This window comes from Anopheles gambiae, chromosome 3, assembly GCF_943734735.2.
Source record: "Anopheles gambiae chromosome 3, idAnoGambNW_F1_1, whole genome shotgun sequence".
In the NCBI taxonomy this organism is placed as follows: Eukaryota; Metazoa; Arthropoda; class Insecta; order Diptera; family Culicidae; genus Anopheles; species Anopheles gambiae.
This window is the reverse complement of record NC_064602.1, coordinates 12700273-12843343: the sequence shown is the minus strand read 5'-3', so window position 1 is coordinate 12843343 and position 143071 is coordinate 12700273. Positions and strand designations below refer to the sequence as shown.

Here is a 143071-nt window from a genome sequence, read left to right as displayed (position 1 = left end):
AGGCCGGGTGGGCAATGCGCCGTTTGGCTGCGTGTATTGCGTGATTTATGGCGACCAGATTGGAGTGTCCCCCGTGGTTTTCCTGCGGACAGTCCGGTGTGATCCTGTGAGTGCTGCGACAGCGATGGTGGAAAAATGTAGCTCGGGACGCGCTCGGGCTCTTGAGGCTAATAACGGAGCACAAACTGCTTTAATGCATATTAGAAGTCGTTCCTTGTCGCATAAATAGCGACGAGGGGTAGGGAGTTTTTAGGGGGGTGAGTTGAGGGACCGCATGGGAAATCACCAAACTGATGTATGATGCGAACATTAAATCAATTGGTTTGCATAGATCCCAGCAATGGTTTAGCTATTAATGGTGGTAACGATCTAATCGGTACTGGCACCGTGTAATTTAAATGAACCACAATTCGCTCTGGGAGAAAGATGAAAAGTCGGGGAATATTGCATATCCAAAAAAAACTTCTTACCCGCTTTTGACTAAATCAGCGCCTAAAGGTATGCAATAAGATGTCACGCCATACTATTGTATTGTTGGCTCCGTATTTTTTTTTCTTTTTTTTTGCGAGATAAATTCTAAATAACTTGAAACCTTTCCCTCAACGATATTGATAGAAAAAAAGAAACAAATATATTAGCTTAGTTTTTAAGCCATATCAACTCAGATCAACAGCAGAGTAATGTTGTCTATTTCATATTTGTTTGTTTTTTAGATAATTTTTTAGACAATTTGTTTATGTTGAAAAGTTGGTTGGTGCATTTTATGAAGGACTTAATAATGCACGAGGATCATCATAAAAATATTTTTTTTTAAATTGCTCTGATTTTTTACCACATCCATAGAATCCATATAATTGTCGAAACCATAGAAGTCTGTTTAATGTCTATTTAATTTGAATGCCAAACATTAATTCAGAGAAATTTCCTTATAACTGAATTCAGGTTTTTGGCAGCTTCTGTAAATTTTCTGTCAATGGAATCCTTTCCGTCTTAAGTTGGTAGGCTGAAATTTCACAGCTGCTGTTTATATTGTATAGCAATTTTCGAGCAACTATCTAAGTCGATACAATATACAGAAGGGGCTTATCCCAAGGTGTATGAGTTTAGAAGGCTGATTGTTATTGCTTATGTTTCTAAATGAAGATTTTAAGAGTGTATTCGTCAAGCCTCCAGAAAGCTTGTTTGAACAAAAATGTTTACTCCACAATCTGCTTAAATTGTATGCCAGTTTCTTTAGAAATGCAAGACAGATATCAGAGAATTAGTGGATCGTCAAAAGCGTTGCTAGAACTGAGAGAAACTTTAGAACGTAAAAGAGTTTGATCTTTTACTCAAGTTTCTGATTTATGAGCCAACGAGAAAGAACAATTGGAGATTATTTATTGTCCTTAGAGAGGTTCCGACTAAACAAGCAAGAGTCAAGCACAAGTGGAAGTCGTTAAATGCATGCTATAAAGATCGATATTAACTATTGTATAACGGCAAATTTTAAACTGCTCATGGAAAGGAACATTCGTAGAGTGTTTTACTTGCTAATGATAAATATACGCTTCGTTGATCTCAGTCGCAATTAATCGTGGATCGATTTTCATAACAAACTCTTTGGACTGATTGACCTTCTTCGCATATAACGAAACACCTAAAAATGATTTCTGCAAGTTGTGTTTACAATTTGTCGCGTTAATATGTTTTTTCTACTGTTTCTGCTTTTCACTTAAACGAAGCAAAACAATTGAAAACAATTTCCTTAACAAATTCATAAACAAGCATGCCGATTAGCATGCCGTACTTTGCAGCCACAAGTGGTACAAAAGCCACCACCGCCGTACTTAATAATCATTCCGACCACCCACGAATTATCATGACAGCGCTTTACCCCCGGCACCCCTAAAAAAACCTGTGGACAAAGTAAAGTAGCAATTCAAGTTGGTTTACCGAACCGGGTAGGCTAGAAACAAATTATTCCAAGATAAATCAGCCTCAGCAGGAGAGGTGTGGGATGATTATGAGTCGTACAAGATTACACTAAAAAAAAAATAAAATAAAAAACACTCACTTCCAAAATCCTTCATTGCTGTTGGGTAACTGCGACTACAGTGCCTTTTTTTCATCATCAACATCATCGTCAAACCGAAAGGACCATACCGTACCGCAGGGGAATAACCGCTCGATCGAGAGATAATCGAGATAGGCCGGGATGCGGCGATAAGGCTGCAAGTTTTGCCCCGTTGCCCGATAATAGACCTCAATTAATCAGCTGTCCTGTGCTGGGTACCGACCGTTACCGACCGACCAGCGGCTGCGTCCCTAATCCCTTATCCCGTGGGGGAAAAGTAGTTGGAAGTGAACTGGAGAAAAAAATGTTAAAGAAATCTCCAAAGTACAAAGCATCCGAGGCACACCATTCCGCCCGGGTGGAATGGTGAAAGAAAAATGAGCTGCATCCTCATCCATCCATGGCAGGATCATGGATGCCACCGTGTCCTGTGTGGTTTAAGCAGCGACAGGGAGAAAGAGAGAAAGCAAGAGAAAAAAACGCACACACAGAGACACCCACAAAACCAATTCTCGGACTTGGACCGCAGGTGTAAAAAAGGATTTCCAACCTGACCGTACCAAATGACAACGGAACGACGAATGGTGTCGGCGGTAAGAACCGTTTAAGAAAGGATTTCCTTGCCACTCTGCCAGCAGCAGGTCTGGGTGGGTGGGGGGAGGCAAAACTTCCGAAACTCATTCCCCTGTCCCCGTGTCTCTTCCCTTTTCCATTTACATTCGTTTACCAGCGAGAAGGACGCGCGCTCGCGCGAAGGTGGCTTAGTTTAGGATTTATTCCAGCCTTAGCCTGTGCTGCACGGTACGGCACGGTGGATAATGGGTACCAGGACATGACAGTTAATGAGATTTTTTTTTACTTTCTCTCCGCTGACTTGCCATTCTGTCTCGTTGCCCGGCCGAACGACACCTTTCCTAAGGACACCTTTTGCCCGTGTAATGGTAACGGGAGAAAACGAACCTTAATCTCTTGTCTTGCCGTGCATTTCTTTTCTTGGTGTATCGTCCTCTCGCCCGTGTCCTTTCTGTCGTCTCGCCCAAAAGGCCGTTGTTCCTTTTACCACGCAGTGTCACAACGTAAAGTCCATTCTGTGGCCAGGGTTTTGTCGAAACAAGCACGCTGGGGATCTGGTTGTCCGGGTGTTTGTTTTGGTGGGCTTTTTCCTTGTTCGGTAAACCACTACAACACTGCTTGTTGCTGGATGCATTGTTGGTGGTGGGGGTTTTGTGTTGCTGTTGTTGTGCCAACAATTCGTGCGCATTATCCCGATTTGTCGCATGTAAATAAATGTAAATACAATTTCCCTCACCCTTGTTTGGGAGTGTCGATCGATTCGTTGAGGACTAGGATTTTGTCACCTTCGTTGCCTTTTTGGGCGTCAAATTTTGCATGTCACCCTACGGTGGAACGGGACGGGACGGAAAGCAACAGCAACGCCCTCTGCATGCACGGAAGGTTTACCATACCTCCTACAGGTGTGAAATCGAGCCGCTCTAGGAAGCCTCTCGATTTTGACTTGTCCTACGGGACATACCGTCCTGCCCGCTGGGAGGTGGTGGTGATCGTTTTGTTCTCCCTGCTGGCATCAGCGCATCCTTCCAGACAGTCACCGCAGCCTCGAAGGATTTATGGTGATTTAGAAGTCGATTCCTCACATATTCTACCGGACAACAAGCAAGTCAATGCCTACCCCTAGGGCCAATAGTTCGCTGTTGCAGGCTGTCATCGGAAGGCAGCGGGAGATGAAGCAGCCCTGGGAGATCGATCTCAACTGCTTTGTTTTGGTCCGCTTTTGTGGGTTTTTGTGCGTGTGTGCGTGTGTGTGCTGAAAGCGAATAAAAGGGACGAAGGAAAGGTGTCAAAATGGGTATTGTTGAAGTATATTTGTGTATTTACCGAAAACAAGGCATTTTATGGATAGATTTGGCGTGCACAAACAACACATGTGCTTTGTTATTATTTTAATTGTTTACTTGAAAAAGATCGCTTGATTGTACGACAAAAAAGGGTAAATTGTGCAAGGACACTACTGGTCTTTGTCCCGGTAATGAATGTGAAAAACGATTTAAAAGTCACCGCTTTGACATGTGTACCACACATGCAGGGTGGAGCCTCCTTTTTTACCAACCTTTAGCTGGTGTGGTGGTTTTAGTTTTAATCGCCAAAAGTTTGCCCATCGTTTGTATCGCTTCCACTACCGCAGCCAGCTGATGGCTAGTTGCAGCGAGACACAAAAAAGAAGAAGGCTGGTACTGGGCATGTAGTTCAAATAAAACATTGCCCCCATTTCCACCGTTCGAACGAGGTGGAGCTGACGTCAAGGGAGGATGAAAGCAATGTAGCTATGTGTAATAATAATCAAACGAAGCGAGTGCAAAGTTTCAAAACATTAGAGAGTGTTCACGGGCGAAAAAGTTTCGCGGACCGGCGTGGAACATAAATTCGCCCGCAGGCAAATAAATCATAAAACTTTTGCCGCTTACACTTACCTTGGCCATCTCGAATAGGGGGAGGTTGGGAGGGCTCCTAGATGGGTGGGTGAAGAGGGAAAATGGGAACACCTCGTACGGTCGTCTAACGCGAAACAAGCGCACTGGCGAAGCAAAATTTGATATAAATCGTTCATATGTCGCCATGCGCCTCTTGAAGGGGCGGAACCGGGTGGAGTGTACGATTTTCATTTTAATGCCCTTCACTGAAGCTTTCAAACGCGTTTTGGTCGAAGCTTTTGTATCATCTGAATACGTGTGTGTGTGCCTTTTTATGTTAGTAACTGTCGCGTGTAGTGTCAGTTTAGCAGTTTTTCTCGGTCAAACTTTCCACGCTGCGCGGAGGTGCGCTGGCTGCATTTCAATAAGCACAAAACGATCGAAAGTTTGTTTCTAAATTGACGTGAAAGTTGTTGCGCTTGTTTGTGTGTACAGAGGCATTTGCATTCAAAGACAACAGACCCAATAAAAGCCATGCGGCATTCGGACAGGTAACGAACGCGCTCTGGAAAAGGATGTAACTTTGGTATTGATAAAATTTTGCGCCATCGTGAATGGTTGCTCAACAAAACACAAAACATTTAGTGAGGATAGCATTGTGTATGGGGCAAGAGATAGAAGATGATTTGTTTATTTGTTCTGGGGAGATTGGAATGGTGCGAGAGAATGGTATCAGTTAGATCGTATAATTAATTTGTTTGAAATTAATTGTTTTACTTTTGATGTTCAGAGCAAATGACGAGAGTGGAAACTTTATTTCTAGTTTGAAATTTACGATTTGTCCTGACATACATAGGGAAACTTTGCTTCATAAATTATTGATAACAAGTTGAAAAGTGCATATTTGATGTTAAAATCGCTACAGCCAGTTCTAAAAGCATTACAACAACTATATCAAGCTCCTGATGCTGATTCTGCCTATATGAGAATCTAATTAAATTAATTAAAATAAAATAAAATAAATATTATAGCTTAAGAACACGAAAGTCTTATTGCATCATATGAAACATTTGAGGGAAAAGGGAAAGGAAGAATGTATGCAAATGGATGAAGTGTTAAAGTGGACAAAACTATCAGTTATTTAAACAAAATAAAACAATTATCAAGCAAAACGGTTATTAAAATTTCCATTTTATTAATTATTTTACAAAAATCAAACGATAAACTATTCCGTTGTTATGAGAAATGAAAAATATGCTACTTTTTGTCTCTTGTTTTACTTAACATACATCATTATCAGGCTTACAAGCAAGATTTAGTAGAAAGAAACAACATGTTCACAATACAGAATATAATCAGCCACTTTCCCAAAGCCGATCGAAGAGAAACGATAATTGCAGTTACCTAGATACAGTGCTATTGATACGATCGTTCACAAATTCGATCGAATTTGCGAAAGAGGCTGAATATTTTATTTCATAGGCATAATATAAATCTTGAAATACTTAAACTTCTGAACTAAATTATGCATATTGATTGTCATTTGTACCAACACAAAGGTGGTGTGTAAAGGGCGCGGATTAAGCGTTAAGCAAACTAAGCGCTCGAGTGGGGCCCCGTGGTCTTGAGGGCCCCAAAAAATGGAACCCACCTTGCAAGTAAAATTGCTACTCAATCCTTCTCTGGTTGAGAAAATTTCACTGCTAGAGGCTTCAACCAAGTCTACATTTGTATGACCGCTTAGGGCCACCATTCGTCCTAATCCGCCACTGGGTGTGAATGATTTGTGTTGCACAATTTCCCGCAAAGATGGTTGATTTGATTAAATTTACAATAAAAACCAAAGAAGCGTTCGGCTTGCATTCAAACAAAAATGGTTCATGAAAAAACAAACGATTCAAACCCTCATTTAATGGATGATGAATTTCAGCTTCAATACACCATTTAGAACCAGTTCACGTTCAGTCCCGATGCATTGTGCGGTTTAATTAACTTTCCTGTTCGTAAATTTCGACTCCAGCCCAGATTCCAACACGAAACCAAATTTAACGCTTCTCAGACAAAACTGAACGATCAGAAAAATCAGAGTTTTCACGCATCGCAGATCACTCGCTCGTTGATCAGTGAAGAAACAATCGGATGACCAGATGACAGACGTCACATTTCGTGCCCGAGATTGGCCTGATTTTTGCGCCTTTGTGCTGCAACCCTCGGTTTGTTTGAAATCGGTTTAATTTGAACGTCAAACATCGGTTGGCCCCGAGCTCTGGTGCTGTGTGGTCCCGTTGTTGTGAGAGACGCACGTTGTGCGTGATGAATTGTTAACTTGAGACATTGTTAACTGAGCGGGCCCCGAGAATGGTCGGCACCGATCCCATTACACCCAAACCGATCTGTCAGGCTGCCGAATTGACGGTCCAGCGCTTGTTGAGTGAAACGGTACAAGATGACGACGACTTCTCGTGTTGGCTTGTTTTTTTTTTGTTGCCACGGGCAGACATTTTTCACACAAAATCCTCATGAAATCAGAACAGACGCGGGAACAATAGAGCTAATGGGTGTCTAAGGAGACCCACGAAAAGCAGAAGGTAGCAGCTCGTTTCCCTACTTTATGCGCTCTCTCCTCAATCGTTGTTTTGACATTCCAGATGACGTATGACGGGCACGGCATGGTACGGTGCAATCTTGTAAGCTCCTGGCAAAGAGGTCCTGACCAAGAAAGAACAACGAAGCTACCAAGACACAATAGAGCAAGGATCAACGAAAACAGACCGTGTACGTTTTGTGCTAAGGGTGAGAAACATCGGCAGGAAGACTTTTGCGTAATTAAGAACGTATTTACCAGAACCTCGGCCCTGGATTGATCGCACCGTAGATGCTTTGTGTGTACCCCTTCGCTTCCGGCGGTTTGTTGGCAACGGTTTGCTGATTTTACCTTGTTGGAAGCCTTATTTATGACACGCATTGTTTATTTACCTCTCCCCTGTTGGAGTGACCTCATAAAGGCTGCAAGCTGCAATGAGACTGTTGCACAATGCGACTCCGATAGCACATTTTCTTACTTATGGGCTGGGCTGTCGTTTTTGTGGCCAACTTTACACCGCTGAAGTGGACGTGAGATGTGACAATCTAAGAAAAGGAACCGGAGTAAATGGTACGTGGTACTGCATTTTAATGCGTCCCCTAATTTAACGGCTCTTTTCCGAAGGATGGCGGGCAAATGACAAGCGTGAAATAGGAATTGACATGCAGTCGTGTAGTTTTATGGTGTTTTATTGCGGATTTGAGAATGTGGAGAAGTGTAGCGAAGTAGAGTTTTATATTTTCAGTAGCGAAGATGTTGAACGAATAAAAGTCTCAAGTGGATGGGAATGGGCTGCAGCCTAGCATGACTTCATCGAAAGTATACTAAAAGGCTACAGAAGTTTAGGTTTAATCAGGATTAGAGATTAATTGAACACAACATTAGAATGCTGAAGTGAATAGTTTTCCATTGAATTATTATGATGAGAATACAACTATAAACATGGAGATTTTCTTTTGATTATTCTGAATATTTCAAATAAAACATCTTGCATTGCCATGTTCTTTGCCTTTGTGTAATGTCCTTTCCAAAACTCGTATATGTACATTTTTCCTTTGTATTTGTTAACTATTCAAACTATCCTTCGTTTAATTCCTTTTTACTTATTTTTTATGCTTCATGTGTTAATCTATCACTTCTTTTATCCATTTATTAAGTCTTTATTCACACATATCTTAGCTTTATTTCCTAGTATCTTTATGACAATTATGTTCTCATAGTTAGGTAGTTAGTTAGGTTTTTTTTATTTCCATATTTAAACTCCATTACTATGTACATATCTCATTGAATGCTATTCTATTCATTCTTCATAGCAATCTTGGCTGGTAGAACTAAATAGATGTCTAATAATTGCAAAATTAATGAAAAATTTGATTTAGGAAAAATTACAATTGGAATTGAAAAACTGACTGATCTTGACTGAATACAAGACTTAAGTTAATTTTCACTGCTTACAATACTATATAAAGACATAACCATACAAATAAAAATAATTATTATGTTTTCATATGTGTTGCATTTTTGCTTATATTAAAAGTTGTATTATCTTCTGAGAGTTATTTGTTTTGTTTGACGTTTTAATCATTTTTATTTTTCTCATTACTCATTTATTTTATCATTTCTATTTTTAATACTTTGAAAATTGAAGCTGAACATCGTGATACATCAAATGTATTTCATGTATTAATTAGTATATGTGAACATAATTTTATAATATAATATGATTAATTTACGAAGTAATAGTTTCTACTTCTGTTCAGAACTGTTTAAAACTTGTGAACAGTTCTAAATTTGATCAAAATAAGTATCCTACTGTAATACTCGTTCATGAGTGAAAAACATTTTAAAATATTCCGTGTAACGAACCAGCTATCTTTCTGCTGTGAATATATCGTTAGACACACCGTATACACGCACACACCCATTTTCACAAGCGTTCGTCAATAGAGAAGAAACCGATCGTGAAGCTACAAATGGCGGGGCGCCATTTGCGTCCGCTCGCACGGGTGGTCGGATATTGGGTTGAAGTCTCAATTTTCCCTCTTTAGCGATTCACACTGTCATTATGGCGATGCAGACATGATAATTTCCTATTTTCAAAAACACAAACCGGACCAGATCCAAACCAACAACCCCTTTTATGTTGCCTTTCGCCGGGGCTAGGAAAGAAAGTAACAGAAGAATTAAGACAAAACAAAAAAAAAACAACCCAACCAGGGATGTAATCACACAAAAACTCCTCCCGTTTGTAAATGGGCACAAGGGGTGAAACAACGACACAACGACGGTACGCAGATCCTCGAAATGGGGGGGACGTAGTACGGCACCGACCCACCCCGTCTAATGACACGTTGCACGGCGGGGATTCGGTTCTAAAACAAACAACGGACCCCGGCTGGGGGCCGGAAACTCGGACCTGAACCTTGGGTGAGCTGCCCCATTTGGCAGCTGAGACCCGCTCCAGGTGATCCATCGGAAGGGGAGTCTGTTGGGTTGGCCCGTATGGTGAAGAGCATACAAGCACCATCGTACGCTATCGACTGGCAAATCAACAGTGTGACACAGTAATTTCGCCAAACGCATCGTCTTCAGGGTGTGGGGTGGAGATTTCGCGAACAGGACCAGGTGAATGAAGCCGGTCTAATAACTTAATCAGACAGTAATCGATGGGAATGGCAAAAGGTGCTTGCCGGACGCCATTTGCCGCGCTAGTGACAGACGACTGCGACTCGATAACTACAGATCGGTTGGGTTGGAGTGCAGTTGCAGTACATTTGAGGTCTAAAGGGGGGAAAGTTTCTACGCTAGAAGTGAATTAAATGTGCTGTGTGTAAAACTGTGCCAACAGAGGAGATTCGCATGGATTGGCGTGTGCGTCTTTCGAATGGGCTGAAAATTAAATGTAATTAAATGACCTGCTAATTGCCAGCTAGCGGTCGAGGTTCACAGACAAACGAAGCGTAATTGTTAGAAGATTTGCTGTTGTTTTTGTTGCTGTTGCTGGTGGGAGTGGTCTTTGTTGGATGGACTAATAGAGAGTCAGAGTTGACGTAAGTTGAAGATAAAATAATACAAATCTAAAGTAATGAAGACATCCGCAAACGAATCGTTGATTAGTGGAGTGATTGCTTTTCTTATTTTGAGTAAATTGTATAAGAAAGGTGGTTTTAAGTATACATTTTGTTCTCAACATTTACAGATGTGGATATCTCAATGAAATCGTTGTACCTTTGATTCAATGCATCTATAATGTATGGTAACCGAGTACAACTCGGCAACCCTGTTGGCATCAAACTGAACTTAAGATCTCTCAGGAACTGATCGTGTCATTTCATGACCACAATACATTTTTCTTAAATCTCAATGTCCCTCACTTTGTTTCCGGCTTGTTTCTAATTCAGACATTCTTTTTATTGATTCTGGAACTTTTATCGCTTGACTGTAAAAAAGATGGATAACTAGAAGAAAAATACCTAAGACTTAGCTATTGTCAATGAACAATTAATACAGCATGACAACTGTTTTCAATAGGACTTCTTCCTGCATATCATTTGTGAGCTATTTATTCCTCAAAGATACAAGTAGGCAAAGAGATGGTACAACAATACAAGGATCGTTTATCAGGAAATAAAAAATATAGATTAATCAATAAACTATAAAAAAACCGGAGAAATGACATTAACACCGATCACTTGCTCCACAAGCTCCATGTAATCTCCAGGATGAATATTGAAAAATTCGCTCTGGCTTCAATCGAAATGGTAAATCACCAGAAATATAATGGAGCCCACCTACTTCGTGCGACAAGACGCGTGCATTTCTTTGCGATTGTTGAATAAACACCCATCGTGTGACATTCTGTGCGATCGAGCAAACGGTTGATTTAGCAGAAAAAGTCACCATTAATCAAACCTGCCGCAGCAAGTCCTGCGGCGTTGGTGCGGTACAGGTTTCCTTAATTTCCAATTATTTATGTATTTATTCACCTTTCCTGGAGAGACGAGAAGATGCGACAGTAATGCGAGGAAATAAATAAAATAAAGTAAATAAACAATTTACACTCGTAAGAATATTTCTGAGATGATTTGCTAAAGTGTTCAATGATCTTTGTGAGTTTATTATTTAGAGCACCTCTCTTTAATATTAAGAGTTTCTGAAGATTTGGAAAAGAAATTAATTGGCAATTGAACCGAGCTATAGGGCAAAGCTTTTAACGTTGAAGCAACCTGCACACTTGGAAATGTGTTTGCAGACACTACAATTAAGGGGAAATGAATTTGGATTGCTGCACATGTGCGGGGTTGTTTTTCTCTACTCCATGCACTGCTGCAACATGCGATGCGATAGCAAACTCACGAAAAGTGAACCTTTAATCCGACAGTAATTCAGTTTCGATAAGCTCGTTTACGTGAAGCATCAATTAGGGCAGTTGGCATGGCATCATGATAACGTTTGGTTGTTTTTATTGTAATCGCAACCATTTGGAAGGTGGAAAAAATGGCATTAAAACCAATGGGTTTACCGGATGGAAAGCTTTTCCATCTCCAGGTGCAATAGGGAAAATAAGAGGCTTTAGCTGCCTGTCTAATAAACTTCTTTCAACGGCTGGCAGGATCCTTTCGTTTCCGCGTGCATTGTGCTGCAGCGGTGGAAACGGTAGCAGATAACAGGCACGGGTGAAAGTGCATGTGCATGCGTCTTCAAAATGGCGCCCGCACAAATGGCGCCCATGATACAGCTCGGCGATCGCTCCATCTACCAGCCCATTAGCCGGGTCTGTGTTGTTGGTGGTTAATGTGCGAGCGGTTATGCGATGATTTCTTACGGTTTGTAGCATGCTGCAGAGGGTTGCAATGTTGTTGTGTTAGCGACCCGTCTGGCGGCCAGTCCGCGTCGCGGCGGTGGGTTGTGGTTCGTAATTTCGATAAATTATTCGTAATTAATAGTTTCGCGAGTGTGCCTTATTTATGCGCTTTTCGTGCGCGGTACGTACGGGACGGGTCAGCAATAGGGGGCCATTTAGTCCCGGGGCGATGGGGGAGCAGATTGTTGCGAAAAATGAACCAATCAACGATATGGCCCACGCGATCGTAATGGCCTCTCTCGCGCTCGTTGAGTTTCTTTTCCTAGACAAGATTGGATGTGTAGGGGGTTGTGTTTTTTCTTCTCTCTCCTCTCGGTCTTGTACCTATTGGAAGTTTTTATCATCCACTTGGAGTGATTTTTTTTCCCTAGATGTCTTGTTAATAGCGCTATCACAATTACTGCTACTGGTTTTTTGGTGTTGTTGTTGGCCACAATGATGTCGGAAAGGACAAAAAAGGAACTTTTCAAAAGCAATTATGGTTTGCCGTGAGTTCGTTACTTTACTGGAGCAACCGAACTAGGCGAAACAACTTAATCAGTGAGGTATTATAGTTTTTCATTTAATTACTAGGGGATTACTTCTTTTTTTGCAGAGTTGCCTAATTTACATATTACAATCTTTTAATATTGCATGAGCAAAGATGTTTAAATATTAACAAAAAATATAGATCTGCAATATCAATCAAAGACACACATTTTGTCTTGTTAAGTCTCGGTGGTTTTTTGAGTCAGTTGATTCATGGATCTAGGTCCTATCCCAAATAGCCAAAATTACTTAAGCAGCCAATTTTGGCAGTCTAAAGATCACTGCTTGAATTCGCCTTTTGCAGTAGATAAACAGCATCAGAGTTCCAGGTGGTCCTTCTAAATAGCACCTAAGCAGCTTCCTTATGCCAGGGTGCCATAGTTCCGCAAAGTAATTCTTATCTCTTAATCAGCCACAAAGTACGATTTCGGAACAATGTTTTGTTAAACAGCCTCAAATCAGCTATAGAGTTAGAGCTGGTTATTTGGGATATTACCACCAGCTTCTCGTATCTGTCTCGGCTAAGATGTATCTTAGCAAAAGTAAATCACTAGACGATATCGCAGATTGGCATCGCAAGTTTTTTGTACATTTTTTTCAACCATTTTTACTTTTATTTTTTACATTGGAATATAATCAAACAATTTTACCCATAAATGCTTTATATCTTGCCTAACACTCGTATCCATCCTAACGATTATTTCGGAGGGACAGAAAGGATCAAACGAAGTCCACCTTAACGATGACAACGCGCGAAAATTGGTCAACCGTTACGCATTTTCCTGCCCCAAAAAGTGGCCTTTTAATTGCCTAACGGTTGTTTTCTGCAATTCAAGGTGTGATTTGATTTGTATTTCCGGTTTCGAAACGGATACCGCCTTTAAGTCGTTAGAAAACAATACCTAAAGCGAAGAGAGCCCAAGAAAAGGACCACAGAGAAAGTTTGGCAAAGCGTTCAATCCAAAGGAAGAGGATAATTACATTATTTCTCTACTGTTTCCACGCACAATAGCCCTAGGGTCAGTTTGTTTTGGGCTTGTGGTGTATTTTTTATATTGTTTTGTTTGAGGACAGTTGTGTTTCGACCACCAAAGGCACTGCTGGACAGCTGCAACGTGGAGTGTCCTCGTGCCGAACTACTTTTTTTGTTCAGTATTTCCTTTGACGGTAACCGCGGGTTCGGTCAACAGCAGAGATGCGTTAGTTTACACTGCTGGATCGTGATGAAATGGAAGAAAGAGTGGAAAAGAATGAACATCTTTTTAACTAATTTCTTTGCAGAGTATTGTTTAATTGTCAAATCACGAAGGTCACTTTTTGATACAATAGGAGGCAAATGAATGCTCCCAAACCGGTTCATTGGACGTGATCGTGTTTAGCTTTGTTCTACACTGTACCCGCCACCGAGGGTTTTTTGTGTGGTAATAATGAGCAGGTTTTGTCGGTACATGTGCACGGAAAGAAAAGTGACAGTACAGAATTTAGATAATTAAAAAAAGGTCACTTCAAGCCATTCAAGAGGTGGTAAGAAAGCAGAAAAGAAAGTTTGTTTTGGGTGGTTGTTTCGTTTTTTTAAATTGTTGACCACCGAACCAATATCCGTGTTTGTCCGTGCTGTTTGTCGGCGGCATTGTGGCGGCATTCGTGTGCCCTATAATTTGACAAGGTGTCCACAGTGGCACCTTTTACCGACCTGTCGGGTAATTCGTATGATTTTGATTTCCAATTTCCGTTGCTGGGCTGGGTGCTGTGATGGCAGCCGTGGCGGGATTATTTAATAATATTTAATCAGTTTGCTTCCGGGACTGGACCACACACAGACGGCGAGATTGTATTTGTATTTTTGTATTAAAAATGATGTGCTAAGCGATTAGATCAGTACAAATGTTCATACATAACACAACATAACACAATAAAAAGTACGAGTATCATCCTACAGATTGACTTCGTTTTGTCATGGTTCTATTTAATGCTATTTCGCTGTTAAAAATTGAAGATTAAAAGAGTCATTTTTGTTATCAATTTAAAACAAATGTAATAAAACATGCCTACATTGCACTAAACTCAGTTCAAACATGTATCTACCCTTCCTTGCTGAAGTAATAATATTCTTCCAAAAGGTCACAAAAACACACGGCTGTTGCAAAAAAACAATCAAGACGCAACCTGTAACTGCACCCTAATTGCATGCATAATGCTAATGAAGTGCACGATTGCACCTAGCATCAACGCTAATGGAATCAAACCCGCTTATTACTTTTTCACACTTTACGCACTTCCCCAAGAGGCTTAAGGCAAAAGAGAAAAGAAAATAAAAAAAAACGGATAGCAAAAGAGAGACGTTGGCAAATTAGCTTACTAGTTGTTTGCGGATGCTGTAACAACACCGACAGCGACAATCAAAAAGCGGCATTCCAATTGGCGTGCCGACTAGCCGGAAGCGGCCAAAATAATGCTGCACTCTTCTTTCGCCGCCTGCTGCAGCCCGCTAAGCCGGAAGAACACATATAGCTCACGCACGCACAGAAACGGTGCGTACCTGTCGATTGATTAGCACCACGTACCGGTTCAGCGGGACCGCACAGCAAGCTCACGGCAGTGGGAAGCGTAAAGCGGCTTATCATCAGATAACATGAATCCCCTTCAATCCCTACCCGAACCTTTGGGGAGGATAGAAACAAAGGGGCAAAGAGAAATAATCCACCCTTTTTCTGTCTCAAAATTAAACCGCACTGACGCATACGATCGGGCCGCTGTTTACGATGCCGCGCAGCTAATGAAGGTTAAATGCGAAAACATGATAAATTACCCCGAGCCCCGAGAAGAAATTGCAGCTTTCGCAGCCAATCGAAAGGGAAGCGCTGCCGTCGTGCCGCCGATGTGCGCTAGGGGTCGGTCTTGCGAAACTGTCGATTCGATTTGAGTTTACGCATTTTCGCACCGATTTCCAAACGGCAAAACTCGTAGTTGGCAACGCCACAAGTGGCAAAGAAACCGCGCCCGAGAGGGTTTCGACTTCCTGTGGCACCATCACCAGCAAAAGTGCCATGCTCATTACTTTCCTCGTCGTAAGTCATCCGGTTGAGGCCCGCGGACGTAATTAGCTCGCAGTGCGCTTGGTCGTTGCCGTTGGGCGCTTGGGGGTCAACCGCACGAGCCGCCCAAAGGTGCACAAAGGCACCCTGGTAGAGGCGGGTATGCCTGCACGAGATAGCCAGCGACCTGTTGCCGGAGTGCCAGAAAGCTGTACCTATTGAGTTTCAATTTCTGAACCTAATCGATTGCAGTTTTATTGAGCCCGGCGTTGTTGTATTACACGCTCGCGATCAGCGAATCAGGAAAGGAGGGGAAAAATGCCCCCATTACGGGGGCAGGGGCGAACGATCAATCGAAGATGTTTGTAATTTTGCTTCCCCTTCCCGGGCTGCACTCTTTTGCCCCTGCAGCCAAACAGCCTGTAGGTGTTTAAAGCGTTAGTTTCAGCATTATCGACAGCCAGGGCCTTTCATCTTCGTGCCGGCGTGCGGCACTCTTCAAAGGCGGCACGGCGGTTGTCGATAAAGATGAGGTCACTTGAAGGGAAAACTTGAACAAGGTGGACGAGAAAGAGAGAGAGAGAGAGTGACAGAGAGAGAGAGAGAGAGAGATGAAGGGAGGAGAAAATTCGCAAAAGATGGCATTAAATTTGCGGGTTTGCTAACAGAGTGGCAACGGTTACGGAAATCTCATCAAGTCAATCATTAGCGTGTTGGGTAAATGAAATGACGGAAATTGGTATGTGAACTGATAGTAATAAAGATTTTACAAGAAGTTTGTTATTATTGTTTTTTGAAAAGCTTATTGTTTTAGAAAAGCATGTGGTAGTGTCCTTTATTAAAGGATAACTAATGTATAAACTTTACTCCTTTATAATCCTTTTGGGTATCAACAATCTACCCCCAATATGACATTAGTTATAATTGTTTCAGTCAAGAAAAGTTTTAAATGTCTAGTTCAATTATTGTTGATTAATCTTCATAAGCTTTTTTCATAAAACGAAATATGTAACTCCTATGTAAAAATTAGGAAAATTTAACATATACTACAACATCCTTTAATGGCCGGTCTTGTGGTACAGTCGTCAACTCATACGACTTAACCACATGCCAGTCATGGGTCCAAACCCCAAGGATTGTTGAGCCAAAAGAAGAAGAAAAAGAAAACATCCTAACAGACTTCTTCTAAACAGATCCTTGTAAATGTCATAAAATATCTAAAGAATTGGTCAATCATGAACGATCTACAAAAATAATCGAATATCATTTTTAATATCAAAAGCTAGGCTTCTTTCAGCATTTTAAAATGATAGTCTGAGAATCATACAATTACTTATGGTTTTGGTAGATCGTTAACTAACTTGCATTTTGTTTTTTGAAATTATTCTACCAAATTATTGAATCAAGTACACGATTAAGTATCCTTCAAAGCCTCATATACACTGTTTAAATTTCAAAAGGATATGCAAAAAGCAACATTTATACATAATTACTATCACTTCACTATACTATCACGGATCAAATAGGTCAATGTAAAAAAAATCTTCATAATGCATGCATTTAATAAAAAAAATCATGAAATTCTGGAGTTACTAGAGCTAAAATGTACTCTTTTAGTAATTCGTATGAATTATTAATTGCTTTTATTTTAAAATCGTATCGGTCTATTTTTCATGATGTACCCATGTTCAATAAAACATAGACATAATATAAAAAACCAACAAAAAAGTAGAATTTGTGGATGAAAAACATAAAAAAGCAAAAGCATCAATAAACGCTATTGCAGTTCAATTATTACCAGCAAACTTGCTGCTTTCAGCGTTCTTATCTGCGGCATAACCACTTAACAGCAGAAAGATGCGTGTGGGTTTGAAGCAGGAATACATGAAGCTGGTAGGTAATTAATTTCTTATCTACGCTCTATTCGGCGATCCCCTTGGTGGCGTTAAAGCGTTAAGATGGCGGCTCCTATTGAGATCTATTTTTATGACAGCTAATGGTATATGTGCGAGCGTGCGTGCGCTTGAGGGTGGTTACGTTTACTGGTACACTGCTAGAGTATTTATTTTTCACTGCCGACTGTCTCTACTAATGCTCACGGCGCACGAAAGAAAGCAGCAGCACCAACTTAACTATTTGCGCGTCCAGAATGCGCGAGCGTTGCGGGAGAGAGTCCTGCATCGTGTCAGGGATGGTAATCATCTGGAGATTGAAGTGTTCACGCCGCCCAAGAGGTACAGCCCCAGCAGTTCGATCAGCAGGCTGGTTATGGGCCACGAAAACAAACCAGGGCGCGTACCGGGCGCGCTGTCGATCGTAAGTGGCGTCCAACTCCGTGGAGAGTGTTCTTGAGAAATGTTCGATCGGCAACGTCCAACATTGCTGGTCAGCTTGGTCCATCCAGGCAGGTCAAGATAAAATAAACGATGGTTTTGTGCAAGATGTTGCCAGCGGGAACCCGTGCATGGGTAACTGAAACCAAACAGCGCTTCAAGGGGTGAAAAAACGAACCATCTAAAGAAAAAAACACGAACGGAAACAGGATGGAAAAGAAAATCACGTCATCTGGATTCGTGTTCATGGGCTAGAGGCATGGCGCGTGTATGTGTGTTTGTGTCTCTCGTTACCGATAAGCAGCTGTGGGGCTTATTTATTTTCTTCCATTTTCCAGCACGGCCCCTTTTGCCGGTCGACCAGTTCGGTTTGTTGGACTTTATTGATATTGCACCACAGCGCATTTAGCGGCGGCTTAATCTCGAGCGGCATCACTACTGGCCAGGCGAGCGGCTCTTTTGCGTCCACGCCATAGGAATGTCCTGTGATCACGGTAAGAGCTGCAGCAGCGTGGTCGTACCCAAAAGTGACTCGGAATGACTCCGGGAACCATCCGTATTTATTGAACGAATAAGCAACGGTGCCCGGAAATCAGATCATCCCGAAGCGGCTACCAAATAGCGTGACTGTGTGTTGTAGTTGGTTTGTTTCGTTTTTGTTTCTCTTCTTTCTACATCAAGGAAATGATGAGTGTTTTTAACGATTGGAACGTTGGCAAGTTAGAGCGTCTATTTTTCTTACGCTTTCCACCATCTGGAAAGCGAAGGGGTATGGAAAATCGTTTTTTGGTAGAAAGGGGAAGTCTTGTGAACCAAAGAGCATCGAGAATAGTTTATTTTGAATAAGAAGATGTATAAATTATGTGAAAAAAGATAAGCGCCATATTGGTCCCGTTAGTAGCGTTGCGCTGAATGCGGGTTAAATTTGGTTGAAAAAATAGTTTTGCTCAGGTTGCGATTTAAAATGAAACGTTTTTACTTATTTTGCTTAGTACTTGGAATGAAACCTAGCTTGCATGTAGAATTTTTAGCAATGAATAAAAACCATTTCATAAATTTAATTCTTTATGTTGATTTTTTTTTGTTAATTAAAATAAAGATAATAACCTATATAACAACGTGTTTGACGTTTATTGTACTTATATCACGATTATTTTCTTGGATTTTGCTAGTAAAATTCTACAACAAATGGATTTATATGATCTAATATTGATTTCTTATTTCTTCAGTATTTGTTTTCCCACCTTAATCCCTGTATCAAACTTTCCTAAACTATTTCTTTTTGTATTGAATGAAAAGTCAAGTCGTCGATGTCATATGAACCAAAAGTATTCTTGTATTTGTAGCCAGGCGGTTTGTTAGAACATCTGTAAAGGTGGCAGTAGCATGTAACAAAAAAAGTAAAAATGAACCTTTTTTGCATGTCTTTTATTTTTAAAAGGAAACTTATATGTTATAAAGTATGCATTAAGCATACTTAATATAATATAAGCATAACTGATACGACTTCCTATTAAATAATTGTAATTTATGCACCTTTTGTGACCTTTATGAACAATAATACACGTATAGTTGTAAATGGTATAATTTAAACTGGTCTAAACCAGTAAAATGTCATACAAGCACTGTATAACCTTGCCCAACTGACTGTTAGACACAGTCAGTTGCTTAACACAGCTGAGCTTCGCGCATTCACTCTCTTCTATTTCAACCGTAGGTGATAAACACCTAAAACAAATTACCACGACTCATTATTTTATGTAGGACAATTTTGTATTATTTAAACATTTTTCTTAATTTTTTTTCTCAAAAAGTTTACGTATAATCACTTTATAACGTTGATATACAACACTTGGTTGATTGCTTCATGTGGGAAAAGATCGTGTAGTTAGCAATTCTTTATCGCTATTCATTAGGGTGTTTGGCATTTTCTTGAGGCAAAGGATGAAGTATAAACTTTGCCTCGGCCTCTAATTAACTCACCAAAATGGGGAATTTCACATTTTAATGTTTTGGTGGAAATACTGGAATGAATTTTACGTATGATTTTGATTTAAATTAATTTTTGTACTAAGTTTGCAATAACTGTGCGCCTACAAGATCAAGATTCATTTAATTGCTTAAAGTACATTACTTACAATTAGATGTGGTCTATTTTCTTCCCCCTTTTTCCAAATTCAAATTACAAAATCAACCTTATTCATTGCTATTCATGACAAAAAATCCACCCAATGTCATTAATTTACTGCTACAGAAGCTAGACTACACTTTGGTTGAAACTTTGATCTCAGGTAGGAAGCCTTCTAGGTCGTAATCTTGCCCTCATTATTACCAGTTTTCAAGAATCTTTGCTTCTCAAGCTCTCCACTACGCCATGCTATAAAGCTGTAGCCCAACACGTTCGTTCGCATGATTCACGTTTGCCTCACGTTTTTACTGCTACGCACCCGGAAGGAGAGCATAAAATCATAAATAGTTTGATTCATTTGTTTATTGTGTGCTCAGGATTTGGAGCGCTTCGAGAACGAGCAAACGGGAACGTTGTTTCTGGCTGCTGAAAGAATTTCGAGCGCGGAATCAACTTCTAAGCGCGGTTCTGTACCGCAGTACCAAAAAGAGGTCCATGGCCGAGGGTTTTCTTACGCCGTTTCGGTGACAAAATGGAGTTATGCACCGTGCTTTACAAGAGTTCGTGCCTGTGTGGCTGCGTGTAGCCTACAGTCAAAGCTAAGGTGAAGAAACCCTAGCGCGCGCGTTTGTGGCGCGTACTCTATTCGTCGGGGGGCAAACAAAACACGAATCTTACACAAACACACAAACCGCTGACACACCAGAAGACGCAGGAGCCACCGGAGAAGGAAGTGATCGTAAATCTTTCCGGTGAGTGGTTTATGGTCTGAAGTGTAAATAAAGGCACCCCGGCCCAAAAGCCCCGACCCCGTTGGAAGGCAACAGCAGCGGTAGGAGCGGTCGCCGCCAGAAGGAGATCACACCTTTTTCGGGGATTGTTTTCTGGGTAGGCTTTTGAACACGCCAGAGACGCTCGGGCTTCACAATCGGTCATGTTGTGAGTACAATGGTTTACCGGTGCCATTCTTCTTCTTGTTCTCCTCCTCCTCCTCTTCCTCCGAGCGATTGGGATCGGGCGGGTAAAGGCAGCATCTTTGAAAAGCAAAACGCAAAACCGCATGCTGTGGAGTGTGAAGAAGAGTGATGCTCCTTGGCAGTGGCAGTTGGCTGGGCCATGCCAATGTCCACACAACACACCACACCACACCGGCACGTCTTCGAGGGGTGTGCGTATAATGTGCAAGCTTTTGATGCGTCACCTAGGTTTTGCGTTGCGCTTTGCGGTGTCGCGCTTGGCATCTGGGCAAACCCAGGAAGGACAGACAAGAAGAAGAAAGCACACATACACATAAACACACCGATCGGCTGACTGGAGGATGGGATTGTTAATTTGATGAAAATGGGCTTGGTAAGTTGTCACTCGGAGCCCAGTGCCTGGTTGAATGGCGGCCGCTGGCGGTCTCGGCTGCCGGAGAACTAACGAGGGCTCCACCCGTTGACAGATATTAATGGAAGTTGGCTGGGGTAGCCGTGTGCCGTGGGTAGAGGCCGATGGAACTGGATCGATACAGTGCTTAGAAACCGTTGGAACGGTACCTTTAGCTCGTGCCAACGATGAATAATACTACGCACGGAATGGCTCAATACGATGGTTGTTCTTTTTCGTAGTCGACAACTGCAGTCTTGGGCAGTGTCAGGAGAGACTAGGAAATGAGTTTTTATTTAAAGTAACATCTAATTCAAATTTAAAAAAGCTAAAAAACTAGATGCATTATTGAAAGGAGGACTACACATAAAGTGTTTCAGTGTCAGTTTCCAATGTGTTGTGCATTATTTACTACTCGCGAGTTATTTTTCAACAACTGCCATTTATTTTATTTCAGTAACAATGTGTTTTCAGTTTTCCTAAACGATTTTCAACGCGTAACAAAGCGCTGTCACACTGTATCCAGATTGAGAAGATGAATAGTGTTTTTCGGAGTTGAACCTTAAGATACAAATTGTCAAAAACTTGAGGTCCTAATATCACGAAATATTATATATATTACTAGAATAGAATACGCCTGCATGCTAAATAACTTTAGATGCATAATTACACAAGTCCTATCTCAAGGACTTTGTTGGTATTTTATCTTTAATTCTGCTGAGTAGATGTTTTTATCTCTTAGGACTCTTAATATTCTACCTCTTCTTCTTCTTCTATTTGGCGTAACGTCCTACGCAGACATGCCGGCCTTTACAGGCTTTCAAAACTTTATATACTTAATATTCAACTATCCGTCTCTTTTATGATCCTCATGGAGTTTGTTGCTTTATCATATCCTCATAAAGTTTGTTGCAAGTTATTGTATTACAAATTCAAACTCTTTTTATTAGTTTATGCGGGGGCGGTCCCGTGGTACAGTCGTCATCTCGAACGACTCAATAACATACCCGTCATGGGTTCAAACCTAAAATGGACCGTCTCCCCATAGCAAGGATTGACTCTCTGGCTGTGTGGTAATGAATTAAGTTTTGAAAGCCCGTATAGGCCTGCATGTCCACGTAGGACGTTACGCCAAATAGAAGAAGTTATTAGTTTATGCTCCAGATTACTCCGTCCGTACCTAGGCTGGATATTAAATACGACAATGTGAATAACGATGGTCAAATATTCCAAGCTTGAATTATTCTTCTGGAAATTATAGTTTTGGTTGTGTACATTTAAAATATGTATTGATATTTAAAATGATTTGATTAGAGATACTCGAAATTAAATACCTATTGTTTGAATGTTAAAAAGTATTTTTAAAGGTGCGAAATCCTATTAAAATAAAATAAATAATGATTCTTCAACTTCAAATTTAAATTGTTTATCAGTTGTTGCGCGATGATGAAGAATACCGTAATGAAAATAAAGCTTTTTTTCTTTAAGATTATTGAAGATTGAAGAATTATTTTTGAATAGATATAAACTTATTTATTTATTCCATACACTACACATGTATAGGAATAGATATTAACTTATTACTATAAAAAAACATTGTTAGTTACTATAGATTTATTAAGTTCAATGCTATTTTTCTACTCTATATTTTAAAGAATTTGGCATGTTTTGTTTTGTCGTAACAGCTTTACAACATAAGCCATTTATTTTCAAAATTCGATTATACCTAAAAAAAACTAAATCTTATATCTGTGTTAGAATTTTCCAGTGCCACCACCAACCTAACGTGCCACACGTTCGCGTTCCGAAATTTGGCGCGTAGCTACAACAGTCTTCGACCCCTTACCGCCCATCCGGTCGATCGACCACCGTTTCGCACCGTCGCGCCATCACGCTGTTTCCGCTTGATGTGGCTCGATTTTATCCCGAGAAAGCTTGTTCACTTTGGTGTTTATTTGCCAATGGTGCCTCTCTCTAAATACCATCCCCAGCTGCCGTGCCCCGTCGTAGCGTTCGGCGGCGTGTTCCCTCCACCTTTCGCCACCAAACGGATGGAACCTGTTGGGGCGCGGCAACGTTGAACCGTCCCGCACACAGGGGAAAACATACTTAACGAATGAAGAAATCAGCTACGGCGCTCGCTGAGCTAAAAAGGACGAGACGCGCCGTTAAATGTCGCCTCATCTTCGCACCTCGAAATGAGCTGCAAGCAAAGTGACAACCGGCTGACACCGTTGTACGCCGTGCGTCTGTTTTCATGGTATGTGTTTTCATTTTCGCAAAAATGTGATCATTAATATTCCCGCCCGTTTAGCACCCGTTCCTCTGCTTGGTTCTTTTGCAGAAGCTATCTTCACGTACTTTTTTGCTGTTGTTGTGTGACTAGCACCATCTAGCGACAATTTACCTCACGCTAGCGAGGTCGTTAAAAAGTGTAAAATGTCGATCGAGGCCACGCTTCGGTTACGGAATTTCGGGCACGTAGCGGTAGTAAATGAACGCCAGAATCCTTCGCTTGGAATGCGTACACACATACACACACTGAGAAATGTCCTGCTCCACCGGGGAGCGCTGGTAATGCTCGCGAAATGTGAATGTTAATTTTACGAGACGCGAAGAACACATTAAAAAACTCTGTGGCTCTCGAAAACACGGTTTGCCATCGTCGACAGAACCGTTTTCGAGGTAATAATAATGGGGTGTTGGGTGAAGCGATGGCCGCGAACGAACACGGGTTGTTGAGAAATGGTGCTGAAAAATGTGTTTGAAGCGTATTCGAAGGGGGAAAGGGTACAAGAGGGGGGGTCTAGAAAGAGGTGACTATTGGAAACGTTATCTGCTAGGAACGATGGGGTGTTATGCGAAGAAAAGCACTAAAGCACGCTATGAATATTGAAATTTATTTTAAATGTTTTCTAAGTAAGAAAAGAGTAAGAAAATGTTAGCTCTTATAGTCAGTAAACATAATCAGCCATACCGGTGAACTCGTTCGACGAGAAACATTCGTCGCTCATGAGTGGACAGGGTTGTACCACTAGGTTGACCAGTACAAAATCTATACGTTTTTCTAATTTTTGATCTAGAGGGCTATGAAATGAGTGAAAATGAGCGTCGCGGCGAACGTTCCCAGGAACGAACGAGTTCGCCGGTACGGCTGAATATAAAACAAAAAAACGAATGATAAAAATTTATAAATAACACAAAAATAAAAGAAATAAAGGGTAAAAGTGAAATAATTGAAAAGTGAAGTGTCAAAATGATATAATAAAATCACTAGTGATATATTTTGAATAAAAATTTCTAATTTAAAGCATCATTCATCAGCTTGAAGCAATACAAAAGCAAATTAAGATTGCAATCCGGGTGTCAAACTTAAGGCGCTCACCAGTGTAAGCGAACGAGCAGGTGAGTGGTGAGAAGTGAGACTGAACTCACGCGTCTCACAGCAGTGTGAGATCAGAACTCACACACGCGAGAGAGTAAGTGAGCGCATTCTTCCACGCAGTAGGCGGAGCTATGAGCTAGCCCTTCTCGTTTGTTTTATTGCGTGGAACACGAGAATGCAATTTTCATCCCACAAGGAATAGAAAAAAAAACACAAGAAGAAAACAAGAAAATCTCACTATCTTGAAATAAGTGTTTTGCTTTGTCGGGGCCCTTCCCAACCGTGCAGCTGCGTGGTTGTGTGCGTGTGTAAAGCCATGTCAGCGCTGTCCGTTGCGCTACCCTACCGAACGAAATATGCTCCCCTTATTTAGGATTGGGGGGTAGCTTTGAATGGACACTACCACCAGCGCACGTCAATCCACAGCCCACACACACGCACACGACTTGGAAAAGCAACATTGCTCGGAGCAGTTTCTGCAGTGAGAAGAAATACAGCAGCAGCAGACAAAAAAAAAAGAAAAAGCAAAGAAACCAAACTCACCAGTCCCCCCCCACGGAGGGCAAAATTGTTTGTGTATGGTTTGCGCTTCGTTGTCGCTGGGGCCGTTTTGCTGGTTGCTCTCCTCGCACGGTACGCGAACGCGAAGAGCGCACCCTGCGAATGGCGGCCATGATATGCATTCTCCCTTTGCAGTTTGCTTGCTACCGGCGCACACGTAAGCACACGTACGCAGCGAACGTACCCGTATCCGCGAAAAAGGTATCCGCGAAGCAAAAACTACAACGGTGCGGAGTACGTACGAGCTAGACGCGCGCGCGTGTGTATTATTTTACCCTGTCTTGGGGCAGTTTGCCGTTTGCGTATGCTTTTAAGGGTGTGTGGTTGTTTTTATTTCTCCGTTGTTTTGGTACCGAATATTTCACACATTCAGCGTCGCAAGCGTCAAAAGTAGAGCAATTTTTTTGTTCGACATCTCTGCTGATTTTCGGTTGCGTGAACATATAAACAGAAAATAAATAAATAAAATCCGGTTTGGCAGCGATTATCAGTGTGGGCAGGCGGAGTGGTGACCGCGCTCGAAAAGTTCCATTAATATTTGACCCCTCCCCCCCTCCCGCTAAAGTTCTCCAAAAGGAAAATGGCTCGCGGATGTGTTGAAACGATTGGCTTTGGCGCTATCGAGTGGTTCGGTTTCTATCGGTGATGCTTTGCTGTGCTCTATTGAATTTTTCGCTGTTTGAAGTAGAAAACATACCGAGAGGTGATTGTTCGTTCTTGTGTTGAGTTAGAGGTTTGGAAATAAATAAAGAAAAATATTCAGTTCCCGCCTGTTGACGCGTCGAGTGGTGCAGAAGTGAATAGTGAAGAATTGTGGTGTCTGAAGTTCTGGGGGTAGAAGGAAGAAACAAAACAGAAAAAACATGTTGCTAGGAACGCAAACACACGCAGGAGCGGCTACGGTGGCAGCGGCTGCAGCTGCAGCAGCAGCAGCACTGGTTGCATCGAAAACAGGAAGCAGTGGGACAGATTTTTCAATCGCCGCCATTATGGCACGCGGTGGCAACAGCTCGAGCCGGGAGCCATCGGAGCGAAGCAGCAGTAAGTTGATCGGGGAGCGGGCGGTCGCACCAAAAGTGCGTCTCAAATGACTTACAGAGGTTTTAGGTTTTAATTGGAGAGAATGTGACGAAGATGCTTTATCATACTAACAACTAGCATTTTCAATTAATTATGATTTTCTAAGGATTTTTGTCAGTATTTTTCTTAATGATAGAGGTCGTAGTGAACGAAGGGCTAGGCCTTCAGCTATGGTTTACTGTTGAAGGCTCAAAATGTAGTTGCGTTACAGCTTTCTCGTTTGTTTCCTGACCAGCAAACCATACGCAACATTGGTTGTGCACGTTGATTGAAGGCAACCGAATCGAACCGTAGTGAAACATTGTTTGAAATTGGCACGGATTTGCTGCGAACAGACAAACATGTTGTACGCTAATATGAAGTGAGCATGTAACGAACACAGGGAAGTAATGCTTAACATAAGTTATACACAATTATACTAATTTCAAACAAACAAAATTTGGAAAATTTGCGTTGAATTCATTCAATATACTAAACAAATTTATGGTTTTTATTGGAATTTACCGATGTTTAACTAAAAACTTCCATTTCACCCAAAACGAGCAAAAAAAAAAAAAAACAATCTAAAGAGAAAATTTAACATTCAACTTTGTCATCATGCTGCATCACGCAATCACTAGCCCGTGAAGAGCGTATTTGTTTAACGCTAGTCACCCCACAAACATTAGTTTTTAACTCTTTTCGGCATAGGAAAGACACACACACATATACACACAGCAGAATAAAATCCAATTTGGAGCAATCATCACACAACTCGACACCGAAATGAGTTGTGGCGTACGGTCGTTCAAGGGGGAGTGAAACAAAAAAACGGTTAAGCTTATGCAACTCCAAAGCATGTGTAACCGTTAGGGCATCTGAAGAGATCAAACGAGACAAGAGATCAAAGGGAAATGGTGGTTGAATGGGGTTTTGAAAAACATGTCGGATGTGTTGTTAATGGCTGTTCGATTTGATTTGTATTAAAATGAAGACATAAACCTTGTTTTTTTCTGATTTATAATTTATTTTATACATATTATGATGTAAGCACAAATGAAATTTCAAGTTTTTGTTGATTTAAGTTAATCAGTTCTTTTTGTCCAAAAGAATGAGAGATAATGATTAAAGGCATAATGGGTAAGGATATTGATTTAAAAGTAGTATTCAAATATGGAACTATTCATAAAAGTAGCATTAATTGAGCCTAAACTATTGAAAATCCCATTCTGAGAAAAGCATCATTTTCATGTAATTGATAGGAAATATTTGAATAAAAAAAAACGATTTTCTTCAATTTAGCTTTAGCAAGAGCTCCATAATATACCACCGTTTTTTAGGCCATTGCCTTCTTGAGTTTTGGTAAGCTTTGTCCTTAAAACAACTTCTTTACCATTATTCTTTTCCTCCCTGACATCATATACAATGTAATATTGATGCATTTTCCGTCACACGTCAGCAATTGCACAACTTCACTGCATTAACACACCATGTACTCTCGCCACGCTCCTTTACGCTAATCGGAACAAATAGTGCTCATCCTAATGCGCTAATCTCGATGCACTGCAGCCTATGGGTACATCATGAACGGGGTAAAATGACGCCAACAATTTACACACCCTAATGATATGTTTGCTACCGAGCACAGGGGTAGTTTTGTAGTAGCAATCGATGCCTCGATATCACAGATCGCCTGATCGCGATAGCCACCACTATGTCACGATGTGTGCTGGTGTTTTGTAACGTTCAATGGTTGTAATTATTTCTTCCACATTGAAAGCCGCCGAGGGCCTGTTTGCTTTTGGGTACTTGTTCTGAAAGCAAATGCGTTGCGTTTGAACTTACCTTAGACGTTCAGTGTATAGAGAATATTCATTTTAAAATGGCTGAAGTAAGCAATGCAGAAGCATGCGAGGAACACAATCGTTTGGCATTGGTAAATGAGCATTAGTTGTCCAAACGACGCAATTCGCAATGCTTGAAAGAGCGTCCAACACAGAACAGGGTGAGTAAGAGGAAGCAATTTAGGAAAGCTTCCTGTTTGCAAAAGGGAAGCACTAAAAAACAAAATAATAAAAACACGAGTATGAATTATAACCATTGAAAAACACGTTGAGAGGAGCGTCGGCATACTTTTCAAGACGAAGTTCATGGTGATGGGAATAATTTTCAGACAATCTGTACATCAAAACCACAAGCACCGAAATGCTGTGAAGGTATGCTGCTTTCAAGCTGAGAATGTCTTGCCTTACCTTTGTGCAGTTTGGCTTGGCTCGACGACGCTGTTTCATGCAAAGCAGCGCAATATATTTTACCTTTTACCCCGTTGTCTTAATGGAGTAATGGAAGTTTCTGTTTGTGGCTACTGTTTGTGCAGAACCATTCTCACACTGAAGATACCGATTTTACTGCACAGAGGGAGAGAGAGAGAGAGAGAGTTAAACGCTCCCCTATCCGTGTCATAAAGCGAGATGCCTGCCGGGTTCGGCTGCGCGATTGAATGAGATCATGATTTACGGTCAGCCTGGCAGCCCTCTGTCTGCCGCATAATGGCGACAGCAGAAACTGGGTGAAAATGAGCTGCTCATGTTTCTCATCACCATGTCATGTGCAGGAAAGTGGTTGGGTGTTGCTGCTGCTGGCCTTTTTGGTTGACGGGTTGATTTGTGTGTGCTGCTATTTGTACACTGCTGGCGATATGGGGTTGTTGTTGTTTTTGTTTTCATTTTGGGGATGGTTATCATTTCGCTGTGATGCGTTGATTTGCAGACGCGAATTTTCCGGGACCATTGTTTTGCTCGGCGGTGGTTTCTATTTCTCATGATGAAAGGGGGTATTGAAAGTGGTGTAAGATTATGTGCAAGTTTTCTCTCTATATTACAGTTGCATCCGTTGTATCAATACGATATGTAGATCCTTTGGGTGCCACAGACTTTGAACAAATCCTAAGCTCTTGGTCCTCAGGGTTGTCGAATTCAAGATTCTCTGAAGTTGTCGAATTATTCTTAAGAAAGGTACTCACAATTCCTTTTTGTTTAGATCTCAGCCGTACAAAACTTCTCAGGAAACAGGTATTTACCATGTTGAAAATACTTCAATCAACCTTCTCGTTGGACACTTGAGTGGGGCCTAAATTAGTGTGGCAGGTTAAGGCTTCTATTTTTTATCTGGTTTATCTAACAAATATATTTTAGGGTCTATGAATATCAAACACAGACAAATCCAATCCAAATTATGTAATAATTGTACATCGGTGAGGTATATCAATATACATAACGAGTTTTTGAAGACATATACGACCTATGTGTGGTTTTTAGTGAAGATATGTGAAGTCACCAGTTAAAATATGCAATCAAATTATAAAAAAAGTCATTTTGAAAAGGAATATAAGTCAAACATCTAGACAATCATGCTTGTGACCTTGTTTCGAGAACTTTTAAAGAATAGGTGACTTCTATCTATTATAATTTAACAATACCATTTAAGGTACACTATGTGATTTGATGAAACTATTAAATTAACATCCTGTGGCAGTTTCTTGTTTGTGCAATTGCTCTCACCTTGTTTGATTATTCAAGACGAGCATTCTTTATCATTAGGTTTATAGTTTTTGAAGGATGATTTGTATAATTGATTAATATCTGGAAGTAGTATTCATGACATAAAATGTTTTAAAATTAATTAGCAGAATAATAGGTTAAACTTACATATTGCTTTGCATACAAAATTACAGTAAGCATCGTCTGCTGATGATTCGTATGGGGAAGTTGATAACGACAAATATTTGATTAAAAAATAGAAGATTTTAGTCGCAAAACTGCTGTATACTAGAGCCAAGAACACAATTTGAACCTTGTATTAAATTGATGCATCAAATACTAAACTTTATTATGTAAAGGTTGGTTTGATTCAAACATTAAATGACTGTTTAAAAAGAAGATTTGTTGTGTGGAAAGAATCAATTCAAAACAAAACTCTTGTCAAAACCAGAACCTACCAAATTCAAATAGAAAAAGGAAGCTGTTGTGATTCATCTACAAGCAACTTTGTGTGTTTTGAAAAGCTTTAAATAAATGCATGCCCCAACTACTGACCGATCCACCATTCGGTATCCACACCAATTTCACTCCGGTCTCTGCCGAAAATAATAAAATTGTATTCTCTGTTAACAAGCTTCTGCCTACACACCGGAGCGGGCAATAAACCATCCACCATTCCGTTTCCGATTGATGACGGATTTCGTCTGCGCCGGTGAGCGGATCATAAAACAGCTACCATCCTCCATGGCACGAAATGAACAAGCGGGCGAAATCGTACGTGGGCGAGCAGAGGGAGCTACGTTTTCTTGGAGCGTTCTTGCGTTTTTGTTGCTGTGTTGTTGGCAAATTATGCAGAAAAGTATCTATCAACTATTCATCACCAGATGCGATCGATGTCGCCGTAAGGGTCGTGGTTGTGGTTTCGGGTGGCCGTGTTTGGGGTGTGCGTGTGTTTTTTTTTTATTTCCCTTTTTTCCTCTTCGATTCCTCCAAAAACCGTTTAACGTATCCAACTTGTCACCTTCCGTTGTGGGTTCCTCGTCTACCAATGGCGGCGGCCTGCGTTCACGTGAAATGTGAAACGTGAGTCAATCTTACAGCTTCCCCAAAAACGCACTGTTCCGACGAATGTTCGTCATTTCCTTGCAGGGGCCACCACTTTCGGCAGCCTAGGTCTGGTACTAGATTTCATCGTGCTCTGTGTTCGGTTCGGCTGCTTCCTTCTCCCGAAAACTTCACTTTGATAGTGATGGTGGTTGTGTTGTTGTTGTTGCTTCATTCGTCTCCGCCGCCGTTGATAATTTACGACAGAAGCCCGGAGTTAATCCGTTAGTTGTCATAAATTTCCGGCCACCATCCGTGACGATGCCGGCGAGGCGTTCGTTTTCTATTTCGTAAGCCGAAATATGCGCCCGCCGTCCGTGGATTGAATTCTGCGATGACGCGTTGATGTCACGCGTGGGATAAAATGTGTCCCCGCGTGTGCGCTACGTCTTAAACTGCTGCTCGAAACCGGGGGAGGGGAAGTGTCGGGGAGATTAATAACCGATCGTGTACGCTTTTGCGCCAGCTACCTTACAAAGCGACGGGGTTGATATTTTGCTGACGAAAAGCTTCCCCTTTCCCAGCTTGCCGAGTATCCCCCAAGAAAGAGTAAGAGAGAGAGAGAGAGGGAGATTGTTTTCCATTAGCTAAGACAACAAGACCTTTCATTGGGTGGAAAGATAAGACGCTGACGGGTGCAGTAGTAGTAGTAGTAGTGGTAGTTTCGTGAATATGCGCCCCGGATGGGCTGGTGGTTGGTGGATGGCAGGATAATTTAGATGCGAAGTATGAAGTGGGTTGGCACGCAAAAAAAGGCATTGGCGCTCGTTGTTTGGCGTATGGTTTGCGTGCGCCCGTGTGTCTGCTGCCGCTAGATGCATGTTGAGCCGTTTTGTGCGTGCTGATGGTTCGGTGCAACAAATGCATAAATTAATTTAAAATAGATTATCGCCTTCATTAGTGCGTCAGACAGTAATTAGGGTTGATAGTGCTCGGTACCGTGCCAAGCAGTGAACACTGGCGTAAGTTCACAGTGAAGGAGCGCGAGAGTGTGTGCGCATCCGAAATGGGATTTGCGTTGGTTGGGTGGATAGGAAAGGAAAGGACGGGATATTGGATCATGTCTGGGGACTTTGAGGGTTTGTACAAACGGCTGTATATACGTGAATTACATTAAAATTGAGTTTTTAAAATTGATGAAAAATATAACGTATTTTCTGAATGCTGGAAAATACAATTTATCGACTGACATAATATCACTTATGTACGGATTATCTCATAGTACAGTTTTTGGATTTATGTACAAGTTCTTATGAAATTCAATCAGATTTCTTTTCTTGGCAAATTATAGTTTCACAAAAATTAGGGAATCAATGTTTATTTGTAGTAAACAAAAGTGTCTATGTGCAGAGAGCTTTAGCTTTAAAATTATAATGTCTTATTGCTTTCCTATACGTTTCTTTTTCTCACAACTAAACGATTTTACACAAACAATTATATAGTCAAAGCTCTTTTAAAGATTTTTGCATAAACCATTTTCAACCAAAGTTTTGTATTTTGTGTGTCATATTTATTGAACTTGAATATCCAACTTCTGCAAGTTTACAAACTATAATTTACACTTCACAACTAAAATAGAGAAAATGTTAAGACTTACACATCACAACTTAAAAGGTGAGGGAAAGGAGCCACACTTAGATCTTAGATCATCTTCATCTTGTTTGTGGTGAAATTACAAAGGACATTATTACCTAAACACCAGGAAAGTCAATTGACGTAAAGGGATTGCTGGATCTGAAAATTGTTGATTAAATTTCAGTGTTCAATAGTGACTTAGGTCTTAAATCAACATTTAGCGCATGACACAAGAATTCTTTATTCTTCAGTTTTTGTATCATATCAAAGAGTATTTTTGTTTAGATTAATAAGAGCATGCTTCCTGTGCTTAAAGGATACGCTATGGATTGTATTTATTGAAAAATTTCTGTAAACACTTAAACTATCCTTAGAATAATAAAATCAAATGTTTGTTACGGACATCTAAAGGCATTAACAACTGGCATGAAGCTTGTTCATAATTCATAAAACTTCACCCACTTCAAAAGCAATGTTTAATTAGAGTTTGTGGTTTTGTTTCGGACCTCGCGTCACAAAATTTTCATCAGCAAATCGATCCACACCACAAATCGATGAGGTTATTTTAAATGTTTACTCAGTCACGGTTGCCGCTGTCCCTTGCAGCAATATGGTTAAGTTAATTCAACCTGCGAGTACGTGCACCAAGCAAAGCAGGGGAAAAAAGAGAGAAGGAAGGGAATGTGGCGTGGCAGTAGCCATCAGGAAAATCAACATAAACACATCGAGTTGTTGGCAGCTCGACGCTAGGAGGTTCGATTAATTGCAACCACCGTGTCACCCGGGCAACGGCAGCACCGAAACCTGTCGAGTTGTCTAATAATTTTCTATTACACGTTTACCGCTACCAGTTGTGTGTGCGTGTGTGTGTTTTGTGGTGGAAGAGACGAAGAAGAGGGAACTACTAATTCCCATCAAACCCAGGTGAGAGATTTTGCGGTGCGGCCAGGGCGGTGCACGCGCGACTCGATCGTATGGTAATTATGGTTTCGGTCGCATCAGGATCAGGCCACCCAAAAACCGGTCCGCTACGCGGTGCGTATTACCACCCTTCGCTGCGTGGTGGTCGAAAGCGAAAAAACAACACGAGCGAGAAGGTAGAAAATTGGAAATTGGAATTGGACTGTGCTCACCTCGGCATTACCAACCTCGGTTTCCCAACTCGTCACAGTCGCAGTCCGTGTTTGTCCGCGTTGATTGAATGACAGCTCGTTTTGGGGTTTTTCGGGCGCAGTGGCGATATGCGAAGAGCGACATGCGGAGTGTGGTGGCCATAACGGTGGCCATAATCCTCCCCCTAACCTGTCGTCTCCCAGTGTCGCGTTTTTGTCGTCTGTCGATCCCGTCCCAAACAGGCTCGTCCATCTGTTGTTGGCGCTGTGCTGTGTGGTCTGTACGGAGACAGCCCGGGCGAAAAAAAAGCGTTAAAAATAGCTGCGTACCACAGCGCGCACGCACACTCGCACGCATTTGTGGTCCTTCTGGGACCCGATTAATACCTCACGGGTAAGTGAAGCGGCAGATCCGCTGGCAGCACTGTTATTATCTATCAAGCAGGTTATTATTTTATCATTATCCATGTGTGTTACTATTGCTCACTTCCTTTTCCCTCACCGAAAGGGCCTCGGAGCGTGGCTAAAAAGGACACCAAAGGTCGGGCCACAATCGATCAGCAACCATTACAGGGGTTGAAGTTTGATGGAAGGTGAGACGTGGAAAGGGATCTTTTTTTTCATTCACAGTGCGTGCATGTCACTAGCCGTCCTTTATGATTTTGTGTCTAATTTTGATAAATTGTATAATTAAAGGGTAATTTCCCCATTCCGATCGCGGATTGCGGTGCAGGGCAGGGAGGCTGGGAAACGGGACGGACCCGCTGCCGGAACAGCCAGCACTTAGGCAAGCGATAATGGTAAGAAGCATCCTTACCACAAGCGGTTGTTGAGGTTATTTATGAAGGGGTTTCCGGAAGGACAGAAATCAGAATTTTTAAGGAACGAACTCGTTCTTACCGTTCGGGCTGGGATGCATTCTTCTCAAACAGCTGACGCTATTTAGCTTTTAAAGAGGCTCAAGCAGTTCTTGGGGTACTTGCAGGTAATGGTGTAAAGGACTATGAGGAAAAGTAGTAATAAACCATGCTTGATTATTGGTATTTTGTAAGCAAAAGGGTTGATCAAACGTCTCATTAGCTGCGCTTGGTTTAAATGGAACCGTTTAGCGAGCAAAAAACTGCTCAAATACGTTTAACAGCGTTTTGAAATTAAACATAGATTTCCGCACGATTTTAAGTTTAATAGATGCGATAATAAGGCATCTAGAATAGGAACCATTTTGCTCCACCATTAACCAGCACACTTAATAGAGCAATCGAGCGAAGGGAAAAGTGTAACGATGTAGGGAAATGTATTCTGTAGGGGAAAATATCGTATCTTACAAAAACACATTGCCCTGCTAACCTTATCGCCTCGCGAGACAAATGGTGATCCTCAAAAAAAGAAGCGCCCTGTTATGCATTAAACAAAGTTTGGTGAGCTTTACTGTTTCTCCCCACCGAACGATTGGAAAGTACACAGTTTTTCCAGTCCCTTTGAGATACGGCAAGGCGAACCCCATAAATCATTCAGTATGGCTCGATGATTTACTGCCCTCGGGTTTGCTGTCTGTGCCGTTCGACGCGAAGGAAAATAATTCCTTATCGTACTTCCTTTGCCCGCTGGTGCGAGAGAGGCAAAGTTTTTCATCCAATCTGCGAAAGAAAGGTATAAGGTAGATGAAGAGCGAAGAAAATGCTCTGGACGCACGGCCGGATGTCTGTGTGGCGCACCGAAAGCGGGAACAGCTCATTAGAATATAGAGAGAACGAGCGCTCGCTCGGCTTGTGTGTGCCGGCATGTATGAAAGTAGCAAACCGCACCAGCGAAGCGAGTTTGTTTCACGGTTAATTAAGATGCAAATTTAATTAGCTCCAACTTACAATTGCGCACCGATGGCACACACACACACACAATTAGCAGGGCCTAGACCAGTGGAGGGTGTGAAAATGAGAAGGTGTAGATAACGTTTGCATCTTCAAAACAAACAGTTTGGGAGATGATTTATCTACAGCGAACAAGCATCTGATAAGTGCACAATGAAGTTGTTTTTTTTCAACACAGAAACGGGATTTTTGTTTTTTCTAGGTCCACTTTCGGTTGGAGATCGATTCCCCGAACCAGATGACGATGTCGATGTTGATGTGGAGCAGTGTAGTGATTCGGAGGCACCGGTCAGCTCGAATCGAACGTCGAACAAGAATCGTTCCTCGCGAACGGGCGCTACATCACCGACGCGTACTACTGGCACTCCATCGGACGAGGAGCGGCTTACTCCAGAACCGGCACAGGTAATTATAAACATCAAACAAAAAACTACGAAACGTCCATTACTACAACGTTTTTTTCCAATTTCTCTCCATAGTCCAAATCAACGATCGTTGGGTCTTGCAACTGTGACGAGATGCGCCCGATACAGTGTCACCTGGAGACGAAGGAGCTGTGGGATAAGTTTCACGATCTTGGTACCGAGATGATCATCACCAAGACGGGCCGGTAAGTTGATGATCTCTCTCTCTCTCTCTCTTTCTTCCCACAAACACATATTCTTTGTTAGAGGGAGCTGTCCTCCATGACATGCACTCAGCACTGACAGTTTGACGGTGTCACAGCACACTGACCTAGAGAGGGCGCTACCGACCCTGGCTACCGAGCACTTTTGACAGCTATGTCAATCACATAGTATGTATGGCGGTCTGTTTGACGTTGTCGGCCCCTCCCCCCCATCCGGCAGCTCACATCTGTCAACAGTGTAGTAGTGAAAAAAAGAAAAGAAAATGGCTGACAAATGTTACATCGAACAAGCTGGCACAAGTGGCAGAAAAGCTAGCACAGCTGGATAGACCATGTGTGGAGTAATACAGCCGCCGCTACTGCAAAACGGTCACACTGTACCCTGTGACCTGTGTGTGTGTGTGTGCCTGTGTGAGTAAATATGCGGCAACGCAAGCACCCAGTAATTGCGGCCAAATGAGTTTGTAATCGGTGGGCAATTAGCACACCCGGCCAGCGCCTAGGATCGGTTTCGGGGTGATCCGCGCCTGAGCGTATGCGTGCGGGAGGGGTACGATGAGACACGTGTCACGAGGTACCGGTCGAGGTCTGAGTACGGAGATGGTGTGTGCTTGATAGGTAGTGCGAGGGCTTGGGTTATTTACAGGCAGGCGTAACAGATTGCGAGAAGCTGAAGTATGAGACACTAATTTTGTAGGCTATTTTGACCAGTCATTTTCAGCCACTGAGAGGCGACATCATGACGTGACTTAGAGGCGTTGTGTAGGCTCAATGCGCGCGTAGAAAGATCACAGTGATCAACCACTCATTTGTGGATCAATGATAGTGTAGAATTATTCAATATTTATGTCGCAAATGTATGCTTTTTCATTTCTGTATGTGTGAATAGGACACAAACCCTTGTGAATGCGTACAGAGCGAAGTGCCCCAGAGGTTCCAAGAGGTGGGCTACGTTTAACGATCCTTCTTAAAGAGATCATGAACTTCCACCAGGCAACAAGAGCATTGTACTGGTTTTATCACCACAACGTACGCAAGGTCAGAGACATCAACGCTACACGGTCAAGAATTATGTCTTGGATCGCTGTAAGTCCACCGTTCTCATTGAAGCGACCCCCAACGCTACAGTCACATCCGTCAGAGAGAAGCACAATCCGCTCGAATGCCCCGGTGTGTAAAAGCGCTTTCCTGTCCCGCTGATCGGTCCCGCGACTTCTCACGCCAGGGTTCGAATTTTCTCAACCGGCTTTGCATGCGCGATGTTTTTTATTGCTTTACGAGCACGAGAGCATGTCAGGTACGTTGCGCGGGGTCCAGCAGATCAACACACGGCTATGGCTTGTCACGATGTACCGGGGTGGCCAGGCCTTGGCTCTGCAGCTCACCAGCTGGGTTGCAAACAAGCGACAGCTTCACACAGCCATCCCCGGGCTGTAAGCTCGTTACCGGTGTTCCGCCCCGTGAGCCGGTTGTTAGGAGGTGTGAAAAACAACGAACCATTCGATCGAACATCGCCCCGCAGCCGGGAAGATCACGGATCATAATCAGGTTCAGGTTTGCGAGCCGGGTTAGGTAAGGTCCCAATCGAAGCAGAGGAACACGGGCCCAAAACCTTGGCCTTGGCCGATCGGGTGATCGGGTCTGTTTTTACAACTTTTCGTCGCCGCAATAAAGCAATAAAATCGCTAATCCAGCCGATGAAAGTGATAAATTTTCACGATGTCAATGCCAATGGCTCATGATGATGCTGATGATGATGACGCTGGATGAGAGGAACCTGCCATGCAATACCGGGTCGCTACATCCGATCCGGAGGGGTTTAAACAGGTTTATCGTTAGTTAGCGGATGCACAACAACACTTTGGTCACCTTTGGCTTTGGGACACACACACACACACACACACACACACACACACACACACTACCTGGAACCCAGAAGGAAACAAAGCGAATCCAACTCCATAGTGTCCTCGCCGTTGGGGGAGTCAGCATGACCACACACACACATACACGCGCGAAGGGGTGCCATAGAAATTCCTTAACACGGGTTTACCGGGGGGTCGTTTCAATTTCTTCGAATAAAATCATAATTTACGGTTCCCGCTTGATTGCCTGCACTGCCCTTGTTATACTCTTTCTCTCTGGTGGACCTCTTTGCCTGTCAGCGGCTGTCGGCTGCCGAGGCCTGCCGTTTCGCGAGTACACTCACGCTTGCCCAAAGGAACGCTGCCTCCCCAGGCGGAAGGTATTGTCGTTCAGCACACAGGGGGAGACGTCGAAAACATCGACCACGGCGTGAAATAAATCAATAAGCATAAAGCAGCAGCAGCAGCAGCAGCAGCACCAGCGAGATTTATGCCGATAGAGTTTCCCCGTTTTGATTTGGTCGGGTGTGTTTGGCGTTGCTTTATTATTTGTATCTCACACTCAAGCCAGTGTCCATCCCGGTTTCGCCAAACAGCCCACAGGGCTTCCTGGAGCGGCTGTGGGGCCGTTGTTATGCGCGACCACGGTAAAGTCGCTCTTTAGCACCACGAGCATCGTGAAGTCGCTTTTTATGAGTTTAACACGTTCTAGTTTATTGGTTTTGGTTCGGCTTAGCGATGAGCGCTTCGTTTGGGACGCTTTGTACGGAAGGTTTGGAAAGGGAGGGAGGGGGCTCCCTTTGTCGTGTCGTTGTCTCATTTCAAAATCAGGTTGAAGGTATTTACTGCATGTCACCGATCCGGGATGATTTTATTACATACTTCAATCGTCACCGTGCTCGGTACAGGTCGTAAGGTGGAGTTTGCTCGTGTTGTGGAGCAGTCATGAGAACTGGGAATTTATTGGCTGTGAACGTCAATGCTGTACAATGGGTAAGCTTTCTTATAAAGGCTGAGACTAGGAATGTGGAAAATAGATATTTTTATTAATGCGAATGGCATGTTAGGTTCTGCAACGCATATCATATCAACGCTTTTTTGCAAAAGAACAAACAAACAAATCAGAGTAATGCTTAAAATTAAAGGGTTTAGCTTTATTAATGCTTTATTAAAGGGTAAAGGTCACAATATAGATGAAATAGTTGATTTCTCAGATGAAAACTGACTGTATATAAGAATCTTTTGTAGTTTCTGAAACTTTTTGGAAGTTTCCGAGTAAATCAGGTTTGCTGGTCCGCAATCTTTGAGTACTCTTGTAGTTTAAGAGTTGATGAGCTTATACATATGAACTTATCTCAACCAGTAACGTTGAATTGCTCAATGTTGAACATGACATGACGAAGTTTCAACTCTATTTAATGTGAAATGTAACGTCTTATAAAAAATAAGAAATGAATGATTATGTACATCAACAAAAACCTACAAGTATGGCAACTGTTTCATCCAATATAGGAATCAAAGGGATTTCTTGTACAAGAAAATATACCCAAAAAATAAGAATGAAAATGAGAACAAACAAATGGATCCATCTAGGGTACTTTATGTTAAAAGATCGAATTATTCATAAGTAATGAAAAAGTTATAATTTATCTTTCCGGTGCCAACACCAAAGTGATCAAATCATTCAATACAGAGGTTCTACACTCATAAACCTTTATGGTAGCCTAAAAAATGAGTTCCAACCATAAGTAAAATAGTAAAAACTACAACATTCACATCGAAAATTCCATCTGCTGCTAGCGCATACAATTTAATTAATTTTCGTATAAATTCAATCTCGTTTACTCCTAGCACATTAAAATCAAAAACCAATGTCTGGTAGACCCGACATTCCCCACCGTCGTAAAATTCCGCGTTTTGTGCTCGTCAGCTCACCTCCTGGGCGGGTTCGCCCGATATAGTTCAGCAAATCGGTAGACTATCGAACACCGCAGCGGTAAAAAGATAAGCTTCGATCGAAATCGCCGTTCCGTCGATCAGCATGTAATTAAAATTAAATTTATGTATCATATTACAAATTAAAAAAAAAAAAAACGCCACGAAGAGAGGCACAAAACACGCAGATTATCATCGATTCGGTGTCGTTCGAAAGTGACAAAACAAGATAATAAAAGAATTCCATCTTCCATTCACTGCAAGCGCGCAGTCGTCGTCGTACGCACATTCCTCCTCACCTTTCGATCGAGGAAGGCGCTGAGCGGGGGAGATGGATGCCGGTCGAGATGATCAGAAGCGATAAAGTCCGTTTTTTCCTTCTTTTCTGTCTGGCCTCTTTGCTTTCTTCTCGATGGCCTGCAGATCGATCTCGCAGGTCCGGTGCGCGTTTCAAGCTGGAGAAGTGACTTTACGAGAAGCCGTTTTATCGACGTTCGCTTTGTTTTGTGCCTCATCTCGTCTTGCCGAAAGCAGCCACGGCCAGCAGCCAACGACGATAGGCCATCCGAGACGATAATCAGTTCGATGACAGGTTTACTCGTTGTTTCCTGTTAATTTTATTAGTTTAATTTCCTTAATTTCATCGAAGCATACGATCGATGTTAGAGCGTGTAGGCTCTGGTGCTGACGGCGGCAGAGTGGAGTAAACAACACAAGACTTCCAGGGAAGTCTCAGCCTGGGCGCACCGCGCCAGGCAGCAGATGACGCGCCTGGCTGTGGGGTTTGCGTTGCTTTAGGCGTTAAACGCCATCACGAAATAAACACCTTCATTTGATTGCATTCAAAGCCCACTTTGACCCCGTCGTCAGGGTGCAGCATTCCTTTTGAAGCGGTCGTAAGAAATTTGATCCAAAAAATCGTTAACCATCGCTGCCAGCCTCCCGGTGGCCACCTCTGTTTTGCCACAGCGAATCCGGTTCAACCAGGCGTTCCAATGGAATGTGTGTGTGTGTCTGAAAAAAGATGACGAAGAGCATACGCGATGCTGGAAAAGAGAGAAGTAAAAAAAAGATCACCATCCAGCGTGCGCAACGTGTCTTGCGCAAATTGCCATCTAGTTTCTAATTAAGACCCTTATTTTTAGACGGCCAACCTACCCGTAACGCCTCATCGTTTGTGCGAGCGAAAATTGCCAACATGAGACCCCGGGGCAAGCTGCTGCTGGGCCAGATCGCGCACAAGATGTGTGACACTTTTGCAAGAAGGGGGCAAAAGAAACCCAAGGCGTGATTATGATTTCATAAGATAAATTTCCGATCATGAATGGACCGCAAAATTACACCACATAAACAATTTATATTCTACCTTTCTGGGGCGCTGGGAAGGGAAGGCTGCGGTGGCAAAAGGGAACGGAAGGGCCAAGAGACCGGCGGGACAGTCGTCGAAGGGTAGGGCAGACGGCGCGTTAAAAATATAAAGAAATGCAGTGCAGTGAGTCCTCCGGTCGGTCTAAGGAGGTTTCCCAGCTTCACACCGACGGGTGAGGTTCGTTTGTGAGCGTTCCCGGTTTTATCCCCGACACTACCACCACACACTGGCAGCAGGCCGGTTATTGCAGGGGGCCGCAAAAATGGCTTTCAGTGCATTAAATAAATAAACAGTCATTTAGTTTGATTTATCTTCCGGTGGCAACAGCTTCTTCAACCGAGCTCGTCCGTCCCGCTGCGAATGCTTCGCGCTGCCATCGTGCCATTTTGGAGGGCATTTTACACTTCTTGGCTTGGTTGGTGGTTTGAGCAACAAAGCACACGGGCTGTAAATGAAGGAAAAGGTGCAACACGGAAGATAAAAGCAGCACATGAGAGAGTGTGTGTTTGTGTGGCACAGGCGACCACAAAAATCGAAAGACAGAAGTTATTGCACCGTGTGCCGTGTGTGAATTGGCACCGAGGAAAGGCACAGCGAACGGCGAAGGCTGGTAAATATTTGCCCACCAATGTCTCATTCCGTCCTCCTCCGGTGTGGCTGTACATAAATTGGAAGCATTTGAATGCCCAACGGAAGAAGCAAGTCCTGGCGAAGGCGCCGGCTGTATCGAACAATCGGCCGTGCTGCTCGAAGGACACACGATCACCTGCCGGCTTGATCGAATTATAACGCTGCGAGTTAAGCGAGATTGATCGAACTCTTATCGATGGTGGACGCCAGCGGAAGGAAACCGGGCTGGGAGAGAGAAAGAGATTAGCCAGCAGGATGGCGTTAGCGCTCAATGAATCCACGGGAACGGTGTGTAGCGAAATACTTTAATGGACACCCTTTACGCGTGTCATTACAAGCTGGGCTGGTGGAAAAATGTGCCGTACAATCGATCAAGCGTTATCCGATGTGTTAATCGGCTGAACTTCCTGGGCGCCGTGTGCCAATGATAACATGGCCATTAAACGAAGAACGCCCGCTTTGGTAGCAGTTCAGCGGTCGATTTACAAGGATGTACCTGTATGATAAGAATCTATATTGTTGATGATAAATCGATGGTCAGAAATGAAGGTGTACGTATGATAAAATAAGGAAGTTGTAGGATCTTACGATACATCTAAGATATTCGATTATAATGCTTTATGAATGTTAAAATAGCAGATGTTAAAATAAATGCTTCACTGACGCTCAAACACAAAAACGGTTGCAAAGTTTATTTTTTGTTATTCTTTATTAGTCTTGCTTTGGTCAACTAAAAGCTATCATACATTGATCGATATATACGATGGTCGTATCAAAAGGTTTGCTCCGAAAAACTAGAGGAAAGTGCATTAATTCTTCTCGATTATCGTATAAAGAACAAATAATAATAACATCAACATATCATAAGTTTAATAAACGCAGTAGTTGTTGATGTTCGTGTACTGTAAGTAACTTGGTGCCCAACGATCAAAGCAATATAATCCATCTTGTATTTGATCTACACATCGTTTTATTCGCAAATTGCTTAACATTTCTGCATGTTCTTAAAGAAATATAACCAAAGAATCATTTTTTAGCTTTAATGTTCAGCTTTTAGTGCCTGAATGTGATCTTACGCTTATGCAAATCAAGCCAAACGCTTCTCTTGTTGAACCTGTATAAATGCACGGCTGGTACCGTGGTACAGTCGTCATCTAGTAAGACCTAACAACATGCTCATCGAAGGTTCAAGTCTCATATGGACCATCCCTACGTAGGAAGGAATGAGTTAGCTTGACTAACTGCTTTTGCTACATGGTTCCAATAAGTCTCGAATGCCTATATAGACCAGCATGACCACTTAGGTCGTTACGCCCAATAGAAGAAGAAATCCATCACCAAAAATATATTTAATCAATATATATTTAATAATATGTATAATTACATTGCATGTAATTTGGAACTAAATAAGTATTTGCTAAACATTTCGGCTATTTTTATCAATTTAAAAAAAACGTCATTCAATTCAAGCAGTAGTTTGATTATTCTTAATGTCCTGTTACAAAAAGTAAACAATCAACATTAGATATTTGTTATTATTATATTTATCATACATTAGATACCTTTATCGAAAAAGAAACTTCATAACGCCACAAGTCTTCCAGAAATATTCGCTTTACTATTATTTTCATGATACTGAAACCTCCTCTAAACATGGAACGAGAATTCAGTGGCTGTGTGATTAGCAGAACGATACAAACTAATTTACAACCTGTTTTCTACGTTCGCACGCTTCCGAAATCATAATACGCACAGACCATCGGACGCGCCGTCGAACGGGGCTGAACCATGAGACTTCCGGTCCCAGGCAGCGATCATATAACAGCACTGCCGGCAATTGTGTTTGTGAGTGGCATCGGCATCTTGACACGATGACTTGATGATCCCAAGGCAAATCCGGATACCAAAATAATAAAAAACAACCTTCCCATAGTTGATAAAACGGATACTAAACGGCTTTTCACTCGCTGTTTGTCTCCACTTCCATCATGTCGTGCTCGCATTTACGCCACCACGACGGGAACTGCTGACAGTTTCTGTTTGACCACGACTTCACCGCTACGATCCAGCATCATATTTTCCCAGACAAAACTGAGCAACCACGGGAAGCGACCGCTTTTTCTGGTGACCGTTCACTTCCCATGACGACTGGCCGTAACGAGAGTAGCGGACAGATTAGGAGCAGAGGATCGTAGATCGGTCAAGTACGAACCTGACACCCACTGACCTCCACCACTCGTTTGTACCGTGAAAAATGAGCTTTCTTCCGAAAAGGCTCCCATTGAAAGCAAGTGAAGTGCGACCAAGCTGACGAGACATTCCTTAGCGGACACCCACTTGAGGGTAATAAATTTTTCCCTAAACAACGTGTGACCTTTTTTTCTATGCTGCGCCGGCTTAAGTTGCGCGAACAAGATCGAATTTGCTACGGGTTGTGCGCGTGGTGGTGGTGTAGTGCAGTGTACAGCCTCAAGCGGTCAGTTGGCAGCTAGAGATGATGTATCTCTTCTTTTACAATAGCACAGGCACCTTGTTCCAAGGTTCCAATGCAAATGTGGCGTTCTTGGACTAGCGGGCATACGGTCCGGAGGCCACCCACCCAGTGCATCGCCGAGCAAGGCCGAGCTATGCAAATGTGCACTCACAGTCATGCTCTCTGTAGAACTTGAAGCCTTCAACACCTCTTTTGCGCGCCCTGGAATGAATTAATCCTACCTGCGACCGAAGGATGGTCGCAAGCGTCTGTAAACGGTTTTATGCGTCTATCTTGCTCTTCCTTCATCTGATCGCGGAATGCAACTAACGGTTACGATACACCTCCAGAGCCTTCTGTGGTGTCTTATCTTATCGTGCAGTCGATAGAAAACACGCTCGTTACATCGCTTCTGTGCGTGCTGCACCGACACGATGGACCGGACCGGCCGATTCGAACCGGTTGCTATGGATGGTAGCTTCCGTGCTTCGAGCTTAATCGCCGAGCGCGACTTTGTACGCGCTCTTATCCGTGTGTTCCTTCTGACCGTGCTTATCGGGGGTCTGGTGTTCCCCGATGGGATGGGGGTAATTTGCCGCAACATACATCGGACACGGTGTTATCGGACGGGCATTTGTTTCACATTTAACACACCCTTTCTTCGGCAGAGAGGGCGCTAAGGGAACTGGGTTGTATGACTGTGTGCTTGGTCGTTGTGATCAAAGGGGACATCCTTCGGCTGCTTCTTGGTGCCAAACAGTGTTGTACCCCCGGTGGTAGATTGCTATCGAACGTACATGCATTGCCTGAGCAAGGAGAATGTTACCCTTGCACGGTGGTGAAATGGTTACTCTTATGGGCAGTATGATGTGGCTAGAACTTAAGAGAAAACATTGGAAATTTAGAGTAAATTTAAAATATCAAAATAATATTGTAAGCATTATTTATCCTTCAACCATCGTTTCAGAGCATGATTCAGCACATGTTGAATTATAAATGAAATATCAAAACTCGCTTCCAACACACCTCTAGGGGATGTTTGTCTTTCGTTCGCTTTCTTCACCATTCGCCAAGTGCTGCCAGGTCTGCCCCAACTGCAACAACTGCAACGGCAGCTCCCCGTGCTTTAAGCTTGCCTTACCGTGCCACCGCAACCGAAAAGGAAGTGAGGAAAATTGAATGTCCGACAGCAAATGGTCATGTTTTTCGGGGTGTAAAATTTATTCGGTGCCGGTTAATTGTACCGCACGGGACGCCACAGCTCAGGTCTCTAATGCGGAGCCGGTGTCCGGTCTAAGCTCTCCAGGACGCCCCGGTGTATCGTAGAGTGGCGGGGGGGGGGGGGGCGGGGATTTCGTTGGTCGGCACTGCAGAACCGTTGGTTTGAACGGATGCCCTTGGTCCTTGCCCGATGGTGTTGAGTGTGTTGCAGTGGGCGCAATGGCGCTAACATTGTTTAAAGGTGCTTTAGCAGGGGCGAGGGCTCGTAAATATCGGTCCTGTAGCTTTACTTCGCGCAAGAATGTGGTTTGTGATTTTGTTTTCTTCTTCTTCTTCCTTAAACACCTCCACAACGTGCACCATCGTCCGTCGTAAATCTTACCTTTTGCTCCGGCCTTTCTTTACACCAGTTTAAAGTGATGATATTTATGCTGGGGTGTCACATTATGCACATTTTTGCGCTCGTCCATTTGCCACACACTCACAACATTGCCGCAACAAGGGAGGCGCGTGAGGTGATAAAAGATTGAGCCTTTTTGTTGCTGTTGGTTATCTGCTTTCCGCGTGTGCGTTTTTTTTTGTGGGGCAGGTGGGCTGGGGGTGCCTTGTGCAAATAAATAAATAAGCGATCGCGATCGTGCCCTTTTTGCCTTATCGTGCGGTGTGCGTGTGTTGCCTGTGCGTGGTAGCTGCTGCTGCTGTGCGGATGAAGGATGCTGTGTGCGGGTGTCCAGCGAGCCAACCCAAATCGATGGCAGTTTTTGATGGTGTTAGCGAAGGGGTCGGAAGCGCAGGGGGTGGCCTGGCACGATTTATGTTTCGACCGATCATAAATAATACGATTATGGCGCTCGGCTGGCAGTGTAGAGTAGTGTTGGAGGAGGCTTTTTTGTGTTTACTCGTCGCTGACTGTTTGCTAATACTGTTTTTTTTCGCCCGCTTGCTGCCGTCTTTGGGGGGGTGTCTGGCGTGTGTTTTGAAAAGTTCGAGAGGTGGGTTTTTTTGTTCGTTAAGCACTCTACCACCCTGCTCCTGCTGGTTTTGATTTCGCGCGGAAGGTTTCGCGCGCACACACCACACCAATCGATGACGTGATTGTGAAGTAACGTGCCACAGATACGCTTTTTTTTCTTCCGCTCCTGTTGTGTTAGGGGCAAAAATAATAATAATCACCAAAACCCGAGAACCCGCGCCACTGCGCCAAAGGGGGGGTTTTCTGGGGAGCTCCCGCTGTGCAGTGTGCGCGTGAGTGTGAGAGTCGGGCGAAGGCGCGCAGTTACTAATTGGGCATATTTTGAGTTGCCGTTTGCCGGCAGTCCGGCAGGCCAAACATTCGATGATGGTTTTAACGACCCGGTCAACACTTTGGTTAAGGTTTTTTTCTCCCGTGGTTGGTGGTCGGTTGGTTAGTGGGCCCTCGGTGGGAATGTGCTGGTGCCCGAACCACATTTAGCAAACGCCATTCAGCTGGTATTATTGCACTGGATTAAATGTGGAGCATCGTAATACGATTAGCTGGATTGTTTAATGCAGCTAATTGAATATCTTACGGATTGTGCTTCGGAAACTACTTTTGTTCAATTTGTATGAGGCGTGGTGTATAGTGTGTTTGATATAAACTTGAAGATTAGAAGAAAAAATATATTTGATATTAAATATTGAACCTGCGCGAGACTTTAGACTGCTATTCAATGTTTTAGAGAGCATTGGTTTAAAAACTTTTCACTTCACGGGCCGCATTGCTTCACAAATATCCTTGTTGAGGGTCGTTTTGATGTTCTTCTTCATTTGGCACAACAACCGTTGCAGGCCAAGGCCTGCCTGCCTGTACCACTTGTGGGTTTGGCTTTCGGTGACTTTTGGATAACCCCCCATAGCAGGATAGTCAAGTCCTACGTATGACGGCACGGTCTATTTAGGACTTGAACCCATGATGGGCATGTTATTAAGTCGTACGAGTTGACGACTGTATCACGAAATCGGCTGATGTTCCCTTTAGCTAATGGATGCTCGATTAAATCTACTTTTAATCAGAAAATATCATCTAAATGTATCAAAATTCAATTTCTATTATTGAACATCTATTTTACATTGAAATTTTGATAACAATTAACAAAAAAAAAATGAAGGCATGCGGCCCGCGGGACATAGTTTGGAGATCCCTGGTTCAGAGTTTTTTTTTTAATTTCTTTTAAATCATGTTAAATAATCATTTAAGATATTTTTTATATCAAACGTACAAAATTTAAGCGTCTATCTTCAACAAATAAAATAAATATCATTTTTATCTCTATGTTTTTTCTATAAAATATTTACGGTATCCGAATGTCAAGGACCTATTCTTTTGAATACCCTTTGCAAACAACTTATGCAAAATCAAAGATAAAGATATAAAAAAGAGGTCTGGAATTCGTCAAGTTTCGAATTAACAACCATTAAATTTTGTTAAAAAATTGAGCAAATTTAATAGAGATGTAACAGAAAAGATGATATAATCATAGGTGTGTAAATGTTTCTTTTCCAATTTAATAGGCTATTGGTTCTTTTCCATAAATTGTTGCTCTTAGGATTGTATGCTACATTTACCTTGAAATATGTTAAAATATTACATTAATACAACACAATCCATTGCAGAACATTGTCAAAAAACCATCCCGAAAGGTTCATTCTTTCGTTGATGCTTTTCTCTGTGTAAAATAAGACTGACGATTCAAACGAACAGTAACGGTTCAAACTTTTCTTTCAAAATGATAAAAAGAAACATTAAGGACTTGTACAATATGCGCCAAAATTGTCCATCGTTAGCCCTTGGTGCAGCCAAGCCCTACGCGCTAACCCAACAACTTCATCCAGTTCACTTTTTCACACATAAGCACCTCATTGTCGTGTGCGCTACGTTCCTTCCACCCCCTCTATACCGAAAGGAAGCACCTTTCCGCGTCCTGTTCGGGCCGTATCCGGTTGCCGCCAGTGTGCCCCTACCCGTTCCGTAACACCTTCACCCTTTACGGAGCCAATATGGGGCGCCAGTGAAAAATCCAATACTCATCGACAAACGACGGCGTCGACGACGGTGGACGCTCCCGATCGATTGTAACATGCAAATCGATCATTAGCGTCACGGCAGCAAAAAGGGTTGTTTCATAATTTTCGTTTATGTTCATGTCACCTTGCCGCAGCCCCCATCATCCCCACTACAGCATGCTCCCCTCTCTCTCTATCCCATCCCGTGCAAGACGGTGTTATATTTTTATTACAGCACTTGGACGACCGTATTTTGTACATCATTTCCCTTTCGGTTACGTTTCACAAGTTACCGCTCAATCAATACGCTGTGTCGCTGTCGCTGCCCTCGATTGATTGAGGGTGGCCGGAGAAGGGAGTGGCCCGTGGTGGGCACACAAAAATGGCCACTGGGCGACAAAAATTCAAACGACAATGAGTTTCCCGTTTCCCACCACGCCGGCCGCACCATTGAAGCGTAGCGAAGTCGTGTTCAACCAACACCATGGGCCCACCTTGGGTAATCATAATTTCCGAAATTAATGATCCTTGCTATGACAGTTTGAGCGTTTCACGGGACGTTTTTCTGTGTGTTTTTTTTTCTCTGGTGTATGAAATAGTACGTATCGATTCAATTTGATGGTGGGAGTGTTTGCGCTGTTCGTTAAGAGATTACTGCCCGCTCGGTAGGATATCATTTAACGTTTGCGTTGGTGCGGGTTTGTTTCTGTGACCGATGCACAGAACCACTTCTTTTAAGGCTTTTGAGTACAACCAAAACTGACAGCTGCACAGAAATGTTCGAAATTAGCCCGAAATGGTAACGACAAAATAAGCAAGTAATTTGTTTGATTGAAGCTTTTACACTGTGAGTGCAATGCTTTGATGAGACAGTGGAGCACTATCAGCTGCAGTTGATAAAACGGAGTTTTGTGAGAAGAATGCATTTGGCATAAACGCAAATAAAAACAAAGTCAGTCAAAGCAGCATGTCATGCACAACGTTTTTCGATACGATAAACAATCGTTTCTTTGCTGACTTTGGCCTAACCAAACCGACACTCAACCCTGAACGACAACAAAAGTGGTAGAGAATGGGGCACGCCAAAATATCATTCAATTTGCCACTCCCGCCAAAAAGAGTGTTGCCAATTTGTGTCATGCAAATGCATGCAACTACACCGACACCAACGTGCCAAAAGAATAAATGGTTGCCATCTTCCTTTTATGTATTACGGTACATCACGAGCAGCTTGCACACTTCCCACAAAGCTGTGGCTTTTGATTTGGACAACACATTTTCCAATCCTTCCCCCCGGTGCTCCCGGTTGCCATACGATCGTCGAATCCTGGTCACGGCACCGCAAAAATTGATTGAGCACCTTCGAGCGCTCACTGTACTGCTTCGGGACAGGGAGATGCCCGCTTTTTTGTGGGTCGCAAATTAAATTGATTAAGCCAAATGTCAAACAATCGGCAAACGGGACTCGGGAATGCCGGGAAGTGATGGACGAACGATTGGCATGTGAAATTGGCAGTCACGGGTCTGGGCATTGTTGAATGTGTGTGTGTGCGCGCGCGCATCCCTGAAACACGGATGACACACGAAGCACGGTGAAGTGCATGAAATCCTAGAAAGGTGAGAAAAATGGCATCCTACCAGGAAATGGGGTGTAAAAAAATACACTCACACACACAGAACAGACCCATTCGAGGTTTTGGTTTGGCCAATTTCGGAACTTCGGCGAGTACTTGTGTCGTCTTCTGTGGACCGCAGCAACGGGAAGCGAACCCTACATGACACAACGGCAATTGCCGGTATCACCGACGTTTACCCGACTACCAGTGCGCTAATCTGTCAATCAAAACATTTGCACCCTCCACCAAACGAGGATGATCGAGCATTTGTGCGTGTGTAGTTTTTGGGTTCATTGCCTACGTCAAGCTGTCAAAACGGTCACCGCGACGGTAACGACGCGTGAGCTGTCTCCATTGATCGGCCGGCGGGTAAGGACGGAGCAGGGAAGCTTTGCTGATGCTGGTTGCAGGCAGGAACTGGACAGAAATTCTTGTCACATTGTGTGTGGAGTTTTTTGTGTTCTTCTACAGAGCAATGTTTCCGCATTTCATTTTTTTCTGGGTCCAAAGTCACAGAATCTTTTACAATGATTTTCTGGATGGTTGGCAGCTTGTTCCATCCCCTGTCTCGTCCCATCTCGGGCACCAATTAAAATGTAATGAAACATTCATGCTCCAGCAGAGTCCGGTGGTCTAAATTCTGCACACAAAAAAAAGAGGCAGCAGTTGCGTTGCGATAAATACTTTAACGACCCCGCTCTAGACCCGGATGCTGCCAAACTGGCTGCCACAGTTGCTGGTGCTGCTTTATCTAATTCGTGCATTGTTGAGCAGCTCGTTTGCTGGGTCTCGGTTTTTCGTATTCGGTGCTTTATTGCCGCCATTTTCATCATCCTCATCAAGGGCTGACGGTAAAGCAGGCCGTAAAAATGGGACCAGCGCATCGATGGAAGCGATGAACCGTGAGATTTATCGCCTGTGTCCCGGTAAAAGCGTGTATCTGCCTCACCCCAAACGGAGGACGCTGCGTTTTTTTTTGGATGGGGCCCTTAATTAATTGCGATTGTTTTCCCCCGCTCCGCTTCTTTTCATCTACCCCACCGGAGAACGGAATGTGAGATCGCATAGATCACAATTCGTACGGGAGCGGCAAGGTAAGTTGGGCGTTGCTGGCTCAGCTCTTAGGGAGCGTCCGTAAATTTTTGGTTTTTGTTGAGTGTGTGCGTGTTTTTTTCTCTGATTTGAATCTTTATTGAAATCAAATCAGTCGCCATCATGGTGATGAATTTGATGAATTGTTAAACGACAATTCTGGCGGCCCGATGTAAACCCGATGGGAGCCAGGCTGGGAGGTTTAATTTGAGGATTGGTTTCCGGTTACGCTGGAGCGTCGTTGCAGCGATTGGTGATGGCCGAAAGCGAGCGTGAATGTTTTGTTAATTGAATGGGTTGTTTGGCGATGTTTGTGTATACATAAGATTAACGGCTCATGGTTGGGAGGTTTCGAGAAGGAATGTTTGTTCTCAAATTGTTACTAAAAATCGTAGAATTCAATGTACCAAACTGAAGGAAAGAACAGTGATATCACCAGATTTTAATCAAAGATTGGTAAACATGTCAGTCTGCGGACGATAGCTAAGTAGCGCTCATGTTGTTATGAAGATCTGCAAAGACTAATTGTTACTCTAAACGAAATCAGGTTATTTTTTTTTCTCAACGATCTTTGAAATTGACTTAAAATGAATATCATGCCGAAGGTTGTTTCTTCTATAACGAGGTGAACTGATTTATTTCCGATCTGATCTGTTTCGCTTGAACACACAAAACTGAGCATCTGGAAAAGAGAAATACAAAAGAATAAAACCTGTCAATTTTGAACATCTTTGAACGCTCATATTAAGCGGAACGATAGGAATTTTTGAACAAGAACGAATTTCAATGTCTGGAGCTACGAAAATCGAAAACGGAAATGAAAATCATAACGTAAAATTGAGTCACAAGTGCGTTGATAGTAGCAGATATCGTTATAGAGTTTATTTTTGGATAATAGCTCGAATGGTTAACTTATTTGCTGTTTGTATTGAAATAAGTTAATTGTTAATGGAATGATTGTTCTAGGTAGACAATAAAAATGATGTTTCCAATTTGAAGTTCAGAATTACAAAGACGTCACATATTAACATGTTCAAATTATATGCAGTTCTCCAGGAAAGTCCGTGAACCATCAAATACATGAATTACAATAAAAAGTACAAGATTGCTACACAAGTTAGTGGTAAAAGCTAAAATGTGTTCCGAGAGTGAACAAAATAAGTCAAAATAGCATTAGGATATTGAAGACGCTTTCGTTGCACGCCTACACTCACGAACAATTAACACTTTCGCGTCTCACCCATGACGCGTCTTAAATATTCAAATCATACATTTCATCAGCAATAGCGCATTTTAAAGTAAGACGCCACACAATTTAAATATTGTACATTTTTTTCACCCCGTCACGGCTTCGTTTTGTCATCGCTTTCCCCGTGGCCCCGCCGTGTGGCGCTGAAGTTTTGTTTTAATTTGCTCCCAAAACCCGTTGAAAAGCATTTGTCTTTTTGTTCAGTTTTCACCGAAAAACCATCGAATGGAAATCCAGATTGGCCTCCGGGGCCCCCGATGCAAACGTGCCACCGGGCTGCGATGATTGTGATCTTTACAGTACGTTGCGTACTGTTTCAGTTTTCTCACCACGCGGGCATCCATCAGCATAAAGCTGGCCGTAATCGGTGGTGGTGCCATGATGAGTTGGCAAAACAAAACCATTCGCCGAGGCGAAGAGTTGTAACGAACGTCCTAAAACAAATGAACGTAGCCAGCCCCAACGCACCGCCCTCTTGGCTACCATCCGAGCCCGAGAAATAGTGTTGTATCATTTTCATTAAAACTAAACCCATCAACTTCACCTCGCGTTGGAGTAGTCGTGAGGTACAGCAGCAAAAAAGTGGCCCCCGAAGTCTACGAAGAGGTCTGAAAAATAAACGCTTCCGGAAAATTTCCGAACCAGCTGAAATGAGGAAAAGCAACACGTAGCCATTCGTCGTGAAATTGAATTTCATTTCTCAAGCAGTTGTGCGTCGTACATCAGCTCACACGTTTCCATCTGTTTAAGTTTTCTTTATTTTCTGTTTCCATAACTGTTCCATTTGTGTGCTTGTTTTGAGCGAGTCATTACTGGCCGCTTTTATGATGATCCTCGCATTGTTCTTGGCACAGAATTGGCCATTCGGTATTATTGTTCTCTGTGCCCCCTTATAACCCTTCAGCTTGTGCAAAGTCCACCGTTGGAGCGATATGAAATGTCCGGCGCGGGCCGAAATAAAACTCAAGTGGTAATGGCGTGTAAGAAAGTGCTAACTCACCCAGTCATCAAACGGGAGTTCCTTGAAAAAAAAAAAGCACCTTTCCCCCCTGTGCATGTGCAACTGAACTGTTGTGTCAGCGTACAAAACAAAACGTGGGAGGCCGATGGTGATTGGGTTGGCATTTGCTGCTCCCATTCGTTTCATAGTTTTTCAGTTATTTCAATATTTATTTACATAATTTCAACGATTGCTAATTTCGGGGTGATGATGCTCCGGAATTGATAAGCAAACCCTGGCTTTTATGTGAAACGTTTTTTTGTTGTTGTGTAATGTAATCAAACGCCGACCCCAGGCAGGCAGAATGACCACGCTGAGTGGTGAGTTGAAAATAGGGTGCTAATTATTAACGTAACTGTGGTTGCTGATCGCAACGATCGCGACCAAGGATCAGGCGAAGGATTTTATGTGCCCCCTCTATGCAGTCCCGTTTTGTCTATTGCTTCTCAGCACTATTTTTCACCTCATTCTCGGTGGAAACCGTTTCATCTGGAGAATATCTTACCGCTTTATTAATGCAGCGAATTAAGCGTTTTAGTATGCTTTCGCATGTATCCATAACCAGCAGGCTTTACGACGCTGCCCAAGACCTATCGGATCCACCGATCGAAGTGTTGGTTTGGTCGGGGCCGAAGAAGGGCGCTTTAAGTGCTGGTGCTGGCGGCTCCCGGGAATGATTTACACATTTTTACGCATACCAAATGTTTGTCCAATTGTTGGGAATGCTTCTGGTTCAGCGAACCGGGCACGGTTTTATTTTCCTTTCCCGTTCCCAAAACAGTGGAAACCAATCTATCTCCGAAGGAACTTCACATGAGCGTTTTGGAAACGGGGAAACAAACAATCTAAAAAGACAGTAAAATACAGGCAAAGTTTTAGAACAAGGCGAAGGTTTTGTGAGGTTAAGGTAAGGTGTGCGAGCGACAGTGACTCCATGTGACCATTCCATTCTTACTACGCGAGCTTAATTAGCATAATACGGATCATAAAAAAAAGTATGGAAGTATACCCGCGCCACCATGCGCGTCTCTCCGCTTTTGAGTCATAAAATCAGCTGAAAAACTGCTTGTCCGGACATGACCTTAACATAATTCATTTTCGCTTTCGCTCAGCAGGTCGCGCCGTTGTTTGTGTTTACGTGTTTTTTTTTTGGTGTGGGTTCTGGGTGAGCTTTCCTTCTCCCCTGGGCTTCTTGGGAGAACCGCGGGACAGGAGCACACACCTGTTTTCATTAGCAAATGAATGCGCTTTAACGTTTTATCGTTCTGTGAACGGTCTGTTGTGTTGTGCTTCGATTAGCAGCCGGGGATCGGGTAATTGTTGTTTTCTCGATTAGAAGCTGGTGGATGGTGAAAAGGAAGGGAACATCATTCTTGGACTGGCAAAGCATTAAATCATAAGTTGTGCTGCGGTTGTGTTGTTCGATTGATTCGGTGTGCTTTGTTAACGATTCGGTAAAATCAAGCCAGTTTGTTGGCTTTGCGTAAAGCTTATTTTATACTGAATTGAGGCTGATATGAGTATGATACACGATTTTATAATTCTGTTAGAATTACACCCTTATTAGGAATGTGAACGAAAAATTACAAAGTTTAAGAAAATATAAAAAAAAACTTTAATACAGGGCTCAAAGCTTTATTTCCTAAAATAATTCATTTATTTGCTCTTAGCTCTTATTTTCAAAATTTGGATCGCTTGCTTATAATATATAAATTATCATGAATATTCTCAATCAGCAAAGAGAATCCACCTGATCTTGTAACCTGGCGCTACGGCTTAGTTTGTTGCAGCTTATCTCCAACTAAAACGACCAGTTACATTGTTCCGACGCGTCCGAAAAGCTATTTCTTTCAGAAGATTGTAATTTATTAGCTCCACACAACGTAGAGAACAAAACGGTGGACAACCTTTTCCAAAAAAAGATGACCCTCTGCTGTCTCTCTCTCTGTCCCTTCAATTCCAGTGAGCCTCGTTCGCCAACATGGGCATGTGTCATAAATTATCGCATTAATTTAATCAACTTGCCGCTGCGTTCGATCTCGATTTTGGGCAGCAGGACAGCAAACTGTAACAGCTGATAGAACAGCGCTGATAATGTTTGATTACAAAGACAACATCCTCAGCCGAAAAAAAGATGAGTTTCGTTAGTTTGTTGTTGGTTGCTAATCAAAAATTCAAATCGCACTCGTGCTGCCTCTCCGCTAAGGTGAGTTGTGCTTAACAGTTGTGAAAAATGTTTAATTATCATGTTCGCTCAAGGACATTTTGGGCAGCGCTAGCTGGTAGAGCAGGCGATCGGGGGCTAAATACCGACAGCAAACACATTAATCGCGAGTGCGATGAGTGAGGATGGGTGATGGAGCGTATTTATGAAAATGTTGTGAGCGCAAAAAAAACACACACACATACACAACACAAGCAAAGGGCAACACGATTGCGCTATCCCAAGCGGTAACTGATGCTACTCGGCTCGGTACTCTCCGCAACCGCAAGGCAGAATCAAACGCTCATCAATCATTTTTCGCGCGTCTGCAACTGCAACTGAGCATAAAGCGGACGTTCAACACGAGGTCGGTGTAGAACTGTGTGAGCGATGTACACAGTACATCGACAGCATTGTAATGTAGGGTAGGAGGTGTTGGAAAAGGCTTGTTGGTTTTTTCATACGATTGCAAGCTGCACGTTCGGGGCGGGGGAAAAACAAAGCGAGATGGAACTGTTTTAAAACCATAATGTTGATGTACAAGTTTAAAAAAAGGAGGGCAAACAAGCGAAAAATCGTATTGCACATGGTACATTTATGCGCTTGTATCAACACATTCACGTACACAAACACATACACATATAAAGCACCATCAAAACAAATGGCAAAAGTATCTGTTTATGCGCGTTTCGCTCGTTCCCGTGATTAATCTGGTCGCATCAATCAAAATGCAGTGCAAACACACACACACAAACACGCAGTGGACATGAGAGGAAGTGGAATAAACTGTAAATGGTTCGTCCATCGAATGGAACGTTTTGCAGCACGAATTAAAGGATGATAAGAAAAAAAGGGCTTAAGCAATGTGAGGGAGGCTTTGACACGGGAACGAGGACGTGCAATGCGTGTTTGCCCAAGGAAAAGATGCCACAGAAAAGAGGCAGCAACATACTGCAACAACACACGGACAGAGATCGCAGACCAAATGGCGGTCCTTCTTGCATTGCATGTGGCTGCGACGAGACTGCTGATTGCTGCGTTCGTGCTCTCGTTTGGCTGGCTGGTTCGTTGGGATTATGTTCTCGGGCCTTCAACCCATTCTACCTTGGTGGGCGTTACGCGGGCTGAAATTGATGCACGCAAGTCAAATAAAGAGCCATCAAAATAAATTTTCTTTGCACATCATAATTCATTGTTGTGAATGTTTTGAGTTGGATGAAGTGAAGCCAGTGCAAAGGCGGTTTTTCGTAGTGAGGACTTTTTGAACTTTAATGGGGTTTTTTGGGATAGAAATGATTATTTCTTAAAATAAGTAACAAACGAAAGTATTTGTTTTATATTTAGTTTTTCCACACTCTCTCCATCATAAGCCTACGCTAACCTGTTTTCCCAACACTTACGGAAGCGCAGTAGCAAAACGGGGTACGCGAATGCGGCTGCCCGCTGTCGAACAGGCAAGCAAATGAGAGAATCCAATTGTTCCGGAGACCGCGCGGGTGTAACCGTTTGACGTTGAAAATGAAGCCAAATAAATTGCAAACCATAATTCATCGGTCGCTTAAGCGGGCCCAGCGGCAGCCAGCAGGCCACCGGGCTGGAAACAAGCTTGGTAATTATTAACAAATTACTCACCCGCAAGCGTGTAAGCCTGGAGCACCGTACAAACAAAACCCACTTTGGAAGGTGAATCGGAATCGATTACCTAGGCTAGAGCGCGCTAGAGTGTGGCCCAGTGCTCGGCAGAGCCAGCCAGGCAGCCAGCGGTTTTCCTTCCCCAAAAGGTAACAATGCAATGCAACACTCGAACGAGCGCACCGAATCGTGTACGATAGAGCGAACAAAACAGGCGTTAAATCGAGCAGCCGCGTGTAAAGAAAGGCGTATGAAAAATAGGACCCACTTCATTGCTATAAACCCATCACACAAAAAGGGGAAAAGAAGAGAGAGAGATGCGACTGCCGGCTGGAAAGGTGAACGAAAATAAAAGGGATTTCAATTTTCCACCTCATTTCATGCACTCCATTAGGCCTCGAACCGAGTTGACCATTAATTTCTTGTACGCTTTTCCTCAATGAAACGTTCTCAAGAAAGCATGCTGAGCACGGTGGGAAGTGGCGGCGCGGTGAGTCCATTTCAATTTGGATCGTTTTTTTTATTTCGCGCTGCAATGTGGCGATGTGCAACATAAATGGTGCATCGGGCCGTTGCGCCAATGCACTTCCTGTGTCGCTCGTCTGGGTCAGAGATGATCCTTTTCCCCCGGGTGGTGGTGGTGGGAGGTCGAGTGAATCAGCATCGGATGCGCCCCTGAGCTGGGCAGAAGTCATCGGTTCATAATAAGTGAATGATTCCCGTGGACACCTTTGGGAGTCGTTGGCGTTTTGTGTGCATTTTGCGCTCTATCTCTCGCTCTCCTTCTCTCTGCATACTGAGGTCTCCTGGGTCTGTATTGCATCGGTTGGCAACGTGGCCAACGAGGCAACATACAAAGTAATGACAGATGTTATTAATTTCTGTTCCCACCTTTAGTTTTTGCTCACCTCATTACGCGTGGCGCTTTTTGATCGCGCTTGGGCGTTGAGTTGGCGGCCACCAACGTACTTAAATATTATGATATAGCTCAATTTCCTCTCCCGGGTGTGCAATGGACCGGTAGGACGTTGCATTTTATGTTGCTGCTGCTGTAGTAGTTGTTGTTGTTGTGGTTTTGGTGCTTTTCACAAGACCAATGCTGCCCAGTTACACCTTTCAACTTTGTTCGTGTACCTAATTTATCTGACGGACAGTCTGGATGGTTTTTAAGATTCAGAAAACAAATTGATATAATTTGATTTTTAGATTGAAGTTCAGCATTCAACTTATCATTATGTATTTAATAAATCTGCTTATGAGGTCCCCTTATGCCCCTTATGAGGTATAAACAACTGAAGAAGTATCCTATTTAATTAATATCTATTACTAACTAGCTTAGCGAGAGCTGGCGTCAAGATGATAAAAAAAGAATAGGGCAGGATGAAAATTCAAGACATGCACAACAAAGGTTCATCAAAGGTATACTGTAGCCTACTAAAGTCAATACTTAAGAATACTCAAGCATTCATCATAGTTAGTATTTTGAAATTCTTCAGAATTCAGCAGATCTAAGGAGTCAATAGAGTTCGAGAGTATTTTTGCCACAAATACTCTTTATGTTATAAATTGATTCCATAGTTTTGTAATTTGCAACAACATGTGCAAGAATTACAAAATCTGCTTCCAAAACTCACTCTTTATAACTATTAAACCTAAATTATGATTCACAATCCATCTCGACAACTGTAAAATATAGAGTTCAAGGAATAAGTAATTAGGGTTTCTGAAGAGTTAAGTGAAACGAATCTTGCACAGTATTACATAATTTGACATTTATGTTCCGGAATTATAGAATCCATTGCAGTGCATGTTACAATTATATTATTTCATATAAATTGGGGTAAAATTGATGTTTCATCTTATATGCAGGATTTGCCTCTAATGGCTCCCTGAATGTGAATAAATAAAGAATGAAACTACGTTTTTGTTGAAATTACTTACTACTTCTTACAATTACTTATTACTTACATTACATTCTCATGTTCGACCTGTAGTCGATTGGACTACAACACTTTCAGGGGCTGTTCAACACGATTCATTGTTGACAAATGAATTGATTCAAATTTTGGTGATTAAATCATTGAAATAATATTATCTATTGTCCTTCTTCAAAATGAAGCCTATTAGTAGCTTACAATATTTAGCTGCATGTATTTTGTTAAATTATAACAAAACGAAATGGATCCAATAGTTAACATTTCCTGCAGGATGAAAAAGAGCAAAACCATCACAAATAAATAAGAAGCAACAGACAACCCGTGTTACAATTATGTTTTCTGGATGAGGGTACCATCATCATTTAAAGTCCATCCGCACGCACTGTAAAAGGCGATCATTTAATGCATCGATCATTTCAGCTAATGACAGATGTCAAACATGGACCGACTCTTTACCCAAAAACAAGGGGTTATTTGTGTAATGCCGTCGATCACTCTTACCACACGATCTAATTCATTTAAAGTACAAAATGTCAGTTGTGATCTGTTGTCGTCATGGCTCGAAGAGGGTAGCATAACAAAGCTCCACAATAGCTGGCAAAGTGCTGGAAAAAATGAAGTAGTTATCGTGGTTATAAGAGAAACAGCCGCTTCAGTAGTTTCCGACCGTCTCCGTCACGAACTGCAGCTTTTTGTGTAAATTGAATTGTTGTCGATTACATTTAGCTACAGAGTAAACAAACCAAAGTATCGGAAAGAATCGGCACCGGCACACACTTATCATTAGCCAATACCAATTACTTATGCTAATGATCCCGATCCCCTCCCCCACTCTCTCTCTCTCTCATAATGGGATGCTTTCCTTTCTCCATCGAGCAAGGCAAGGCTTGCCTGGCGGAGCATGATTATTACCCGTAGTTTTTTGGTTAATGAGCAAGATCGTTCCAGTTGATGTTGCAGCTTGAAAAGCACATCTAAATCGATTGATGTGAGGCGGGGGAGGGTTGGGTGAGAGAGAAGATTCTCGAACTGACGTGACGTGAGATATTATTCAGTAACGAGAAGCATAATTTAAAACGTGTTTAAAACGTAACGCATTAAACTAATGAGAAGGATGGATGGTACAGTTTACCTTGATGTGAAGGCCAATTAGCGTGTCATCATGCTTGTCTGGAATCATTTTTATAGTACATTGAACTCGAAAATTAATTAAATAATTGAAAAATAATATAATGCACTTTTTTTGTAAACATTTTTAACATTCTCATTCCCCATGCACTCTCCCATCTTTCCAGCCGAATGTTTCCGACCGTGCGCGTCTCGTTCTCGGGACCGCTGCGCCAAACGACACCGTCCGACCGGTACGTGGTGCTGCTCGATGTCGTACCGATGGACAGCCGGCGCTATCGGTACGCCTACCATCGGTCGTCCTGGCTGGTGGCCGGAAAAGCTGACCCACCGCCACCCGCCCGCCTGTACGCCCACCCGGACACGCCGATCGGGCCGGACGCGCTCCGCAAGCAGGTCATATCGTTCGAGAAAGTTAAGCTCACCAACAACGAGATGGACAAGAATGGTCAAGTAAGTGGAAATGTGCTGTAATCCGAGTGGTTCAATCCTCCACTCCTTCCTCCAATCCCCCGATCACGACGAAACCGTGGCTTTTGTCGTGTGCCCCCGATCGTATTACGTTACAAGCGGGGCCCGGGGGGAAATGTAAAGCTGAACGTTTTGTAGCCCGGCGACATTTAAACCCAATCCAGGCGCCTGCTGCGCTAACGAGATCTAGTCGAGCCGGTACGGTTAATCTTACAACGAGCAGGCCCAACCCCCTGGACAGCATTTACGCAGGGTCAGGTTCAGCCAGAACTTTGTGCCGGGCGTGCTGCATATTTTTGGGAGGAGCGAAGAAATTTGATCCTGCCAAAGATTTTCGATGGCGCTGTGATGATGTTCGATAAAACAAAACAATATATTATCGCTGCTTTCTTCGCGGCGGGCACGAGTTTAGTGTTTTGGGCAGGTTTTGGAATGAATGTTTGTTTTCTATCCGTTTTATGGATTTTCAGTTTAGAATTGAAGAAGGCACGTTATGGCATGGGATGGAATATAAATTTTTGATCATTTAAATTATGGAGCAAATGGAGTAAATCATCTTCAGCAAATGATCGCACAGCTTAAATTATTAATTATTGTTAATCGATCAGACATTTAGAATGTGTCTTAAATTAGTAAGTTAAACTTATTTCCAAGATGATTTTGATGAGTTTTTTTTCCAATAGGTTTCTTTCAAAATCCAAACAAAAACCACATCATAATCAACTCGAAAAAACCTAGGCTGAGAGAAAGTAATGATACGAGCTTAACTTATAACATTTGCATTAAAAATGGGCTTTTCCGTATGGTTATAGAAAATAAAAACGAATACAGATAATCTACTTTATCTAACTTCCCTTGGAAGGTAGTCATTTAAGCATATTCGCAAAAATAAATAATTGAACGAAGACATACGAGTTGGCATGTTTTTAGATTCTACCACCGATTTTTCTTAATTCCTCAGCAGTTTTCGCGATAAAATTGCCGGAATAGATCATACACATCTTGTTGGTTCAGAAATTTTCTATAGGACACAGCTGAGGGATGATGGACCGGTTTGCTGACTTGGGTATTGAGTCCACTAAATCAGTGGACGTCCGTCTCGTGACACGTTTGTTGATATTTCCGGTATTTTTTTTTCACTTTTTGGCCGGTTGACCTCCTGGGCAAGCGAACGCTCTGAATGTTGTCTAATAGTGCCAAGATATTGAAGATGCTGGAAAGGGTTTGCCCGACTATCATAATTTGTCCGGACATTCGTCGTTACAGGGTGACACTTCCGAAGGAAGTTGCTTCACTTTTTATGCCATTACGGTTAGAGTATGGATGATAGAGCCTTCAAATTTTGGCTTCTAGCTCATGGGACACTAATATTGAAAATGCAATGAACATTTTGTCACAACGGAAGAAGAAGAACCCATGAAAAATGGACAATTTTTGTCATTTTTTTAAATTGCAATCTTTAATAACCTACAAATATGCTCAACAGAATTCGAGACTTGTAACAGTTCCTCAAAAATTGATCCTTAATCCTCTGCTTTATTGAAAAATATGCTCGTATACGCAAGGTGTGCTTTTAACACATTTTAACTAAAATTAAATTAAATTAATTTAGTTGCACAAAGAATCATAGTAAAATCTAAAAGACGAGAAGCACGAAAAGCTCTTCATCACGAAACACTCTCTGCGAGGTAATGCTCGATTACCTAATCCCGCTATAAACATAGCTAAACAATTTACCAACTATAAACTGCAACAGTGGCACAACGATAACGCGTTCATCCACTGCCACGAATTTACGCTACATCGTCTTGAGTCGTCTTTAACTTTGTTGCCTGCTTTCCTTCGCTGCACAGCGCATTGCTCTCCATCGCGACGAGTTGGAACACCTTCCACCGTGTCTGGGTATATGTGTATGCGTGTGGCACAATGTATCCCATTTCCATAATTTTCCAATAATCATATTTTTCCCCACTCTTCTTCTTTCGCTGTACCTTAACGAGAGTGTGTCTGTGTGAGTTGCCGCACGCCATCAAACCGGCACGTGGAGCAAAGAAAAGACAGACAGACCAGCACATACACACACACACACAGACAAAGCCCTCAGACTGGAAAAAAGCCATTGGTGGCCACCGGCCAACCAATTGGGTGACCCTACCCTCACCCCCCTCCCAACACAACCATCATCTCTCTTTAGCGTTTCCGTTTGCCACCCCGGAGTTATGATAAGCGCGCGGAGTGGAGAAATTATGAAGACAATTAAGCTCGGTCGCCATAAGTTATACTTAATTAATACATTTCCAGCGTCGCTTCATCGTCGGCGAGGGCTTGGTGGTACGGAGGAAAGGTTCGGAGAGTGTTTCGGTCGGTCGGTCGGGTCCAAGTGGTGCAAGAACGCACCGCCATGGGTGCGCAAAGGCTTCGAAGAAGAAAGTGTCAATGATCGTAACTCGCACACTTTATGACACTTTTCCATTTGACACCTTCGCTCCGCGGTCGGTGCTGGTGGTGCGTGGTGGTTTTCTATCCTTTTTTTTCTCTCCATTGGCTTTCGCTTTCGTGGTCGCTGCGAGCGTCACAGCAGGACCAAACCGCTTGCCGGTGGAGGTAATAATCCTTCGGAGGTAATGTGTTGTCGCTCGCAAAAGGAAAGCGCCAAAGGAAGAAAAGCGTACGGACCGTGTATGTGTGTGTGTGCGCGTTCGGGATACGATTTGCATAATCCTAATTTCGTGATTATTTCGTCGACCTAACACATTCGCACCTTTTTTCCCTGCTTCCCATCTCCTCACCCTTCCCTCCCAGTGCTGCTCGCGGGCTTGAGTTCTAGCTAGGAACGAAACCCAGAAGTACCTTTGCGTAGCGTGGTTGGTTATTTCCTCGCTGCTTATTTTTACGATCCCACACACACCGGCTACTTTGGGCTCGGTTTCTCCATCTACATAATTTACTATTATTTCGATGGGTGGATGAATTATTAATGCAACCTACCGACCCCGCGTACCGGCCACGGCAGCCATATTGGGCGTTTTTTTTCCTTTCGCTTTATCGGGGTCGTTTGTGCACACCGCCGCCACCACCGCCCCACGTCACGTAAACAGGGACTTTCAGCGACTTTTGGCGCTCGGAGTTGAGTGTGATATTTTGACACCTTATCACGTTGCTGGGTCGCGTTGCTTTACACCCCTCAACGCTTGCAACGAGTTGGTTTCCCCCGGTGGGGCTTTTGGGATTCGAATTTGTATAAAAATGAAACCTCATCGAGCAAATAGGGCTGCTGATTTGAATAATTTCACCCACGGTGCTGTGTTTCATGCACCGTGATGGGATTGGAATACTTAATGGCCCAACACTGGTGGTGATGTTTTCACTCTGTCTGTGTGTGTATGGAGAAGCTTCAAGGCGAAAACAGCTGTAGAGTGAGATGGGTGGTTGTGTGTGTTTGTACGGCAATGGCTCATTAATTACCACCGGCCACATTACCCGTGGGCGGGGTCTTAAATTAGCCTCTAACGGCGATTCGCGAACGCGCGAGAGCATAACTAATTCTGCGCCCGCGACATCCGCAGCAGCAGCTGGCAAATCGATGGCAAAAATTATGACTCCATTCGGGAGCCGGTCCTGAGTGCCCGTTGACAGCCGGTACATCCGCCGCGCGAGTGCGCCGACTGCAATTGATCGACTTGATCAGTGGGACGCGGGCAGGCAGGGTAGGGTTAGCCAGAGGGTGAGGGGCTGGTGGCCACTATAAACTTGCACCGTGCTTAGCAAAAGGCGTCGAGTTGGCGAATGGGCGAGAGGTCGCGGCTCCGACCATACCTGGGTTGCATAATCGGAAACACTTAATTAATCTCGGGTTTTGCGACACGGGGCCGTAAGGCTGGGTGCGTACGATCGACCGGTTTTGCGCCATCTTTGGGCAGTGGGGGAGGGGGGTTCGAGTCGTCTTTGCTGGGACTGGATAGGGCGACAGTTTCTTTACGATTGCTGGCCAGCTGGGGAGCTGCTGGATGCGAAGGCAGCAACACTGGTTGCTTATTAAATTATTCAACGCTAATGTAATGTGGTTATTAAGATGACTTAAGGCGGCAAGGCGTATGTGCTGGGCACATCTCCATACATAGAAGAATAGATATTAAATTTATTTGGTTTCTGTATTAAAATGATATCACCTTTAATACCATATGCAGCTCGCGGCCACCCCATCAGGCCGGAAACTGATCTTTAACCGGTGTTCTAGTATGTCATCGTCTAAGTGTTGGGAGCACTGGGAGCACCATTCGGCCGTAATGAGCACGGGGCCAATTCCATATGTGTGGGTCGTATTTTATCAGGCAATAAATCGAATTTGCTTCCCATTCATTGCCCGTGTTGTCTCGCGGTAAAATCTCCAGCAAATCATTATAGTTATATGATATACCATGCCATATACGGGCGGGGACGCAAGCAAACCGATCCATCGCTGCGATCCACAAAACGCCTCGTTCGTGCAAGCATTCTAGAGAATGTCCGTTAGGAGTTTGGGGCTGCTTGCGATGACCGATGGACAGGAGCATGCGGCTGCTGCTGCTGCTGCGTGCCACCGGTGGGCTTTGGAATCGAAGAGACCGCCCGTGGCGCTCCGATGGTGGTGCGTTTGCTGGTCTTACTTTTGTCTTTAAAAACAGTATTCGACTCAAGTGGAAACGACATACTTTGCCACGGGAAAGGTGATGAGGGGGTTTGGGTTGGAAACGGGAGTTGGAATGTGTTTGTCACACGTAACCAAAAACCACGCCATGGGTGTGCGCGTGCTGCCGATTCGATTGCTTTTTGTTTTATTTGTTTGCTCAGAGATACTTAATTTTGTAGAAAAAAAAGTTTTGTAGTAATGCAAGAATCGATATTGCCCTTTTGTTGGTTTTCATATGTAGAAACCAGAAAAAAAACCTTTCTAAACAATTGATTTGATATTTATAAATAGCGAAAATTGCTTTAGCTTCAGTTGGTGTATTTGCTTCAAGATGAAATTTAAGTTTCAACACTTGATTTTCAACACATAACAAAGAACTGTCAAACTCAATCCAGCTTGAATCGTGTTGAAAATCATGCTGAGGAAATTAAAAATTATTATGAGGGAAATGAAATGCCAGATGTATGTGTAATTACATTTTTCACGCGGTGAATAATAATGTTTACATTTGAAAGTGAATATTTGCATCATAATGAAATTTCAGCTCTGAGACACGATTTTCAACATATTACATGGAACTGTCAAACGCAATCCACCTTGAGACGTGTTGAAAATCATGCGGAAGAACTGAAACATTATTGTGATACAAATACAACATTTGACAGCTGTTGGAAAACATCTTGCAAGCAATGAAAAATGTTGAAAAATTGGAAATCGACATGAAAAACCTTGTATATTGTATTTACTATGTATTTAGTATAACAGGAGATGATGTGAGTTTATGACATCCAAATATTAGAATCATTATACGGTTTTGCAGAATTTGCAACCTACTTATTGCCAAGGAACACAATTGACGAGTAGAAATCAAAATGCCTCAACTTGTAATCTAGTATAAGGTACAAAGGTATGTAACCGGCTAGGCTCTTTCATTTTTATCCTTTTGAATAACGTTCGATGTTAAAATCTACTTAGATATTACCTATTACTACTTAAATTAAGTGTTGCTATCTTTTAAATAATGTTCGAAGCAATTGAGCCCCCTCCCCAAAATTCCAAAATATCTTAAAGCACGTTCTAGATAGCAATATAAAAAGATAGCAATTCTCGCTTTTTTATGCGCCATCAAGACTTTCTACTTGATTTATAATAAATTTAAAACTGTCTCACAATAATGGTCCTGTCAATATCCTGATAGCTCACAAATCAATATTTCGTTGCTAATCAGAAACTGGACCAATTGTTCAAGATTTTTAAATTCAGGAGAAACGGTCCAAAAACGCCGTATTGCTTAAGGGGATTGTTCAATATCCAGATATTCAATTTCAAATTTCCAAAATAATATCACACATTTACCATGTTGATGGTTTGAACAAATCCGTTGTAAAACAAACAAAAAACAGAAAATGTTTGCAAAATAAAGTTCACAACAAATAAACAGCACACAGAGAACTATTTAATTCGCTACTCCAAATTTATTCTTCAACGTAACTAAACTTCGTGAATACTTGACAAATATTCACAAGTCGTCTCATTATTAGTTGCAAAGTCCAGCAGCGAACGCCAGCAGTCCTTCTGGCACTAAACAGTTCGCTACTGAGCTTGTTTCTCGCCTGGTCCCGAGAATCGATTGCAACAACTCTGCTACGGCCGTCGAAAGCGCAAAACGAGCGCTATGCTCCGTCCGCTATGTTTAGGGGTATCCTAAAAAGTAGTAAAGAAGCAAAGAATCGCTCCTTCTCCCTCATCTCCCCGGCTCTTCACCTTCCGGGTAACGAGTTTCGCAACATCCGGTGACGATAAGATAAAGCTTGTAATTAAGAACGTTGAAAATGAACCGTTCTATATGCTGACAAGTTTTTCACGCCAGGCCTCAATCCTCGACCCTTGTGGCCTGTGGTCGTGGTGGTGCTGGTGTGTGTATGTGTGTATGTATACAACAGGAGGTGAGTAGCAACGCATCGAGTTGGTGTAGGGAAAAACGGCAAAAACTGTGGAGCTAAGTGTTATCTAGAAAAAGGATGCTGGGACCAGGTTTTAATCAGAAGCATCTGCTCGGTTTCGCTACACGTACACGCTGATGTACTACCTATCTTCCAAAATGTTGCTCTTCTTAATCATTAGCACAAGTGGGAGGGAAAAAGGGGGCCTTGTGCGTATGTGTGGAGGGATACGACGGCTCCCTTTTTTCCTTTTTCCCGTCAGGCCGACGTCCCGACGATGGCGTTCCAAGCCACTGAACCGTAACCCGGACTTCCACCGAACGAGGAGACGATCTGTGAAAAGCTGTTAGAAGAATCGATTTGTCGTCGAGTTTAGCACAGTTCGACTTGTCCCGCACCCTTCCCCTTTCGCCCACGGAGTGCTCCCTGGGCACAAATCCTGGGCACTGTCAAGATGGACTTCCACTACTACCACTACAGAGCGCTGTGTGTGGACAGTTAATCCGTCGTGTTCGCCTGCGCGCCTCCACCCGAGCCGGGCGGTTTCTGTGATGGTGGTGCGGTCACCATGGTAACGAGCACCGGGCTGAAACCACTCCATGTGCGCTCTCTCTTTCTCTTTCTCTCGCTCTCTGTCTTTGGATATGGACGTGAGCCTTGGAGCTGTGTGTAAGGAAAGTGTACTACACACACACATACACACCGTCGCATAGGCTTTTGTGTTTGTAAGTGTGCGATGGTGTAAGTGCCTACTGCCTACGGTTGTGTTGGTGCAGGCCTGCTTCGTCCTTTCTCGCGTTCGGTTGGCGGGGTGCTCATGGCGCACAGGTGGAGGAACGCAAATTTAGAAAAGCTGATAAAGCGCGCATGTCTTCACCGTACGGTTGGGTAAAGCGGTGCGGAAAAGCGAAGGCCTTGCGTGGAGGTGGTGCGAAGGTTGCCCGGTGCTCCTGGTTCACGGGCCTCTTCGCGTCCTCTCCGGTAGCTGCGTCGGTGAGTGTTAGTCTATCTGATGGTGCTTAGCATAAAAATGGCTCCATCCGTGCAGTGGTGGTGAAGTGTACGCCAACACCATGCGAGAAAGAGAGAGATAGAGAGACCACTCCGGTGCCCGATGGTGGCGAGGTGTTAGCTTGATAAATTAGGTACGAAACATCAGACCCTGTGTCTGGCCGGGCTCCACCGTAACGCCCGTGTGACTGGTCCCGTTGGCCACCAGCTGGAAACTGTTGAAGTGTGATGGGTTTCCCGCTTGGTGAGCAGTTTTTCTGCTACATTTGGTGCAGAGCTGGAAAGCTTGTGCATGTGTGTGGCTGTGTGTGTGTGGGGAGCTTTGGGAATGGGATTCTATTTTCCGACAGGAATTTAGTTGATGAGGGCTACTTCTAAGTCGTGTATCTCCGGTCTGTACGGACGTTATGTAAGTCTGTCTTTAATCTGCTCGAAACAGCTCGACCCTATTGATTGATCGTGTACAGCCCTATAAGACACTAAATGAGCATCTCGATCATAATTAGCATGTCACGGGTGCTTACAAATCGACAACCCTGGAACCGTGTGTGGGGCCTCCCGAAGCCTCATCTGCTTGTAACAGTGACGCAAATCCAACCCTATCGTCTAACCAACCGTACATTCGTATCGATAAATTATGTTGATTAGTACTGTCACCGGTGAAACCATGCGGCAGAGAGGGCTGGAACGGTTTTGCAACCCGTCCATAAGCACCTGGCCAGTACTGTTTACACAGTCGTGTTGTGTCGATTGGTTCCATGTACTCGCGATGTCGGGCTATCGGAAACGGCGGCAGTACTTGGCAGCGCGACCGGCGAATATTGTAACACGCCTTCCGCCTTCACACTAATTACCGGGCAAATGTCTCTATAAAACATCGTCCATAAATTATGCGGGTTATCTGCTGTCGTGGTGGTCCCGGTGTCTGTTCGCTGCAAAGCGATACAAAGCGAGAGACAGCGAGTGCTCCCAGGAGGGAAGCATGCTTTAATACCTGCACCAGACACAGACACTCCTGGCAGATTCTGTGGAGTTGGAGTGTTCGTTCGTAGTATTGTTCGGGGAATGTTTTAAGTGTCTTCGTGTCTGTTGAAGAGCTTTTCCCCAGGAGCCGGTCTCTTGCTGGACAAATAAATCGATCGTAAGCGAGCGAAAAGGCATAAACTATTTTTCTCGCTCTGCAGACATGGCACTTCTTTAAGGAGGTTGTTCTCCTCTCCTTAAGGAACTCAATTTTACTAGCGCTAAACCATAAACCTCACAGCGTGGCGGGTTATTTACTTTACGGACATTAAAACCTGCTCCAGACTGTATGTACTCCCAATCCACAGTAAACCAGCAAGAAATACTGCAAATTTGTTTAACTATCCACGTTTATGTACTTCACGTCCAAGGTGATGATGTTCCCTCAACACCTTCTCGCCCGCTCAGCTTTTTTTGTGTTGGGTCGTCCTCCAAACGAACCCAGAAATAGAACCATTTCTGGGGTGCATTCCACTCACTCGCGCACGTTGGCCGCTGGTGGAAAATATCGATTTTTTGTCCGTTATCTCTTTATTATTGATATTTGCTTTAACGATTCCTTTTGGCGCTAACGGAACGGACCATTCGGCCCGCGGGCCCCCGGGTGCACCGACCGTTCGACGCGCCATTTTTGCCCACTGTCCACAGCCAGCCACCAATCGGGCCGGGCCGTTCACTCCACCTTGGGGTATGTATCAACAGGGAGGAGAGGATGTATACAGCAGGCACAGGGTTACCGTAGCCGTGGAGCTCGGTTTTCTCTCCACTCTCTCACTCTCTCTCTCTCTCTCTCTCGCCGTATCTCGTGGGGACGATATCAATTTCATCAAATCATAATTTATGGATTGCCATTCCCCTTATAAATGGTATATTCTCTGCTCGTCGTCGTCGTCGTTGTTGTCGTCGTCGATGTGGCCATCGCCGTTGTTTAAGGGGGGGAGGGGGCTGTGTTGGACCCATTGCTGGCGGTTGTAGCAGCTTGCCGGCTGTCAAATTCATGGCCCTTTCGTCTCTGGAATATCATATTTCGCCTTGCACGGTGTTAGGCGCCCACGTTCACTTATGGTGATTGCGTGTGTCTTTGTCTGTGAGTGTGCGCGCGCGCGCCTCTGTGTGGGTAAGTGAAGGAAGGATGCTGTTACGATACGCGGAATGCGGCCGTTTTTCGTCCTTTTTCTCCAGTACGTGCTCGATTACAGCTTCCCCGTTGGCAGGAAATGGCAGCCCAAAAACACATTCTTCACGCAAGTGCGCAAAACACCCATTTTACGCGTGGTGGGTAGTATGTGTGTGTGTGTGTGTGTGTGGATGGAAAATATTTTGCACCACCATTGCGGCCATCATTTTCCGGACGGCCGGAGCTACGAGCTACGGCACGAAGTTGCTTTCGAGTTTGTGTTGAGTTGTTTACTGCGCATTAAACTTTCAGGATTCATCTCGCTCTTAGAATCAGGCGGAACAAACTCTCGTCTCGAAAAAGTGGAAGGAAAATTCGTTTGAATTCGCAAGAAACGAGTCAGAAATGTTGATTTGAAAGATGTTCTTGTATGTTTGCTGTAATTTACGTAGAAATATATTTTCTCACGTATTGTAATCCAATCTATTGAAAAGGTTAGATAAATACAAAAGAAAAATGAAATTATTGAAGGTTACGAACATGAAATTCATTTAAAGTAATATAAAATTAAGCAAAACCATTTAAGCAAAATCATATTGTTCTGTTTTTAATTATAGTTAAAGATTTTTGAGTAGGTATTAATAATGCCATTTTGCAGAAATATACAATATTTTTTTGAAATAGAACCAAAAACTGTCTTTCAGCTGAAAATTCCAGAAAATGTTCAATTATTTTAGAAATGAAAAGTAATGAGCAGAAGGACCAAACACGAATAATTCAAAATTGTTTCCTTCCTTAGTGTTCTGTTAGCGTTAGCGTTATAAGACTATTTTGAGTAAACCGCAAAAAAACTCTTCTCTAACATTTGTCATTTGTCTTGCTTTCTCCCTGTAGATTGTACTGAACTCGATGCATCGCTATCAACCCCGCATACATTTGGTTCGTCTCGTCCCCGGGCAAACCATTCCCAACTCACCCAAGGAGCTGCAGGAAGTGGACCACAAAACGTACGTTTTCCCGGAGACGGTATTCACCGCCGTCACGGCCTACCAGAACCAGCTGATAACGAAGCTAAAGATCGATTCCAATCCGTTCGCGAAAGGATTCCGGGACTCGTCACGGTTGACCGATTTCGATAGGTATGTAAAAAGTTATTAATAACTCGATTATAGAGTGTATTTTAAGGATTTTTGTGTGGAAAAAGCTTTGAATGATTTTTAAAGTTATTACCCTCTTGATAGTGGAAACCACTATTATGTGTTACCTCCGAGACAGGTTCTTGGGGAGCAAAATTAAGTCTTCTTAACTAAGTCCCCTTTATACTTTCAGCTACTCTGGCATGTAAGTATTGTAGCTGCCGAAGCTGAACAACAAAGACAAATACAGTTTGTTTGAAATTATAATTGATGCCGTATTTGTGCATCGATAATTTGTCAATGCATCTTCATCGAGTCCAAATGATTGATAAAGCCTTTACTTAAATGATCTTTTGTTTCTACCCAACCCTTCCGCAGTTCGCACAACTCTTTACGCAGCCCTGTGTATTGACTCACTGATTTGTGGTTGGGTTTTCATTTTTTCTCCCTTCGTCAACTCAACAACGTCTTGCGTCCAGTTTGCCTTGAGGGTATTACCTCCTCCCAGCACTGACCACTGACCCAATCCTTACCCACCCAGTGCGGGATTGAGATGAGAAATAAAATGACGACGTTTTTCTCAGCCCGTTCTTCTGTGTGTGTGTGTGAACCTGGACCTCCGTTTCGATGCCTTGGTTTCGTTTTCGTTTCACTAAAGTGTTGATTACAGAGCGGCACATTCGGCACCTCCATAAAGCGTTCGCGGTGCACAAATCGTATGAAGGCGTTGCGCAAAAATAAAAAAAAAGCGCTATGGAAACGCTGAAGAAACGCAGTCTGGAGGAAGGCAAAACGGAGCTAAATGACTGTTAAAAGTGGTCGTAATTATTCTGACAACTGTGCTGCGCTGGCCTCCGGGCACCCGGCCAAGACGTCGTCGACGACGCGAAGCTTGGGCTTTCCTTGCGTGTGTGCCCCTTCCTCCCCGCCCCATATTACGTACTGCTGGAAAGAAGCAGCAGAAGGGAACGATGGAAGGCTTTGGCCATAGGTTTCGCAGTTTCGGAGGGCGTTGATTGTGCGCCCTTTTTTCGTAGCCCCGCCGGACGGTGCGGTTTTGCGTTGCGTCAAAGGACTCGGCGAGAATTAAAGCGAACCTCGGTCGCAAAACCCTTCGATGTGCGTAATGATTGATAAAATCCTTACAACACCTTCCAGCGTTCAGCAAAAATAAGTGCGGCTTGGGGAATCGACCGGCAGGGCGAGAGATGCCCACGAGAACGCAAGAGCTGCGGGCTGCGTAGTAATTTACACGAAATTGATGAACTTCGAGCCGCTAAAGCGTAACGTGCCGGGCGGTAATAATTTATGACTGTCCGACCGACGGAAGGATGTCCGCCAGTCGGCGGGAAGAGTGGCCTGAGCGTGCACTCCTTCGAAGGGTTTCAATCGAGTCTCGGCTGCATCGACAGACAGCGAGACGCAGCTCTGATAGAGAGAGCAAGAATTGCAGTTTTTGAGAGTTTCTTTCATTTTGAGCTGAAAAGTAGGGAAAAAAGGGAAAATAAAAACATACTTCAAACCGCACTTGACCGTTAGCACATTCTTTGGGAAGGAAGATTGATGTTTCCAGCCATTCAATCCGGTGTGTATGTGTCTTCGGGCCTGTTGTCCTGAGGTTTTGTTTCTATTCACCTGCCACTCGTCAAACGGCAACACATTAGATGCATAGCTTTTGAGGCAACACATCGATCATGATTTTGCTGCCAGCGAAGGAATTCACATGTTTGAAAGTTAAACACATTTTGATGAGCGGTCGTGGGAGATCGATAGGGAGGAATCCAGTAGGTTATCATAAAATACAGAGATAGAGAAAGATACAAATGGGGTACAAAATATAAAATTTAAAAATTGTTTTATACGTTCATAATCAAAATTTCGGATAAGAAAATAATCAAAACTTTACTGATTTCATCGCTTAAAGGTTCTTGTTACGTCAGTCAGATGAAGATGAACATGAATTTGTTGAATGAATTTGATTGGGTCTCCTTTCATTCATGATCAGAAGGATTTTTGTTTGGTCGGAAATTACTAAAGAGTAAAACAATCCACAATTATGTCGTAGAATTACTAGAGGCATATTACAGCAGTGTAGACTCAAGTATTGTAATGTCTAGAAGACACGAAAGAAACTCATCAACTAGCCATCAGCATGGTTCAATCGGACCCAATCTGAGAATAATCAGTACCTAGATTAAGGAAGCCACAAACAACTCAATCACAAGACCTCAAACGTCGTAGGGATTTTAGAAAAGTTATGCTTTGAAGAATAATAGCAAAAAACAAATGTTCTGATGATGCAGTAAATACTAAAAGCATTCAAGCAAGTTACACCAACAATAAAATTCCTCAGCGTGACACTTTTAATACATCTTACGGCTTATGAGATCCTTAAAATTTCGGAAGCAATCGAGATGTAACTGCCAATAAAATGCAAGGCCGGAAAATACCAAAATTTCTACCTTTTAAATTCAATCATAATGTAGAAATTGACGTGTCAGGATAATGTCCAATCGTTAATATTCGTGTAGGTTATTTCAATTTCTCTAGAGAAACATATTAGTTTTTTTTTTATCTATGATCCATCTAGTCAATATTGTTTCATCTTTATGCATCCTAAAGTGGGCTCTGGGCGTGTTTTTATTGAATCAAACACACAAACGTCTTAAAAAATATACTATCGGCAATGCCCAAAAGAGTCCTTTAAACCCATAGTCCATAAACACAAAAAAATTAATTTCTAATATTCGCAAGGGGTTTGATTAATTAAATAGTTGTCTTTGCGCTATTGCTGCAGACGATTCATGAAATCACAGAACTAATTTAAGTCGTTGTACAGAATTGTTTTCCATAATACTATTTTATTCGCCTTTAATTCAAAATAAGGCAAAAGGATTATTTTTCATCAGCTTCTATGGACCTTTTTTCCATAAGACGAACCCTCGAAAAAGGTCAAATAAGTTCAATAAGCCAAAGGCGGCAGTTTTCGGCAGTATCGGCAAACCCACTTTGCTATAATTAAAGGACCGATCGACCGATCGGGAGTCACAGTAGGCTGTCGGCCACAGTCACTGATCCCCATCCCGTTGCTACTCCAATTGAGTGAGGCATGTGAGGCGTGAAACCGGAAGATGATTAGCGGTTAAAGTGCATCTCGATAAGATGAGTCCCAAAGTTAAAGGGGAAAAAATAATAAAGAAATGCAGAGGTAGGTCAATGATTGGAAAGGGCTGAAGACACTGATCGGTTTACCGTCGCTGTTCTGATTCCATGAATACCGACTATACCAAAGCGAAGTATGTTTTCCTTTCTTCTCACTCACTTTTGAAGACCTGTCAATCTAGAATGGGACCCCCAATTTCTGCACAGGGTTCTCGAGGAGGAGGGGGGACATAGCATAACATTTTAAAAGCAACACTCTGTTCAGTTGCATTCTTCAGCCGCCGGACTGCTGCAAAAGCGCAATGCGCAAGAAAGAGCACAAACACAAAGAGAAAGAGAGAAAAGCACGCGGAAGAGCACAAAGGCAAAATGTAAAGCATGGTACAATTGGTCAGATTTTTCATAATTACACCCGATGATAGCAGCTAATAATTGAAGGCTCTAATTTGTTGTACGCGAGGTGTGAAGGAATCTTCGGCGGCTGCTGCGACCTGTTGCTGAAGTCGCCGTGTTTCGCCAAAAGTCCTTCACCGGCATCACCTCCGTGCTTATCCGCTGGGCGAGCATGCACCGGCACCCGGAGCGGACGAGCGGACGATCGGAACAGCAACAACAAAAAAAGGAGCGAACAGCCCTTCAGGCTAATATCATCACCAGAGCGGCATTCGGTAAATTACAGGGCGGCAGATCGTGCGATCGCGGCTCGGCGAGTGTCGTTTCATGTTCATGGCTTCTCTCCTCCCTTGTTTCGCTGCTTTTCAACGGTCATTCAGATTGGGATGGTGGCATTGGCAGGAAAGACTGTTGGGTCTGGGGGAATCCTGTTTCGTGACTGCCGAAGTTTTCGCTCTTCTTCACCCTTCCGTAACGTGCTTGGGTTGGGGTGGGCCGTTCTTGGCCGGAGTGAGTTTGGGATCGAGCCGAGAATGAAATCGTTGCGAGCCTTCCCGGAGCCACCAGTTTCAAGTTGGTGGCACGGCGTTCACTCTGCTGGTGGAGAGAGCATTGAAAGGGGTAGTTTTCCTCCACAGAACAAGCCACAATTCAGCCCCAACGTTAGGCTCTTGAACACGATGATGGTCCTGACGGTACGGTTGACTCAGACTGCTACGTTTTTCCCCCTCCCGTTCCAGCCTATTTTTTCCACCTGATGATGATCATCCTGCCTTTTTCTTGCGGGCTATGCTTGAGAGAAAAATCAAAATCGATCGCCGTACCGGCGTAGTCAAACTGATCACGTGAATTGGTTTATGGTCGTGTGAAATTGAAAATGAAGCGAAGTTTATAGTTATTTAATAATGGATCGGTGTTGCCGGAACAAGTCCTTTGTTGGCCACGGTGGTACCGCGGTACTTTCGCTCCTTCTCGCTCAGCATCGTTCTCGTTCCTCAGAGCACATTAGCTTGCAAAAAGATGATGATGATGATGATTATGATGCGAAAAGACGATTTCTGGGGTTTGGCCGTGGGTGTGTCTGAAGCCTAAAATTACTCTGCAGAGAAATTGTTACATCGTTGCAGGAACGAATATCTGGTCACAGGGTCTTCCGATGTGATGTGAGCTCAATTTTAGGAACAAGAAAGTGACAAAAATGATGTTTTGAAAATGTTGTATTACTTATTTAACACAAAAAAATGTAACGAGTTGCTGTCTGTAATCTCACCTACAGTGAATTAATTACCGTAAAAATCTGTACCTTCCATTCAATTCTCAGGGACCCAATGGACGCCCTCCTACTTGAGCAACATCTCCGTTCACCGATGCGCCTGTTCCCCGACCCGATGACGATGGCTCAGTTCGCTTCGAGTCAAGATCCGGACGGCTCTGCCCAGGCGGCGCTCTTCGAAAAGGCTCGTCAGCATCTGCAGCTGTGGGGCCGATCACCGTACAGCGAGCTGCTGCTGCCCCAGATGTATCAACGACCTCCCGCCAGCCTCGGTGCGCTCAATCTTGGACTCTGGCAAGCCACCGGCGGCCAGTGGCCACCACAGATTCCGCCCGGCTTTCTACAGCAAACGGCTTCGCTGGCCGTAGCAGCGGCCGCTGGCCAAAGCCCTCGCACGCCACCACCACAAGGACAGCCTGCCTCGAGCCCGTCGCCCAGCTCTGGCTCACCGTCACCGAGCGAGATGCGATCCCGGCAGCTGGGCAATCGGTTCAGTCCCTATCAGATACCTCCACAGCATGCCCAACAGCAGCCAACAGGGTCAGGCTGCAGGACACCACCACGCTAGTGCTGTACGTTGGTAGGAGTTTACAAGAGCAAAGTGGAATGGTTTTCTTGTAGATATGGAGTAATCGTTGTTGTATATAGGTGTTTCTATGACATCAAAGTGCTATTGAACTGAGTGCACTTTTCACATCACACCTTGTTATTTATTTTAGCCACCGATAGCATTTTACCTTATTCTTTTACTAGCAGCATTGATAAAAAATGTAATTTTATTTTGTATGTGTTATGTGTTTATAAGACATAATCATTTTACGACCACATGATATATTTATTATTTACGCAATAATTGTTCTACACTATTGTAAAAACAGCAATGCAGTTGTGATTATAAGACAGTAAATAAATATCACCATGACACTCTACATGCTAAACTTGGTTTTTAATGTAATAAATTTGTATAAACGTGAAAGAAAAAAGGTGTTTGGTATACCAAGATGGTAAGTAAAAGTTGCTTCAAATGAGATTTTCGTACATTATTCTTAGATTGGCTAATTGCATTCAAAATGCAATGTTTAATTAATTTGTTTTGAAGATTATGTACCAAGACGTAATTTTATCTCTTGAAATATCTTTTACTGAAAGGGAACAGCTGAAGTAAGAAATGTTACTATAAAATATGATGTGATAGGAGAAAACTCAAAGGAATAGATAACAAAAGAATATAAGTACTTATGATTTATGTCCTTTTTTTGTTAAACAATTGATTGATAGTATTAGAAATTATCAACTGTCTTTTTGATGAAAAGAATCTATGAGTAAGTTAATTAGTTGATGATAATTTTTAGTTGTGCATCAAAAACTATTATTATGCTTAAACAATTCTTCAATATTCCAGAAGCCTAATTCAAAGTAAAGCTCGAGAAACCAATCGGATTTAAAAGACTCGTCTCAAGGCTACTTTATTATAGAATGCGTCAAGTCTCTCTGCGTCTCAGAAAGTCTTTAATTTATGATGGTATAATTGGTTAGAAAGATGCTTGTTTGATTTGTTTAAGAAAGACGGGGTTTCACATGTACGTTTGGACCACATACATATTTGATATTTTATAGAAGTCTCTCTTATCCAAGTTTCGTTTTAGTTCTTCCACAAATGTTAAAACAAGAAAAAAAATCAAATTCAATACAGCTTCCTTATAACAATTATATTACCTTATTTGCTAATAAGTTGAGACACCATATCTTTGATTTTCAATTGAATTAAAGCTCTAATCAACTCATGAGCTCAGAAAAGCAACAGATTATTATTGTGTGCAGTAATGTCTTGTTAGGAATATTATTGTATGAATCAGAGGATCAGATGATTTATCATGCTCTGTTTTACTTTGTTTATTAACTTACAGCATTTCGATCTTTGCTCTCAGTGACATACCGAGTCAGTAGGGAATAGAATACGTCCAGCAAATCATACACGACATGGAGCAACCTCATCATTGATGGTGTGAATAATTTACTACCTACCGATTGTTTGCTAGCTACCATAAATCATAACGTTGACCAAAGCTGCTCGACATGGTCATAAGTATAGGTCTTTTTTTATACGGAATATATCACATGCCATACATGGTGCGGTCTCATAGGTATTCCGTAACATACGCCTAGCAAAATCTGCACATTGTTTTTTTGTCTTCCTCATCTGCTACAAGATTAAATGTACTGTTTCTCAGAGTTAGTAACAGAAGATAGAACCGACGAGAAACGAGCATCAAATGACGCGTATCATCTCGGCCACGCGACCAAAACCCGGCGCATCCCTGAAGGCGCACCCGTACCCGCCCCTCGAGCATGCACCGTGCACGGATGATACTCCGAATTAATCGTAAGGGATGATACACCGTTGCGCATGACGCTCCGATGTGGCTTGTGCCGTGTCCAATAAATATCATTCGATACGCGTTCGATCTGGTAGCGAGTGACTCGTCCTGCCGTTTGTTTTTTCCTTGTTGAAATTCAATTTAACAGTCTTAAGGGATTACGTGACCCCGGGATGGGAGGGAACCATCCCATCCTCGATGATTAGCCGGGTCGGGCAATGTCACGTGTCCCATGGATGAGATACCGAAAATTACCGACAAGAACTATCACCTACCTACTCTCCCGTCGATGGTGTGAAATTGCATCCACTCATCTGCCCGACTTTTGCCTGCCTGCACGCTTGCAGACCGTTGCACCGAGGCTAACGGCATCGTTACTACACACATTCACACGTGCCATCGTGCGTATGTCGGTGAGTCGCCCCGAAGGTATTCGAATGGGGGAAAGGGCTTTCTTTAAAACACCCAAAACCGTCCGAATAAAGTGCTCGCAATGGTGTGAACGCAATGGTCGTGCCAGGCAATCAGCGAGCCCGATTCACTTTCGCGTGCAAACCGCGCTGCATTGTGTTAATTGTCACCTTCGTCGGGTAGTGTCCGGCGGCAATCACGAAACCGAGCGGCAGTAGGGCCGGCCCCAGATGAGCCATTAGCACCGCATTGCAGTGCACTTGATGAAGATGACGCGCAAATGAACGGGCGGTTAAACAAAATAAAGAAAAAACACATCCGAAGCGCATAACGAGCTGCAATTGCACACTCGCGCGCCAGCCATGCGGTTGACTGCGTGCGGTGCGTGGGTAGCAGTGAGTCGATTTATCATTTTTTCCCCACCATTTAACGCTGCAATTGACCGCACCACAGTTTGGCTTTGTGTGCCAAAATTTTGGGCCGAAACGGTTTGCGTTTGCACTCACTTGAGAACTCAATTAAAATAGGCAGTAGTTTAGGGGGTTGCTTTTTAATGCGAGTGAAATTTCAACACAGGTGAAGAATATGCCATTGTGTTTGAAGTTTCACTGTAGTTTCACTTATAATTGTTCCAAATGAAGCGTTTAATGTGTCCTGTTGTTTTTGTTTGTTAATTAAGATATTGTTGTGGCAGAGCCCAGGAGCAATTAAAGCTATTAGAACGGTTTAGTAAATCTATTCATTTTGGCAATGTAGACGTTTTACAGGACTTTAACAATCCTGTAGACAAAATCATCGAGGTTTGACTTTGCATCAGCTCAACATAAACTCTTTGAAAACAGTGATCAATATTGATTGAATTTGTGAAACCCCCATATTGGCTGCATTTTTCTTACTTGCTGCAGTGAGTAACTATAAAACAAACATAGATAACAGAAAAAGCCATCTCAAGAAAGAACAGTTTTTCCATATTTCCATGTTATTGTTTTGAAAACTCACAGGCAATTGTCAGTGTGCTCAACGTACAATTTAAACGAACTATTGTTTGAATTACACAATTTAAGACTGTATTAAGGTGTTACTTTTTTGGAACTTTGAGTTGAAGTGTAAATCAGAAAAAAAATTATTCAGTACTTAATAAGATTAGGAAGTCAGTATTAGGTCATAATAACCTTGTAAGTCGATTTGTGAAAGAAGAAGATAAGTAAGGTAGGAGAGATCAGTTTTTAATTTCGTTAATGTTAAAGCGTATCCTTATAAATTTAATTTTTTATAATAAGCTTATGCAGTCAGGAAGCTTTTGCTTTATTAAGAACTTTGGAGATCAATAAAAGTAAGTATACCGGAATATCGTTTCTTCCATTAACCAGATTTGCAAGTGTAGTAAAGTTGTTTATTTGTAAAATTGTATATTTGTAAATGACATAAACTTCGTTCTATCATGATACCTTGAAAATACTTCTATAATATAACATATGAAATTAATTTAACTTACTTTACCTTAACTTTATTTAACTTACTAATTTAATTTAAATTACTATTTAAAATTTAAAACATTGTCCTTCAGTATATTTTTAAGCTTAGTAAAAAGCTATATGTCTTTGCCATTAAATTTACAGATAAGGTTTGCAATCAAATCTACTATAATAAAGAAAATCATGTAAAACTATTAACTTTCTTATTTGTACAGTTATGTTTAATATTTTTTAGATATTTAATCAATACTCAAAACGAAATAATTGAATAAACAATATTTACTAATTCAAACAGTCGTCTAATATCGTAACAGGCCTGGTGCATTACACACAACATATAATCATGAACCTCTTTCCGATTCCTAAGTGAATCTTTACCTGTCCCAGACCCAGAATTAGAAGCCAGATTTATTTCAAAACCAATCAAACCCATCCACCTTGTCTGTACTGCCCGCCTTTGGATCCTTGTCACCGTCAATAATGCTTGACAAAATGGCAACCGTCAAAGCACGAGGGCAACGTTTCGCAAACAACTTGTACCCCGGCTCCAGCTTACCGTTCCACCACACGCTCCACTCATAAACTGTCAAACTCAAATAGTGACCACCCCGAACCCGACGCAACCCATCATCCGGTGAGGAATGGGTTTCCATTTCAGTGCGCTTCTCCAGCCGAAAATGCAGCCTAATTCGATTGACATTTCATCCCGTCCGCTTTTAACGGATTGACACTGTCGAGCAGTGAAATGAGCAGGCGTGAGCAATTCTGCTGCCAACATACGCATACACACACAAACACACTAGCCAGGGCCTTAAGTGGCTATTTTGGGATGCATTTTTCGGTCCTGCCCCTACCGTGCACCGCGAGCCGAGCAGCTTTGCTGCACTGGACAAACTGTCACGAACTAACGCTTGTGAAAGTTGTTAATGGAGTGCGCCGTGTGTTTGTGTGTTTGATATTTGTACCATTTTTTGTCGCCTCCTCGCTGGGCGAGGAATGTGGGAGGAATTAGAACAAAAAATGTAAAGAGCAAAAGACAAATGGGCACCACGCATTGATGTATGGGAACGGGAATAAAAAGCTTCATAATTCGACGGAAAATAATACTACCAAAAAAAACGTAACTAAATTGTGGCTAGTTTGTTTGACAGAACGTCTCCCCAACATTTTTGAGTGTGTGCTGCCCGGGTGGTTAGTTATGGGAGCGAGGGAGGAAGCCAAGGAAGGGACGGTTAGAGAGCTGGCAGTGAAACAAGCTGCAAGTGTCAAGTGTTGGCCGGTGCATCGTCAAACTTCGCTTTAGGCGAAGGGGTCGGACGGCGCAGGCCTAGCGAGACCTGTTTCGGGGTCCGCAAAATGAGACGGACAGGTGTGGAGATTTGAGTTGTTTCGATTAAACCGAACCAAAAACGGACGGACAAAGAGAAAGATAGAGATACAGAGAGAGGGAGAGAGCGAGAGCTAGAGATGGAGCGACGGTTCAGCGAAGCGATGTTCGAAGGCCAATAGACAGCGGGACAAAACGATCCATGTCCGTTAGGATTAATTGATATAGATTAAAAGGCCCCGATCCCCGATCCCTGAGCGATAGACACTTTCGAAGTGGTTTTTGGGGGCCCCCGGACCCAAGTTGTCAAGTGTCGGTGCAAAACGGTCGATACCTGCCGCTTCCAGGTGCTGGTTTTTTGTCAGCTTCATTATCCAAATAATGTGACAGTTTTAATGGACCTCGGGATCATCCTTTCGGGTTTGAAGGGCGGGCAAGGTTTGCTAAACTAAGGCGGTGTTGAAGGAGGAGCGGGGATAAAGTGGCATAAACGATGTGCTCTGTTTTGAATCGGTCCTGTCATGATTAGGGACGCGATTGACGTCGGCCGCGGGAAGGACTGTGAAGGGTAGTGTGGGTAAGGATCAAGGATCAAGGACTGCTGGCGGGTTTGATTCGGTACCATGTGTGGAGTGTGTGCAGGGAAATTAAAAGGGTAAAAGATTGATTGTTTGTTTAAGCGTGTACAGCTAACATATTAAGCAAATGTAGCTTTGGAGAAAGAAAAGAAAAACACAATTCAATGTTTGTTTTGCTACTCACAAATATGTTTGGTCCGCCAATTCCAAGAACAACTTGTGTGGGTGATTTCTTTATATAAAGATTTACATCCCTTCTTCTGTCAGAAGATGATAGTTTTTATCGATCGGTTTTGTTTGGGAAATTCAAGAAATAAGACCCACCTTTTTTAAGAAATTTGCAGTCTTAAGCTTTATTCGGTTCAACTGGAAACATTTTTGTTTCAATCCCAGAAATTCTTGGAATGTAAATGATGTGAAATCTATGTTAAGAATATTCACTAAATTGAATGGAGTACATAAATAACAGAAGAATATTCTAAGCGTTTGTTTTCATAAATTTAATTTTGAAGAACAGTGAAACAATCGATTTTGGACTACAAAGCTCAAATAATCCGTATTTTCCACCACAAAATCATAATAATGCTAATGGAAGAGTATCGTTTTGAGTTAAACATAATTTTTGAATTTTTTTTTCTAAGGAAAAACTTTTGCTCAATTTTCATAGTTACGACAAGAGAAAAAACTACACCATCTCGAATTGTATAGATCTTGTGATACGGTTCCTTATTTACTACCCCTTTAACTCTTGGGAATGCGTTGACTTTAAAATCGTATTAACTGGAACGAAACAAATCAAAACAAAGTGCTAGAGGGATGCTACATACAGGGAGGGGTAATTTTGTTTTATAAAAAATGTATGTCACGGTGGCAATTGGTTGATAAAAAATCTAAAATAACTGAAACACAATAAAACGAGAGTAGAGGAAGCTTTTTTTCTCTTTATTTCAAATTCCATTTATTTCACTCCACGCGAATTGACATTGAGATTGTTTTGCTTTCGTTGCGTCATAAATTGGGCCAGTGTATTGTGTTGCTCTGTTTTCAAAACCTACAGTCATCTGTAGTGTAATTTAAAGACTTTTTAGCGCAGATGAGGTCGCTGTTGGAGGTGGTGGGGTTGGTGAGAGCATTTTTCAGGATACCCGTTTCAAACCCTCCCGAGATTCGCGCGACGTCGGAAAAAGGGGTTGAAAATAAGATGTTCCGCTAGATAAATCAGGACACCGACCCTTGCCGTGCCTCCGAGCCTTTAGGCACCCTCAACCGTAGCAAAGGGTTTTAGCTACTGCTTAGCTTTTCCTTCACCCACGAACGTTCGTCCTGTCCGCAAAGGCCTGCCCGTGTGATAACAATCGTTGTCGCGCCCGTTAAATAGCTGCCGAACCGTTGGCTTCCTTCGCCTACAAACTGGAAAGGAAATCCCTTTTTCCGGATCGCTATCCTGCTCCGTGATGCGGGGTTTACGAGCGACCGAAATTCCGTACTGAGACTGAAGCAAGTGGCACCTCTTTTTTTAACGTTAAACCGTGCGACGGAGCAGCACACGCACGCCAGCGCGTTGCGTGTGTTTTGCGCTTTAACACACTAGCCGCGGGGGAAAATCCTATCTCGGTGCGGATCAACCCCGAGCGCCGGCGTAACCCTTTTAAGGGGTTTTTGGCGTGAAGCTTTACGGCCTCCGGTTTCGGGGAACGTTTTTCGCTTTGCGGAAGGTGTGACACACGCACGCTCTCGGTCTGCGCACATCTGCAAAGGGTTATGGCGGGGAGTCGGGTAACGTGTCAATTGGAGTGAGAAAGTGCGAAAATCATCACACCAATCCGATATCCGATCGGTCACGGAAGCTTGGAGGGATATTCGCTTCCGTTTTTTTCCTCTTCTCATTCAATCCCTACTCACACGTAAGGGGTGTGAAGTTATGGAATGAATGTTTATTCCCAAGGCAATTGGAGCGTAGTACATGGTTGCTACGGTTTTGCACACGGTTCAGCGGAAATGATCAAATTAGAAATTAGAGGCGGATGTGCTTAGCTTGGACCTTGAGCAGAGTTTAATTTGTATTCAGTATCATGAATAGAATGAATTAATTTCAAATTTGTAATACAAACTAGAAAATATATCAGTCAAGAGCCATTTTGCCCATTTTTTTGTCATTAATTCACAATTTTCTTCCCATTAACATAATCATCATAGCGTATGGTTCACTTGAGAATTGATTCTTGGACGCAGGACTTTTTCTTTAAGTATGGATGAAACTATCTCGTACGAAATTTGTAATAAAAGCAATCGAATAAAGTCTAGAATTAACCTCTCGAATCCACCACAAGTATCCGTACGTTGTTAACGATATTTCAATAAATTACTCATTCTCTCAAGCCATACTTTCCTACAATTGAATTCGCAACGAATGTTACGTTGAAACTAAACTCAAATGAAGCAGAAACGGTGGAACGACAAGATAAAATATTACACCGCAAGTGAAACAATCGGAGGAACAAACTGTTTTATAACTCAAAAGGAAGCTCTCTTTCAAACTCGCGAATGTCGACAGCTGCTTCATGATGAGCTTGGTTCGATGTTCGTCCGGATTGTTTGTCTGGCTGGCGCTTCTCGTCGCGTCAAACGCAAATGAAGCAAGCGATGTATCTTCGTTCTGTCTGTTCTACCCAGTCAACGAACCAAGCAAAAAACCTTTAATGAAGAGGGTGGTACATTTTAATAGTTAATCATAGGCAGAAGGAAGGGGTAACTAATTAAGAAATCAAAAATAGATTCAACGTGTGGTGGAATGATTACGCCCTTGGAGCAGCTCCATACTACGACTAAAATTTCATTTTGAACTTTCATACACTGTTCCAGCCCTGGTACGATTTAAATTTCTTCTCACCTTTGCAAAAAAAGCATCTGTTAGTGGTCGCTTGAGAAGCACTTCAATGCAAGCATCACCGTACGGATTTTTGATCCAATTCGATACCATCCCATTCTCCTCCCACGAAACCCTTCCGATCTATTGTTGGCTGATTTTAAGGGAAGGCATGTTTTGATCGTCAGGCCCTAAGAGAGTGCGGCGACGCGACGGTTGTGAATGGGCGCCCGGATTGGCCACAGAATCGGTCACACGTAAAGAGGTTTGATGACTGTGGGAAATTGTTTTTTGGTCCAGCGGTACCCTGTCGAATCCTCCAAAATGGTGCAACATTGGCCGAGCAAACTCGGCTCGGTTGAAAGGGTGGGAAGAGATGGCGATGGAGATGATTTGACTCCCGTGTCATGGTTGGAACGGAGTCAATGGTTAAGCCGAACAGTTAATCGAAACCGTTTGGCACCTTTCGAGCGCCGGCTCACTTTTCACGCAGCTGAGCTGGCAAACAAAAATCGAACATCTTTGGGAATATCGTACGTCGCGCGGTGGAAACGGCACCGGAGAAAAGACGGAATCCTTGCGTAAGGTGCGTTTGATGGCGTGAGAATTCGTTTGATCGTGGCCACACAACGGCACCATTGTTGAATGATGCTAATTATATACAGAAGGTGCGCGTTGGTAAGCCTCTTTGCTTTTGTGCGACGAGCAGGATGAAACACGCAGGGAGATTCAGGCGGGGTCTAGGATGATTTGGCAAAACGTAGAACAATGTAACACCACATATCATACATTTTGGCTGATGGCTTAAATTATTAAATTAAATATTGTGAACTACAAGAGTTCCTTACAAAAAGCTGAAATATCACAAATGTTTAATCATCATTAATACATCATTTTAATATTTAAACATATTTGTTTTATTAATGTATCAATGATGATTAAATATCAACGGAATATTGTCAGTTTTTTAATACAATTGTTTCTATCCGTATTGTTTTATAATACGGAACAAACATGTAGAAACATACTTATTATGTGTGAGAAAATAATACATAACAAGATAAAATTTCTATATAAATGCCTAATGATGGATATAATACTTAAAACAAAAAAAAAAAATCATTTAAAATTGCAAGCTACTATCTCGTATACTTGTGTGATCGTAAATTTGTGTTGTGGAATGTGTTTATAATGTTAAACTTATATCTAAAACATAGGAAAAAGGCATTGAAATCATTAAGGATGCAGCAAATTCAAGTTTTGGATTGAGAAATAATTGCAGATGGCAATAAAAATAATTTCTTTCAATCTCGATCAAGTGTACAAATTCATATGAAATTATCGTAAATCGTCAATCTATTTTATTAATCATGATTTAGACTTCATTACGGCTTATGTGCTAGAGAAGAAACTCTAAATCAGTTCGAATATATTTTATAGAACTTTTATTTATCAAGCAATTCCTTGACCACATATTTATAAAATCATAAAAAATGCATTAGTGCACAACAACATGAGCATACGCATAGAAATATTACTTTTTGTTAAGCTGAGATGAATAACATTATTTATACAACATATTTTAGTATAATGCATTTTTTAATATTTTATAAAATTCTCGTAAGCTAATAAGCTCAGAGTTACAGAACGATTAATTACTTCACCCGGGTTGATCCATTCCAAGAAAGCACCATTCGGTTTGATCGCATTCCCGATCGCATTCCGCTGCCATCATCGTTAGCTGACAGTGATAAAAGTTAAAACGCTCCCTCTTTCAAGCAAACGTCCGTCACTCCGGACGGACTAAACAACAACAGCACCAAAAACGAGGCAAGATTGACATAACCCTACTGAGTTTTTGGCTGCGTTTCAGTGTCCATTTAGGACGGGTAGAATCACATTGCTGCTCTGCCCCGTACGTGTTGAAACACGACCGTCCAAAGGTGGGGATATATTTGGGATCTGCTAATGAAAATAAGCACATGCAGCTGTACCGGGAGCTAGATGGGCCGTCTTTGATGGATAGATAGAGTGTTGGTGGAAGGCGGTAGATGGGGGGGCGAGTGGTAAGGAATAGAAATATTTTTAATATTTTCAACACATCACCCATCAAACCCGTGGTGCGTGGTGGACGTGCGCGAGCCTTAATCATAGTCTCGGCGTGCTGGGCAGCTCTTGAAAACGTCGACCCCACGTTAAGGCGGACGTAGGATGATCTGTTTGGTACAACTAAGGAAGCGTTTCTTCTTCTTTTTCTGTGTGTGTGTGTGTCACTATCACTAATCTATCCACATAGAGGAGTTTGATTTTTAGAAACGATTTCCGCAGACGCTGCCGTTAGCGCAGCGATCAAGATCAGGTTCTCGATCTCGGTTCGGTCGGATCGAATCCTGTCGCTGAAGTGGGTATGACTACCGTGAAATGATTCATTCGTAGCAGTGCCATTCACACTGTCTTGCTTACTCGCATCTTAGCCTCCCAGCAGCAGCAGCAGCAAAGAATGTACAGCTTTCCACTGCCGCTGGTTTGATACCGTTTCGAAAGGAATGATGACCGCACGGCATCCCCTGTTGCTTGACAGTTGAAAAGATTCTTGACAAGAATTTGAATTTTTAATCAACCACCACGCGCAGAGAGCGGTGTACCAGGAGAGGAGCCTCATCCGAAAGGAAACAAACGACTTGCAGCGGTAGCCCCCCGGGCAGGTAGCCGAAGAAGGCCGTGTCCCTCAGACTCACAGCTCAACGGTGCGGATTAATCAAATGGGTTGGCCAAATCATGTAAATGAGCGCAATTCCGCTGACTCAGTGTGGACTCCTCGAGAGGGAAGGAGGGGGGTTGAGATGAAGGTGGTTTTCGTTGCGGTTTGGTGGTGATTTGAGCGACATGACATTTCTACATGGTCTGTGGAACCACCACCATCACCACTCCTCTCGTCCATCTCAACGATGGTTGATGGTTGGGACACGCTCTCGATCGCCGTACAGGAAGTGAAGAATCCAAAACAAATCCACAACTTCTGACCGAACCACACAGTAGTTAGTTAGCTACCGGCTTAATGATGTTTTCATCGCACCGTGTTTCGGACGGTGGCTCAGGTTCTGGGGCGAGATAATGATAGCGGGGCCGAGAAAAAGAGTGACTGGATGAGATACCGAATGTGCATAATTTGCAATCCATCGGCTGAGAGGTTTGAGATGAGATAGGGGAGGTAGGTGGTATAATCGCAGTTTACGAGATCACCTTCTTGTCACAAATGTTTTCGGGCCTCGGGTGTCGCATGTGGTGGATGAGGATGGTGCAAAGAGAGCGGGATGTTGTTTGTTTCATAATTTAAGCTTATTCGGTGTCTTAAACCACTCATTACGACTACATGCATGTTGGAGAGGATGTAAGTATCGTATGGGTTATCATTTGTCGGTCGTTATAACTGTGCCAGGAAATGGCTTACCATAATAAAGCAGTGTGAAGGGGTTTCTTTTTTTGTTGTGGTTCAAAGGTGTTGAATGTGACGCAAACAATGATTTTGAACGACGGAACCACTGACGAAGAGAAATGAATGGATAGTTTTGCATAATCATTGAAGTCGAGGATTTTGTTTGAAAGAGCATAACGAAAACTTGAATGAATTTTATTATGTTTTTTTGGAAGTTATTGAACGTACAATATGGCTAATTGTAAGTTTGTTGATGGCAAAGAATTCTTATTATTGTCCTTGATATTCAGTAATTGTCAAATAAAAGATCTTGTTAATCGATTATTGCTATAAGCTGAGACAATCTGAGCTACTGACTTTCTTAAGACTTGTTTACAGGACTACGATAGCCTGTACGGATATGTTATATTTAAGCTAGATGTTGTTTTTTTTTTTTGTTTTTTTTTTTATAGAGACTTTGAGCCAATTGGCCTCTTCGCCTCTTTCGATCGGTTGATTAATTCTACGCTTAAAATCTAACATTCTTATTTGCAAGCCATTTGTGGCTTATATCCTTATATCTACTAGATAATGAACGAACGATGTTCATGTTATTCATGTGAAATGGCTAAAGAGTTTTGTTAATAACTGTTGAATGTCTCTGTATTATTACGAGAAGTTCTATATAACTTAGAATAGATTTATGAGCTGTACGGCGAACTGAACATCCTGACGGTGGCGAAGGCTGGCAGGATACGATGGCTGCCCCATCAAGAAGGTGTTCGACAGCGATCCCCAGTTCGGCATATGGCGCATGGGAGCACAGCGAACTTGGTGGCGGGATCAGGTGAAGCGAGACCTGTCGGACATGGATTGAAGGCTGCAGTCAAGGACCATTTGCATCCTGGGGAATTATTGTTGACCGGGCCATGACGTGCTCTATCGTGAGCAGGCCAACAAGAAAAAGAGAGAGATAGAGAGAGGTATAGACAAAGAGAGGGAGACAGATAGAGAGAGAGAAGGAGAGAGAGAGAGAGAGAGAGAGAAGGAGAGAGAGATAGATAGAGAAAGAGAAAGAGAGAGAGAGAATAGGTTTATGTGTTCAAAAAAGGGGACCTTTGAAGATGATTTATTCTAAACTATGACCTTAGGTAGCCTAAGGTCAATAGGTAGTACATAAGTAAGAGTAGGTAAGTAAGTAACTAAGTATCTTATTCATGGCTACATTTTATCGCTCATGTATTATTTTATTCAAATTTGAATCATTCAAGAATAGAACTGAAACAAGTGCTTGATTATCGATTTGATCATCTCAGATTCTGTAATAGCCCATTCTTCGGATAAACTTACAAAATTCTAGGATTGTATTGAACTTAATTTTAACTTGAAATAAAAATGAAAAGAACACAACAAAATGGAGATGAAATATGTTTTTATTCGTTCCAAGTATGCATAAAGCTTCCCAATTGTTCAGGGAAGTCTTATTCTCAAATCACAATCTTCAGAACTCTGCACTGAAAATTCAAACCAGCTATTTGCATTCCTTCTTTTTATGATCACACATTATCGATCGTTTCATTTGACGCTGTCTGACCTGATTTTAAATTGATCAATGAAACGCTTTACTCACACGTCCGGGAACGGGGCAAATTCATTCATAATCCCAGCCCGCAGCACCGGCCGCAGCCCGACAAAAGGCAACAAAATTAGCCACATCATCATCGCCTTCTAAGGCTTCACACTGAACCAACCGAAAACGGCTGATGCAAAATCCCCAAGTCCCTGAATGGTCCCACCATTCGCTACCGCGCTTCCCATGCGGTTCGTAAGCTGACCGCGTTGGTTGCGTTTTGTTGAGTACGCCCCTTTACGCGGCAACATGATTGACATGCGTTGGGCACTAATCTTAATGCATATATTTAAATTTGAATTTTCACACCAACCACCAACACGGATAGATGTTTTTTCCTTTTTTTTTTTGTTTGGTTCCTCACGTCCCGAAAATAGATTCTGATAAAGAAACGAGAGTGCGAGCGTTTAAAGTGAAACGAAGGAAAAAAAGAAAGAAGCAAGCAGTTAGTTTCCTTTTTTCCTTCGTCGATCTGTGAGAATGTCTCACAATTGTGCTAAAGCTTGAAACGCCTCAACTTTGGTTGGACTTCGGTTGTTCAATAATAGTGTTGTGTCTCAACGCGTTTCTTACGCCTTACTACATCGCACCGTGATCGGGATGACTTTGCACTCGGAAAACTGAAAGCGATCGAGAAGACCCGATCGATCTTCGAACGCTTGTTGCATGGATCGCTGATGTCTTTATCAGATGAATGCATCTGAGCCGAACGAAGACGAAGGGTCACAGAGGATGCGTGAGACTGCAATGACGGTGGGGGTGTACGTGTCGGAACCGGTGTTGCCAAGGCGACGCGATGTCTACCCGTGTTTAGTTTGGTTAGTTTGTTGGGTTATCGCCGAATCGTACGATTGAATGTAGACAATTTGTCTCTGTAGATTCGTCTGAAGTTGAATTTCGTGGAAATTGAATTATTTTCATCATAAAAGCCTTTGCCTCGTGTGTGTTCTTAAGCTAGGCTTGTGTAAAGGAACAATACTTTGATCGTTTTCTTTATTTTGGGTAAGAGTTTACACCTGATCGTGAGGATCTTGCATGTATCATGCATTGTGGGTTTAGTTTGTGTTTGGATTGTTATCTCACTTTTATGGGAAATTGATTGTGTGGAAAGGGATTTTAATTGTTCTCTTGAAGTGTTAGCCAAGCAGGTGTCTTCGAATAAAATTGAAATACCTAGCCATTAAATCGTGCTTCCTAAAGTCTTGAAAAATACTTAAATTTAATCAGCTTTACACAAGAAACCTTTGATACAGCTTAATTTTACTTCAATTTAAATATAACCCAAAATCTATGTTTCCTTACATCAAACATCAAACGATAGAATTGATGAACATTAAACACATTTATGCATAAAGTACATAAAGATAGCAACGGTGGTCAAGAGGATTGTAAAATCTTCTCCATAACAGGGACCACCCTTGAGCACGGATTAACTATCCGAACCAGTAGCGGGAGGTTTGTGCCATTCTCGGCCCCGCTCGAAATGGACCGCGCGGTAGATTTGGTACGCATGTTGACGGCTGTAAAATCCTATGCCAGCCTGAACCAAACATCAAAGGGGGTCGTTTAGATATTCGTCCTATCTAACACGTGCGGTGAATGGTGCGCGTGAAAAGATTTTTACGAGCTAATTGGCGTAACGCAGTTGATATGGCCCGAAATCGTGGAATGTGTTGTCAATTTGAATTTGGATTTGGATTTTCACAAAGAGCTCGAAACAAACATGTGTAGGTGGTGCCAGTGTTGAATTCGTTTGATTTTGCTTTTCACTATATTTCACTATTCTGAACTTATAACCCACCAATGAATGATACCTATAGCAGCAAACTAAAGGAGAGACAAGTGAAAACATTGATGAAAAGACATCTGGTTAATGTATAACGTAAGCCATTGGATGTTTTACGGTTCTCACGATTAGTTTGTTTCCAATTAGAACACTTCACATCTCTGTTACCTTGGGCAGAAAAGTAGCGTAAATTTCTCATGTCTGTACTGACAAATGTACTGAACTTCGACCAGTTAATGGATAAGTTTAGGAATAAGTAATTGTTTCAATAATAATACTATGTCTAAAACAATGTTTTATTAAAATAAATGATTTGGTACACACAACATCAATAAATCTTTTGTGTTGCGTTTTATTAAAACAAATTAAAAAAAGGGACACTCAACGGTTAACAAACACATTGCAACCTGTCCGTTATGCTACTTTAGATAAATTACTGTAACATAACTCTGTTGAAGCCATCTTCCATTCTTGTCATTTTTACAAATAGTTCGAATTCGAGCTCCAAACAGTTCGAATGGGTAGATCCAAACATAAAGCCATTCAAAGTTCTTTTTCTGTTTGCTTTTCAGCGTAAATTGTCACCCAAAGGATGGATACATTTTGCATATGGATATGCAAACACCAGAGAAAAAACCGTTTAATTTTTATGGATATCGACATGCCCCATATCGTTAATATGATCCACCCCGGTAGCCGTTGACGGTTAAATGAGGTGCACAAAAGTTTGACACATTTTCACCCTACCTTGTTCATATTTATAGTCACACGGTGGAGAATCGTTAATGGAACGATAAAGGGAGCGAGTGAACTGCAAAATGTTAATGGTGGCAATAAGCATATATTTGTTTCATTATTCAATATAATAAAAATAATGCATTACAACATCGCATCTGCAGTCAGTGTGTATTGAAAGATCAGTCTTTTATAAAATGGCCTTTTCGAATTACATTTCAGGCGAACGAAATCATTTGATTTTTTTATAGAAGCGTCTGATCATTCAGGATCAAAAAGAACTGTTAAAAACTATCCAAACTTAAACGTAAACAGGATTGCTTTGTACGTTAAGATGGACTGCCGTAAATGAACGGTTAATGACTCTTTTTCATTTCACAGAATGGCGAAGCTTATAACGCGGATGGTTTATTTAATTTGGGTGAAATCACGTCTGATTTTATTTGCACACCGCCTTTGATCTAGTAAACGACTTCATAAGCGGCGCATCAACTCGGCGCCTTGATAGGAACAAGACGCTTCAAGTTCTTGGGTGGTGCGCGATGTTTGCCTCCTGTTTGATGTACACGGCCTCATAAACTATATTTTTACGAGTTAAACGTTCATCTGCAATGTTCAACTTCAAAGCCAAATGGAAAGGTGATGTTTGTTGTGCATTTGATGTATAGTAGTAAAATAACACAAGGCTAATAAATAGAAGAAAAGGAAAGATATTGTTTTGCATTTTTTAACTCGTGTTTGTAAAAAAAGCCAAATAAAAGGAACAACATAATGTCATAAAATGTTGAAAACCAACTTGAATCCTTCCTACACAATTAGTGGCAAAAACAGAACATATGCCACAGGGTACACATTCCCGATGATAAATAGCTCACGTTGGACAGTTTCAAATTGTGGATTAAGTTTTATCAATTTTTAAACCACACTCTCATCCACCGATTACACACTCTAACAGGATTACGGGGTGCACCGTGCAGTCCGGGCTGCGGACCGCGGGGATAGGGATAATTTTCATCCACCCTAACATGCCGTAATGGTCCATCAGCATGATGGTTCTAATCCGAATTTATGAAATGAAGGACAAATCGGTGCAAAGCATCCCTTTTTCCCGGTGCGGACAGTAGTACAGGGTATCCTCCACATACACACAAAAAAGATACGCCAAGGGTATATCGTGTGCTCAATTTTGTGTCCTTGCGCATCTTCTTTTCTCACCCCCGCGCGCGTTTACAGTAAAAACAAATCACCTCGCCCAGAAGTGAACCGTAAAACAATTCCCAACGATATGACTAATGAAGGGTAGCGCGCAGAACGAATCGCTCGTGCCGTAAGCCGTGGCCGTCAGTTTTTATTATCTCTCCCGCTTAACGAGAGGGTGGCGCAATTTCTCATCACATTGTTGTCCCCTTTGGATGACACGTTTTTCTTGCGTCTTTTTTTTTTCTTGCTGCAATTCACCCCTCTCACCCTTAAACGGGAATCTGCTTGTTCGATTGGCTCACGATGTGCTGAGATTGCGCAAAACGTGTGATGTGCGCTAGCGTGCGGGCAATGTGGGCGAAAGTCGGCAAAAGGCTAGGGGAAAGCACCCAGCAGGAAGGTGGAAGGAAAGTCAAATCTTCCGTAGATAATAGAATTATGATAACTTTTATGATAATCACTTTAACAGGATCATCATAAAAGGGCAAACGGGCGAACTGTTTGCACTGTGGCCGGCTCTGTTTTGCGGTCTCACACGGACGTACTGGGCGGGAAGGGAAGGATCGGGTGGAAGGGGGTAGCGATGTAATAGAACTCACCCACCGGCGATTATGCGATGGTCCATTTTTATATGGTGACGCATGTGGCCACCACCATGCCGGGCAGGGCCGGAGGGTGGAATCAGCCACATCCGACAAATTTGTTTCCAATTACAGCGGATTGGTGTGCGCGACACGGACGAGCAGTAGGAACTGCGAGGGTAGCACAAAAAGGGGTGGCGGTGATTTGTTTTTGTGGTAAAACTTTTTTCCTCTAACTGTTATCTTTTTTTTGTTTTTAAGTTGTCGTTGTTAGGGTTTGTTTGTTTTGATGCAGTCATTCGATTTTAATGCGGAGTAAAATGGTTCAAATAAATGAGCACTTTTCTTGGCGATTAGCTTCTTTGGTGCAGTTCGTTTAAACGGAAAAGCGATTGGATGGATAAAAATACTCACTAAGATAGGATTTTACATTATGATATGAAAATTAAACTTAAGACAAATATTGAATTGATGCTGCCTTACATTGAAACATTCAGCTAGTTATGAGCAATATTTTTTATGTAATAATGGATATTAAACATTTAACATCCTTAAGTAAACACCACTAAAAAGAATAATAGTTGATGAAACAGTGGATGCCACTGAAATATTTTAAGGAACTGCTGGTGATAATTCAATCTTAAATAAAAGTATTTTAAGAGCCTAGTAGTTCTAGCAGTCTCATGGAAAGAATATTCCATGTGTTAATGCAAGAACATTTTTTCAAAATGAACAAAATGAACTTTTATTCCAAACTGTTGAGTTAAGTTCACTAATGTCTCTGCAGTTTTGAAATTGTTACATGGATCATATTTCTAAATAAAAACTTTCCTGTAGCCAGATACATTCTTTAATTTAAAAAAAAAACATATTCTTGGTGTAATTCAAATTATCTATTGTTTTAACATTACATAGATCACACCTTCCAATTTTCGATTGAACGCGGGAACAAGAGGGATCAAAAAGTGTGTTTTGACAGTTTCTGGAAAATATTAATACCATTAGTAAGCCCAGATCTCGTAACGAGCGGTAGATCCCCCATCATCAGGCTGCTTCCAGGTCGGGTCGGAAACTAGCCCAGTGGTTTTGATCGTCTATTACGCAGATGCGTCGGGACGATGCCTGATTAAGGGCAGCCAAGCAGGAAAGAATAAATATTCGGTCATTTGTGATCGTTATTGAATTAGGGGTTTTTTCCAGTGTGTTCCGCACGCCGTTGGAAGTACAATGAAACCGTGAGGCACCCTGGTAAGTCAAACGAGAAGATACCAACTAAAAAAGCCCTATCGAACGAACGCATGCAATGCGCTTAATGTGAGCCAATTAATTAAATTTCCTAGCTTTTGTGGCTTCTGGCCTACTTGAGCCCGGCCAGCAGCGCCGTTTTATGCCGTTGCGAACGTCAACGGTGGCTTCACGTTGACTGGGCACTTCGCCTACTGCCACCATGTGATGTGAAGTTGGAGTGATGGAACAAATGAAACAAATTCCCGCCAATGCCACCAACAGTGTGCCTGTGTGTGTGTATAGAGTGGAGCCTCCAGTTCGGCATGCTGAACCGAAAGTGGCTCAATTTGCCACGGACATTTGTCTAGTCGCGGGCGGCTTCACGTATCGTTCTCGCGTCGTGTCGTGAGCCTGATTTGGGCGCTGGATAAACCGAATGAACCGAATGCAGCGCGCTGGCTCCTCATGGGAATCTAAACAGTAGGAGCGAGCCTTTTGGTGATCAGTTTTACGATTTTGGAACAATAAATTTTCAAAAACCGACCTCACATGGCACGATCGGCAGTGTCATAAATTGTGGGATCCACATTTACATTTTATACTGCCGGTGTTTAGTGTGTCCATGTGCGTCACGGTGGCGACAGGACGGTCGTCCTTACGCTCTGCACCAGAAGGAACAGTTTTACGACGTACACCGGCAAACCGTAACACCGATACCTCGTGCGTGTAATGGACAAAGTTTAATTAGAATGGCAGCTAAACAAATAAAATCATTAATACATTTATGAGCGCCATTTCTGTTTCGGGAAGCGAAAGGTGGCCCTGTTTTTGGAAAGCGCAAAAGATCTTGATTTCATCGGGACCCTTTTCGGGGCAAAGGGATACGGAATAGATGAGTTTAAACTTCAGCTGCCTGACCCACATACGCATATATGTCGATAGGGATGGGGAAGTTTGGGTTTGGGTAGACACATTGTACATTTGATTCGATGAAGTTCTGGTGATTGATATTTGAAGGAGTGCGTGAGGTTGAACCCAATTGTGGCCTAGTTTTCAGGTTACGATTTTATGACAAGGCAAGGGTTGGCTGTAAATGTGTTGTAAAGAAATAATTAAAACTAGGACATAAGCTCTTTTATCTGCGGGATTGTTTAGGATGGTGGATAAAGGATACCTTTTTAGTGTTACTGTGCATCTGACATTACGCTGTCAGTTTAAAACAGTAATAAACCAACATGGCAATCCATCTGGAAATGTCAAATAATTGGTTTAGTAGGACAAAATCGAAGTATTGAGTAAATTGAATAAGGGCATGTGATATGTTATTAAAGCAAACAACATTCTTGGTATCCCCATCAAGCAAGCCGTTTGCTGATCTCCGACCAGCCCTAAACATTTATATTATGTATGTTTTACTACTGTTGGAATGTCAATTTATCTTCTGGCTTGTGTAAACGTATTGTTTACACTCGATTATTTGTTAGATTGATTTAAGCTTCGTTTTACCTGATCTCCATTGATGAATTCATGTGTCGAAAGTGGTTCAAATGGATTTGATTTGTTGATTTTTGTTGATGAGTCATCGTAATTATGGTTACTTTTTACCAACATTCTTTTACTATGTTGTAAGCTTATTAGACTTGTTTAAATGTTTACATACTAAATATATACTTTTTTGAAGAAATAGCATAATATTATAGTTTGTGATTTTTCGATTTTGTGTTTTAAATTATAATTTAAACAATTTTTTTAAGATCATCAGACATTGTATTGTATCTGATATGATACATGCTAAACATATTCACGTTGTATCGGTCTTGTTTACTTTTTATTTGCGTATTTTATTAGAACATTATTGAAAGTTACAGTCAGTTACATAAGTGAACCTCGAATTTTTGCAGATTGCTGTTGATTTAAATTTACAGTTTCATGTGTGTTATGTAGTTTTTTAATAATTTTTAATTTTTTTATTACAAGTGAGCATTTTGTGTCCAGATTTTTTGTAATTGTTGTACTGTTTTGTAAAGTTTGTATTCAAAATGTATTTCTTTACTATATTCGAGCTTCAAAAAGATTTTTATCAATATATTTTTAATTTCACAAACTATAAATGACTCTATTAAATAGAGCAGTAAATTATATTGAATGTTATTTTTATACAAAAAATTGCCCTTATTAATACAATTTTTGTTACCACATTACATAATCAATGCAAATAACCTTTCATTTGAGGCTAATTAAAAAACAATTGTACTTTTTATACAAAGATGGAACAAGTTACCTAGAGACAAAAACATCATCATCATTATCTTTTAACATAAAACACATTTTATTTAAACAATAAATAACAACATTTCCTCTACGTGATTGTTGTTGATACGGTGAGGTCATGGTGAAAGTTAACATTCACCACAGCAATCTTGTTGTGTTTTCATAGCATACTGTTTGCTTACAATCACTTCCTTCTCCAACGGGCTCGTTGGTCTAGGGGTATGATTTTCGCTTAGGGTGCGAGAGGTCCCGGGTTCAAATCCCGGACGAGCCCACCTTCAAATATTTTTTTATATATATATCAAAACAGAGATCCTGCGCGAGATAAGCTTTCGAAGTAGAATTAAAATATACAACGGTCGCAATAAAGTAGAATTCTCATACACCCATCAAAGATGAACCTTCATAACTTAGAATTATAGAGCTCTTCAATAAGATCGTGTGCATAAAAGTTTATTAAAAAACTGTTACTGATACTAATGGAACGGAAGTTTGTTTTGCCTTTTCTGATGGTGAAGTTCGTTATTCAAAATTATTAATGAAAAGAGCTACGATTGGCGCTTGAGTTTCAAACATTTCTTCGTTTTCTTCTTTGTTAACGTTTTAACTTGCGTCAATTTAACTTTTCCATAAAATTCAACCCATTCTACAACACAAAGCACATTATTCACCATACATTTGTTGCGGATGAATTTACACCTTTGAGCTACCGTACCAACAAGCGGACCCCGCTCTGCAGGTAGTTGCAGCAGATCGGTTCGATCTCGGGCTACAGTTTCTCAACTCCCATCAACAGCTTAGAAGCCACTGTTTCTCATAATTGTTAACACTTTCACAGAGCAGTTTGTTACTCGAACCGGGGGTACTCTGCCGTTGATTGCCAGGCTACCGAAGCGAGTGACTTGCCGCCGCCCAGGTCCCACCAAACCCAAGCACTCGCTCTGTCGTGGGCTATTAGTAAAAACCGGAGCCGGGATGGGAAGCGAGCGAAGGGATTTTTTGGCAGCCCTTTCCGATAAATAGCGGAGACACCAAACTTTACACCTTCTCATCGAAAGCCACCACTAGCACACTATCGTCACGCCAACACATACTTATGCTAAACCCGGCCACTAGTAGACAGAACAGAACAAGGCTGATTCCCAGTTTGGTGGTGGTGATGGTGGCGATGGTCTCGAGAGCACGGTACAGTTATCTGGATCTAATTTTGAGAAATCTTCAATGCTGGTAGCCATTTTGGACCGTTTGCCGTTGCCTTTAGGGTGCGATGGCTTGCGAGAAGAAGTTTCGTACCGTTAGAATGGTTGCAAAACTTTTCTCCAGAAGCCGCAACTGGGAGCACAGAGGGAAGCAGTGTGGCTAGAAGTGCTCCAAAAGCTGCTGAAGTATCCACCAGCTTTTTGGGCCGGCGGGCTTTTGTGTGTGTGTTTGTATGTATCTGTATGTGTGCAAACAAGGTTAATATTGTGGCCAAACTAGTATAGAAAAGGGACGCACTCGAAGACAACTGCAAGCTCCCCCGAAGGGACAGTCGTCCATTTTGGGGGTTCGCAAAGCTAGTCACGCTTGCCGGTTTCCGGTTCGATGTTTTCATCGTTCGGGGCACATTTTATGTGCCGAAAAGTTTACCGTGGAAAGCCAATCTGGCCCGTTCCAGTTCACCGCGAGCTTGGTCCAACAACGAACCCAAAAGGACCTTTTGTGTTGGGAGGGTGAAACTTTTGTGGTGCAAGCAGTTCGTGCTCGAGTTTTCCGGTTATAAAAGTCAAAAGATAAATTACACAGATTAGTGAAGATTAACAACCGGGAAATTCGTAAGTCAGCGTCAAAGCAACCGATGAAGGATTTCTCTCGCAGGGCCGTCTCCGACTGTGCCCCTCCCCCCCTGGTCGTAGTCTGGCAGGGCAACACCAGCACAACACCCGAAGACAAGTTTGTGAGTCGAAAAGGACAGGGCAGGATGGCCGCCTGCCGGAGTGCGGTGATTCCAATCTAAATGTTTTCGTTTTGACAATTTTCTCTTTTTCGGGGTGAAGATTTCTCATTCAACACTCGTGAAAGACGACAGATTAAGACAGAACGAGCTCGGCCAGCAGGAGGATTCGGTGCTGCTGAAAAGTGGTAGATGTTGGTAGCTGGTGCTTGGTAAGAGAATGTATGTCTCGGGTATGTGTTGCTCTTCGGGTGCAATAAATTGCCCCCATTCCAGCATGAAGCCCGTTCTGGGGAAGTAGAAGTGTTTCGGGTATGAAATATTTCATGTTGGTTAAGATGAATGTGTAATTAAAGTATGATTCTGGCAAACTCCCGCACCGATCCGGTGGTGATCGAAGCGTAAAGAAATGGCTCAGCTATAAACTTAGTTCAGCTTCCAAGTTGCAGGCTTTGGTGCATGAGTTATGCGACTGTTCGGTTGGTTTGTTTTTAGGAGAATGTTTCGCTTGACCACTTCATCCGTAAATGAATGCATGAATCCTTTTCGTACAGTATTTACGAACAATCGCCCGTGTGGTAGTAAATTCAACTCAAGCAAAAGCGCGCGCGCGCTGTTCAAATAAAAACATGCATGTTTATGGGACAGCAATGGTAAGCTATTTGCGTACGAAACAGACTCATCAACCTTCGTACGCTCAGTTTCATTACATTCGTCCCCAAAAAACGCAAACTTCTCGAGCTTGTACAGGGAAGAGAAGGGGACAAGATTTATCCCCCAACGCACTGGCATTCGTGTCTAAGGCTCGAAGAAATGAATCAAACAGCTCACATTTGCCACCCAGCGGGATGTCTCATTCAGTGTCCCGGGTCTGCAAGACCAACCACAAAAACAAAAATGAAAACACCCAACCTCCCAAACCCGGTCAAACAAAACGCTTCCATCTTGGTTTCAGCCCGCCAACCAGGTAGAAAGCAACGCAGGTTAAGAAATTCAAACCCCCTTTCCCGAAGCGAAGCAGATACGTGCATGAATTATAATTTAATAATCATAATCGAGCCGTAATACGATATTGACCGGGGCTGGTCCGGGTAGGCCCCACATGGATTCTGTGCACCGTGCTGGGGCGAGGTGCCAAAAATAGTGCGAGAATATAACATTCGCCTGCAGTTGTCACTCGGCGGGAAGTGTGAGCTTTTGGGCGACAAACAGTATTTTACGTTGGTTTGCTGTTACGGACAAAAGGCCCCAGTCTGTGTTTGGAGATACTCTTGATTAAAAAGAAATTTTCAACCATTTCGATGGCGTTAGAGTTGAGCAAAAAGATTAAGAGAAAGAATTTAGAGAAAAAGGTAAAACTTTGAGCAGTTCATATACACCCTGTTTGCTTTATTTGGAGTAGAGCACAATCTTTTACTCTGAGACACAGTTGTTTCGCCTGCCCAAACAGAGCTGCAAGGTACAAAACAAATCATGGCAACGAAATGAAATAAAAAAAACGGAAGACATATTTTACCCCAACGAATAGCCTGAAATTATGAAAATTGTTATAAAATATGACATTAAATTAAATATCAACACCAACTCGGAAAGCGGGGTGCACGGAATGTACGAAACATGCAAATCCCCAGGGGGAGGGGCGGGAAAAGGGAAGCAAAGGAGGAAAAGGTAAACCCAACCGTTTCTGTCTCTTCGGGGTGGGCAAACACTCCCGTTGTTCGGTGGGTCGCGATCGGTTTATGAATTCTTGATCATTCTCCAGAAATCGTTGAGATCATTTTCTGTTTGGATATTTTAATCCATTCATAAATAATATCGCACACCCAGCAAACCGGGTTTTTGGGTGCCCAATCGACCGGTTTAGTTTGTTGGTGCTCCATTCATGAAAATTGTGTTGCTTGCATGGACCCCCCTTTCACAAAAAAGCGAAGAAACGGATGCGTGGAAGTTGTGAAGAAAGGACTGATCACCGCGCGCGGGGCAAGCGTTCAAGATACGATACGATTTTGGATATCAAAAAATGACTAAATTTGTTTCTCCCGGCCCAAACGATAACGGACTCGACTCGACAAACGATTAGATTCACACTTCGACAAATGGTTTTGAAAGGGTGAATCAATGTGCGAGGAATGCCGGGGGACTGTGCGAGTGATGCTTTCCACGTTCGATCATTGATGGTCATAAATGGAAGCTTACGTTTGGTGAATGAATTTTCGTTCGCTTTTTTGCCGTTTCAGGAATGTTTCCAGGTGTGTGATGATAGAGGACAGAGGGGTAAAGAAGCTTTCCTCCAGAAAAAAAGCTACTCCACACATCTAGCCAACGGCGATACTCATTGACGAACCGCAATTCCGATGATAATGAGAGGAGGATGAGTTTTGAAGCTTGACCAAGGCACTCCCTAAAATATTTTAAAAAGGCAGGAAGAGGTTTTTTTGGGCAGCTTTTGAAAATCAAATTGGTCTTTTAGAGGCCGTTTGCGACACATGCTGTGCGACCGATGGACAGTGGGTGTCATTAAAATAATCTGAACATGGTTAATACACTTTGACGATTCATCCAAATGTATTTTCTTTAAACAGTATCTGTAGTATCTATTTTTTGAGCTACGGAAAGTTGGGGACCATTGATATAAAATAGAATATAATATTGACGTAATAGTATATAAAATAATAATGTGTATTTTGTAATATATAGTCTTATACCTAGAATTGTTCAAACTTTTCTCAAATAAGATAATTCTAAAACACATATAATGATCTTTCTTTCTAAATTTATACGACTTGTGCTCTTAAAATTAGGAATGAATCAGGATTTTTAAGGCAAGTTGAGTTTTAGAACACAACTGTATCTTAATGTTTGATCAGAATTATTTGAAAATATTACTAGTGTTCAACTAAAGTAACTTTGATCCAATAAAAATGAAACAATAAGCTTATAAACAAGATACAAGACATACATTAATGTTTCAAATGATCCCATAAGTTGAATTTCGTTTAACAAATTGATTGAACATGTGACAGTGGAAAGGAAATTGCATCTTAACTATTTATTTAAACATGAATTAAAGAAGAGCTAATATTTAGAAAAAATACAACACAGCGGTAGTTCAGTATTTTGCTAAATTACTGCGTATTATTATTTAAAATTGTTGTTTACTGTTACAAGGATTTTTTTATAAATTTAAAATGTAATATCAAATAATTCACAAGTTAAACATGAAACTCCATTATAATAATTATCAACGAAAATACTCTGCTAATGATAATATAATACATTCCCTTTCATTGGCTTTAAAACACGTCGGGACAAATGAGCTACTGTCTTCTTCGCAGACCGAACTCCCTGGCCGGCTATTTAATCGACTTGCCGCTAACCAACCGACCAGAAACATCAAATTAATATCAACGATTTCCCGCGACAGCTCCACTCGACTCGAAATATTACCAAATTGATTCCGATTAGCCAGCCCCGCTGCACTACTTCATCAGCTAATTGACTATCAAAAACGATCGTCCTCCTCCTCATTCACCACCGTCCCATCGCTGGCTCTCTCGTTTGCTCGGCGCTTTCAGTCTGTAATTTAGAATCCTCGTCATTCGGCTCAAGGATATCGGTTCGGGCTAGAAATCCTGCCCGCCCGCGTCATCACAGCGTAACGTCCCACACGAACCAGGGCAGCCTCGGGAGAGCATTCAATAAACAAACGAGTAATTATGTAAAGTTTATCGCTGATAGAGCGCCGGCACGCTATTCCCTAGTTATGCAGGCCGGAACCGTCATCAGCTCAGCGATGGGCAGCGAATCGGATGGATGTGCTAGAGTGGTGTGGGAGACGGTGGTTTTGGGATTTGCTGGAAAATGCCACCATGACAAACTATGTCCCCCTCGATCGCTCCATCGCTCCATCGAAAGTAATCGCAAGGGGAAGATAATTTTCAAATTAGTCAAAATCTCGTAGCAGACACTAAGTGGCCGAGCGGGGTGTGTTGGGTCATGGTGTTTCTATCTATTTCAAAACGAGTAGATAGGCGCCTGCTAGACCAACTAAGCAGCTCCTTATCTATCTTGTGTGGCTTCTGGTTTTTTTGTGTGATTGATTCTGGCATTGAAAGAAACGATTTGTTCGTGCACGAGACCTTCACTATGGTAAGATATGTTTAATAAGCTGCAGTAATAGCATACCTCTTAGTTGCATCGGAGTAGGAAATGCACTGTAGACTTCCGCTTTTATTAATCACACCGTTCAAGGGTTTATCTACCGGCAGAATGAAGAGCTAAAACATCCGCCTGGCAGCGGTAGCGCACGTCTGCTCTGTAATCACTTTCTCCGATGTCACACAAGTGCCTGGAACGCTTCTTGCCTCATTCTCAACAGATGCCTGCATATGCCAGCTACAAACAACACTTCAGATAACAGATGCTTACTTGCTTGCTACGCATGGGACCAGATTAGAAAAGAAAACCAGCCGAAAAGTGGGAACAACTCGTCCGATTCTAAATTCGTTACCTCCACGGCTTCCATAGCACATGCTAATCCGACGGCATTCTCAACATCACACCAGCCACCAGCCGAAATAAACTGGATCTCGGCCGTGGTTCATGGTGCGCATTGATTTCCATTCGGTTTCGGAGTCTGATTCACATCTCCACGGTAGATTATGTGGTAGATCGTAAATATTGCTTTGAGTTATGGGAGAGCGCTTTCTGAAACCGTTTCATCGCATCGCTCTTCCCAAATGCGCTACGCCACTGTGGAATATTAGATTAAGGCCGCCGGAAAAAAATGTTCCCTTTTCCTGGGGCTCGTTATTGGCTTTACGATTGTCGGCCAGGTAAGGCTTTTGAGTAGCTTGTAAAATTCAAATTTATTGATCGCAATTTGTTAAACATTCTTAATGCCAGAATTATAGCTAGCGTGGAAAGCTATGGGAGTAGAGGGTGAAAAAATTCGAGTGCTGCATGAGAAAGCTCCAGTTGGTTTTAAGCCGTAATGGTTTGCTTTACTTTACTTATTAAAACAAAAAAATTGTGATTATGTATGTTAAAACTTCGATTTATTTTTGAAATAAATCTACCAAAATAGAACAATCAAAACTGCTATTAAGCAGGAGTTTTAAATCAAGTTGTCCCTGAATTCCTTCTTACCATAAAAAATTAATTAATTTGTGACAAAACAAATATGAAAAGTTGACAAAAATTAGTGCCTCAAAAATTAATTATTCAAGTCTTGGAGCAGGAGTGTCCAACCTTTTCAGTTGGCAAGCCACATTGCTTCGTAAATATCGTTGTAGAGGACCTTCAGACGTTACCTGTTAGCCAATGATTCGAAAATTAAATCACGTTTGGATATGACAGTACTTACTGAATATATCAAACAACTATATCTTGCAATTGTTTAAAATTATCTCGAGCTAATTATGTCTCGACTTAATAAAGTTAAAATGTTCATTAAAGTAAGGAAAATAAAAAAAAAATATTGTTTGCTTTACAAATTCATTGTGTGTCGTGTCATAGGCTATCGAGGACCACATGTGACCCGTGGGCTGTAATGTGGATAAAGCCATGTAATTTGGCAAAATTTGATCAAGGATTGACACAATTGAAAAGAATTCATAATTTAATAAGCCTAAACTGATTTTGCACAAGGAAAAAATGGTTCCCTTGGTTGTGAAAGCTTAAAAAAAATAAAGCCTAATAACACAAAGCACTGACTGCAAATAAAAACTAGAACTTCTAGCTAACTCTAAATAATTAATTATTTGATTTGCTAACTAGATTTTGCATTTATTGAGTGAATTTGGAATAAACAGTATACGTGAAAAGGACATTTATGCAGATTGTCTCTGCATAATTATTTATCATATACACAACACCCAGGAAGATAACAAATGAATTCACCAGTCACACGTTTTTAGATATCACATTCTACAATTGAAAAGAACAAAAACTAACCTTTAGAAACGAATGCTACAGTGATTTAATCCAATCACGCTTTGGTAAACTACAAAGCAAAGTCACTTTACGGTTGGCTCAACGCACACCACACCAACTACACCGGCACCCAGCGCCATAATTGATCCTCACGAGTCCATGATCAAGGAGCACAATTCATCCCCGCATGTGGTGTCCCGGGACGTGCACGGACCCAGCAGGAACTCCGGAGGAAATCGCCCTATCGCACGGCCAAATCAAAACCAGAAGCCAACTCGTCAGCGGAGTGATGAATCCCTGAAGGCAAAACAGCTACAGGACTGTGGGGGCTACCTCTCAGCTCGCGGGCCCGCTACCTGTAGCGATGGGAGGCCACCTTATTCGGCGATGAGGTGAAGCCGTACAAAAATTCTTCCCCAACCCAGGACAGGCTTCCTGGAAGCCACGGGACCAAACGTCAGTTGCTTGCGCGTGTGATGGCTTAAGAAAATCAAAATGTCTGTCCGTGTGGGGCCCGGTCCTGGAGTAGGGGGGCAACCGCACAAAGCATTACGAGAATGGGAAGAGTGTTGTGGGGGGGGGGGGGGTAAGGTGCAGCGAGGCGTGCTTTAAATGGTAGCTCCAAACAGAGAAGACCTAACCTGTCATTAAATTATGGATCGTCGGTTGTCATTCCTCCGCGACCAATCCGGAGGCCATGCGCACTGGACCAGTCTGCCCCTCACAACGCCCCAACACCCTCTTCTGGCCGTGGAAAGCAAACATGATTTATCACCAACCAGGCAACGAACGCAATGATCTTTGCTTTTCTTTTTTCGAATGGCAAATACTGTTGTGTTACTCCTGCTGCGGCTGGAGATCCCCCACCTTCATCGCTAGGGAGGAGAGGGTTCCGTGGGCCACGTGAAGTTGGAAGCGACAAACATCGATCGCACGCAACCCGAACAGTGTACTCCATTCGTGCTGGCCCCCGGAAAGCAGCCAAAGGGAAGATCGAAACGCGCTGATAACAATTAATTCCAACGCCCCAGCGCAGGAGTTGAAGGTTTGCTCTCCGTCCCTCTCCCCCCGGGCTGACGGATTCCGGGTGGTTTCTGCGATCTCAACGGTCGTCAACGGTTGAAATGTTCTTCGGCAGCACCCATGTGCAGTCGCTCCATTCCTAACAGCTTAACATATTTTGAACTTTCCCCGCACGCTCCGTGCAAACAGACAACGCACCTACACACACACACACACGCGCGCGCGCAAGATCGTGAGTTGACGCGGAGAATTGGAGAATATGTTAGCGCATATGTGGTCGGGTGGCATAAGCTGCCACCCCGATCCCCAATCGGATAAATACCTAATCAATCAATGGCCATCTCGCGATCACATACGCACTGCCACGATGGTGGTCTGAGCTTTAAAAAAAGCGTCGAAAAAAAAGAAACTGCGTACGGAAAAAGGTAAACCAAACTCCGCTCCTCGCTCGACAACAATCGCGGAAGGTTGGAAAATCAATCTTGAAGAATTATTATTATTATTATTACTATTCCCCCAACAGGGACGACCATTCGCCACCACCGGTTGGAGGATCACGGGATTAAGTATTTGTTCGTTGTTTTCTTCTTTTTTCCTAACCACCTCCAGGATTGATCGCAAGCGCGGGATTTAAAGAAGGTGGAGATATTCTTCACCTCGCTGTAACAATTTGAACAATTGTGGCGAGGTGTCCAAAATCGGGAGAAACGGTAAAGATACAGAAAACACAAATCACACACACACACACACCATTGGCTACCTGGTGTTTTTTTTAGTGGAAGCACCTCATGTGCTTGTGTGAATTTAATATCCGTCTGATCCGTGGGCATGGACCGCTCAGAGGCTCATCGTTGAAATTTGGTCGCTTTTAAAATGGCGCGCTTTCAATCGGCGCAATCTGTAACGTACCGTGAATGATCGATTTTGTGTCTTTTCATCCTGTGGGTGACTGTGCGTCGAGGGGTTTTGTTTGTTTGAATCCCGTGTGTGTGTGATTTTGTATGGTGGAGGGTTTCTTTTATCCTCCAGGAAGATTGATCGTGATCGAGTGGATCATAACGGTTGGGACTCTACTTCTTTTTTTTTTTGACACATAGTGAAATCGTTCGAGCTGGTGGTAAAAGATTATTTCATTATATGTGTTTAAACATATTGGTCAGGTTGTTTAGTGAACTTAGTTCAGTTTAGGGTTTGTTTGAAACCACTGTTTTTTTTTCACGATACTTTTAAATCCTTGTATAGTTTCAAATACTTCTGTAAATCATTATTCGTTTGAAGAACACATTATTCAATTAAAGTAGATATTAAATTGAGCCTAAAACACTCGCATACATTGTTAAATAGTACAGCTTTTAAGCATGATTGCATGCATAGTTTTTCGCATAAATGCATCTTCTGTGTTGCGATCTGTTATGTGCAAAGCTATTTAGATTTTTAACATGCAACTGTGTATGCTTAATGTAAAATTGCAGTAGCAATAATAATAGCGTCTCATTTTTTATGATTGTTTTAATTGTACATATAATTAGGTTGGTTCCCTTGGTTATAACAAGAGCTTTGATACAATTGTAAGTTAACATCTCGATTTTTTTTTTGTAAAATAATCACAGTTAATCAGTACATCCTACATGAAGTAGAACAAGAAGTTAGTCCTCAAAAAATCTGAAAAGACGCAATCAAATTATCGCTATCACTTTGTAGTAATAATATCGTACTCTGAGATAAAATATAAGAAAATCATACGGAAATTACAAAAAATGAAAGAAAAATTCATGAATATACATAATACTTAGCAATGAACAAGTAAAACAGCAAAATAAACAAATAAGAAACTGGTGCATTCATACTTTATTCAACTAATGATTTAATTAAAATGAAAAAAATACATGATAGAGTGATTGAAACAGAAAGGAACTATTTATATTATAAACCTTTAACGGTGTTGGAAATAAAATAAGGAGGTTAAATGGTTGTTTCATAATTATTTGTAATTTTTCTTTATCATGTGCTAAATCAGCATAATGTTGTGGCATATCAGTCGCTGATACTAATAAACTTTTTTGCCCCAGAAAAATACAGTTTAACCATTTAACATTGGTTCTTTTCAGATACTACTACAAATCCATTTAGTCTTTAAAAATGATTACCGATGTATAAGTAAAACTATTCAATATTCAAATTCCCATTTCAATTATTCTATTTTAAAATTTACAAACTGTATGTTACACCATTCACTGCTGAAATATCCGTTCGATGTTCCTATATGAATTCACACACAATGCAACGGAACTAGGGATTGAGCTCACTCCCACCAAAAAATATCCAACAATCCATTGTAACAAGTAATTAACTTTTTCAGCCCTTCGACAAAGGCAAAACGACATCCCGACCCGGTCACGCTCGCTCCCTTTCGAAAGGTCGTGTCCCACAGCTTATCCGCAGTCTATTTGCAAACATGTCAGTCGGCATTCTTTTTCGTGACAGATTTACATGTCTAACACCTTTTCGGGGCGTACAACAAACGCTCGGGCGGAGAGTATACATATGCTGGCCCGCTTCTTTGGGCGATGTACTACTACACGTTGTAAAAGAGGAAAAAACAACGGCTAATCAACGCAAACAGCGAACAACGGCCGGCAGCAACCCACCGGTAGAACGTGACATGCGTGTGTATTCCCAAACGTGCGACAAAAATTTAACGCCAAGAAACGGAAAAAAAGGATCACCAAGGGTCCTGTGAACGAAGACCACACACAAACACACACACACACACCCGATGCTGTCAAGCAAAATTGTTAACAAGCTTTTCATCTCACAAGTTGAAGTATCAACGAGTCCTTTTTCTTGTGGATTTCCATTTTTGTTTTTGCTGCTCTTCGGCTCCTTTATTCCACTGTTTGTCGTGTTCGGAGTGCTTTCGGGTTCGTTATTTTGGTTCCTTTCATTTCACACTAATAACAGCGGCAATAGAAAAAAAACAAAAAAGAGGAGGAAACAAGCACCGTACCGAATCCGATCCTTTCTAATTCGATCGCTGACTTCCCATCGGAGATAAGAGGATAGTTTGAAAATTGTGTGGAAACATCTCCGGTGCAAAGCGGGCAAGTGTTTCCCCCCGGCAAACGGCTCACGTGAAAGGATATCCTGAACCGAAACAAAAAAACGTCCAAAAGAGGAAGGAAGGCAGCAAATGCCACACACCCATGGAAAACACATTTTCAAGGATTGGTGCCACCACTCGTCTCACCACGAGACACGCCGGAACCTAGCCTGCAAGGTCCCGCTGGTGACAGTTTGTCTTCCAGATGAAACAAATACCCCGCAACGTGCCACATCCTCGCTTTCGCCACAAGCCACACACACAGGCTGAGGACTCCGAATCGAATCTCAAAACTCCTCTCCTGCTCCGCCCTGTTAAGCCCATCAAAGCGTGAGCCAGCAGTGCGGGGGATTTCTTTTGCACAGTTTGTGTTGTCCCTTTCCCATTCGTTGTGGTCTCTGCGCTGTGCTTCTCTTTTTCCTGCGATCTCCTTCTCTTTCAAACCCACTCACTGCACGTAGCTGATCCTTTGGGCAAAGGCAAAGGGCGAAAACTGCAATCTCGACAAACGGAACGGTTTATTAGAGAACCATTAGATCAACCTGACATATGTCACATGTGTCGCTGGGCGAAGCATTTTTCATGAACGATGAACTGCTTTTCCGCCCGGGTGGTTCGCTGACTTCAGCGATCCGGGGCTTTTCGGGAGCGCCTTTTGCCTTGCAGCCGGTTCACTCAATTTCAACCCAAGGAAATGTGCTGGCGGTCTCTGGCAGACTCCTGGTAGCGTGTGTTCTGCACTCTTCCTACACTGGTCCATGTGTGTGTGTGTGGCCGGTTCCATTCCACTTGTTTGTGACATTTTGGTATTTTATTTTTTTCCTCCTGATAGAATAACAATTCCTTCTCGTGACTGCTCAAACTTATTTTTTTTTGTCTTCGTTGTTTGCTTCCCAGTTTGGATTTGTTTTTGTAGCGCCTTTTTTCTATTTTGCCAATTTCCAATTTACCGGTGATGGGAGACGACACCTTCCACCAGTCTCAATCTGGAATGTCACAAACAAACAAACAAATTTCCACCATTTCTCCTCATCGTGTGCAAATCGAGCTGCTTTCTGCACGCTTTGAACAGGGTAATAGCTACACTCTTTCTTTTTTTTATAAATCTTTACTTGAAGTCAGTATGTTCGGTTCTGTTTTCTCACACCATGATGAACTCCAAAACATCTCACCATTCCGCTCAGTTTGCTCAATTACTACCGCTTTTTATCACGGGGGACAGTAGCCTATCGGGCTGTGTTTGCCTTCCACCGGTGGGCCCTATTTACTTGTCTAATATGCCACATCGAATCAACATTGTACACAAACAACGTAACAGATTGCTCTAATCCCGCGACCCTCACGAAACGGTGCGAGGTTGTATTGCAGCAAATTTGGTAACACATTTACAGGGCAAAAGGGTTCGCATGGGTGTTGGGAGAGAGGCTTTGCTAAACGAGCGAGAGAAACCTTTTATCCACGGTGCGGAGGTGATTGGTCGTAGTGTTTGTTTTTGGGATTGGGTGGTTATAATAGTATAAACAAAAAATGGAAATTGATACAACAACCATCTTGAGTATGGAACTCCCTTAACAGATTGCTCATGATGTCTCGAACCATATTTAGAGATGCTCATTAATATCGTGCACTACAAGCGTCAATAATCTCGCGCTAATCTGCATACCAATCTCACGAGCATATTAAGATTTGCCACAGACACACTCACTAACGCAAAGTAATCTGGAGCTGGTAGTTTCCAGCGTATTCAGCAAAACCCCTTCTTCGCTATCATGTGTTCTTCTGTGCGTTTCTGCGTACCATTTGCTGACTGTTGGCCTCCAGAGCACTATTAGCATTCTTCACGTCAACCGAAGGCCGTTTCGCCCGAGATCGACATCAATAGCATCGGCATCTTGCAAAAGTGACGACGATGGCCTTCCCTCCCCTTCGGCAAGGGCAGCAGGCTGGCTTATCATCCTTTCCAGATTTTATGCCTACCCAACTAAACCATTCCGATCACGTGCGTAGTAGCAGCTTCTAGAGCGCCTGCACGCGTGCTTGTTTTTGGGGCGGACCGGAGCGTAAGTTCACGTCCCACCGATTGACGCAACCGTGTGCTTCTAATGAAAATTGGCAACGTCATAATTTTATGACCCGCTTACACGTTCGGGAAATGGACTATGCCTATTCCGGAAAGGGAACCGCTAGGTGGTATTTAATAGTTCGAAGGATGTTTCCTCTTTCGCGCCTGCAAAAAGGAAGCAGCAGCATATTGAGCACTTTGGGAAGACTGAAACAATCGAGTCCTGGAGACCTCGACCAGAATACATCGGGCTCAATCTTCATCGTGTTGTGGGGTTTGCAAGAAAGGAGCCCGATATTACACACTCAAACGAGATGCAAACACTTGCATCGAAAGCAGTTTCATCATTAACTCGATGAGAGAGGCATGAGCCCGGGCAACTCCAACGCGTACCAAGCGCGAGCGCCAAGCGTTGATGAATTTCGACTTGCAAACTCATAAACCAACTTCTGTGTCGAATGAATCGACCATAAATGTGGTTGACTTTCACCACCGGCACTGCTCGATTTATTAGGATGAGATTCACCCAAAAGGTCCTTACCATCTGGCGCACCCGTTGTGTGCACATCCCGTGATGCGCTAAACTGCCAGTGACGGTAAGATGAACCGAAACAGTGATTTGTCGTAAAAATGGATCGTTCTGCAACGTCGCATTCGGACGAGCATCGGTCTCGGTGTTGGATTGGACCAGATTTGTGCTGAAAACGGATATTAAACCATAAACAGTACGGCTCATCCATCACCAACTGAGGACGGAGATAAGAGATCCGGGCCCGGTTGTGCTGCAATGATGGTTGCTGCTGGCTGACGTCGGTCCTGTCTGTCATCGCCGAACAATTTCCACTGGCACAATTGAATGATAAGCAGCCAAGATGCAGAGTGTGTAATTTGTGGCTTTATTAAAATCTTCCAGGCAGGTCAGCAATAGTGGCACTGTTGTGGTAGCCGTTTTTCGGAGACCTGCCACACTCGACCGATTTCGGTGCTTCAGAAGCAGCATCACAGATGGTTCACCGTAATACGATTGTGACCAGGGTGGATTATTTGATCATAAAGCTGAAATGATGCAACTGGAATGAAGCTTGCTGCTGCTGGAAGGACCCTCCTGGGCTGCAATGGTGACAGGTTGTGCACCGTGATTGAAACACTGAACGTGATGTAAGGCTCCAGCGGGAAGGTTTCTGTCTTTCGAAGTGATTTTGCGTCCCCCTCCCGAAAGGTGCTTCAATTAGGAGCAGCAAAAGCAAAAGGTAAATGCCATTTTTGAACAATGAAAAGCGGAGCATAACTCATGCTCGTTTCAGCCACTCAAAACCAACCCCCACATCGCCGCCATCCCCAACTCACTTGTTTTATCTTCTGCAGCCACCACCTTCCGCGCTTATGCAACCGGAAACGAAAAGCTGTAAATAATATTTATATGCTCTTGTGGAATGGAAAAAACACCGGCAGTGAATGCGCTTCGCCCGACGCATCGCGCCAGTGACACGTATGCAGCTTGTGTACGTGCACTCATCGTGTGTATGTGCGCCCCAGCAGGTATGGTAAATTAAAATCTCTCCCGGTGTAGTGGGCCATTAATTTGCCGGCTCGGGGCAGTCGGGAAGCTGTCCGCAGTAACGAACCTGCAACAGCTACCGGGCTTGCTTGCCTGCTTGCTCGGTGCATTCTCGCATGGCTGTCAGGTCCGTGTCCGATGGGTGCTGAAGCGTTCAGGTCAGGGCCACACGTCAAGCAAACAGTGGCGGCAGCGGCAAACAAACCTACCCAGGGCGGTGGCGGAAAAGAAGAAAGGAATTTTGCAACGGGCGCAAAAAGGGCTCCATTCATCCTGCTGGCTGCATCAATTTCGGTGGCTGCGCGTGAAACCCATTTGGCCAGTTCGATTTGCCCGGATCGGAGCGGAAACAGTCGATCAACCATGAATTATGCAGCCGCGTGGCCCCCCGGGGCAGGCACAGGTTTGGCAGACAGAAAGGGGGAGAGGACTGACAGAAGCCAAAACAACTGCGTACCGGTACTGGCCAATGGGCCGGCGGGCGAGCAGGAGGCGTCACAAATGTCATTTACTGTTGAGCCGCGGTTCGTTGTTCTACGCAAAGAAAGGAGCGAAGAATTGTGCACATTTCTTAATTAACATAAATGTCAACCACATCGTAAAAGCACGAAGAAACCATCGGGTTTGGCGCATTGTAATGGGTCGCTAAATGATGCGTCGTAGCGGTTGGATGCTAATTCGGGACTGCACTGCTGGTGGCGCTGCAATTGTTCATTACATCTCTTGGTTGGCTGGGGCGATTTCGATTTGAGCGCGTTTTAAATGGGTTTTTTAAAATTGCTTTTTCTGCACGTCTGCAGGACGCAAAATGCAAATTTTTGAACGGTTTCAAGGCCAACAAAACGTTTATGCCCCAAAGGTTAAACATTTCATTTGTAATAAGAAAGTTTCAACCTAAATATTAACTAATGAGCCATAAACGAAGCGGTTCTTTTATTTCACCCACCTATGTCATTAATTATTTTAATTGGGAAAAACAAGAATTTAACAAAGTTGCTTTTGTTTAAATCTGAATTGGCAACGAATGCTTAACCCTATAAAAATCCAAATAAATTATGACACAAAAGAGAGCATAATCACCATACAAGGCTTAAAAATAATAATAAACACCAATATTCATGATCTTTGAATATTAATAAAAAAGAATTTTAGAACGAAGATTCCATACAAGGTCAAGCAATGAAACTTGATTACGATCGGACTATAGAATGGCATCTTTGCTAAAATCAATGTATTTTCTTGGTCAATGAGTTAATTGGTTCAAACCTTCTTAGTACAAAGATAATCAAATCGCAAAATATGTTACATTGAAAAAACTCAATGTTCATTGGTGCTGAAAACGACTAACGGTAAGACTAATAATAAACCAGGAGTTTTGTTTGGCTGCTGCATTCATAAAGAAAGTGTTTTTGAATGTTTATCAAATGCCAAAAGCAAAATTGATTAATATAAAAAATGTTGTCCAAAAGATTGTCAGATTTAAGCACTTGACAACTACATTCGTGACATCTTTATCAGTTTCAAAAAAATATTCATTTTTGATACTGATTAAATTAAATATAAGTTGGGACATTAGTGGTTTGTTGATGTAGATCTGACAAGGAGGAAATGATTAAACATCTTAAAGGTATTTCGTTTCGAAACACTCATCTCACTCACAGCTAGAATTCCATAATAGAACTTTAAATAATGTCATAAGAAACCTTTCGAGTTCCTGTGAAAGCTGTTCAAGCCCATCCAATCTAATGTCAAACCAAATCGACTCTATCCATTCTCAAATGCCATCGAACGTTAATCCCTTTCGGAAGTTCTTATCCCAATTAGCTTCTGTGTAGGCCATCCAGACGGGGGGAGGGCAGTTCTTTACACAACCTTCACACAATCTACTTTAGCAGTGCTTCCGAGCCTGCAGGCTGCCGTTGCTTCTAATTATCCAACTTCCCGACGTTTCGTAAGTATTTTCACACGTCAAATGTGTGCCCTCCAGTAGTGGAAGGCCATAGAAACCATTTACGAACGGTGGAACCGGCCAAGACGATGGACTGAAATTGTGGTTAGTCTAACGTTAATATCTAAGCCGACGAGTCATAGCCTGGGAGCACCCTTAACCGCAAATGATGATAAAACTCTTGCTTCCGATTTGTTCGCGAGCAGGCTGTTTGATTGCTTTCAGTAACCCATTTAACCTGGCTGCGTGGCGTGGATTGAGAAATGCTCTTGCGGCCGAAGGGGGTACCATCTTATTGTGTGATCCCGTTTCAGTATCATCTTTCCTCGTTTAAGCACAGGAACCTATGATTATCACCATTTTGATGGGACCGAAGAAATGAAGATGATACAGCGCAATGGAATTGCGCTCCCGGTAGGTATTTTTTTCCCAGCGATGGTTCACACCCATACAGCAGGCTAATGTTTTGGAGCGAAACCGGAAATTAAAGCCCAGCTCTATTGAGGAAGGAGTTAGGTTAACAGTTCTCGCAAGTGCAGCGTTCCGATTCAGAACGGGGCATGATTTCTTTCACATGGCTCGAGTACGGTTTGAAGACACTGTGCGATGGGATTAATCGATCAATTAAAGTAAAGTTTTCGAAAGAAAGGTGTTGGAAGCTTCCATTGTGCTTAAATGTCTTAGAAAAGTGATCGTTATTGCTAAAGGAGTGAGACAGGTGCGATTGAAACTAATTATCTTTGTGAGATCAAGAGCATGTTTTTCAATCCTATATTCTATGTTGAAAAGAAACAAACGAAATATAATCACTCGTAAACCCCCAGCAAAGTTGCGTAAAAAGTTAGATATGGCCTGTTGAAAGATTCCTTACTTGTCCTGGTCCCAGTTATGATTACAGTTCTTGTCAAACAGTTCTAGGTCAAATGCCGTATTCATAATGTCTAAGCCTACGTTAGTCAAAGTTTTAAGTGCGATACTAGACGATAAATAATTAAGTTCTTTGCTTTTTCCATCCTCTGTGTTGTACTTGGTTCTGTACATTATAAATGGACATGTCTCTTATAGCAACTACTGGATTTAGACAACGGTTGAAATAAATTCAATGTTTCAGGTTCAGTATAAGGCTTGGTTTTGATTGCTTTTGTTCATATGCCTGAATCTAAATACTGTGTTTGTTAAATACAACTTATCCATTGTATTCTTTGAAAATAATGATGGATTTTAAAGTTAAATTTAATTATCTTTCTTTACTTCACTGTACATCTTTTCACAACATATTTCTTATCTTCTGTTCTTACGTTTTAATTAAATCCATTTGTTTATTATTTAAGTATTTTATCTCTTCAATCAAGTGACGTCAAGTAATCAGGATACAGGTGTTTTGAAAATTATAACTGATCATATGTTATCATATGATACTGAATCAGATACGAAGGAATATCGTTTCCTAAAAAATAATAAACGTTTGAGTAACGCTCTCAAGTACTCCTAATTGAAGATGTACATCAAAGCTTTGAAGCCATTTTATTATCCCAAACCTTAATAACGCATGCACGCTATTTAGTACACAGTTCAGTTCCCTTGATTTATTTGCCAACAGTTAAATGGAAGCTCAACTGTTAGCTTAAAACATAAAACAAGTGCACTCCGTTTAGATGTTGCAGGTAATGCTTTCTTTTATTCATCAGCATGAACATTTCATCCACCTGGCTTCGGAAATAAGAATTTCTGCCGAACGATTACACTTGTTTGCGCACCACCGTACATCGTACTAAACCCCGCGGCACAAAACAATTTCCCTTCGCAATCGAGCAAGCAAATCATGCCGCCGGGCCGCGCTGAGCCAAACAAAAACGAATATTGGATGAAATTATAAATCAAACATAACCGTAAAATTCAATTGCCTTCACATATTGTTCGGATGCAAAGATATGAGTTGCTGGTGTGCTGCTATGCGCTTGCAGATAATAACGATAAAAGCTAATGGGCTCGTACGGAGAAATGGCTTCAGGAGATCGGTTTGCGATGCGTTATATTACTACTCCCGGTTACCCCCAAAGGAACAAGCTCCTCCCAAGAAACACTCTGGCCATTGGTATGTTTGTGCACGCAATTTAGTCAAACGATCTCAAAACCGTTTGAAGCGTAATGACCAAGCCTGCTGGAGGCTTTCTTATGTTTTTCTTGCCTGCTTCTTGTCGTCAGATTGCAGCCGTAATCGTTTGGTTGCGTTTGAGCGAAGGTGGTCCGTTTTCGAGGACATGATTTCCGAGGGAAATTCCATGGAAAATGAACCTCTAAATTGCTTTCAAACAACCGGATCAAGTTTAAAAATAAATGAAATCGGGAAAAGTGTACTTTGCTTCAAATGCTTAAAAAATCGTTTTACAGTTCCTGCTGCTTCTAATGGAAACAGTCCTTTGTTTGCATGCTGGCACCCATTGGAGAGGCGGAAAAGTCAACGCTACATAACGAGCACTTTCAACAATCACTCATGTGATCTTCGCTTGTGTTACAGCACGTCGTAGAGCGTTCCCCAATCCTAGCATCACATCGATAAATCAACGAAGCACGGTTCTGTTCTTGCCTCTGTGTCTTCGAGCTTCAGGCCCCACTGCAACACACAAAAACGTCTCATCGAAACTGAGCTATGTTGGCTAATTAAGATTTTCAGAACCCTCAACCCGCAACCCCGATACCAAAGAATGCAAACAAAACTAAAAAACGACGCATCCGCACACACACACAAAATCCCACTCATTGCCACCAGAGCCGGACGGGTCGGGCAGGCTGATGAAGATGAGCATGTTTACAACTTCACCCGTACCGCGGGCGAATGTGATGCACACGATCGCGCCCAGGATCGCACAGGGCGCTGCAACATCCGCAAATATCCGCGCTAATTAAATTCCGCGAATGATTTTTCAAATTCTCACTCACTCCCCTTTTCCCCCCTCCCATACTGCTGGGTTGTTGCGAAATGGTGTGCTGATTTTCGGCAAAAGCGCACCGCGTACCGCACCACGTTCCTTCCGGGTGGGCCACAATCGGGTCGCGCACGCTGACGTTGGCAAGCGGCGCGCGATTGGCACCGCGACAGGACAGTGGGCCGCGGATTGCGATGGCGAACCTTTCCGCTTTAATGTCAGCCTAATTAAGCGAAACTGGCCCCCCCGTTTTCCACTTGTCATTTCACAAGTCGTCAAATGGTGTTTAGAAATAAATGACGTTTGACAAATTATGGTCCCGCGGTGGGACGGACGGACCCGCCGGGAAATCATCGGCTTTGCCAGTGGTTGGCTTTGAACGTTTCGAGTGCAGGTTCGACACTTCGTTCGCACGAAGGATCGATCGAAGAGCTACGAGGGATGAGGAGGAGAAAGGAATGATCGTTCGCTTCCCCACGGGTTTCCTTTCTTGCGCCCTCGTTAATTGAGAGTGTCCTTAGATGTGGAGATTTTCTTCGGCTGTGTGTTTGTGGAACGGAAATCAGCGCCTAATGATCTGTCGAAGAGCGCAAAGGGGTTTGGGAGGCGTGGAAACTTAATTTATCAATGCCATCCGCGGCGACGGGATGGGACATTTTTCACCTCGGGAGGGCATCCTTGGCTGCTGATCTGGAGATCTGCAGATGAGTGATGTGAACGAACTGGCATGGTTTGGCAGGGTCAATAAAGACTCTGGTATGGTTGGTTGAGTTGGTCGGTGTTGAAAGAAGGGCAATTTTTTGGGAGTTGGTTTTTATTTGCCAGTCATGTGTTGATTGCGATGTGATTTAAAGTGATTGAAGCTTTCCTTTAGTGGTTGAGAGATGTACTCAATGTTTAGTACAGTCGGAATGTTCCGCAAGGTTAGTATTGTGTTAGAGCTTATGAATCATCTAGGTCGAGCGTTAGTTTTTCGTAACATGCTATATTTATTTATCTTCGCAATGGCTCTACTAGATAATACAGAATAATTATACAACATAATGAAAAGCAACTCAAGAAGATATGATTTCCAAACAACAATATCTGGCTTTAAAGGCAGTGAAATCAGTTCACTGAATTGTATCAAAACGATCAGAAGAGAAGATTTAAAATAGCGTTAGTTTGTGAATAACAGCCTATTGCAAGTAATAAATTTAAACCAGTTGTTAAAAACTAAGGATTTGTGTGTTCAATAACTATTTTGAATAAGATTCGAAACAAGTTTTGGACTTTGACAAATGGACTTCGCATGTAACTTTTAAGATGCCATGAACTGGCCTGGAATGATAAAAGACTGTAAAATTGCTTATATTTATCGCAAGCTTTAAGAGTGAATAAAGTTTGTTTTATAATAGAGGAAATAACTTACATAATCCTTTTTTTAATGAGACAAAGCGTAAATTGTATCACAATTTACAATTCTTGAAATAATTTTTATCTTTGAAGAAATATTTTTAGGGCTCTGTTTTGTTGGAACCGAAAATAATCATTTTCAACGATTAGTTTTTGTTTTTGTTTGTAATAACTTTATTAGTATTTGAGTGATGTACTTGCGGATTTTATTAAAACAAAAAACTTGAGTATTAAAATAAAAATAATACATAATGTTCTTTGAACCCCAAAAGCTTGAACCAAAAATATAAAATTTTGGAAGTATTGTACTTAATTTCTATTTTGGGCTATGGTACTAAATGTTATCCGAAGCGATCTATACAATTGATCTATTTACTAATAAAACAGAAGACACCATTCATTCACTACTCCATAACGCCTGGCTGTGCTGCTTGTTCTTTTCCTTAGGCTGCTGCCTTACTGTTTGCACCCATCTTCTGGGCGACATTTTTCCATTCATCTTCCATCATCCCCCACGAAAAGGCAAAACATAGTAACGACGCTGTCTTCCCAGCCAAAACTTTAAGAGTAATTTAGTCCGTCAGTTGTTGCGGTGTCATAAGTTAAAGATCCAACATAAATCACGTCCGAAGTGCGTGTCAGGCCGATGTCACTTAGCGTAGTCAACCGCAGTGAAACACGACGGACCACGATGGTTCCTTGCGACTCCTCAGCGATCGTTTGATTGTACATTTCGATGTTGCACGGTGTGTGTGTGTGTTTGCTCTAGTAGGCTTCTTCCAAACAGTATGTTCACTCTGCCCTGCGTACATATCTCGCGTACGCTTCACGCAGCCAGACAGCGGCAAAGGTAGGATGTGCCTCCTGCCCAGCCACGGCGATCGCTTGTGCGAGATCGACCAGAAGATGCTAGAAAAACACACAACACACACACACGCAGTTTTTCTCTTCATGCACGAGAATCCGGAAAATCTCATAAATTATCTCGCACCCGTCCCACCCGCTCCACAGACTGGGGTACATGTTTCCTCGTTGTGTGTGTGTGTGTGTGTGTGACAGCTTTACCGCACGATTTGTGCTGGTGTAAATATGAACAACACATCTAACACATCACTTTGTCGAGTTGTCAAAATTTTCGAGCGAATTTCAGGTGCGGCAAACTTCTCTCTCTGGGCTCGTTACGCTGCAACCGATCCGGATCTGTCTCCACCCAAGGAGTACCAAGTGCCGTCGCTTGGTCGCCCCATCGGTGGATCATGCATGTCGAGATTCGAGCGGGCGGAGGAAGCGGCGGTTGTCTGCGATGGCGTTTTGACGAAAGAAAAATCTCGTCGCCAGACTGGCAGGGTGCAAAATAATAAGTGCGCGTGATGCGAGAAAAATTCTGGGTGGGTTTTCGCTCGGTTAACGCTCGTTGGTGCCAGCCACCAGCGTTTGAAAAATGCTCCGTCAAATTATGCACACATGTGGGGGTACGAGAGGGGTGGAGGAGCCAGAAAACGTTTTTCTTTCATTTTGCTGAGCCACTTCGTTACACAACAAAACATTTGAGTTGGCCACCCAGAGCAACGAATGTCACAGCTCCGTACGGAGCAGCGAGACGCGACACCAATGACGATGACGATGTGAATAATTAACTACGAAATTATGTGTCTTAATTACTTTGAAAACAATTTTTCTCCGTTCGGGTTGGATGTGTCAGCTGGTGGATGGATGGAATTTACTGGAAAGGTAATTTAGCTGAAGTAGAAAAAAGTTGCTTCAAACTTGGAATACTCAAATGATCAGGATCAACGGAATAAAAAACAAAGTGTGGAACCATTTAAACCATGAAAAAGTCGAATTATATATCTACTAAAGTATAAAAAACTAAAATAAAATGTCTCAAGAAAAAGAAGACAATATCAAACTGATTTCTATATCGTCCGGATTTTATGGAAATCCAAAGAAATTCAATTGAAGAAACTATTTTGTGTATTAGTTCCGAACGCTTTTATAATCCTAGTAAATTTATAAAAAAAGTCTCAAAAATATTACAACAACATTGAAACAGGACCTCCCGCGACGAAAGAGCAGCAGCCTCAGTAATCTTTACCTTGAAACACGACGATATCACCACGGCGATCACTTGACACTGACAACCGTGGAATGTCTTTCGCGGCTCCGGACGGATTTACGCACCCCCCAAAATCCTTCATCCATCTGGGGGGAGGAAAGCGCATTGTGAACGAGAACGACATGGGCTGACGCTGGTATCACTCTTCAGCTGTTTCCACTCCGCGACGCGTCTTGGGGCGACTTCTGGGCGACGCAGCGTGAAAGACAAGAATTCACAGTTCGCAAACGTTGGACCACACGCACGAACACGAACGCACGCCCAACAGTTCCTCCGCTTTGAAGGAAGGATTGACATTGGAAACAGAGACGGGAAATGGTGATTTCTTTTTCGGTTACAGTCGTGAGTGACTTTGTGACATAATTATTGTAGAAAACCTACCACAGTGCGCGCACACACACCGAGTTCCGCTGGCCAGACATAATCATTTTCCACTCAGTTCGTGGAAGTCTCCGGTTGATGGTTTCCTTTTTTTTTGGGGGGGGGGGAGCGTTCATATCCACCAACCGTACCAATTGCGGGGAGAAAGTTATAATTTGAATGTTAACAAGCGCACAAATTTGTGCCAGTAGCTGCCAGGACGCGTCTTCCAGCGGGCGAGGAGTCATCAGGCATGCGGTTGACGTGTCTGACAGGCCGGCAGTGCGGCGTGGTGTGGCTGTTTGTGGCGAAACGACAGGCAGGCAGAGTTGAGCCGCTGTCCGCTCGTCTGCCACTTTACTGTCACTAAGTTGACAACTCTTTACGTTGGCAATGAGTAGCTTATAGGCGGGCTGGCGGAGTTAGCGTACCTCGCGAACGCGGCAGGATAATGCGCAATTCGGTACGCATCAACCATACGCTTTGCTCCTAGATTTGTGAGGAAGATTCGTTCCTGATGCGTTGATGACGTTTTTTTTGGGGTTTTTACTTCTATATTACCTTTTTTGGCTCGCTGTGTTGGCGTAATGAGCATATAAATGACAAACATTATAATCCCCACCGGTTGGGGAATAATTTATTGCTCTATGAAACATTCATTAGCTGTGAATGTTTCACGTGTGGTGGTGTGATTTCGATTCATCGCATTCGTTTTGGAGTTTTTTTCCCCTGTTCGGTAGTCTAACTCAATTTTTGCGTTCGTCTATGTCAGGAGAGATTTATGAACTTTCGGTTTTCACATTAGCAAGCAATTTAGGATTTGGTTGATTGATATGACATTTTCCGGGAAATTTTATTATGTTCAGGAGGCTTCAGGAGGTTTATGTTATGTTTAAATTATTTTAAAAGAATGAAATAGTACATAAATAATTAATTCCTTACAAAGCTGTACTTTTATCCATTTCTTTGGAGTACTTTGGTAGTCTTTAGTACTTTATTTCTACTGGTACTCCAATATCTGCAACGGTTTGTAGATCATTTGTCAGATGATATTCTTCCAAAAATACCACTAGAGAAGTATTTAAGTATTGAAGATAATTTTAAATGTTTTCTTACTTTCACCGAAAATTAAAATTGTTTTAGTTGTATAACGTTAACAATGTCATGGTACAATCCATCTAAAATTCTAGATCCTTGATGCCATTTCTGTTAATACATCATTGCAACTATTTTGGTTCCTAAATAGATTTGAGTCTGATTTTCCATAACAAGCTTGAAAATGTTGAACAAGAAAGTGTACTAAATTTAACTCAAAATGCAGATAAGTAGCACATTCAGGGAGATATTAAACCACAACAATGGTTTAAATATTAATTGCAAACATCAAGCAAAATTACTTTATTCAATATTATATATAATATCATATTTACGCTAGCAAGTGCTGTTTTGTTTCATGAAGAATTGCCTCAAGATAGTTTAAAGTATATGCTCTCGCCACAGCTATAGAGAACAATATCTATAAAAACCATCAATCAGTTAACGAAGTTATGATCGGTGAGTTTACTCATCTTGTAATATAATTCTCCCCCTGCAGCACTAGGAACTCATTCGCAATACCTAATCTACTCACCTTCAGACTGCATCACCATGAAAACCGACGCGCCATCACCTTATCCCACGCACATATCATTACTCCGATGGTCACTGATATCGCACAGCTTCGATCTCGTTTCCTTCGGCTACTTCCATCCGACGATGTTTTCCACTCCTTGACCTTATCAATCGGCCATCCGTCACACAGCCTCACGCGCACACCGCTCCGATGCAGTTTCCCGCTCAGAAGCTCGGCGAGCAAGCGTGCCGCACAAAATTCAATTAAACTTTCTCACTCTTCTCCCGCGGGAAAGCTAATCGGAGCTTTCGAAACATCTCTCAACCCATCGTTTCGGCAATACATAGGTCCTCTCGTACCTCCCGTGATCCGAAAAGGGTTGCCTTCACTCGTCCCCAATTCGCTACGCCTGTCATTTGCGCTTCATTAAAAAGGAGGTTCGCTTCGCAAAGGGGACCAAAGCGCAAAATCTTCTGGCGTACGATCGTTCGCGCATCCTTCTCCGAGCGTCCGGTCCTGGCCAGCAGAAGAAGTTGAGCCACCTGAAGGCGTTTCGGGTCCGGCTGACATTTTTCAACATTAATTCCCCGACCGATGCTCCAGATGACGGAGGCTTGATTGCGCGCACCACACAAACTAAGCCCCCGGAGTTGCATTTGCATTCCACGGTGCAGCAAGTGGGCAGCGCGTTCTTGGGCGGCGTTCGCTCCTGATCCTGAATCCGCGGGTGCGGAGATGATTGACAGGCTCAAAGGAGCGGCTGAAAGCAGGCATCAGAACTAATTGAAAAATACTTCAACGAAAACGGCCCAAGCCCTGGGTGCATCCTCCGTTCCATGACGCACGGTGGTTGGTCGTTGGACACAACGCCATCCCCTTCCAGATCCTTCCAAATTCCCTTCGTACGATGACTTGGAACCACAACCCTTGGCTGCAGCGGGATCTCGCAAGTGTGTCGGTGAGAGTGTTAGTGCGTGAAGGTGCTTTGTTCCGATGTCAAAACATGTCTCGAGCTCATGACTGTTTCTTGTTCGGCGATGCAATAATGCAGCACCGGTATCGGGTCGGCCGCCCACGACGGTTTGTGTTGCGCTTCAGTTGGCAGCAGGAACGAATGAAGCATGATTTTGAACAAATGATTTCCTTGCGCGAACCTTCTTGGGCCGCAGTTTGTTGAGTGGTGTGTTAATCCGCGTGTAATCTGATGGAAAATGCTCGCAGTCAACGAGGTTATGGGGAGAGAGATTCAGTCGCGATTGCTGCTTGCGATTTTCATTGGTTTGATGTTTATGGCCTAACAGCGTTGAAATTGATAAACAGATTTAATATATTATGATATATTGAATATTAAAGGCCCAAAACATGAATAAGCCGAGCTCTAAATGCAGGAAAAGTTATATTTTTCATTATTCTTGGTTTATTCTTTCTATCTTATTCAAACATATGCTTTACTTACACTGTATACATACCTCCTTGCTATTCATGTTTAAAACAGGTTTCCCCATAATTTTGACATTAAAAAACATCAGAAAAAAGTGTTACAAAACTTACATTGCGCTTCAATTTCCCATTAGTTTCGCCTCGATTCATTTTACATTTTACATTTACAGTATTCGCCTCCATTCAGTATCTGCACTGCTTCTGTAGAATTCGTGATAGTTTTGTGTATGTACGTCGTCAGTATAACTGTGATGACCGCCGTGATGATGATGATGAGATTGTTGTTGTAGATGAGCTTGCATATGATTCTGACGCAGTAGCAACTCCTCAAAATAACCATCGAACCAACCACCACACTGCAGCATAATGACAATTAACGATTATAATGTGCGGTATCCGTAGCGAACCTCAACCCCCAAGTGCTACCAAATGCATCGTCACGACAATGTTCAGTTAAAAAAAAAACACACGGAAAGAAGCATTTGGTCCATCAACACTAACCTCAACTTGCTGGGCCCACTCGATGATGGTCCGCCTTACGCAGGCCTTTTATTTTTCAAGCCACCGAAATCGCGTATCTGATGGTTGTACTCGCACCCGATATCATAATTATCTGATAACGATCTTTCCATACGACCGACGCACATTCGGCGCTTGGAGTTCACTCCACCGTGCAGCAACGGGGCAGGGTTTGGGATCTCTCCGTACCCCGGAAGCTACTGTTTGCTGTGATGGCGGTCCGGAGGTTGACGCATTTGTCTCGCCAATTTGACACATTTCTGTCCACGGCGATTGCTGCTGTCCACCTCCATCATTACGGACCATCAAAATCAGCTAATGGGTACCATTATGATATGCTGTAGTCTCCCCTTCTCCTACTGCCAGACTGTTTCGTTTTGGTTGCTTTTTCTATCTGTACTGTTTTGTTCTGTTGTGTCACATATATGAATCGTTTTGTAACCGATCCTCGTAACGGCGGGCGGAGGACAAACCAGGTGAATGGAGTATTTTTTGGGAACTGCTTCCTGAAACAATTTGTCAAACGCTTAACGCACGAGCAGCGGAGGAAGTGAGCAGTTGGAGAGAAAAGGTCAGTTTTATTTTATCAACAAAACATCTTGTTTGAATTGGGCAAATGATACGAATTATTTTGTTTGCTTCATTTTGTAATTTAAAATGTTGAGAATCAAACTGCCGCAACGGCTTTCTGTGGTGGTTCGTTCCCTTTCGGATTATTATAACGGACTCACATTGAGTGAAATTGAAACTAACAACTGTCAGAGATCGCTCGGGTCGCTTGTGCCGCGCCACCCACATGCAGTCGGTTGATCTGCAGCTTAACATCTTAACACGTGTATCAATATATCACGTGACAAACATAACAAGAAGCCCCTCGCACTGCTTGCGGAGTCAAATGTCTGTGCGTGTAATGAGCATTTGAAACCTGTCTCGTGTTTATTTTTCCACATCATTCTAACACTCATTAAGTGGTGTTTTTGAGGGTGATGGAATGATTTGTTTAAAATTACTCTCATACTATGATGATGCGGCAGATGGGACGATGATTGTTGGTGTTTCGTGTTTCTTATTGGTACCCAGAATCACAGATCGAAAGCGAACGGTTTTTTATGAATCTAAAAGATTGTTGTAATGTCAGTAAAACAACTAAAGCTAAATTTAACAACCAAAATTTTAAATTGTTTTATATAAACTATCTTTAAATAAATGAATTAAAAAAATATCAAAATGGTTGGGTTGCCTATGCCACACAATTATTAACGCAAGAGGTAAGCAACCCAATGAAAAAATGTTCCTTAGCATGATAGATCAAATAGACTAGTTTGCTTCATATGTTCAACCGGTTGTTCATTTTAAATTATCATTTAAATTATAAATTAATTATTAATTAAATACTATTTTTTAATGATTTAGATACCTTAGTATGTTTACATAGACATTTTAGTTCGTAAGATAATTTAGTTGAGGTCATGAACAATGTGTTTAAAAAGAGAACAAATAAAAATAACATTTTATTCCAGTATAAAAATTGAGCTAACAATTTTTTGATAATTCTTTTTATCTTCCATATTTAACTTCCATATTTATGCACTTAAATTGTCTGCATCTTTCTCAATTATTTTCTGCGATCAATAAACATTTTCGATATGCAGCTAACCTTTGTTAAGCTTCAAGATGATTACATACAAAACAAGCATCGAAATTTAATTTAGAAAACGAGTTGTATTGAAAAATTCAATCCATACAATATTTGTCAAAGGAGTTTTATAACATCAGAACACATCCTCACACACCTTAAACTAAACTAAATTTTATCCCCAACCAACACAACTATCCTCCTAGCCACAAACCCCGACACATTCATCCCAACCGTCGCATACAATAAAGGTGGCTTGCTTCCCGCAAACCATAACTCATCTGGAAGCGTCAAAACGCAGCAAGTGATCATTTAACGAAAAACGCTTCAACACGACCCAACCCGGGACCGGGACCTGGAGACGCCATGGGATGCACAGTTGCATTTGAATGCTAATGTTCTCGGCCCAGCTTGGTGTGTAGTGAGCCCGGCAAACACCCGCGAGGAGTCGCATCCGCAAGAAAGCCTCTCGCGAACCAACCAACACAAACCTACACGCCAAATTCGACATCGTCCTCGATTAAGAGCGCTTTCCTTCTCGCCTTCTCTCCCCAACGAACCGAACAGGGCGCCTGTTCGTTGTTCTGAACATGTTGAAGCACAGTGAACCAGTTCATGTGTGCCTAGCGCTTCTCGTTTAACCCACCCCCTTTCCTATCAATGGCAATCACCGCACGGATCAGCTGCAGCGAAGTGGCACGGAAAAGGACACACAGAGATAAACCCGAAATTAAATATTCATAAATGAAAAAGCCCCATCAGAAATGGCTCCGTTGTGTGGCTGTGGCGGGAAGCGAACGGTAAAAAAACGGAACGGAACGCCCGTATAACCCCATGAAAAAAGGAGCGAAAAGGCAGAGCCTGCATACATACATGGGCGACAGGCGGAACAGGATCCTGCGGATCATTAATCATTTTGTAATTAATGAAAACAAACATATATCATCCTCATTAGTTAAAAAACATATTAATAAGAATTATTGATGATACTTGGGCATTCGATTTCGATCGAACGCGGTGCTGGAACTGGGAACCGTGAAGCACGGGGTGGCCGGGGACCAGCGAGAATCAGCGTGAGCTGACTCGTTTCACGTCCTGTCACCGTCGCGGGTGGTAGGGAGGAAAAAGTGGACAGCAACCGTGGATCACTGTGGAGTAAAGGCTTAGAACACCGCTACACAACCGCACACACTTCACGGAAACCTTCTTTGAACCATCAAGAACCGTTGAAAGACATTTGGGTTTGAGGCAGGATCGAATAGCAGCGAGGAACGAGCAAGCAAACGAGAACTAAATAAGAGATCCGATACATTCGTATCAGGTATTGGGATATTAGTTGGTGAGGATTAGAGATTCATTTTTCATCACGTCGCTTTCTCAAAAATCTGTCTCCTAGCGTAAGAGACAATCCAGTTTGTAAGAGATATGTGGTAAAGCGTGGATAAAGTAGCAGTATTTAGTGTCAGAATGGTTGTCCGCTCTTACCAGCGTTAAATTTGCGGACCAACACACACACCCCAAATCGATTGGAAACCAGCTGTCGATCGGCAAAACACCCGCATCAGCAGGCGCATCATTAATCAAATCGATTTCGCCCGATTCCCAAAGGCACACCACCACCGACTCGCTCAAATACAGCTCAATAACGATTCTGTTCCGGCGTAAGCATATTTGTTTTGTCCATCCTTCAACAAGTTCTCGACAACATCGTAGCGCTTCCTCGAAACGCTTTTCCTTAAGCAAACACTCGGCACCGCGGCAGGAGGTCCCGATCGGGATGCAAGGTTTTCCCGGGGCCAACAATCGAATCCACACCAACTTCACCCGGACCCGAACATCATTAGCGCTGGGTCGTATGTACATCCTTGCCCCGGTAGCGCAGCGGGTGTGATTGCCGAGATAGTTCCCGGGCCTCGAGATAGTTACCTGCTACGCGTAAGCTATTATTTTGCACCAGAACGGAAAACAAACGCGGGTGTATGGTTGGATTCACCTGAGGAAGATAAATGATTGTCGCCCTCCGCTTTTTGGAGACGGCGCACACACAAACGCTACAGTCGTTTAGTCGTTTGCTTGCGGCTCGAGCACAAAACGAGCACAAAACCACCGGTAGTCTCATCTTGCACGACTAACTTGGACAAACAGTTGTCGAAAGTACCTGTCAGCCGGAACAGCTGGACGGTGTCGTGCTTCTGCCTGCCAAAAAGGTCAATCGGTCTGTGGCAGTGGCTAACGAAAAAAGAAAGGCATCCCCTGAGCCGAGCCGGTGCGCGCCTGTCGTCACTTAGTGCAATAAAAATGACCATCCATCAAGCCGCTTGCAAGCATTGATGCAACTGTTACCCCTTTGCAGCCGCGTAATGCTGGCTCAGAATTAACTTATCTCTCGCCAGCACCAACCCAGGGTCCGAATCCTAGCACGGTGAACTATTTCACGAACACATTCCACAGCTGCGCTTGCTTCATTTAGCCGGCAACAGCAAATGTACGCCAAGCGTTTTGTGCAATTAGAGACCGTCGGCGGGATGCTTGCAGTCCGATGCGACGTGTTGAAATGCATCTCTTGGACGATGCGAGCGAATTTTGCGGCCCAAACCTTGCCTCCGCAAAATCCCCCTTTTGCTTCCCCGTTTGGTAATTGGGCGTAAAATTCGCTCAAAACTACTCCACTTTCACGACACCACGATGTAGCACGCCTGGTGGCCGATGATTGATTGAAGAATGGATTACAATTCTTCATCCCCTCTCCTCTTGTGTCCGTTGCCTTTTCTTGTGACGCGTTCCACCTACAGGAAATGCCAAATTGGAATGTCATCTTGGCAGCGGCAGCAAGCTACAGCGCCCTCTTGCCCCTTCTTCCTACTAGCGCAAACAGTTCTCGGTATGTTCTGAAAATAAGTTTGCCCCGTACTGTACACGCCCGGTTCGCTCAATTCCAAGGTTCATCACTCACGTCTGTCACACCTTCACGCATCGCTGAAGGTTGCATCAAATCACTTCATCCCCCGCTCCGCTTGCCAAAAGGCGCACCACTTGGGAGGAAGATGGGCCGCCGGTGGGGTTTGCCAACGGAGCAAATAATTTGCTAAAACTCGAACCACGCCACAGCGCAGCACAATGCACAAAAGGCGACATAAAAATGCATTCAAACGGGCGATTTGTGATTGATTTGCTAATTGGGCGCCTACACACCGTGTGTGGATGGAGCCCTTGGAAGGAATTGTGGCGGACGACGGCAAAGGCGGAAGGTTCCCTTTTAACAAAGCAAAGACAAACAGTAATGAGTCGCCGGAAGGTCTTCCTGGGCGTGCGCAGTAAAGCGACAAATTGGTTTCGCAGCCATTGTCTTTGGCGTTGGCCTGTTTTTCTTTTTTTTGAAAGTGTGCAAGAGTCTTCCTCGCGAATTGTAGGGAATAGGGTGTGAATAAATGTTTTACAAGTCGGATTGCATCTCGAGCTGTCGGTGTTAGGGCTTCGAGAACTTTGTTTGCATAACCGACGCATGTCCGTTGTAGCTTTTGCTTTGGACAAAAAACGAGGGTGAATTTAAAATTCTGTTTAAAGATAAGATGTAGAGATTTTTCATTGAATTCGAATTTTAAGAGAGTGTAAGAAAGTATAGTAAGAACTTAGTGGTTTAAAAATAGAACTACACAAACACATATTTCTGAAATCACTAATTAAGAATTTTAATCATTTCACAATGTACAAGAAAAACATTAGAATAGATTATTCTATTTATTATCAAATTGGAAACTAAAAACATAATACATAAAGGAAAGGATTTTAACGCTTTGAGTACGACCTTTGTTGATAATTTAGCAAAAAAAAATTTTAATGAAGATAAACTAACTTTAATTACTTATATGATTAACTTCATTACATCAAACCAATTTTTTCTGTAGATTTCGCCCATTATAGCCCATTTTGACAACTGAAATTATCATCCCTCTATCATTTTACTTACTCATGAAGTTTCGATTACTTCCTTTTGTATTTTAATTCCAGATTGCAGTTTTAATGAAATTAATTTCTTTAATATAAATTGTAAAGTTAGCATGAGGCTGATTTTTTAAAGATCAAACAGTGAGGAACGCTTCTAAACTAGCTGATAGATCTCATTTCTTCAAACAATCCGCAACACTCTCAAACAAAACTCTTTCATTAAAAATGTTTTCCAAGTTTACGCACTACAATTAAGCATACTTTTCATTCGCTTGATTTTAAATCAACTTTCCCAACCAACCCCATTTCCAATCCCATTCAACCAAGCTCCAACGCAACTTTTTCTCCCTTCAATCGTCCCTTTTTGCTCAAGCATCTTCTCCATCTCAAATCACTGTCCCTTCGTCGTTTCCAAGTGAAGCACGTAGAATTGGGAAAATTTCCAACCCTCCCCAACCTCACCGTCGGAAAGGGTTATTTGCTAAACGGTGGTCGAAAATCGGGGCGGAAAATCGTTAGGCCCAAGAGCATCCTATCGGTGAAGGGGTTCCCGGTTTAACGCCGTACCAGTGAGGGAAGGAAAAGAGCAACCAATCGTATTACCCCTTTTTTGATTGTTGGTAAGATGTAGAGGGGGATAAAAAACGAACAGCCTGGTATATGTAAGAGAAAGAGAGAGAGAAAAAGAGAAAGAACAAGAGAGGGAAAGAATAAAGAACCACTGATTTGAACCAAAGCAAAAAGGGAAACAGTTGCGAAAGCAATTCATTTTTAAATAACTTTGTCGCCAAGGGAATCGAAGGATTTTCCTGGACCTTTCTCATCCCGTTTTCCTCCTCTGCTCTGAAACCGGGAACCATCCAAGCGAAAACTTCATCGCAAAAGATCGATGCGTTTAAGGAACGTCGGAACGCCCGTGCGGCCCGTCCCGTCCCGTCAGCAGAATCAAAAAGGGGCAAACTAGCTGCTGACTCGGTGGAAATGAAGTGATCCATTTGGAACGATGTTATTTAAATGATAATTTCGATGTCAACATTTTATTTTATTGTCGTCCGCTGCCCGCGCTGGTTGATGGAAAAGCGAGAAGGCTGGTTTGGCTTTCGGTACGCAAGGCCGGGCGTGAGATTGGGTAGAGCAGGAGCATTTCGGATCATGTTGTTGTTGTGGGCTTGTGAGGAAAATCCGTAACACCACCACCATCACCATGAACGGGGTTAGTACATTACGAACATCTGGTTTTGATTGTTGAAGTTTTGCCGGGAAGCCGTTTGCCCCGAGACCGTCGACATTCCACGGGGTAGTCGATGACAAGGCTCTGCAGGAAACGGCAGGGCGTCAAACGGTTCAACTTTTCGGACCAACGTTTGCGAAAACTTTCGAAGCGTTTTCGGGTGCGTCAGCAGTGGAGTGGCATGGGGTATGGGAATAAGGAGCAAGGGGAGAAAAACATCTGGAGGTCACCGAAAGGGAGGTCTCTAAATCTGCCATCATTAAGTGGATGTTGTCGTTTTTTCGGCGCAGGATTGACATCTTACTCCGTGACCGCCGATGGAGGTCAATTAGCTTTCATGGGGTTTATTTCGAGCAGAGTGCGAGAAACGGAGAGAGAGAGAGAGAGAGAGAGAGAGAAAGAAAGATGGTAGGTTATTGGAAGCAAAATTTGATATACTCTGCGCAGTTTGGGTTTCGGAGGACTGGCTGGTGAGTGAAGCGTAAAGTTAATTTCTGAACGATTAGGTCGATGAAAGATAAATGGTCCCGCACAGATGATGTCACCGTGGTGATGATGATGTATGAAGCGAAAAGGGAGTTTTGATGAGCTACTGATGTATGAAAACATTTGATTTGTAGAATAGTAGGTTTTTAAATGAGATATGTTTGGAAATGGAAGATTATTAGCTTAAAAAGAATTAATCTTTCTAGCACACGGAGGGTGAAACGAGGTGTCAAAAAATCAAATAAAAATGGAGTTTATGTACAAGCTGAATGGACTGTTCTTGGCTGATTCACAAAAAGGTTGTAACCTTAATAAGTTGACTGGTTGTTTCTGTTGACTGTTTTGTTTCTAACACAGTTGATCAAATATCAACGATCCATCTAGCTTCAAAGATTACAAGAACTACATGGTTTAGCTTTAGACGATCGCTATATTTGTTAGTCATTACTACTAAACATAAAGCCTTTCCAAATCTACTTAAGCTACTAAATCATCCACCCTTCTTTCTTATCAACTCGATCCAAAGTCACATTAGTACCTATGCCCTCGACCATTAATTTAGATCTGACCTGCATTTCTTCCACGATCCATTATTTTTCATTATTCAAACAAATTCAACCCCAAACTTCCAGAAAACCCACTCCATAACCACCGCTACAAACAGGACGGACTACTTCAACTCCACATCTTGCGCTAACTCTCCCCACACTCGTCCCACACTCCAGAAAACCACACATTGGGTGAAAAATTGATCGCTTTCAAATATTTTACCTCCAGCATCATTGATTGGTGATAGATAGCGCAAATCGTAGCTACCGATTCTCGCCCCACCAGATTGCTTAATCATCATCGAGCAAACAAACGAAACTGTTCGCAGCTCTGCTCTCCCGCTCTCTTCTGCGTGAAGAAATAGCTGAAATGCTTTGAAAAATTCAAATTCCGTTCCACCCACGGGAGTCTTGCTTTCCAAAAATTCACCGATGGCCAAAAAATATATGACGATTGCTGAGCCTCACCTTCTAGCGGGTTTCGTGGGCATTTTTGTCCAGTTGGAATGCCAGTGGCTATAGCCACAAACGAGACTGAACCGTCGTAAAAGAAGCCACCCGCCGTGACGATATTTCATCGCGCTCGAGCAAAACCACTGACCACCACCACCACAGCATCCCCGAAATACCCCGAAATGCCTACAAAATGTGTTCATATGTGCGTGTGCAATAAATACCTGGTGAGTGTGTTCATATGGCTTCGTTAAAAATATTTAACACGAAATTCTAGGGAAACAGCTTAAATTATTGCTCCAAAGTGTCTAAGCTCGTCAAGCACCGAGCAAGCGGGCTTACGGGCAGATCCGTCTCATTACCAACTCATTCCTCATCACAGCTTTGGGTAAGACGGGGTTTCTACACTGAGCCTCACTCGAACTCATCAAACCTTTATGAAGATGAAAAATAAACTCAAACCTTTCAACGGGTAGCGCGCGACAGTCCGCTGGAGCAACCATTCTGGATTAGAACCTCTGCGCCTAATACCTCCCGCTGACAGACGTTCGGGTGTCCAGCGAAGGTTGAGCGAGGTCCGTCACAATAAACCAGCAGATGCGCGGGGAGTTTGATAAAATTCAATTTTCGGACCATCCTCATGATCATCCTTCCTGGCGATGTGAGCCATTCGTCAAGCTGGGCTGAAGTAATGAGCTCAAAACGATCGACCAGGGCACCTTACGCGTTGGATGTACGTGTGTGTGCCTTTGTATTTCTTCATCCAGGCGCTTGAGTGACGTTTATCAATCTGTCAGACTGCAGGTCTTCGGGTGAGCCGGTGTTCACCTCTTTCCACCAACAGCGCCAGTTCCAGGATCAAGCCAGAGAAGAAGAAGGAGGAAAAAAGACAAAACAACCAATGGGCGAAATAAATGTGCGTTAATAAATTACTCCGTTTGTTCGATTGTTTGTTTTCAATTTGTTTCGATTGGACGTGTTTGTTTGTTTCGGTTTCGGTTGCGCATTGTAACATGTTTGCTGTCTGTGTCTTGCGCGTGTGTGTGTGTTTGTGTGCACTTCCCGCCACCTAAATGCGGACCTGATGGATTGCCACGCTCAATCGATCGATCGATCGAGCGGATGGACGATTTCGGTTCGGTTCGTTCTGGTTCGTTCCAGGAATGAGGCTGAAAAATGGGACCAATTTACAGGAATTTGTTCCACCTGAACGGTGCGGCAACCTGTCCGGTGAGTGTATCGGAGGGGTCACCGCCGCCGAGGTCAGAAGGCTCTTCTTGGACGGGTCGAGGGTTGGCATGTCGCGGATATGTTGAAGATGATGAGTATCCGTTGAAAATCTGTAAATGAAGGCGATGAACTGAGCACAAAGCACTGAGTCGCGTCACCAGCAATCCCTCCGCGGGTGAATAGAAGTGGTAGTGGTAGGGGTTTATTCCTTTCGATAGTTCATCATTAACATCAGCGCTTCATCACAATGCTTTGTAAGAGAGATGCTGTGAACTTTATCGTTCTGTGAATTACGGCAATATTTATTTTCTCTTTATGTTTTGGTTCCTTACATTTACAACTTTATTTTATCCATTATTCTGTTTTGTTTTACCAGTTTTACGGTTTAATGTTTTTCCTTTCTAGATATTTGTCTTGTTTCTTTTTTATAACAATATTCCATTTTTTATAGTCACAACATTTGCTACAAATTTCTTTCACTTCAAAAAATATTTTCCAGGTTTTACATTACTACTGGTAGTGTGTTTTTATTTAATTTCAAAAAAAAAATCTAAATAGATTTATCATCAGTCTTTTCTTTTTAAGTTCCTAGTTATTTCCTAATTTTATATACTTCAACACTTATTTTTTCAAACTATCCAAGAGTAGTATTTGTGTTTTAAAAATTTAAATAATCTCATGAATTATTATCACAACTTTCTTGCGATTAACGTGTTCCTTTTTTTTACTCACCTTATACATTCCCTTGCTCCCGAGCCTCTCGTCCCAATGTCCGCCATGATGAGGCAAATTCCAACGTCAACCTGATCGTTTCCCTACATATTTCTTCCCGCAAGGACATCGGGACAAATGACAGGGACGTGCCGGGAAGAATCGTCTCCACCCAGAGCCCACCAAACAACACCAAGAAACGAGTCAAACGATTTAAAAAAAAGCAACAAAACCGGCAAATACCATTCCCGAAGGAGCCGAAGCAAAGCGCACACCCGTGACGGAGAACACACAAATCAGCAAAGGAGGAAAAAAAGAGAGGAAACAATACAACAGTGCCACAACACCAAACACGCGAAAGAACACCAAACTTCATCGCGCTTCATCGCTCACGGCTCACATAAATCTTGCCCACCGTCTTTTGTTTCTTCCGTTGGTTGGAGTTGGAGTTTCGCGAACGCCTACGCACACGCCTTCATCGTTTTGACATTTGTGTTTCTTTTTTTTTTTTGTTCCTCTCTCATAGCAAGGACACACACGAAGCGAAAGCGGAATCGGTAAGCCAAATCCGGGAAAGTCTGTCCCACGGATGTTTCTTCAGGGCGATAGGAGGACGTTCGTATCCTGTTACGGGACCGTTTATCTAGCTTTCGGAGGTGTACCGTTTCAGGCGTTTCGCCATTTCACTTGCCGTATTATCAATATCAATGCTCTGAGCGGGACATATTTTTCATATTTTTGAAGTACTAGTTCCTTTGGAAAATTTCAACAATATTAAAAAAAAATTAATTATTGTTCTTTTGATAACACATAGCTCGATTCTATTGCTCGATTCTGCACAAATCAAACCGAAAATTCCACAAGAAGTGTGTCACCCTGCACCGAGAGGTAAGCTCGCATGCTAACGACATCCACCTAACCTCTGCATAAGTTCCCATTTTTCATTTCTCCCGGCTGGTGCTGCTGCTGCTGCTCCACGGATGCTGGCACGGGGTGCGCCATGCCGCGATGCCGACGGGGTCGACGTGCAACCGCATAAATATTTCCGTTTCGGTGGAGTGTAAAATTTTAATAAGATCGCGTTTTTCAACAGCTTCAACACTGCCATAGGTTGTTTTGGTTGTGCCAGGCCTTTATTGCCGTTTCCCAGCGCAGCGTGCCCCTCGCTCAAACACGTGATCGTGTACGGGTTTTATCACGTTCGTGTGTTTCTTTTCGGCTTCTGTAGAGTCGTAGTTCTTGTTTTGATCTTCCCGTGTATTTTTTTTTCTTCCTTTCTTCAACTAGCTGGGTGAGATTTTTGGCCTCGTTTGGTGAGGTGATGCGGCACCATTTCTCTAACACGACCACACACACACACACACGTCCTGCTGGATGCACGCGCCCATCCACCCGTCCCGTTCGCCCGTCCATGCGCTTCATGCTCCAGTAGCAAAGGAACGCATAAATTATGCCGATGAAGGGAATCTCGGGCACAATATTTGGGTACGTTTCGGTTTCGTGTTTCGAGGCTGCACTTGTGTACTTCTCTGGTTTTTTCCTTTTTTTTCAGCCTATTTTTCACCCGCGCCTTCTTCTGCTTCAGTTTAGGATCTTCTTTTGCACCAAGTGTGGTGTATGTGTGTGTGTGCCTTTTCCCATTTCCCATCCTTAATATGCAATTAGAGCCAAATGCCTGCCCTCACAAACCGTGCCGTTGTTCAGCGAATGTTTTTTCTCTCACCCCGGGGTGACACTATTGCCCATGTTCGACTAGGTTCTTTTGCGTTTTCTTCCCCCGGCTTCCCAAAAGCTGCGCTTCGTTCGCTCTAGTTCCGATTCCTACTGCTGCCCCTCTTCCCAGCTTCCCCGGGGCCCCGATCGACGACGGATGATGATCGTTACTGTTACTGCGGGCTGAGCGTTGTTTGTTTGTTTGGTTGTCGTACAGCGGCTAATAAATGTTCCCATTGTCGGTCCGGTGCCCTTTTCCAATATCCCCGGCGTGGGTGGTACGACGAGGGTGGCCTGCGATCGATGTATGTTTGTTGTTGTTGTTGTTTTTTTTTATGTTCCTCTTTTCGAGAATGTGAGGTTCGTGATAATTATGACGTGTTAGCGTGATGTGCAAAACGAGTCGTTAACGATGGTTAGGCGCTTCCCCAGGGTCAAAGGGGTTGACAAAGCGAAAACAAAAGCGGCCAACAGGGTTGGTTTGGTGATTTGGTTGATTTTTTATGTTTAATTTGTTTTTGGGGGAACTTTATATTGTGAAAAATTGCAAAAAAAAAGCTAAACGAAGATCATATTTAGTTTTTTTTTTTATTTTGGGTTCCTATGGTTTAGTTTAGTTATATCCTATGGTTTTATGATTACGATATTGGTCGACCGTGTAAATGAAAAGGTTGGTGAGAGTATTACTTATGGATCATACTGTCAAACTATTAAAAACGAACATTAATACTCTTCGAGAAAAATCACTATTCTGAGCCTCAAATGCAAACTTGTTGTTATGTTCAGGCCTACGGATCATTTGTGGGAATTTGTCTCTCTATGTCGTTATTTTCAAATGTATGTTTACAGACACATACAATATGTTGTTAAGTTGTTGAATTTATAAAAAAATTGTTTCATAGATTGTACAACTTCTGAGCGTGTTACTAAACGAATTTTTCTCTCGCACTAATCATAAACTCACTGCAAAAATAGTTTTGAAAAATTTCTTGCTTACACGGAAGACAATAAACAAAAAAAAATTGTAGTATAAATGAAAAACTGTGCACGAAATAGAATGATCGAAGTAGTGGGTAATATGCAAATAAAATAAAGTATTTATGACTGAAACAAAAATAATTTTTCAAGTGTGAAGTAATACACCAAATCATAACTGGGCACTTAGCTTCAATTCATCTTCTTACTTTCATTGCATTCATCTTCTCAATTCTTGATATACGTCATAACAAGGTAAAAATAATAATCAACAATCGATAAGAATATATATTCAAAAACCTCATAGAACCTATCGAGGGAAAGATATTACAAATTTTCCCTTCAAAAATGAACCACTTCTTTATGATTTCTCACGGTCTAGCCAAAAAATAAGACCAACTGTAGCCCACACACATACTTAAATTACAACAAATTACTCCCAAGACTCCGCCGCGCCATACGCCCATGCACAATAGACAACCTGTCCATTCTGCTTCACCAGCCGATAAATCAATCTCTTCCGCCCGACGACAAATGTACCGCGCCCAGCAGCGTATCAATTGATTCCCGGTTTCCCCCGTTGTTCCCCTGTACACTAGCCCGTCGGTCCTCCCGCGGGACGGTGCCCGAGTGCCGCCACTGATCGGTTCCCATCAAATTGCGTCGCTACATCCCACCGCACCGGAAGAGAGTGGTGGGAAAATTGTGCAAAAATCGATTCCGCGATTGGAAATCTTTTCTCTCCCCCGGGAGAGAACAGCGCCAAGAAGCGCCCGTCATCTCGCGCGGAAAAACATCGAGCACAGGCGGCGGCGTTTCTTGTGCTCAAATATAGATTTACACACACAAACACACACACACACGCGTACATACATACCCGAGCATGCCCTATCAATTCACGGTGGAATAGGGAACGGGTATGACAAAAGGAAAACAATCATTCCCCCTCCGTACAGAGAGTGCGGCACACTGTGCATTGGGATCGAACAAAAAGAAATCGAGCTCAATTACGAAGTGCCACTTTACCGCTTAATCCTCGCAGAACAAGTGTTAGACATTAGCTAAATTGATATAATTTATCGCTTTCCGTTCGGATGTTTCTTGGGTTCATTTTTCCTGCAATGCTAGTGCACAGACACACACACACACCCGCTTTCGCTCGCACTCCCGGTACCTTCCTTTCCATTACCAACGAGGGAATCTTTTCCGCACCGTGAGGGATTCTGCTCGTGCTCAATCTTCACCCATACAACATTGCCACACCGCCAGGGCCCGTTGAAGGGTGTTTTCGAATTGCGTCCTTTTCATTGTATTTGCTGCCCCTTCCCTTGCGATGCGCTGGTATCATTTCACGCTTGTTACGACTCGGAGGTGATGGTGGTGGTGATGGTGGTGGTGATGGTGGTGGTGGTTGGGCAAGCCCTTATACCCCCGAGGGGTGCCACGGCGTCCCGTCGAGTTTTGGGTGTGATTTTTGGCTTTTCCGTGCTTGGTAAAATGCTTGATTTTATGTTTCATTCCATTTGCGCCGGTTGGCCTTTTGTAAGAACGGGGCTGCTGTGCGCAATATATCCGCATGTTAGATGCCGCTGCTGCTGTGTATGTTTGCTTTATCATCATTGTTGATGGGGCGAAAAATAGAATACGAAACAGGCGCGATCGTTGCGCGGTTGGCGGTGGGCCACTTGATGTGGATTAATTGTTGGCTTATCGTTTTTATTTCAATTGTTTATTGAATCTCTTACGGCGGTACATGCTAGTGTTTAAGTAAGCTATTCGGAATCAAACAGTAATAAAAATGTCTTTATTCTTTACTATGATTACGGTACCATCTAATTTGTGTTCTAATCATGTGATGACAATGACTAGTTTTAGAGATAATTGCATTATTTAATACATAAATTAGTGTGATGTGATTAAAGAAGTGCCAAGACATGGTTTCTTGAAACCTTTTTTACGCTGATTATTCAGTGTTGGAATTGTTGTTTTTTTTGGCTTTGTTGTTAAACGAAGTTTTGAAAACACAAGCAGAACTAATTTTATCTCTAATCATTTCTGGTTTTCACAACACAAAAACTGAGATGACGAAACAGGACGAGACAATATCAATAATTACAAATTAAATTAGATCAGACAAAGTATGGAAAATATATTACAATTTTATTATACTTTTATTTTAATGTATTATGAATTATTTAATAAGTCATCTTGATCAGATTAACCTACAAATTTTTTTTAAGTTTTTACAAGCGCACGCTAACATTGGACTTAACTGAACTTGACATCAAAAGACATTTTGAACTGAAAAAATATAGACATTTTCAACTGCAAGTAAATTAAGTATTTAAAATTCTTGTAAAAATGACATATATAGCCCCTTTTTAAATTGAAAGAAGTTAAAGTAAATATATGTTAAACAATAATTATGTTATAAAATACAAAAAAAAAAACAAATTAAAAAATTGTTTATAAATAGAATGCTACAAACAGTGGAAGAAGTAAATAAACCATTTTAGGTACAAAATAGACTAAATAAAAGAAACAGGTTAAAGGAAGAATAGAACAAAGACATGTAATTGAATATGACTTTCTTCAATTTACTTTAAAATGTTCAAAATTTTCACATAAAATCCCTTCACGGCATATCCTCGTCCATTCTTTATTAAATCACTATCACCATCCTTCCGCATTAACGCACGCCGTCAGCGACTGGCAAATGCTGAGGATAGTTTTCCTCGTCAATGTGTTCACACTACAGCACAATTCTTAGCATCACTCCGCCAAACGCACATTCAGCGGACCGGCGTTGCGTACGGACTCGTACGCTGCATCGAACAGGCCCGCCGAAATTTTGTCACCTCATACCATCCAATTTGCTTGTCGGGTGCTAAAATGCACTTACCGAACCGCGACCCAGCGACGTCACACCACCACGGGCAACTTTCGGCCAACAACAGTCTCGCGACACCGTACAAGATACAAGCGGCCTTTGTCAAAAAGGGCGAGCGGGCGCCAAATACGACGCACGATAAAATCTCAATTTCAGCAAATTCAACGGCATTTCAACGGGAGACAGAATAGAGCAAAACAAAAAAAAACACCTCCCACACTTCTAACATCCTAGATAAATTGTCCTTTCCCGCGTGATCTGGGCGCAATTCCGGTGCCTTTTACGCATTGTCGACGCAATTTCTCTGCTCGATGCTTTGCTGGTGTCGCGACGACAAGCGAAGCAATTGCCTATTCGCCAGCCGCACGTCAGCCGGCCGTTGGATTTCGGTGGACCGTGGTATCGGGCTCGCCACGTCATCATAAAACTGCATCCCTCGTTTGTGCGATCCCAGTGCAGGATCCCGGCGAAGAATTTGGAATGTCGTTTCACAATGTTGCGTCGTGGTAGCCTTATTTTGCTCGTTGGTCTTATTGCATGTGTAGTGGGTGGCCGAACGTAAAGTCTTCCCAGCTGCGCTTTCAGGATGAAATGATACGATAGAGCATTTTCCAAACCTAATGTAGGAAAAGCGCGAAACATTGCAGCGTAGAGGCACTAGCGAAATTTATGAGAATCAGCACTTCAGTGAAACAGAAGCTTTGGAAACTGGCATCGC

The 143071-nt window shown here is 42.6% G+C and overlaps 1 protein-coding gene and 1 non-coding gene across 3 annotated transcripts; both read left to right on the top strand.

The window, feature by feature from the left end:
* Nucleotides 1-25355: 25355 nt before the first annotated feature.
* Nucleotides 25356-77657, top strand: LOC1275432 (T-box protein H15). 2 transcript variants are annotated; one of them, XM_061658206.1, is made up of 7 exons: nucleotides 25357-26312; nucleotides 35731-35933; nucleotides 36008-36138; nucleotides 60698-60983; nucleotides 71659-71903; nucleotides 72094-72105; nucleotides 76777-77657. In XM_061658206.1, the coding sequence occupies exons 1-7, from the start codon at nucleotides 26135-26137 to the stop codon at nucleotides 77294-77296; spliced, it is 1575 nt and encodes a 524-aa protein (XP_061514190.1). In that variant the 5' UTR covers nucleotides 25357-26134; the 3' UTR covers nucleotides 77297-77657. The 2 variants fall into 2 exon arrangements, with proteins under 2 accessions (XP_314675.5, XP_061514190.1); XM_314675.5 differs by lacking the exon at nucleotides 72094-72105 and having other exon boundaries at nucleotides 25356-26312.
* A 21153-nt stretch (nucleotides 77658-98810) lies between these two features.
* Nucleotides 98811-98882, top strand: Trnap-agg (transfer RNA proline (anticodon AGG)). The gene has a single exon. It is a non-coding gene; the product is annotated as a tRNA-Pro (tRNA).
* Nucleotides 98883-143071: the final 44189 nt, after the last annotated feature.

Coding starts and splice junctions, on each gene's coding strand:
- LOC1275432 (XM_061658206.1), top strand. CDS start 26,135: ATGTTGCTAGGAACGCAAACACACGCAGGAGCGGCTACGGTGGCAGCG. Junction 26,313..35,730: donor GCCATCGGAGCGAAGCAGCA/GTAAGTTGATCG, acceptor TGTTTTTTCTAG/GTCCACTTTCGGTTGGAGAT. Junction 36,139..60,697: donor ATCATCACCAAGACGGGCCG/GTAAGTTGATGA, acceptor CCATCTTTCCAG/CCGAATGTTTCCGACCGTGC.